The sequence below is a fragment of the Marmota monax genome, unplaced genomic scaffold, assembly GCF_021218885.2.
Source record: "Marmota monax isolate L192 unplaced genomic scaffold, Marmota_monax_Labrador192_F-V1.1 WCK01_AAM20220418_F8-fsc00346, whole genome shotgun sequence".
NCBI classification, from domain to species: domain Eukaryota; kingdom Metazoa; phylum Chordata; class Mammalia; order Rodentia; family Sciuridae; genus Marmota; species Marmota monax.
The window spans coordinates 535517-659774 of record NW_026692698.1 but is presented as its reverse complement, the minus strand read 5'-3'; the positions used below and the strand labels follow the sequence as shown (position 1 = coordinate 659774).

Sequence of the window (124258 nt, the reverse complement as noted above, 5' to 3'; positions counted from 1 at the left end):
GAGTTGCAGACTTCATGGATTTTTGGATTTTGTAATATTTGCATCCCTAATCTGAAAATCTGAAATGCTCCAAAATTTTTTATGCATGATGTTGGCACTCAAGTTTTGTGTTTGGGGATTAGGGAGGCTCAATCTGTATACATGTAGTTGAATTATCACTTGTCTTTAGAGAAAAATCTCTTAAAAAAACTATTTTAAAAAAAGACACATGATCAGTTTAAAGATCTACCCAACACACATTACACACATATATGTACAAAACCTTATTACAGACTACAGCTTTGCTAGCAATGTCCAATGCAGAATAGAATTAGTTTAAACAATTCAGAAAAAAAATCCCTAATTGTGTATTACTAGCCAGTCTGGACTTCAGGCTTTATTTCTTAGTAGTTTTGGGGAGTGTGTGTGTGTGTGAGCATGCACGTGTGTTTGAGTGTGTGTGTGCATGCACAGGCATGCCCACATGTGTGTGTATGTTTACATTTGTTTTGGTTTTGGTCTGAATCATCTAGGCATTCATTTCTGGTTTCCATTTTAATTTTCCAAGAAAACAGCTTGGCTTAGGAGGAATGGATGATGGTTACATCTCTCCCTCAATACTGGCTCCACCTCTTCTTCTTACAAACATATTCATATCTGCTATTAAATAAAAAGAAGCTTCCCTACCATGCTCATAAGCTGAGTCTCCATCTCTCTCCTTCCTATCATTGCTGAATTTCTTACACACCCACTGTTTCCACTTTGTCACTCACTCCCTAATTTCCTGCAATTTGGCTTCTACTTTCCCCAACTTGCTGAAATTATTATATGTCCAGATTGTTAAATATCATGGTTTTCTTTGCAACCTTCATTCCTGTTGATATTCCTAAAATGTCTGAACCTGCTGACATCATCTTTCTGGAAACTCTCCTCTTGGCTTCCAAAAGTCCTTGGTTCTGCTCCTGTATCCCCCCGCCAACCACTCCATTCCCTTTACAACTCTTCCACCTATTCTAATTCCCTCAACACAAAATGTTTCCCAAGGAAATGTCCTTGACCTGCTTTTCTTTTCTCCTACACATTCATCCTCTCCCACAGTTTCAACAATATCATTATGAAGGTAACTTGCGAACCTTTATTTCTAGTTCTGACCTACTTCTGTGTGTGTGTGTGTGTGTTTTAAATGATTGGTAAGAGGGGATGGGCTTGTGGCTCAGTGGTAGAATGCTTACCTCGCATGTGTGAGGCACTGGGTTCAATTCTCAGCACTGCGTATAAATAAGTAAATAAAATAAGGGTCCAACAACAACTAAAAAAATATATTTTAAACAAATGATGGGGGGGCTGGGGTTATAGTTCAGAGGCAGAGCTGCTTGCCTCGCATGTGTGAGGCCCTGGGTTTGATCCTCAGCACCACATAAAAATAAAGATATTGTGTCCATCTACAACTAAAAATTTTTAAAAAAATTTTTTTAAATGATTGGGAGCTGGGATTATGGCTCAGCAGTAGAGCACTCACGTAGCACGGGCAAGGCCCTGCATCAGAGCCTCAGCACCACATAAAAATAAATAAATTAAATATATTATATCCAACTACAACTAAAAAATTTTAAAAATTTAACAAAATGATTGGAAAGCACCCTACCACTGAGCTCTCTCCCCAGCCCCTGATCTGCTTTTTAAAACAGCCTGTTAGAAAATTTCCTCTAGATGTTCTTCAAGTACCTTAAACTCAATAGATCAGAAACCAAAGCAATTATTTTTCTCAAAGTCACAGATCTTCCTCTTTTGGTTTTTGGTGTATGTGTTAATGGCACCATTATACTCCCAGTCTCTCAGACTCAACCCTTTGGCAGAGTCATTTTTCCTTCTTCACTTCTTTAAGTCACCTAGGGAAGAACCCTAGATTTTGCCTAAATGTTTTTAATCCATCCTCCTTTGTCATTTTCTCCATCCTGTCACCTAGGCTCCTCTGGTCTGCCTACTTCCCATCTTTCTCTAGTCAAATCCATCCTTTACATAACATCCAAAATGAGTTTTGCCAAGGCAAAAGTTACAGTCATACCACTGCCTTATTTCAAAACCTCCAACATCTTCCTATTAAATCAAATATAAAATCCTCCCCCTTGACATTCAAACTTCTACATGGAACTTCTCCAAACTACCTTTCTGTCTTCAATCCAACAACTCTTCCATGAACTCTGGCTGGTGGGCTACCCTGACCCCCACACATCCTAAGCTTCCTTCACTTTATTCCTGCTATCCCATTTTGGTAGAAAGGCTGTCCCCCTCCTCCACCTTCACCAACCAACCTTCCTTTAAGGTCTACTTCAAATGTCACAATGCCTAGACCACTCCTTAATTCTCCCTATTACCCCATCCCTCCTTTCAATCCCCCTAAAAGTTTATCTCTTATGTCACTTATCTAACCAAGCTTGTACCTAGTCATTTACCTATTTGTCCTAATACCCCCCCCCCAAAGATTGCACATAGTTTGAGAACAAGGGCCACCTGTTTCTTCTTTCTATGGCAGGCAATGTCTAAGTACTCTATTTATGTTGGAGAAGTGAAGGTGTTGGAGAAGTTCATCACTATGGCCCTAGCACCCGGCAATAAAGCAGGTACAAAGTAACAAAACAATTTTTTTTGAATAAATAAAATTAAAAGAATCTTAAGGTTGGTGCCTCAAAGGCTCCCATCAACCCCACTCCCAGGCCCTGCATCCACACCCACGATCCGGGTCTCCCTGAAGCTGCCCATGCGTCCCCCAGCCGCCTGCACTGCTTGCTCATTCTGCTGGGCCAAGTGAAGCAGGGCGTCTTCAATAGTTTCTGTGGCAACAGCCCCAAACTGAAAGTCACCGAGGGAGGTCAATCTTGGCCTCATAGGTCCGTCCATATTCAGAAGCCTTTGGGGGCCCTGGGACAGTTCACTGGATCCATAAATTCTCCCCCTTAGCTTCTCTCAGAAGCCTTCAGCCACACCCTGAGTTCCTCGTCCCCTTCCAATGTGTCTGTCCCCGCCTCAAGTCTGAGGAAAACCCAATTCCCACCACAGCCTCGAGCTCTCCACAGTTTTTCCCCGCTCCAACGGCCGGCCGCGGGACCCTCAGCCAATCAGAAAGCACAGCCCCTTCCCGCCATTCCGGGCCTTCGCCCTAAGGCCCAAAGCCTCGGCTCTCCCCGGGAAAGTGAATAAGGACTACAACTCCCAGCGTTCCTGGCGGTGGGCAAGGACTACTTTCCCAGCGAGCCCCGCATCCCGGCACTGCGAAGGGCGGAGCGGCAACATGGCGGCGCCGGGTGCTGGTGACCCTGTCGATGCCAAGAACGGAAAGGCTCCTTTTGCTCAGCGCATTGACCCGACCCGGGAAAAACTGACTCCCGCGCAACTGCAGTTCATGCAGCAGGTGCAGCTTGCCCAGTGGCAGAAAACGCTGCCACAGCGGCGGACCCGGAACATCGTGACCGGCCTGGGCATCGGGGCCGTGGTGTTAGCTATTTGTATCCGTCCTGATAAGGGCAGGGGAACAGAAGCGTGTGGGAGGACTGAACCAAGCATTTAATGTTTGGGTGAAATAGGGTTAATACCAGCTGTTCTATTTTTAAGGTTCTCTTTTAATGTGATTTGGGAATGATGAGGGAGTTGTTGAGGTCAGGGTTCAAAAAGAGCAGTGTGAGATTCTGGAATCACTGATTTGGGAGAATAAAGGGTGATAGGAGAAGGGAAAATCTATATTCCAAGTAATTTCCTGAACCCACCTCTCTAGATGGATACACCTTCTACTCAGTGTCCCAGGAGCGTTTCCTTGATGAGCTGGAAGACGAGGCTAAAGCTGCCAGAGCCCGAGCTCTTGCGAGGGCATCAGGACCCTGAATGGACGGACGGGCGTTATCTATCTTCAATCTGGTGGAGCCCCTTCACAAGATGGATGATACCCCATGATCCTGTAGAAATTGCCTGCTCACAGCCTCACTGGCCTACTTACTGACTTTGGATCATGATTGAACCCAAGAGACTATGCATTTGGCCACTCTCAATGGAATCTTGTCTGTTTCCTATGCACTGTGTACAGTAACTCCTTTTTGTTTTTTTCCTTGCTTGAGCATATGCAACATTGGCTTTTCTCAAACTTTCTTTGTGGTTTAGCCTCCTTCACTTTCCAGAGGCCCAATCGTTTGGGGTGGGGGTGGCACTTCTGTGCAGTGTTAGAACCTAAAGTGGAAAAGGTAAGGTCAAGTTAAGAATAATAAACTGAGTCATTTCTCCTGGAGCTATGCTGGGGTGGGGGGCTGAGAGATGCATGGTACTTAATGCTGGAAAGCTCCATGGGCAGCAGTTACCACAGTGGCATTGCCTCAGGGAGCTGTAAATGTTTAACTAGAATCACTTTTTCTGTGAGATCTTTCCGCCTGATTTAAGGGAGAGATCATTGGGCTGTTTGAGACTGAACCAGGTCTTAGAGGAAGGAAGGTCACTCTTCTGCCCTATACCCTCAAGAACAAACTTACTCAAACTCAAACTTTACTGCCTTTTCTTATCCTTAGGTAAATGGATGAAGGATGTGAGACAAAAACAAAAAACAAGCCTTGTCTTTTAACTTTCACTGGTACTGGCCTTTACAGGCTTAGGGTGGGATCTGAAGGGGATGTTAGCTTAGTCTAGTGGATCACTGACCTTGCAATTTCCTCATGACCTCTGTGGCAGGAAGCCTGCTCGGCAGCTTCCACCCTGCCTCCTATTGTGAAAGAGAGTCCCTTTAAATCCTCCCCTGACTCAGTGCACAAGATTTTGCCCCCAGTTCTAAAACATAACAGAGATTCGGTCCTTATTTCCAGCATTTTTTATTGGCTGCCACTAATTCTGATATGAGCACACCGCCTACACTCTTCCATCTGGGAGTGAGCCCTCTAGAAGCATCCGAGCTTGTGTGGGATTGCTTAGTGGTTGGCCTTTGGCTGGGGAGGGGTTGGAAATGAAGATGGTAGCTGTAGAACTGACACCTCCACAAAGCAAACAGTTGCCATGTTTGACTCATAAAAAACAACTGCATTCTCCGTGCCACCCTGGCTGTTTGCCCCTCAGTACTGGAGTCTTTCTTGCCGAGTTGAGTTGGTCAGAAAAGCATCAGGTTCAGAGAGCACAAGCACCATGTTGGGCCATGGTGTGGGGGGAGACAAATGGCTTCTGTTCTGAATTCACTGGAAGGAAAAAAAAAAGCACTGAAGAAAACTTGAAGGTGAGAAGAAGGCAAAAGTGCTGCCAATTACCATTCCCTGGGCTCTCCCTCCCTTGGGCCCACCCTCACCATCCTGCTAACTTCCCCGGCGAATGTCACCCCTTTGCTTGCCCGCTGCTCCTGAGAGCCGGTGCTGCTGCCACTTAGGGAGTTCCTTCGCATGATGCCTGGGAGCAGGATGGGGGAGAGAGAGCACTAAGTGAGGGAAGGGCCAGTGAGAAGAGGGAAGCTAGTCCCCTCAAGAGGCAGACCCCAGGGCCTACAAGAAAACTGAATTGATAAGGAAGGGGTCTTGGGAAAGATGGAAACTGTGCAGCTGCAGTCTCACCAGGGCCTGGGGGCTCTGAGCGCTGCAGACTGTTGCGGCGCGAGGTAGGGAAACTGCCCTTGGAAAGGCGACGCTGGCGACTGGACAGCATAGCTGCGGGGGCCACAATACCAGGTGGGGGCTGCTTCCCAAGTCGGCTGTACAAGTCCTCAATTTCCTTTTTCTGTAGTGTCTGTAATGTTTCCACCTCTGACAAGTGCCTGAGGATGTACCAAGGGCATGAGAGAGCTCTCCCATGTTGTTCCTCCAAGTTCACCTGTTGCTCCACCATCCTCCCCAGACTCACTTCTGCCGAAGATTCTGCAGCTCAGCCCAGAATTCCTCATCTTCCCCACTGCTTTCTGACTCCTCACTGCTTAGACACAGGCTGCTGTAGGAGTAGTTCATCCACACTGGGCTGGGATGGATCAGGGGTGGGGGGCTGCCCCCAACTCGGGGTTCCTTCCCATCATCCCCTTCCTCCTCAACTCCATCCCCCAGACCCTCAGTTGCCCTGTCACTCTCAGCCAGAGCCTCCCTGGTCTCTGGCCCACTTCCAGCACCATCCTCTGTGTCTGAACTCTCTGAGGTCAGCTGAGGAGTTGGAAGCTTTACAGAACTGGAGAGAGTTGGGGATGTTGGTTGCAAGGAAAGAGGTTCCGTTGGTTCCTTAGATGAAGTCACATGGAAACGCCCAACAAGCTGTGGCTTTCCCTCTGCAGGAAGACAAGGAGAGAATGAAGAGAGAGAAATCTGGTAGGATATAAAGCAGATTGGGAATAATGGGCAGGCAGAGGCCTCACCTTCAGAGATGGGTGCCAGTCTGGCTTCACCCAGGAGTGGCCAAGCAGGATTTGGGGAGGCCTACAAAGTGTGGGTTCATGAGGAGGGAAATGATCCAGAATGGAGACCCCCTAATCATCCCTCTTGATTTCCTACTTACCTCACTCTCCATCTCGGCTGCTTGAGGTGAAAGGCTCTCCTGGTCACAAGGAACAAGGGCAGTGGACAGGCTAGGCAGTGGATCAGGAGGGGCTGGAGGAGACTGGGAAAGGAGCCCCGGGGAGGGGGACAGCAGGGACTGGGCCACAGTCATCACAGCCAGAGAGAAGGCACTAGCCAGAGAGAGGAGAGGGGCTGCTGTAGTGGAGGGGAGGGGAGAAGGGGAGGGGCAGAGAGGAAAAGAAGGAGGATTAAGAGTGAGCTGGGAACAACTAGGAGAGAATGGGGGTGGAGAACTGGTAGGGAGAGAACTCAGAGGAAATGGAGAGGATGGAATTGGAAACTGGGATGCACTGGAGGAGAATGGAAGTGGAGAGCTGGGGGGGTGTAGAGTGGGATTTGAGGAGACCTGGGAGAGTGGGAAAGGGCTAGGATGACACAGGGGGGAAATGATGGGAAAAATGGGACTTGGAAGGATGGGGGTTCCAGGGGAAAATGGGTTTCCAGGAGACAAGGGTGTTCCAGGAGAAAAGGGTGTTCCAGGAGAAGTGGAGAAGGTTGCCCAGCTTCTCTGTTCTGGGAAGGTGCTGCACTGGGGCTCTGCTGGGTGGGGAGAAGTAAGTGTTGAGATTCTAGTCCCCCATGCCCTATGTCCTTCCCAGAAGCAACCCTAAGAGTGGGATACACAGTACATACCAATGGATGGGTCTGGGAAGGGGCCTGAGAGGGCAGGCAGTGGTGGTGGCTCCTCCTAAGGGGAAAAAAAGGTGTGGTGGCACAGTCACAGTGGGGAAAGCTGAGTCTTAGATGGAAGGTTTCAGACTGGGATTTTTAAGCAAGGATCCATGAGCCTCTAGAGTCCAGACATGAGTTTCAAGGGATTCAAAAGTATGTGCTGAAATATTTAGGGGTAAAGGGGCATGAGGTCTGTAACTTACTTTCAAGTGGCTCAGAAGAAAATTATGTATATTTATATGTACGTACACATACATACAAACAGGGAGGGGAGAGAGGAAGAAAGAATGATAATGCTGATGTCATGAAACAAAAAATTGGCAAATTGCAAATTCTCTGAGTAATTCTTGCAACTTTGAAAGTCTGAAATTATTTCAAAATAATGAGCTAAAAGAAAAGTATGCATTCAACACTTTTTTTTTTTTTAACGAGTCCATGGCTTTCATCATATTCTCAAATGGGGTAAGAGCCACTGTTTCAAGGTCCCAGAGGTAAAGAGAAGTTAATCCAAGGGGACTGTGGAGGAAAGAGTAGTGAGCTCTGGCAGAAAATCCATTCTTCCTGGAGATGTCCAGAAGGGCCTGACCTGGGGGCTTAGTGCATCTTCAGCAGACTCAGAGGGGCCATTATCTCTCTTCAACAGGGTCTCTACTCGCTGGATAATCTCCCGAATCCGGCTCAGGAATCCATCTCTCTCCGAAGGCAAAATGAACTCATTATACACCTAACAAGGGTTAATAGGATAGGAAGGATACTCAGTTATCTCACTCATCCCTGGCCCTTGCTCTTGCTCTTTAAAAACCAACCATTCGCAGTGCCATTTCTGCCAACCACCAACCTAAAACAAGTATTTACCAATATCTATTATGTGACAGACTAACACTCAAAGGATGCATGTACTGTATATACAAGATGCCTTACATATATTATCACATTTAACACCAATAACTTTCTGAGGTCTGTATTAACTTCCTCAGTTAAGAGTAAAGATAACCAGTGCTCAAACAGGTTGAATTCAGGCTGTCATAGGATTTGAACCCAGGTCTACTAACTAGAATCTGAGTTCTTTCTTCTGTTGCCTGGCATGCTTTTGGACATAACTCCTGCCCGCTTAGGATTTATAAACTATACCACACAGGCTTACATACACACACATGACAAAGTGAAATAGGAAATAAGGCAATAGACAGTAAATATCACATTCAACTCCACACATATTTAGTACCTACTACATGACATGCATTGTACTAGGTACCATGTAATACATGGAAACATGAAGCAAGGTCCTAATCGTGAGCCCAAAATCTAGTGGAGGGGACAAACAAACACAAAGGCTACTGCAAGTTAGCCTCATTGGTAAGGTGCTCATAGGTAAGCTGCTTATGAGCCTTTCTTAGATAAGGACAGATAGAAATACTACCCTGCGGCTAAGGAGAGCTGTTTCATGGATGTTCCACAACAAAGTGAACATACCAAACATTACTGAACTGTACACTTAAAAATGGTTAAAATTGTAAATTTTATGTTGTATTTTTTTACCACAATAAAAAGATGCTAGGGCTGGGGCTGGGGCTCAGTGGTAGAGCCCTTGTCTAACATGTGTGAGGCATTGGGTTCAATTCTCAGCACCACATATAAATAAATAAAGTCCACTGACAACTAAAAAAAATATTTTTTTTTTAAAAATGCCAAAAGTCTGTTATTTATCACCCTCCTCCAAATGTTATTCCCATGAGGGGACAGGTCACACAACCCTGGGAATGGGAGAACCTGGGACAACTTTACGGAGTAAGTCTTTGGAGCTGAACCTTACTTTGTTGGAGTAAGAAAAGCAACCATTTTTTGAGCACCTACCATAAGTGGCCACTTCTCGTGCATTATACCATATCATATCAGAACATCTTTGCAAAATGAATATTACAACCTGATAAGCAAATGAGATTCAGAGAGGTAAAGAAACTTGCCCAAGGGACTGGTGATGTTAACTCAGTGGTAGAGCACTTGCCTAGCATGCACGAGGTCCTAGGTTAGAGAGAGAGAGAGGGAGAGGGAGAGAAAGAGAAAAAAAAAAAAAACTTGCCCAAGTTCACCAAATTTCAACAGAGCTGAAATTTACACTGAAGTATTTACACAAAAGCCCACCCTTTGCCAGGCATGGAGGCACACACCTGTAATACCAGCAACTCAGGAGGCTGAGGCAGAAAAATTGCAAATTTGAGGCTAGTCTAGGCAACTTGGTGAGTCCTTGTCTCAAAATAAAAAATAAAAAGACTAGGGTGTAGCTCAGTGGTAGAATACCCTGGGTTCAATCCCCAGTGCCCAGGGTGGGAACTTGGAGGGAACAGGGGGAAAAGCCCACCCTTTCATCTGTTCCGCAGTTTAGGCAGAGAACAGTAAAACAGCTTTGAGGCATAAGCATGGCACATTCTTCAAATAGTGAGGACTCAAGCATAGCTGAGCAAGCTGTAGATGTTAAAGGCCATGCTTTGTCATTTGGACCTTACTCTACAACCAAAGCAGCCACTAAAGATTTTGGGGTGAAAAGCAACAAGATCAGATCCAAGTCTCAGGAGAATTGGTAAGAAGAAAATAGAGGGGGATTGACCTTGAGTTCAGGGGCAAGGTCACTTTAGTTGCATGTGGTCTGAGTGGGCATGAGAGCCTAGTAGAGAAGGCTGTAACAGTGACAGATACCTGAGCAGATGGAGCAGAGGCAAGAAGGCACCCAGCTTCTTTAGAGGACCACTCAAAAACCAGTGTGGTTTGCTGTGCATAGTGGTACATGCCTGTAATCCCAGTTACTCAAAAGACTGAGGCAAAAAGAATGCAAGTTTGAGGCCAGCCTGGGCAACTTAGCAAGACCCTGTCTCAAAATTTCAAAAAAGGGCTGGGGGTATAGCTCAGTGGTACAGAGTCCCTGGATTTACCCTGGTAGTACAGAAAAAGAAAAAGAAATCAGTAGTGGCTGGAGGGAAGACTCTAGAAGGGTTAAGTGGCCTGATGGAAGAAGACAGACTTGTGTACAGGGTGACATTTTTCTTTGTCCTAGACACAGGTGAATGACATGATGAAGATGATTTATAGTTTCTGAAGCCTGACATTTCTCTTAATGCCTTCACTGCAACATCCCAGAAGCTTGTGTCTACCTACTCTATTCTATTGAAAATAGTCTCCCACAAAGACCTTCTCCTAAAAAAAGCTAGTGTGGTCTTGCCTCAGCCTTCACCCTACATCACTAGAAACTCTCCTCACTCAGTTTTTACTAACATCTTCCTACCTCTTTGGCTCCATCTCTATGCCCTTTAATAACTTAGTTTCACCCTTCTAGAACAGGTGGTATCCACTGAGATGCACTCAAGTCCTATATGTCTCTGACTTTGCAGGCCCATCTCTCTTCAATCTCAACTTTGTACTGATGACTTCTAAACCCACCTCTCATTCCAAAGCATACCTGTCCCCAGGAGAAAGTCCAACCCATATTCTGTTGCTATGGAGGATCTTGTCTTGGCTGTCACTCAAGCTCAATATAGCCCCTTAAAAGCCTGCTTTTAACTCTCTCTCTCTCTCTCTCTCTCTCTTTCTCTCTGGGTGGCCTGCTCCTCTTAGTTCTGCCAAGCTACAAGTCGTCCTTGACATCACCCCTCCCTAACTCTCTATCATATCAACTCAGCAAATATTTATTGGGCATCTATTACCTTCACTGTACTATATCAACAGGTTACTAATTTCCTGAAACAACCCTCAGATTTACCCCTTCTTTTCCTATCTCTATAATCCACCTTCTTCTTCATCCACATCTAGCTTTTCTTTTCTTTTCTTTTGCACTGGGGGTTGAACCCAGGAGCTTTCTATTGCTGAGCCATGACCCCGACCCTTTTTATTTTTTGAGACAAGGACTCACTAAATTGCTGAGGCTGACCTGAAATTTGCAATCCTCTTGCCTCAGCCTCCTGAGTCACTGGGATTTAGGCATGTGCCACCACACCCAGCCACATCTGGCTTCTTGTGTTTACCTTCTAGCTGGATTCTCTACCTGTAGTCCCCTCCCATATTCTATGGCAGAATGGTCTTCATTCTTCAAAACCTTCTCTTACTGTATTACACCCTGCCTAACTCTTATGACCATCTATAATCTGTGCCCACTCCAAACCCACCTCTACATCCCACAATTTTCTTATAGCATTTACTTCCAGTGACAGTAGTTGCCTCATGATGTCCTCACAGTCCCATACTCCAAGTGACTCCCTACTTGGAATGCCTTTGCTTATGCTGCACCTCCAGCTAGGCATACCCTCCTTTCCTTTCTTATTTATCTTTCAAGACCTTGGGTAAGCCCCACTTGTTCCACTGCTGCCCACCCATGCTTTTCTTACAGCCACAGTATCACGTCTAGCATGCAGTTCACATGCAGCACTTGTGTACACCCAGTCCCAAATAGCTCCAGCTGAGGAGCCAATCCTGACCAGATAAACAGAAATCTTCCCCCAAACAAATGCTGAGATGTCTTCAGAGTCACTGTGCTCAATGCTAAGCAGGGTTTTATATTCATTCCCCTTGCTGTGGGATCAGGCGTTTCAGCACCAATACACATCAGGAGGGAGACTCTTTTTTTCCCAGATGCATACACTCTGTCCTTATCTCTCTCACCCCCCTCACCATGGCAGCTGCAATTTCTTCTGGGCTGTCCCCATCCAGATCAAATCGGAAAGTCACCATCTTGCTGTTGTGAGTCTGTAGCTGGCACTCGACCACTCTGTCATTCTGGTCTGAGACCTTCAGAGTCAAAGTCAGGAGAGGGACGTGGTCAGTGCCTCTGTCTTCATCATGTGTTCCTACTCTACTCCAGCCAAATGACAGTGCCAGACTGGACTTGGAGAGAAGTAGACTCTACCCCCAAAGTCTAGTATTAGAAACTAGACTAGTTGCTTCATGGCTAGTCCTTTACATTATTCTGCTTTCTTGGCTGACCTTCCCCATCCACTGAAAGTGCCCTCCTAGCCCTGTAGGTCATTCTCCATGTTCTTTCTTACACTAGTGACCCTTAGCCGGGATCGGGGTCTACGCCGGAGATTCTTCCCTGGAGGTCTCCTCATCTGTCCCATCCCTTCTCCTATGTCGCTGAGGCCTGATGCTGCATCTGAGGCATAGCTAGAAAAGGGAAGGGAGATGGAAGAGTCTGTGTAGACAACGGGACCCCAGAGTTCCAAATATCTCATCCTGGCACCCCAACTCATTCCAAAACATACCTGTCCCCAGGAGAAAACTCACTGCCAGGGCCAGAACGTGGAATGGACAAGGCAAAAGCCTGAAATAGGATAAGGGTTCATGAAGTCAGGGGAAGATAACTATTGAGATCCAGAGAGACCACAGCAAGGATGTTGGGAGGATAGTAGGGATAGGGAATTGGGGAAGGTAAGGACAAAAGTAGTGAATTTCCAGGACATGGGGACAGGTTAGGGGGTTGGGCTTTCAAGGAGAGAGATAGATCATAGACTTGGAATGGCTGGGAGCCCCCATGTAATCCCTTCTCACCGAGGGTAGGCAGAGATGGGACTCATCGGGGCTGGATGGCACCCCCCCAGGGGGCTGAAGGGCAGGGTCTGAGGCATCCAGGAAGCCAGAGGAGCTGAGGTAGCCATCAGTCTCACAATCCGCTAGTGAGGGAGGGAGGGAGGGAGGGAATCAAAAAAATAAAGGGAAGTAGTGGCAGAGAAGAGGCCCTGTCTGAGCACAGGGGTCTAGTGCAAAAAGGGAGCTGTGGAGAGTTCTTTCCCAGAGGGAGCTTCATGGCTGGGGTGGAAGGCAGGATGAGTGACAGTGCTTCTGGGTTGGACTTGTAGGTGGGGTGCAGAGAGCCAGAGTTGACCTAGGTCCACCATCAGACATGACTTACAAGTGGTAGATGAGTAGCTGGCATGGCGGAAGAGGAAAGACTGGTGCTGGTCTGCCTCTGGCTCCTCAGGTTCTAGGGGGAAGGTAACTGAGGGACCAGGAGCCATGGGAACAGTTGCTGGCAGAGGTCCTGGCTCTGGTGGGAGGGCTTCCAACTCCCTAGCTTTTCGAAGCTTCTCACGCTTTCGCTGGATGGCAGCAACCCGTTCACGTACCGCACGGGCCACTGGCTGGTAATCAGCTTCACAAACCAACCCCAGGGCTACCTGGAATTGGAAGAATGAGGAAGACAGTGTGGGATCCCCCTCAAAGATCCAGTGGGACATCTTGAGGATAAGGGAGGAAGAGAACCATTTATTGATTAGTCACTATGTCCATTAATTGGCAACTCCTTAACATTGTCATCATTAAGTCCTTCCAATAACATTGTGAGATAGGTCTTATCAGCCCATTTTAGAGAAAAAAAAAATTCAGTCAGTGACCAGTTCATGTAAGTCAGTGGCTCTTAATAGGGAGAGAGCTTGACAAAATCTAGAGTCTTTTTTTTTTTTTTTTGTACTGAGGATTGAACCCAGGAGCACTTTGCCACTGAGCCACACCCCCAGCCCTTTTTACTTTTCATTTTGAGATCGGGTCTTGCTAAATTGCTGAGGCTGGCCTCAAACTTATGATCTCCTAGCCTTAACCTATCCAATCATTGGGATTATAGGCATGTGCCACAATGCCCAGCTGCAAAACATTTTTAATCATCACAACTACAGTGTAGATGCTACTGCACTTAGTAAGTAGAAGCCAGGGATTCTTTCAACATCCTACAATGCACAGAACAACAGAAAAATGTCAGTAATGCCAAAGTCAAGAATCCCTTGTACATACTCAAGTAGGGTTTGATGTCAGATCATATTGGGCTGTGCTGTGAAGAGCTGCTGTTATGCCACATTCAAACTGTCTCAGGTTCTTCACCCACCTTCAATGATCCTCACCTTAGCAACTGCCATTTCTCTATTGAATATCCCATCCTCTCTCCCTTTCCCCTACTCAGGCCTTCCTAAATCTCTCCCATGTTTCTGCCCTGGCATCTTCAACCTCCATTTATTCACACACACCCTCTTCCACCAGCATCTATTCATCCCTCTTCTTTCCTCCTCATTAATATCAACTGTGAAATTTGTTGGGTGAGTAGAGGTGGTAAATACAGGTGATCTGACTGCAAATTTAAACTACTTGAGTTTAAATCCAGATTTGCCACTTACTTGGCCTCTTGGACAAGATATTCAACCTCTTTAAACTTCCGTTTCCTCATCAATAAGTTAGGATAAAATTACTCTTCCTGCAGGATTGGTAGCAATGATCAAATGCATTTTAAAGTTCTTTAAACCATGTAGGAATGTAGGCTACCACATGCCAAACACTGTCATGGATGGGGGCGGGGGGAAACAGTCTCTGTCCTCAAGGAGTTGATAATCTAATGGAGGAGAAAGACCAGAATGTATCCATACAACTAGACCCACGGCTTGAGGGCTACTCAAGGATGCCCTGCCATGGAAAGAAGCTTTTAATTTTGATTCTAGAGGGGAAGCCTTAGTGAAACCGAGGGTTCTGCGTATAGAGAAAGAAGGAGGGTGGAAAAGAAGAAGAAGAAGAAGAAAAGCATGGGGGAGGGGAAGGGTGGAAAGGAAAAACAGGTAAAGGGCATTCCAAGATAAACACATCTGCAGGAGCTAAAGCAGGGGAATTAGAGGATCCAGGCTTTTTCTGGAAAGAAACACTGAATGTGTTTGCAAGTTCATTAGGACAGGAGAGGCAGGGAGACACCTGTAGGAGATGCCACAAAAGTGGGGAGAGACCACCTCCTTCCGCTTCAGGGTCCCTCTGGTCAATGCCAACCCGCCCTTTACACGCTCAGCCACAGCACAGTCTGATCTCCGCTCACCATCTCCTGTGCCACCTCCTCTGCCGCGTCCCGGCCCAACTGGAAAAGGAACTCAATGGCCTGGTTGTCCCGCGGGCGCCCCCCGCGTCGCGCGCCCTCCATACGCAACCAGAGCTTGAGCCCGGGTTTCTCGCCGTCGTCCTCCTCCGCCAGCTCCACGTGCACACCGCGCTCCTCACGGAAGAAGGCGTGGGCCAGGAGATCCTGGATGGTGAACCTGTGAGTGGTTCGGCGGTGAGCGGAGCCGGACAGTGTTTGCACCTCTTTCCCACCCAGCTGTGCCCGGTACCCCACCTCTCATTCTTATCAGTACGAATGCAGCCTTCAATGATCTCCTTCACCTCGGGCATCTTCACTTTGTAGAAGCTGTTTGGTTTTGTACCCTAGGAGAAGGGGTTGTTTGACGTCTCTGGTCCTTCACACCTCAGCTTTCTGCTAGACACCCCCCAACACACACCCCGCTCCAGTGCAGGCAGCAGTGCAGGCATTCACCAAAGCTTGGCAACTACTACTTAAAGATTTTAATTCCAATCCTAGTCCTTAGGGCTGGGGGTGTAGCTCAGCAAATCAAGCACTAGACCCTGGGTTCAATCCCCAGCTCCAGGAAAAAAAATAAAAGTTCCTCCATTATTAACAGTGTGACCTTGAACAAGACTGACTGTTTTATTTGTAACATGCAGGATAGAACATTTGCCTCCCTCAACTTGCGGAGTAGCTAGAAAGACTGGATGAGAGAATGGATATGAAATCCTTTGTAAATTTCTAGATATATTATTAATATTATTAGCTTGCGGGGATTGGGGGAGGCATTGTACATTCAATATCCTTAAGTGTTTACTAAGGTATCTTTTTCTTTGGGAAGGGAAAGGGCATTGACCACGGGCTAGCTGGGGCAGGAAAATGAGAGGGGAATCTGGAATCCCTTCTCCCCTAGCCGCACCCCTCTCACCGAAGTGACCTTGCGGTAGATTTGCGCAGCATTTTGGCACTCTGAATAGGGATACTCTGAGGTAGCCATCTCCAGCATGCACATGCCAAACGCGTACACATCCACTGCCTCATCGTACTTTTCCTCGTACATCTCGGGGGCCATGAATTCCGGGGTCCCTGCAGGATCCACAACAAGGATCAGGCTGCCAAATCTTCCTTCTGACCTCATCCCTCCACATGGGCATATCATGGGCTAGGAAGTGCAGGGGCAAACCCAGGAGTTCTGAAATGCAAGTGACCAACCCTTGCCTATAATGTGTGTGGGAGGGATGCCATAGGTCTCCCCAATTCCCCGGTGGGTTCCTAATTCGTGTATCTCTAAAGCTCTGCTAGGGAAGGGAAGATCCCATTTCTTTTCTGACGTGGGGGAGATATTAATGGCAAGGACCCGCCTGGAAGGACGCACCAATGACGCTTTTGGCGAAGGAGGCGCGCTTGAGCGTGGCCAGGCCCAGGTCCCCGATTTTGACAGAGCCTGTAGGGCCTGTGATGAAGACGTTGTCACACTTGAGATCGCGGTGCAGTATAGGGGGGACCCGGGAGTGTAGAAAATGAAGCCCCCGGAGAATTTGGCGGCTCCAGCGCTGAAGGACTCTTGGTTTCATTTCGCGGAACCTTCTCAGGTACCTGGGAAAGGGTGCATAACCAGGGCCGTGGTGCAGGAAAAGTAAGCAGGGGAAGGGCTCCCACTGAGAAGTTCGCCTTCATCCCACCCTTGCCTCTGCACCTTCTACCAGCCTTTTTCTAGCTTAGCTCCACACTAGGTCCCTGGGAGAAACTAAGTTGGGTGTGGTAGATAGCCATGAGATTACAAAATGGGTCTGATGATAAATAGATAGGGCCACAGCCAAAGTGTTTGTGGGAAGGGATGACTAACTGTCCCAAGCATGGGGGAAAGCTTCACAGAGGAAAAACTTTTGTATCTTGCAGGAGAGGAAGTTCAAGTGTGAAAAGGGTAAGGGATGGAGACTTTCCAGGCAGAGAGGACACTGCCCTCAAAGGAAGGGACAAAGCAAGTGACAGGGGAGGGTGGGAGGAGTTCCTGAGAATTCTGGAAGTCTGGATCTTTGGCTGAAAGCAGAGGAGGCTGAATCCTAAGGATTTTGGAAATGGGTTAGCCAGTATGGACATTACCCCCAGGGACATGGGAAACCTAGGAAAGATCCTCCAGGTTGCAGGAAGTTAGGAAAGCTCAGAGGGAGGGCAGAGCCAAGTGAGGCCCTTTAGGATACTGCTGCAGGGAAGGATGGGGTGGGAAAAGCCCAGTGTGGAGATACTGAGGAGGAACTTGGAGACTGTACTGATGAAGGTGAGGATGTAGCAGAGAGTGAGATGTCTGGGAAGACACCTAAGATTTTGACTGGAGTCCTGGGTGGACATTGCTATTCATCCAGGCAGGAACATAGGTAGGTTGGATGGGAGACGGTGAGCCTGGTTTTGGACCTGGATGTAAAAAATTTGTGCAACCTGGGAAAGTTCAGGAAGCAGTGGGGAGACAGTGAGGAGATGTTCCACCCTTCCCCTCCCACCCCTGCCAGAGCTCACGTCTTGAGTGTGCCCGAGGTCATGAGTTCTGTGACCAGCACGATGCAAACCTGGCCCCTCAGCACCGATTTCCAGGAGTCATAAAAACGGACGATGTTGGGGTGCTGCAGCCCCTTGAGCATCTCCACCTCTTCGGAGAAGCGCTGCCGCTCAGCCCGAGACAGTTTCCGAGTCTGTGGAATAGCGAATGGGATCCCATTAGGCCCAGAGAAGGATGGGGCACCTAGAGTGGAGCAGGGGGAAAGGGTGATGGAGTCCATGGATGGGATCGGGATGATGGGATAGTTAGCCCAACGGACTGTAGACCCAAACTCCTTGTCAGTCCCTTAGGTTTGCTCCAAGAACACACCCATCCTAGGCCTGGGGCCGCCCCTTGGACCCCCTGCTGGACACAAGCGCCTTTATGCAGCCCGGTCCAGGAGCCCTGAGCTCAATAGCGCCTTTGTGGCCTCCCGGGCCTGCCGTGGGGTGGGAGGGGTGCCTCGGGGGCTGGCAGCAGGCGGACCTCAGGCAGGGAATTGGGGCCGTCAAGGGTTTGGCCCCAGATACTGGGAACTGCTAGATTCAGACAGAAGGCGGAGGTTGCAGAGGGACGTATAGAGAATGAAAAACTCCAAGACCAGGCACCAGGAGCCCTTCCCCACCACCACCATGGCTGCCCCGCCCCCCTCTCCTCTCCCTCCCGTACCCGGGTTTGGCCTCCTCTGTTGGCCTGGCCTAGAGCCTGGGGCGCGGCACTGGCAGGCGCAAGAGGTGAGCCCAGTGCCAGGGCCAAAGTGAAGGGAACCTTCCCCCAGGCTCTGTCCCCCAATCTGAATCTGAAGCTTCTGACCAGAGTCAACTGGGTTCTCCCCATGCATATGCAGAAGAGTAGCAATAGGAAGATAGTTCTGCCAACCAACATCTTCCTGAAGTCCAAGAGCTTAGAGCCTTTGGGTCTGGTAAGAAAGAACCCAGGTAGGCGGAGGGATGAGAAGCAGGACTAAAACTCAGGCCAAGGCTGGAGCTTCCTGTTCTCAGGCCTTCCCCACTACTCCAGAAGCAGCCTGGGAAAGAAACATTCTGTGGAAACTGCCCTAAATCCTTCTGGAGATGAAGAGGAGAGGACCCTGACCCAGCTCCTGATCTCTAGCATCCCAGTCTTTTGTTCAGCAGAGGAGAAGGGGGAGCAAAAGGCTCAGGGTCACAACGGAAAGTCTCAGGACTTACAGAGAAACGATGGGGAAAGATTGTGGGTATTCAGGGAAGGAAATTGGTAGGGTGTCCCCTCCCAGATCTGAACTGGCGCCCCCATCCTATTTCCCATCCTAATTTCCAACTGTCAGGGATTTGCAGAGAGATTTTAAAATGAGAATGTCCATGCCCCTTGGGGAGCTACTATATACTATCTGCCTATTTCTCCTGAGTCCAGCCAGTCAGCCAGATATCTCAGCAAGGGCAGGGATTTCTGGGCATTCAGCAGGAAAAATACATCCTTCCCTTAATGCCGTCTGCCCAGTCTCCCATCCTAATACCTCCAAAAGGTCCCATCCCTAGGTGCCACAGAGGGGGCACCCAGCCGCACCTGCAGCTCACACCAGGCCACCTCCACCGTGGTGTCAGTGTCTAGCCCTCGATACACTGTCTTGAAGGAGCCACGTCCAATCTCAATGTCAAACTTGAGGTATCGGCCGTCTGGGGATGTTGCCACAGCCTGGGTCTCTGTGTCCTCCTTTTCTTCTTGCTCCCGCTGTCGCTCCCTGGCTGCAGCATCTGAGACTCTCGGCGGCTCCCCAGACCGTGAGCCTCCTGCAGATCCCGTAAACTCGGGATGCACTGAATCCACAGTCTTCACAGGGGCTGCCCCGGTCCGCGTGCCCTCGGGGAGCTCTTTGAAGCAAGGTGGTGGGCTACTCGAGGGGCCCGGAGGAGCAAAGTCAGGAGGATCAGGAGGTTCCGGAACGGGTGTCGCTGGCTGGCACCAAGAGCTCAGCAGACCCAAGTCGACTGAGCTGCGGCGGGTGACACGGGAAGAGCGAGGCCGGGGCTCAGCCTTCCCGGAGAAGCGGCGTGCTCTGCGAGGAGGGGGCCCGATGCGGGGTGGCCCCGTAGTGGAGAGAGACGGCGGGGGCAGCAGAGCTAGGTCAGCCTCGGTCTGGGACATGGGGACCGCGTTCTCCGTGGTCCGAGGTGCCAGCATGGGGAAGGACCGGGCGCCGCTGACCAAGCCCGACGACCAAGGGGAGGCTGCCTGACAGGCTGACTAGCTGGGTGCGCAGCTATCCGGCTGAACTGTAGGGGCCCCAAGCCCGGGTTGCCTACTCGCGGCCCCGCCCCCGGCCCCGCCTAGCGCCCGGCCCCGCCTAGCGCCCGCCCCCGACCTTACCCCCCAAGGCAGTCCACTCCCAGCAGTGAACCGCACCGCGGCTCTGAACCCGCGGAGTATCCCTCCTAGCCTCAGCAGCTGCCAGTGCACCCCCTCTGCGTGCGGTCTCCGAGCACTAGCCTTCTACCTCAATATCTGGCAAGGGTGGAGTGTAAGGCGGCAGTGTGTTCTCCCGCACTGCGTGCGCAAACCTGTTTTGCGGGGGGGGGGGGGGGGGGGGGGGCTTGGAAGACACTGGAGCAAACAGAGAAAGGCTCCGGGCCCGACCCTAGTGTGTGGGGGGTGGTTGGGGGAGGCCACTACCCGCCTGCACACCCCAGATAAGGAAACACTGCTCGGTTCTAATCATCTGGAGTAGCCCCAGGCCGAACATAGAGGTCAGTGGAAAAGTATGGTTCTCCAACTCTGTTGTCCTTCTGGTATGCACAAGGATGGGTGTGAGCACCCAGGACAAGGCCCTCCTCTAAACCAAGGGCTTGATCACTCATCCACTCTACCCCACCTTGGCCGCAGCCTGGTCCTGGCCAGAGTGGCTGTTTTTGCTATGGGCTCCTTCCTCCTCCTTCTGTTTGCCAAAGTCTCCAATAAACCGAAGTCCACATCCGGTTTACCCCCCTTGGCTCCTCTTGGCCATAACCACCCCACCCAGACCAGATGAGTGGAGGGAGGGGCTTCAGAGTAGTTCAGGATTTTCATGCGGGAGATGGTGAGGGAAGAGGGAGCCATTATGCCACTCCATTTCAGAGATCAGGCAGTTTTTCCTCAAGCTGTGTTCCATCAGCAATCCACACAGCCCACACAACAGATGCGAAACCATAAGCTCATTGGAGCCTGCTGGGCCCAGTCCACAGGCCTTCTTTTTTCCCCTGGGCTGAGGCGGAACACCTTACAGCCCTCTCCAACCTCATTTCAGCAGTGACTTAACATGGAGGCAGTAAGATTTAAGATTTTAATATCATAAATCAGGGTCAGACCTGCCTCTCATGGCCAGGTCCCTTCTGGAGCCTCCTATCTTCATATTGCCTGGAAGGCTGCCTGCAGCCAGGGCTTCTCATTCCCTAGGAAGGACCAAGCATCAGCCTGAGAAAGGAGGCAACAGCAGCAAGGTGGAGACAGAAACTTGTGCAGGTGCATATGTATATGTACTTACTTGTGTGGACACATGTAAAGTGTCGGTTTACAGACCCTGGCTCAGGGACAGTCTAGGATGGGAGAGGAGGTAGGGCACAAAGAAGCTTATCTTTTCTCCTTGGCACCTTGGACTCACCCATCCCAGGGACAGACATATGGGGTAGCAGGATACTCATCCCTGGGGCTCAGCCTTCAGGACTAGAGCCCTTTTAAATCTAGTGAAGTCACAGATCCAGTCTGTGGGGATACTAAGTCTGTCTTTTTTTGAAAGCCCTAGAAGGGTGGGAGGTAAGAAGTAAAGAGAGACAAGTCTCTTCTAGAAGAACTTGACACCACGGCCATCGCTGACGGTGATGATCTCAGCCTTGTGCTCCTGCTGTAGAGCCTGCAGAGCCCGAAGTAGGGTTGCCTCATCCAGACCATGGAACTCTGGACAGGAAGAGATGGACAATTAGGGAGGTTCAGTTCCTAGGTGCACTGAAGAGAACAGCCAAACTGGAAACTGAGACGTTCCAGAGCCAGGGTATTCACATGCCATCTACACTGCTGCATACGCCACCCACATTTACTGGGCACTCCTTAAGAGTAAGGGTGGCAGGCCATTTCTTAAGGACAATACCTGATAAATCACCTCCCATTCCCCTAATCTTACCCCTGTTGCAAAATTCAGAGATTATATCTATCTACCAGTCTTCCCTATTATGTAGTTCTGAATGTTGTGGGCATTACTAACATTTTTATTTATAACAACTTCATTAAGATATCATTGACATAAAAATTGTATAAGTTGTACAACTTGATATTTTTATATACATGTGCATTGTGAAATGATTGTTGCAATCAAGCCAATTAATATACCTATTATCACTATATTAAAAAAAAAAAAAGTAAGGGCAGAAGAAAGCCTAAGTCAGCAAAAAGTGAGTTCAGGCTTATTTCCTCCTCTCTGGTTCTCCTGTAACCTCAGCCCCCACAGCCCTCCTGTCCCTTGCTCCCATTAGTGTGTGATGCACGTGAATGACACCATCTGCTTTTGGGGCACAAAGAAGGGGCCCTGCCAATCAGCCCTCTGGAAGCCAGGGCCCTTGTCACCAGATACTGACTCTAACTGCATATTTGAACAAATTAGGGTCTGTCTTAACACAAAAAAGTACAACCACTAGCCCTCACTAGAGACTGTTAAAGTCCAGCACTGATATCCTTCTTAGTTGAAAGGGACAGAGCTAGGAGCCAAAGGCCAGCTGAGTATAGAGATATGGAAAGATATTGCAGGGAAATGTGAGAGGCACCAGGCAAGCCCTGACAGGCTTGCTCACCTCACCTCCTGCATGGGCCCAGCTCAAGTCAGGGAGACTGCATTCAGAAGAAGGCTCCAGCTTTGCCCAGCCTGAATGATGGACTGGGCCAGGCTACAGCACTGAAGTCATGGGGTGGGAGTAGCAAGCAGAGGCCTGCAGGGCAGTGGAACAGCCAAGAGTAGTAAACTCTGCCGATGCATCCAGGAACTAAGAGAAAGGGAGGTACCCCCTGTTGCCCCAGTAAAGACTGGAATGTTTGGTGATCCTGGGGATCAGGATAAGGAGTCAGAGAGAAAAAAACTAAGAAAGTGTTTACACTATGTAAGAATCAAAGAGAATACAAATCCTTGCCTGGCCAAAAAACAAAGTATTTAAATGGGTTGGGGGTGGGGCTGGGGGTGTTGGCCCAATTCCTTTAGCTGACACCCACAAATCTTGAGCCCTCTAAAAGAATAAAGGGTGAAAGAGAGCCTGAGTCAGCAAGGAACAAGAGTTCAGGCTTAATCCCCCATGCTGGCTCCTCAACTGGCATCTACAGCAGTAATTCTTAACTTTTCATGGGTAATACATGCCCTGGAAATCTTGTAATGTTAAGTCTATCCCTAGAAAAATGAACATATAGCCAGGCATGGTGGCAGCTAGGGAGAGGCACCTGGTTTTGAACTCACGATCCTCCTGCCTCCCAGCAGCCAGAGAGACCGAGGCAGGAGGATCATGAGTTCAAAATCAGCCTCAGCAACTTAACAAAATCCTAAGCAACTCAGTGAGACCCTGTCTCTAAATAAAATATAAAAAAGGGGTTAGGGAGTTAGGGATATAGCTCAGTTGGTAAAGTACTTGCCTCACATGCACAAGGCCCTGGGTTCAATCCCCAGCACCACAAAAAAAAAAAAAAAAAAAAAGAGGGTTAGGTATATGGTTCAGTGGTTAAGTGCCCTTGGGTTCAATCCCTGGAACCAAAAATAAAAAGCACATATACCCCCATAAACAATACTAGGGTTTTCGGGGGGGGGGGGGGGTTGGATGCGAGTTTTTTTGTATGAAATCTTTGGATATGGGTTAAGAACTTTTGTATTGTGGAATTCAGAGGCATAGAAATCAAAGTAGGATTGGAGAGAGGAGGTTTCTGATGATAAAATTGAAAAAGGAAAAGGCATTTACCCTCATCCTCTGTGTCCTCCCCATTGGTCAGTTCATACAGGGTAAATACAGAATTATTTTGGCCACTCCTGGAAACCTGTAGACACAGAAAATGAGGTTAAATAAGAATTAAGAGACTCCTGAGAGAAGGTAAATTCACAGCTCTACTGCTTTCATCCATGAATGGTACTTATTCCCAATCCAGAACTTATGGTCACTTCTGCAGAGTGGCCCAAAACCCACAATCCAACAGGTGCTATATTTATATATGTACACACACATTTAAAACCACTAAACCACAGGCCTTCACGTGCCTGGAGAGTGACCTCTCACTGGTTGTTTTCCTGTTTCAGGAATGGGTGGTGTGTGCTTGTTATATTTGGGTTGTTGATGCTTCCTCCCCTCCTTTCTCCCTTGGGAATGTTTGGGGTTGGTGGTGGCTAGGAATTTGGGGAGAGAGTGTATTCTGTCCCTAAACCCACACTCCTTCAGAAAGCCTCATTCATGTGGATAGCTCCATAAGAGTGCAGTGGGGGAAGGGCCCCAGGTTCTCCCCCCACCACCACCCTTCCTTTCCCCATTTATCTCCTGTGGCCAGAGGCTCCAGCCCACAATAGCACTTATAGTTCCCAGTACTGCATTCTCTAAACATGGCCTCATGTACCCTCTGGCCTCCTACAGCCAAAGAAAGGGAGGTTCTATGTAGCCAGAGAAATTGAGTCACTGAGGGTGTTTGCATGGAAGGCCTACACTTCCTCTCTGTCCCTTTCCCACTTTGCCAAGTCTGAATCTGGGAATACAAGATATCTGTTTGGGCACAGGTAAAATTTTCTTTTGCCATGGGTCACTTCTTAGTACTTGGCAGCAAGATGGTCTCACCCACTGATAAATGAGTTTCCCCCATTCTTCTGGCCTCCGCCACATGATCAGGAAGCTAGATTTGTTCTTATCCAACCACTCGAGATTCCCTGTAAAAACAGACACTTATGAATGCATCATGCTCTATAAGAGGGACAAGGAAGGCCGAGGTTGTGGCTCAGCGGTAGAGCACATGCCTGGCACATGTTAGGCCCTGGATTTGATCCTCAGCACCATATAAAGATGAATAAATAAAATAATGGTATTGTGCCTAACTATAACTATAAAATAAATATATAAAAAAAAAACGAACAAGGAGGACTACTAGGGTGGGATAGAGTGGAAGAGACTGCTTTCAGAATAATATTTTACTATCTACAAGGCACCCATTCTCCTTAGCCCATCTCAGACATTTCAATTTTGTACACAAATGAGGGGAAAGACTCAGGAACGAGGTTGTCAACTGTACAGAGTGCTCTGGGCTTGCAGGCAAGGGACAGAAAAATTATTAAAGGGAAAAGATATGTCCTAATCTGCCCTCAGGAAAACCCAACTAAGAAGAAAAATAAGAAATCTGGGGACTTGAACCCACCTTTCTTCCTTAGTTCCTCTAACACAATCTGAATTGATTCCACAGGAAGTTTCCCTGGTTTAAGGTTAAGGGAAAGGCATACATTTGAATTGGGTTGGATAATAATTCTCAGAGCTAATCCCATGCTAAGAACCACCTTCCTTTCCTCTCCCCACAAACATGCTTGCAATTTCTGGACAAGATATAATTGGATTTGAATACACAACTATAATCTCAGCAATTTAGGAGACTGAGACAGGAGGATTGTAAGTTTGTGGTCAGCCTCTATAACATAGGAAGAGCCTGTCTCAAAATAAAAAGGACAGGGATATGGCTCAGTGGTTAAGCATGCCAAGGTTCAATCTCTAGAACAACAACAATAACAACAACAAAAAAAGGCATTTCCTGGATATTCTGACACTTTTTTTTCCCCCTCACAGTACTGGGGATTGACCCTCACAAATTAGATATTCTAGGAAGAAAGGTTAAAAAAAAAAATTCCAGTTAGAAAGAAGAGCTTTCGAAAATGAAAGGTACTACTGTTCCTCATCCTGTGTTCTCATCTTTCTTCATCCTCTCTCCATAGATATTTAAGGGGTGAATCAGGCAGCAAAAACAAATGATCCTCACTTCAGAGAAGTGGGGTGAGTGGAGAAAATTATTAAAGATAGTATCGAGTTTGAGTCTCACACAGAGAAAACAGAGAAGATTTAAATTGTCAAAATGGGATCTGGTTGAAACGCTTGGCATCTGGCTTCAAGGCAGAGATTCTAAGATTGGAGCACTAATCGCTGTCAAGGACAGGAGGGTTTGGTACTACACCCGGGAGGTAAAACGAAGGCTCTCGCTGTTTTCCAAGTTCAGTTTGGGTAGAAACCTACCTAATGTGGGGAAAGTGGGAGGGAGGTGAAGTCCGGACTTGTGGAAAAGTGTGGAAGTGCATGTGTGTGGGCTGTAGAAGAGCCTGAGGGAGGATACGCTGTAGCTTGACGTTGTTGAAGAGTGGGCTCTCCTGCGCTTCCATCACCGTCATGCTGGATTGTTTGTGCAGGCGGCAGAAAGACAGGACCAGCGAGCACCAGGCAGCCAGTTGCTTCTGCCGAGTGTCCACGTTCGGCTGTAACCTGCCGGGTGGAGGGAGTAGAGTGCAGAATTACAGGACGCTAGAGGCAGCACTTGCCCCTGGGCGCGTCTGGAGGAGAAACGTGGGGAACTAAGAATGATAGCGGCTGGATCCTTTCTACACCCCCCACCCAAGTGATGCATCAGGACTGAGCCCAGGGCCCCGGGGAGGAGAGGGGAAGGTACAGCGGGGCTTCTCGGGGTCCCAGCCTCACGTAAAGAAGGGCGGGAAGCGGTACTGCCACGGCCACTCGAAACTCATCGCCATCGTAGTAGCCCAGAAAACACGGAACCTCCGCACACGGGACTTCCGGCATCCGCATCAGCACGTCCGGGCAGGAGGCACAGCAGAAAGGTTCCGGACACCTTCTAGGAGACTGACAGCCCGACGGAAGGGCTTTCTGTCATCAGCCAGTCCTCTGCCATTATCCTTAAAAGCTTTATCTTTTAGACCAGAAAGAGCCTTATGAAGTCTTCTGGTTCGATGTCAGAAAAGGGAAGTGAGTTCCCCAACGCAGCATAGTTTGTTAGTAGAACACCAGTAGAACCCAGGTCTCTAGACTTAGTTCCACTGTACTACGCACCTTTTAATATTAACATGCATGTCAGTTACCATTTAATTAAAACTCCCCACGGGGGCTGGGGATGTGGCTCAAGCGGTAGCGCGCTCGCCTGGCATGCGTGCGGCCCGGGTTCGATCCTCAGCACCACATACAAACAAAGATGTTGTGTCCGCCGAGAAATAAAAAAAAAATAATAAAATATTAAAATTTAAAAAAAAAAAAACTCCCCACGATTTTACAATCTCTTTGATTCCTGTGTCTTTGACTCCACCGTTCCTCAGTCTCCGTCTTTGTAAGTTGTATCACTAGAGACAGCTCTGCTTCCAAAGACAGGGCTGCTATCTTTCTCACCTCACCCAAGTCCTCTACCTCCTAGTCTCAAGTTCCAGGAACCCTTTTGATGTTATCTGCCTCCTTACACAGTTGGTCAGTTCCCAAACCAGAATTGTTGCTCTATGCCCCCCACCCCCATCCTCTTTTTTCCCTACTTTATGAGTTTGAGGTCAGGCATGTGAACCCTTTAATCGTTCTCTCTTTGTCACTATATTTGATTCATACAAAGATTCCTCACCACTTTTACTCCTTCTTTTACAAGAGTCACCCTTAGACCTGTCTTCTCACCTCACCTTTCCAACTTCCTTCAGGACTTCTCTTTAGTATTCTGTCTCTCTCTGTCTCTCTTTTCCCTGGTTCCTTTCCTTTAGGACACAAACATGTTTAGGCCATCCCTATTTAAATATATGCATACCCTTAATCCTATCACCTCAATTTCCTGTCTGATCTTTAACCTTTATTTCACACCAGTCCATCATTGGGCATAGTTTATGGTCCACAGAGCAATCAACAAATATTTTTTTAATTATTATTTTTTAATATTTATTTTTTAGTTGGACACAATATCTTTATTTATTTATTTTTATGTGGTGCTGCGGATCAAACCCAGGGCCTCACACATGCTAGGTAAGCGTTCTACCACTCAGCCACAACCCCAAACCTAATCAATCAACAAATATTTGCTGAACGAATGAATTTATCAGCTTCCTCAGAAACCACCATTTTCTTGGCCTCTTTGATGCTTTTTTCTATGACTACCTCTTTGATCTTATCTCTGTCTCCATTTTTCCCCTCATTCTTCAAAGGTGGACATTTCCTTGGAGGTTCTTTTTTTAATTTTTTTTTTTTAGTTGTAGTTGGACATAATACCTTTATTTTATTTATTTATTTTTATGTGGAGCTGAGGATAGAACCCAGGGCCTCACGCGTGCTAGGCCAGCACTCCACCTGAGCTACAGCCCCAGGCCCTCAACCTTCTTTTCAATACACCTTATCTCTTAGAGCTCTTATCCCTCCTGTGGGTTCATATTTCTGTGCTGAAGACTCTCAAACCTCTATTTCCAGATCTAACCTTTTCCCACTGAACCCCATTTCTAATTCTTTATGGGACATAACAGCTTGTTCCACTGTTTCCTCATATTGCACATCCTTTTCTTCAGGCCAATTCCTCCTCCTAATGGTCCTCTTCTATTATTACTGCTATCATTATTCTAATAACTCAAGTTCAATGTTTAAGTTGCCCTTAACTTCTCTCTCCTTTATCCCCGCCATATCCAAGTCCTACTGGTTTACTCCTTTTTTTTTTAACTTTATTTTATTTATTTATTTTAATGTGATGCTGAGGATTGAACACAGTGCCTCGCACGTGCTAGGTAAGCACTCAACCACCAAGCCACAACCCCATCCCTGCTCCCCTGAGGTTTTTTTGTTGGGGGAGGGTACTAGGGATTGAACTCATGGGCACTCGACCACTGAGTCACATCCCAAGCCCTATTTTGAATTTTATTTAGAGACAGGGTCTCATTGAGTTGTTTAGCGTCTCACTTTTGCTGAGGCTGGCTTTGAATTCAGGATCCTTCTGCCTCAGCCTTCTGAGCCACTGGGACTACAGGTGTGTGCCATTGCACCCGGCCATGTCTTCATTTTTCAAGCTTGGATTACTGTGATGATTTCCTAATTTATCTCTCTTTCTACTCTTTCCCCTTCAAGAATGCACTCCATCTAAGGCCTTGTCATATCCCAACTCAGCAAACACCCTTCTGTGACCACACCTGTGATGGTCTCAGCTAAGTGTGATTCCCTCCTTCCTTTGCACTTGAATAAAATTTGGGTTGTATTGCTTACATGTCTCTCATTACATATTCCATCATTTTTATGTGTACATATGTCAAATTTCCCACTAGATAAAAGCCACTGAGGGCAGAACAGATTCTAACCTACCTTTCCAACAGCCACACCATACACAGTGTCTTATACCAATAGCCCCCAGATGTAAATCAATAAAACTTGGTAAAAGCAAATATGTGCCAAGAAGAAGTAGATATATTCTTGGGGAAGATGGTTGTATTCATAGAGATACAGCAAATATTTATTTCAGCTGAAACCTCACAATAGCTTAGGAGGGCTGGGGTTGTAGCACAATGGTACAGTGCTTGCCTAGCACATGTGAGGCACTGAGTTCCATCCGCAGCACCACATGAAAATAAATAACATAAAGGTATAAAAAAAGAAACATCTTTAAAAATATATATCCTTAGGGAACAGATATGTCTCTATAGGGACAAGTGTTTTCTGAAAGAAGTATGTCTCTGGGAATAGGTACATGCCAGGAAACACCGACATATATCTATGGCATAGAGAGGCATGACCCAGGAAATGGACATGCATGTATTCGGAGAGGCAGATATTTCAACAAGAAGGAAAGTTTCTAAGGTAGCCAAGTGTGCCACAGGAATAAACAGTGTCTCCATGGAGAACAAAGTTGTAATTGTTTTTAGTGACCTGGCAGGTGAGTCCAAGCAAGGGCTGGAGATGAGGATTCCCTAGTGAGAACCCTTATTAACCAGGAAACATTGTTCATATAAGAAATGGTGAGTTTGGGCTGGGGCTGTAGCTCAGTGGTAGAGTGCTTTCCTCACATGCATGAGGTACTGGGTACAATCCTCAGCATCACATAAAAATAAATAAATAAAATACAGATATTGTGTCCATCTACAACTAAAAAATTCAAAATAATAATATTAAAAAAATGGTGAGGGCTGGGGATGTGGTTCAAGCGGTAGCGCGCTCGCCTGGCATGCGTGCAGCCGGGGTTCGATCCTCAGCACCACATACAAATAAAGATGTTGTGTCTGCCGAAAATTAAAAAATAAATATTAAAAAAAAAGAAATGGTGAGTTAGACAGTTCAGTGTAATCCCAGTAACTTGGGAAGCTGAGGCAAGAGGATGGCAAAATTGAGGTCAGGCTCAGCAACTTAATGAGACCCTGTCTCAAAAATAAATGAAAAGGATGTAGCTCAGTGGTAAAGCACTTCTGGATTCAATCCCCCAGAACCAAAACAAAAACAGAAATGGTGAGTTGCATATAAGGGCTAGGTAAGTCCCTAGAAAGTATAACAGTATATCAAGGTGAAATATATTGATATGTCTCAGGAATCGGATAAAAGATCAAGCTAAAAGTCAGTGGCTACTACAGAGAGGACAGTTCTCTGACCCCAGGATCCAAATGCTCCTCCGCCTTGAGCTTCTTCCACATCATATACATCTTCTGGTCGTTGGTTTAGTGGACACCAGAGGGCAGTGTGTGGCCAGTCTATAGGCCACACCCTGTCCAGGACACTGTAGGATCTAAGCCAATGACCTGGAGCGGGAATGGTGAGCCTAGCTGAGGAAGCCCCCACTGCCTTTGGCATCAATCTGGAGGTCCTTAGGGATTGATTCCCTTCGCTTGTCAGGTTTCTGCTTCCCAGGTTCTGGGAGTAAACTGAGGCATGAAGAAGGGGAGAAGTAGGGGCTTCCAGGTAGCCTCCCTTTCTTCTTGCTAAAGATTCTACCCTTGCCCCTCCCCCCACCACATTCTCAATCAGAGGCTCCCAGCTGCTGTCCAGACCGGAAGGGAGTCTCTTCCTGCTCCTTTCCTGGAGCTGGATTTGGACAGGGGCAGGAAAGGCTCCTCCCTGGGAGGAAGAACTATAGGGGTATGGCTTTCATGTGAGGGTGGGGGCAGGTGAAGTGAACAGAATAGTGAAGCCATCTAGAGTCTTCCAGCTCCTCTACCCAGAGCTGAGTGCCTGTGGGACTGGCAGTGACTGTGGACACAGGCACCACTTGAATGGGGTAGGGGACATTGTACAAAAAAACAGAAATTTTATTTTGAAGATTACAGAACTTGTGCCAAGGATTTGCAGTGGGGGTGAGAGTGAGAAAAGTGGGTAGGGAGGGGAGGAGAGAGAAGTAACATGAAGGTTTTGAAGTTCAGGCTACCCTAGGCCTGGGTCTCACTGTCTTTACTCCTCCATACCACAAGAGTGACAAGGAAGGGGATGAGGCAGATGGGGGCTATGATCATGGCCAAGAGCACATCCTCCGGGGGATCAGAGAAGCTGGGCTGCACCAGGGAGCAGTTGGCAAAGTGAATCAGGTGGGTATCAAAGATGATCTTCTCTGCCCAGGGATTGGGGAAGCCCAGGCCAAACTCCTCCGCCTCATGCTCCAAGCAATCCCGAAGTTCACTATAAGGCCTGCAGGGCAGTAGAGGAATGGAGTAAGGGAGGGGTTGGGTCCAGGAAGAGGAGGTTTACTCCAAACCCACTTAGGGTTCAACCCCTAGCCTGAGTCCCCTTCAGCACTGCCCCTACCTGCTAATCACGGTCCAGTCACACCAATCCTTTTCAATGGAGTCCATATACATCTTATAACCTTGCCAGCAAAGTAGGGCATTTGTCTTATAATCTTCCACGGTCTTTCCTGGAGGTACAAAAGCTGCATTATGACCACACCCCCTGGCTCTCCCTTCAAACCCTCTGGCCCAGGTATTTCCAACTGGAGCTCCTGACCTTGTCTTCAAGCATGGGAACCTCTCCAAAAGTTTCCCTAGAAGACACTTTGGCTGAGGGGAGAACCCAGCACTGGAATCTTTTAATGACTTCCACATGCACAGCACTTCTTATCCCAGCCTGAGGAGCTTCTCCACATACACCTTTTCCTGAATCTTCTCATTCACATGTGAGGTGGGCTAGCTCAAGGCTGGACAGGAGGGGTTTTTGTTTGTTTGTTTTGTTTTTTGTGGGATGAGAGGGAATAACATCACAAGTAATCCTGAGAGAGGAGTTTAGTGAGGCACCAACTGGGATTGGGCCCGCCTTGTAGCAAAGAGACCCTCCCCACTAACCTGGCTCTCCTCTTGCCCTTGGCCACTCTCTCACACCTTTGGGTACCCACCTTCTGACTTCAAGCTGTCCTGGATGGGAGAAGGTTGAGCCAGGGATTCCTGGGGCTTCAGCAGAGCTGTGGGAAGAAATGGGAGAGAAGGGTGGAATGGTGGGTTCTGGGCAGTGGAGCCTGCTTGGGGATTGGGAGCTAAAATCCTGAGAAGTCAGGGCTACCTTGGAAGAGAAAGAGGAATAATCCACCCTCTCACGGGATGTCTTCGTGCGGGGAAGGGACAGGCTGGTACCAGCTGCTTCCCACTCGCATCCAGGCCCAGAGCCCCATCCCTCCTGGGCAGCCCAGGACCTCCCAAGACCTCTCTGCGGGGTCCCCGCTGGCACCCCAGCTTTCCCTGAGAGGGGAGCAGCTCGCCTGCGTCCGCCCCGAGGTGGGGCTGGGGGCCGCCAGAAGGACAGCGCTGCCCAGCACTTCAGTCTGCACCCGTACTGGGGCGGGTGCTGGCCTCGGCCATCCAGCTCCCCTCCTCTCCGGGGCTTCCCGCGCCTCCCGCCCGGGCCCAGGGACGCAGCGCTCACCGCCCAGCAGGAGGAGGAGGAGGCGGAGCGCTGTCCGCCACCCCGCGCGGGTCTCGGGGAGCCGCGAGCTGCCGCCGGTGCGCTCCGCACGGAGCAAAGTCATCGCGCGGCGAGGAGGCAACGGGGAGCGGCGGAGCTGAGCCGAGCCGGAGCGGGGGAGCCTATATCCCCGGCCCCAGCCGCAGGAAGCCGCGCCGCTTCCTCGCAGGGGCTGGGACGGCTGCGGCCACGTGGGGGGCGGGGGCGACGCCCGGGGCCGGCGAGCTGGAGGGGGAGTCGCTGCCGCACCCGCGCCTGGCGCCCGTGGCTCCCTCCGCCTAGCCGGCTTTGGCCCACGCTCTTTTCCATCTCACCCTGCGGGGCTGGACAGCTCCCTTCGTAACCTCAGTACGGGAATCTGTTTCCTGGGCCCGGCTGAGTGGCGCCCAGAGTCTCCCGTCAGATTCTTGTTGCCCCCTCCCTTTCGGAACGGGAGGGGTGGAGGCGAGCTGCCCTCCCCGACCTGGAGAGGAGGGAGGGGGCTGGGAGCTCCGAGGGCCTCTCAACGCAGCAGTATCTACGGCAGGGGGCTGGGGCACGCTTGGGCCGTGGGGGAAGGGGCGCCTGGAGCTGGGCCGGCTGCTCAGAGTTCTTTTTCCCTGGGAACACCCACTGATGTCAGCCTGTCTGCCAAAATCCGGGAAAAGAGGGAGCCGGCTCTACTGAATCCGGAGAAGGGGAGAAAGCCTGCGAAGCGGGATAGCAAAGAAAACAGCCAATTACTCTCCCTTCAAGTCACCTCCCGGGTCCTAGACCCTCAAACCTGCATTGGCCGGTGGGAGGACAAAAGTAAGATGACTACGTTCCCAGGAGAAAGGTGGCCACACTTTTGAGGACCAAAGTTTCTAGAAAGGGGATTGAGCCACTTAATGTGTAAGGTGGAATTATTATTATTATTGCCTGAGTTCAAACTCAGGGCGTTGCATATATGCTTTACCACTCAGCTATCCCTCCAGCCCCAAAGCAGGTATATTATTTTCACCATTTTACAGAGAAAGAAGGTACAGCTCAAGAAAAGAACCCCACACTTGAATTCAAAACCTCTGGGTCCTAATTTTATCTTTCTGCTTCCCAGCAACACAGCACAGATTTGCCTTCAGGGCTGCTGATGTAAAAAAATGTGGACATTGCCTTCCTCCCTAAACTGTAGTGAGGGTGCCATATGTGGAAGGGCATTAAAATCACTGCAAATACTAGTTTCCTCCTTTCCTAAGTGACTAGCCTAAGATCACACTGCTGGGAATCCTGAAGGCTGAGCTTGGGCCCTCAGAGGCCCTGCCTCTGCCAGAGAACAGCTGCCTCTGTGTTCTCTCTGCTTTATTATCTTGAAGCAGCCAAGGAGCCCAGGAGCTGGTTTGGCCATGACGTTCAACTCCCAGACACACAGCTGTCAGCACCAACTTTGCTAATTACTCCCAGATTCTGACCCTTGGACTCAACTGCTGCTGTTGTCCCAGTTTACTGATTGCTGCCCATCACAAATTATGATCTTTCTTGAAGTCTTCATCTCAGAATCTCAAGCTCTTACATCCTGGCCACATGGCATGTTATCCTGCTCCATGACTAGAATCAAGAGATTGCTTTAGCAAGGCATCTGTGGGAGAGGGGAGATGGCCTTCTTGTTACATGCCCCAAAGCCCTCCTACTAATGATCATTCCTGCAATGGTGCAGATAAAAGCCAGGCGGCCCCACTTCAGGTTGGGGACCAAATCTGTCCCTTCTCTTCTTCCCAAGATTGCCCTTTCCAAGAAGGAAGCATGAGTAAAAGGGAGGTTTCACGGTGCTAAAATAGGAGGAGGGAGCAAGGAGGAACACAAGGAAAACAAGCCATTTCCACTGGATGGGCCAGAAGCACATGAGACTATTATGGGGTTAGGAAAGAGGTCGCAGTCAAGATTAAATGTAAGAGTTCAAAGCCAGCCTCAACAGCTTAGCAAGGCCCTGGGCAGCTTAGCAAGACCCTATGTCTAAATTAAATATTAAAAAAGGGCTGGGGCCAGGCACAGTGATGCATACCTGTAATCCCAGCAGCTCCAGAGGCTGAGATAAGAAGATCAAGGGTTCAAAGCCAGCTTCAGCAAAGGCAAGGCGCTAAGCAACTCATTGAGATCCATCTCTAAATAAAATACAAAATAGGGCTGGGGATGTGGCTCAGTGGTTGAGTGCCCCTGAGTTCAATCTCCAGTACTAAATAAAAGAAAGAAAAAGGTTAAATGTGATAAAAGCAACTGTTGGGTTGAATAGAGCAGTCTGGTACACTGGATAAAAAGACAAACATTGATTAGGATTCTGAAGGCAGACTCTGCCTCTGTCTTGCTGTGGAAACTTGGGCAGATCATTTTCCATTTCTGAAGCTCAACATTTTCATAGGTAAAATGGCCTTAGAATGAAAAAAGGAAAATACAAGCAACTTGATAGGAAGTGTTATTTTTGGCCTAGGGTTGGGGTTAAGTTTGCTTCACGGTGGAGGACAGCTTATTAGAGTCATTCCTAAACTTGGGATTCAAACTCTCAAATAGGAGAATCTATACATTTTCTCTCTTGATTTTTCTCTTCCCAGCAGCTGGATGTGTGGATTTGTTTTTTGTTTGTTTGTTTGTTTTAAAGGGAGAGAGAGAATATATTTTTTTTAATATTTATTTTAGTTTTCAGCTGACACAACATCTTTGTTTGTATATGGTGCTGAGGATCGAACCTGGGCCGCACGCATGCCAGGCAAGCACGCCACTGCTTGAGCCACATCCCCAGCCCTGTGGATTTGTTTTTGGTTTGGGTACCAGGGATGGAACCCACAGGTGTTTTACCACTGAGCTACATGGTTATGTTGCTGAGGCTGGCTTCAAATTTGCTAGTCTCCTGCCTCAGTCTCCTAAATTGCTGGGATTACACCATCACATCCAGTTTGTGGGGATGTTTTATTGACCCCTTAGGGCATCCTAGTAACTGAGGATCTACTTTCAGGGTACTTTGGGGCTGACTGAGGACTGGTGACACATTTTCACCAGTCCTTCCACACATCTTCCTCTTCTCAGTAGTCATAGAAGATAAAATCATGATTGGCAACAATGGAAAAGGAAGGGCTTCATTCGGGACTGAGACTGATATCTTTCTAAGTCCACTTTTGCTTTAACTATTTAAAATATACTTTTTGCCAGGTACAGTGGCATATGCCTGTATTCCCAGCAACTCAGGGGGTTGACGCAGGAGAATTGCAAGTTCAAGGCCAGCTAAGGATGTAGTAAAGCACCCCTGGGTTTAATCCCCAGTACCCCAAAAATGAATAAATAAAAAAACCAATGTATGGCTGGGATTGTGGCTCAGTGGCAGAGCACTTGCCTCTCAAGTATGAGGCACTGAGTTCGATCCTCAGCACCACATAAAAATAAATAAATAAAATAAAGATATTGTATCCATCTGCAACTAATTTTTTAAAAAAAAAACACAATGTACTTTTTAATGCAAATATTACATGAATGTATACAAGTTGCAAAATATTTAATACAGGAGACTCTATTCCCCCACTCCTTTCTCACCTGCCCACAAATTTTGTATTTAAAAAAATGAGATTTAATATCCCTGTTATTCAGTGACATTTTACACTCAACAACATGTCTTAGATATCTTTCCATGACATTGTAGATTTGCCTCCTTCCTTTTCTTTCTTTTTTTTTTTTAACATTTTTTAGTTGTATTTAAGGTTCTTAAACACTCCCGTATTCCTCTGTCCATGACTCCACCTCTCACCCCCTTTCAAAGAGGGGAATTTGATTCTGGTCTAGCTGGTCATTGTTGTGAGATATCTTGCCCCAATGTAGATTGATTCCTTCTGAGCAGAGACCCTGCTGCCTCATAAGTTTTTCTTCTTGTTACAGGCCAAGAGCCATCCTGCCTGGAACAGGAGCAGAGGTGACTCAACCCTTTGAAGGAATGCCATTTCTACTCTTCAGCCTCCCCACATACACCCACAGATCCAGAACAACACAGGAGGGAATCAAATGTACTGGGAACCTCCTACACCTCGAAATTCTACGGGGAACATCTTGCAATTAGTTTACACATGCTGGCCTTTTCCCTAGCTGTCTGCAAAATAAAGAGCAGAGAACAAGAGAAGATGTGTGGGAGAGTAGGGGTCAGGGAAGCCAGAAGTCCTGACTGAGTCTTCCAAACCAGAGAGAGGAGATAGACTTCTTCAGAGGGAAGGAAGGCAGCAGGAAGAACCAGAGAAGCTGAGCTAAGGAGCAAGCTAGCTAAGAGACGGAAGATAAATGAAAGAGATACAACCACCCCATCTGTCCCCAGCTTCCTCATTTCCATAATGATGGCACACCTAGTATGAGGAGCCTGACCACCTCTGAGGGAAGAATGGTAATTGGAGAAAACTTTGTTTCCCAAGTTGGTAAAAAGGGGAAAAAATCAGCCATATTATTCATCAGCTGCTAATAGGACCTACCATTTATTGAAGATTCACCATGTGTTGGATTATGTGTTCTTTGACGTATGTGGCAAGTGTTTTGCACACTTGTGCGTGTGATGCTGGGGATAAAAGCCAGGGCCCTACACGTGGCTAGGTGAGCGTTCTAACACTGAGTTCTACTCCTAGGCCCTTGGCACACATTCTTAAAGCCTCACCACCATAACATCAGAATTATCTTTTTTTAGATTAGCAGAGAGTTTAAGGTCCCAGAGCTAGTAATTGTTATAACCAGGACTTGAACTTAGGATAGCTTGATGCTAGGGTCCATGATTTAACCTTTATGATTTATTTCCCAAATCCCTCTCGCTCCAAATTGGAATATTGATTCCTTATTGTGTCTTTTGAGAGTAGGATTAACCCAGTCTTGTGTATGCTAAGCATGAACTCTACCACTGAGCTATACCCTCTTTTTTTTTTGACTTTTTTTTTAACTTTTTTTCTTTTTTAGTTGTAGTTGGACACAATACCTTTATTTTATTTATTTATTTTTATGTAGTGCTGAGGATCAAACCCAGTGCCCGGCACGCGCTAGGTGAGCACTCTACCCCTGAGTCACAACCCCAGCCCCTGTTATTGGGTCTTCAGAGGAAGAAAGAATAATTTCCTCCAGAACCAGATGGACTACTCCAGAATTAAGAAGATTCCCAGACATCAGCATAAACCTCCTTCCCCCTCCCTCTCTGACCCAGGCTCGACTATGACATCACATAGTAAAGGCTGTTTTTCTGAAAAGAACCCAACCAAATTTACAAGAATGACACTCAGACAGCGTGACTGAGGAGGACCATTGCCAAGTGACCATAGCACACGCCCTTCAGTTTTGAGAACAGAGCTGGTCCCTCAGCACCTGGGGCTGACTCATCGTTGCTGTCAGGACCCAATGACAGATGCCAAGATTGCTCTCTCCCTCCCCCTGTTCCTCAGGGATGTCCTATAAAACCATCCCCAGGAACACTTCTGTCCTATCCCAGCACCCCAGGAGCTGGATGTTGTATAACATGGTGTACTCATGTTCATTTACCAAATCATGCCAAGTGCTTAATGCTTCATACAAATTGTTTCATTTAAAACTAATATCCCTATTAAATTAGATATTAGGAAGGGATAAGGAAGACTGGTCAGAAAGACAACCAGATAGGGATCCTGGCACAGAAAGCCTTCCCCACTGTGTACTTCCCCTCTCTTCACTGTGCTTGCTTCACTGAAGTCTTGTCATGTCCTTTCCCTTAATTAAGACCTTAGGGGCTGGGGTTGGTTGTAGCTCAGTGGTAAAGTGCTTGCCTCACATATGTGAGGCACTGGTTTTGATCCGCAGCACCACATAAACATAAAGATACTGTATGTTCATCTACAACTAAAAAAATTTTTTAAAAAAGACCTTAGTGCATTAGATGGACAACGAAGAAAAAAAAAACTATGACATGAAATAAATTGTTTTCTAGATCATAACAAGAATCCAATGTATGTTAAACAAATACAATGCTCATAGACCATGTGTATTAAATGTGTGGTGTCTATAATATAAAGCTTAAGTAATATAAAGGCAATATTTTCCTCATTCCTAAAATGGGAATAATAATAATAATATCTCTTTTTTAATATTTATTTTTTTAGTTGTAGTTGGACACAATACCTTTATTTCACTTACTTATTTTTATGTGGTGCTGAGGATTGAACCCAGGGTCTCGCACTTGCAAGGCGAGCACTCTACTGATGAGCCACAACCCCAGCCCTGATAATAATATCTCTAGATTATAAGATACAAAGCACTTAAAGCAGAACTTGGCTTATAGTCAATGTACATTATCATCATTGTTATTGCCATTGTGTTTAAGAACACACACTCTGGAATCAAGTAGACTTGGGTTTGAAGCTCAGATTCATTGCTTATTTGGCTTGTATGTGACTTTGTGCCAGTTACCTAACTCTTTTGAGCTTGTGTCTCACTAAGTAGCATAGATAATGCATGGGAAGCCTTTGGTCCCAATGCCTGGCACTTAGTAAGCATGCAATAAATAGAAGTTACTATCATAAAGTGTAACACCTTTACTTATGAAAACTATAAATCAAATATATTTTGAGATCTTTCCAGTCTCGTAATTTTGTTCTTTTCAGCAGTCATTTTATTGAAAAGAATGCAGATTTTGGAATCAGACTGACCAAACCTAGGTTTGGATTCCAGCTGCCTTCTTACCACCATGTGGCCATGGGCAATATGGACAAAAGGGCCCAGTCTCCTTGTCTGTAAAATGAGAATAATAATACTTACCTTTCAGCATCTTGCAAGGCTTACATGGATTCACAAACACCGCCACGTCTAATGATTAAGTGAATGCTAAAAGCAATTGGTTAAATGTATAAATAAATGTGATTTATTTTTGTTCCTTTATATTCAGTATCATGGATGTAATCTGTGCATGTATGTATTTTGAGTAGTGGCCATTTAGGCTATTTATCTTGTTCTGAAAGGGTCTCTTTATCCTGGTGTCCTATCGTAACACACTGGGTTCAAAGGACTATAGAATCAGTACCATGAAGCCTTGCTGATAAGCCAGAGAACAGAGAAGGGGAAATCACAGAACCATGAGGAACTCCCCTTTCCTGCCTGGCTAGGATTTGTTTGTCTTCCTATACACATTGTTCCCTGCTGATACGGGATCTTTGGAGTATACAGCTTTGATTGGCATCTCTAGTACAGAGGAAGTAAGGGGCCTCTTAACTTACACAGGCTGTTTTCTTCTGGACTTTCAGATGAAAGTCCCAAGAACATTCTCTTTCTGGCACCACTGGTGAGAGAAAAAGCCATGGAGAGAATCCAGAATCATGATGTCAGAGACCTCAGGGAATGGAGGACGTAGAGAAGAGTGGTTCAGAGCATGGGTTGAAGGGTAAGAATGACTGGGTACAAATCCTGGTCATAGCACTTACTAGCTGCATAACCTGGGGAAAGTTCTGGAATCTGGAAAGTTTGGTGTCACACATCTATAATTCCAGCTACTGAGGTGACTGAGGCAGGAGGATGGTAAGTTCAAGGCCAACCTGGGCAACTTAATGAGATGCTATCTCAAAACAAAATTTTAAAAAGAAGCAGGAATCAGAAGACTGATGCAGGAGGATCCAAATTCAAAGCCAGCCTCAGCAAAAGCAAAGTACCAAGCAACGCAATGAGACCCTGTCTCTAAATAAAATACAAAATAGGGCTGGGGATGTGTCTCAGTGGTTAAGTGCCCTTGAGTTTAATTCCTGGCACCCTCCCCCCCAAAAAAAAATCAGGGCTGTAACCTAGTGGTAGGATAGAGCACTTGCCTAGAAGGCCCTGGGTTCTATCCCCAACACTACAAAAAACCAAACAAAAAAACCAAGAAGAAAAAAAGAAAAGCAATGAATCCCATCATTATGTATAATTATAATGTACCACTAAAAATATATTAAGGGGCTGGGGATATAACTCAGTTGGTAGAATGCTTGCCTTACATGCACAAGGCCTTGGGTTTGATCCTCAGCACCACAAAATTAAAAAAAAAATTAAAAAATAGAAAATAGAATCTCTTAAAGCCTGGTTTCCTCAGTTGTAAAATGGGAACAAGGATATTTCTGACTTCATATGAAATGAGACAATCCTGTAAAGCACTTAGCACAGTGCCAGGCATATCATAAGTACTCAGTATTTGAAGGCTGCTACCATTTTTTCGAGTTCTGCCATTTCTCCTTTGCTTATTGAGGACCCTGAGAGCCAAAAAGGAAGCACAGCTCATTAGCTGTCCACCCGACCAGAGCTACTTCTCAGGCAGTGCTGTGCCAAAGGCGTGTCCCCAGAGATCAAGGCCCTGCATTAACTGTGCCTGAGAGAGCAAGAATGGGCAGCACCACCCTTGCTGAGGGCTTGGAGCTTTTACAATATGTACAAAAAAAGGCATGAATCCCACCCAAGTAATCCCCAAAAGAGAAAGTTCCTTCCTGCTGGAATTATTTATTTTGTATTTAACAAATGCTAAGAGAGCCCCATATAGTATTTTGGCTTGGAGGCTCAGAGTTTAAACTTATAACAAGCCACGGACAAGGGTTTATTGTGGGCCTGTTCTTACTTCCTGAATTGAATTCATTATTATGATCCCTAAGCAACTAGGGGTCAGGAGCTAAGTACCTAAGGCAGAAAACGTGTTTTCTGAGATCAGAGGACAAAGTGTCCGGAATGGAAAGGTTTCAAAAATCGAGCTATGTTTCCAGGCTCCGTAATGTCCAGACCTCAACTTGCTTTGGAGTTGCCTTTGCCTCTAAGTATTCAGGGAGGGGTCTGGCACTTCAGCTAGCCCCACCAAGTCCTGGGCAGCGGCCCCAGTTTCTGGCGACCTTCGTGCAGACATTTAGGTTTGTGCTTTGCTTTGTTTTCTTGTTTGGTTCTTCACTGCAGGGTGGCCTTTCCCTGCTTCTGGGTGGGAACTGGGGGGAGGGAGGATGGTTTGCTCCCATCTCCACAGCTGTGTTTACACTTCTCTGTCAGGGACCAGTGTGGGGCCCAATCTTCCCTCAGTCCTCTGTGTCCCCTCTAAGAATTACTATTTAATATCTCTGTGGGCTTTACAAAGGAGGGGCAGAATGGGCCAAGGGGGCACCATTCAAAGGAGCTCAGGTTGTCAGGTTGGAAGGAAGGAATAGTGTACAAAGCCCCGAGTCTGGGAAACATCTTCTCCTTCCCTTTAAAAAAAAAAAAAAATATATATATATATATATATATATATATATACATATATATATATATATATATATATATATATATATTAGTTGTAATTAGAAACAATACTTTTATTTCACTTATTTTTGTTTATGTGGTGCTGAGGATTGAACCCAGGGTCTCACAAGTGAGAGGCGAGCACTCTACCACTGAGCCACAACCCCAGCCCTTCTCCTTCCCTTTCTACCAGTGGCCTGAGGACCAGCAGAGGATGAAAGTACACTTAGAACTCGGACATCCCAGAAAGATTAGAACATGTGATGTGTCATTTCTAATCACTGGGTTGAACAAAATCTTGCTTTGTGATGAGGATATGAGCACACAGAGATGGGAGTCTTTCCTCCAGCTTCATTATGGCCCGTGGTCAGAGATAACAACATGTTAAAGCCAGTCAGAGTATGCTAAAACACAGCAAATTAAAAAGGATTTAAGAAAACAATCCAGTAAATAATGCTCTTCTCCAGGGAACAAGTTGAGCTGGTATTAATCAGTATACTAATGTTGCCGGACTCTCAGCCAAGCCCAAGAAAAGGGCTGCCAAGGCAAATCAGGCATTAGGTTTCAGAAATTAAACACATAATTTTATTTTTCCGCAATAGAGGACTTTCAAAAAAGGAACCAGTCCTATTAGACTACTCAGCACACTTTGTCCAGTTTCTTGCAGCCCCAGAGGCCTCCAATTTAAGAGCAAGATGAGCAAGGAGAAGCCAAGAGTGACACAGTTATTCCTTTCTTCCATTAACTGCCTGGGGGTGGAGCTGGGAGGAGTGGGGCAGAGGTGATGGTACTGTTTTTTAGAGGTCCTGTTGCTGACCACTTGCCAACAGCTTTTCTACGAATTTATAGGACAAAGACCTGAAGGATTGGAAAGAAAAAGAGATGCAGAGCAAAAGCTCGCCAAACAAACGTTGGCTGATAGTGCCTCGTGGAACAGAGTCAGCTAAGAAAGAGCCTGGTCTCAGGAAAAACTGTCTCCCTGCAAAATGAGAGGAAATTAACTGGCAAACAAAACTTCCCTCAAAAACCCCATACCTAGCCAGGCTTAGTGGAATGTGCCTGTAGTCCTAGCATTTGAGAGGCTGAGGCAGGGCGATGCCTTGAATCCAAGAGTTCGAGGCCAACCCAGATAACATAGTGAGACCTGTTTTTCAGAAACAAAAACAAAACCCACACTCACTGTGATGTAAAAGTTGTTTTTATAATTCTTCAGTGAATGAGGATTACTGAATTCTGTTTAATCTTATGCCACATATTATGGTGGATATGAAATAGGTAGAATGCGTGGCAGTAAGTGTAAAGTAGAACTGGAGTTGAAGCCTTAGGAAGGACCATGAGGGCAGGACTGCTGGTATTGTGTCCACTTAAAAAAAAATTCTGTAACCATACTTTCTTTGTTATCTTAAAAGTTCTCTGTACCTCTGCTCTCTTTTCTTGTCACAGTCTCCCAAAGTAATGGAGTACCCCTGTGGTTTCAGTTACTATTAATATATTGATGGTACTCAAATCTCTCACCAATCTCTCTCCTGACTTTCAGATTTTCTAGACTCTCCTTAGAAAACCCACATTCTTCTAATAATTATTAATGCAGTGCAACAGTTATCAAACTTGGCTACATGCTATAATCACTTGGAATGTTTATGTAATTCTTGAAACCTAGGCAATACCTGGGATCAAATAATAATTAATCAGACTTTCTGGATATGGGAAGCAGGCCTCAGTAGTTATTAGAGCTCTGTAGGTGATTTCAATGTGATCCTAGTTTGAGAAACACTTATCTAGGCAGTGGAAATGGAAAGGAACATCATTGCAAATTACAAGTACAATATAAAGGAGTAATTGTTTTGACTGGTAGTTAAACAAATAGATGCAAGGAGGATAGTAGCAAAATCAAAGATTTTGATATACTGACAAGAATAGTATATCTGGAATCCAGAGATTTGAGTCTAAGACCTGACAGGGCAATTTTTCAACTGTGTAAGTCACATCATTTAACTCCCTTTTTGCCCGCATAGCCTGCTATGTAAAACTGAAATCTGCCCTACCTACTTCTTAAAATTGTCATGAAAATTATTTGAAAAAAAAAGAAAATCATAAATTTTTATAATTATACACTTTGGGACAAAAATCAAGGTAGTTTTGTTTTGTATTTATTTATTTATTTATTTTCAGTATTTAGGATTGAACCCAGGGATGCTCTGTCACTGAACTATACCCTCAGTTCTTTTTCTTGTCTTTTTTTTTTGGTACCAGGAATTGAACTCATGGGCACTTGACCACTGAGCCACATCCCAGCCCTATTTTGTATTTTATTTAGAAACAGGGTCTCATTGAGTTGCTTAGTGCCTCGCTTTTGCTGAGGCTGGCTTTGAACTTGGATCCTCCTGCTTCAGTTTTTTGAGCCCCTCAGTTCCTTTTACTTTTTTTTTTAAATATTTACTTTTTAGTTTTAGGTAGACACAATATCTTTATTTTATTTTTATGTGGTGCTGAGAACCGAACCCAGTGCCTCACGCATGCTAGGCAAGCGCGCTACCACTTGAGCCACATCCCCAACCCTCCTTTTACTTTTTTGAGACAGGGTCCCTCTGAGTTGCTGAGGCTAACCTCAAACTTGGGATCCTCCTGTCTCAGCCTTCTGAGTAGCTGGGAACACAGGCATGTACCACTGTGCCCAGATTAATTTCAAAATTTAACTTCATATATACACATGTATGCATATATATGTGTATGTGTGTGTGTGTGTATATATATATATATATATATATATATATATATAAAATGTATAAATACATATTTTTGTGTGTGTGTTTGTGTGGTGTTCTACCACTGAGCTACATCCCCAGCTCTTTTTATTTTTTATCTTGAGAAATAAAAATAAGTTTCACTAAGTCGCCCAGGCTGGCCTCAAACTTGTTATCCTCCTGTCTCAGTCTCCCTAGGAGCTGGGATTACAAGAATGTGCTAAGCAACCCAGCTTAATATTATTTTTTAAAATAATTTTCACATTTACAAAATAATTAGAAAAAAGGGACAGTAATCCTGTATATTTTTTCACCTAATTTCCTTACACAAATGATCCAAATGAGGAATTAAAACTGATTTTAAAAACCCTATTAATCTAGAGGCCTAATTCTAACTCCATCAAATTATCCCTCTCATGTCCTTTTTTTTTTTTTTCCTTTTCCTGTAGTTGTATATGGACAGCATACCTTTATTTGCTTATTTTTGTATGCAATGCTAAGGATGGAACCCAGTGCCTCACACATGCTAGGCAAGTGCTCTACCACTGATCCACAACCCCAGCCCAATCTTGGTACTTTTGAAGATACTGGTCAATTATTTTGTAGATTGTTTCTCATTTTTGAATTTGTCTGATGTTTCTGCATTAAACTCAGCTCTCACTTTTTATTTGCTTATTTTTTGTTTGTGGTCCTAAGGATAGAACCCAGTACCTCACGCATGCTAGGCCAGTGCTCTGCCCCAGCCCCTCCGCTTTTACATTTTTGTGAAGAATACCGCGGGAGTGATTTTGTACTTTCCTCATTGCACTATATTGAGAATCTGCTAAGAAATTTCCCTTCACTAGTGATATTAACTTTGATCACTTGGTCAAAGTAATGTCTGACAGATTTCTGTAAAGTTATAAAATTTCCCTTAGTAACTAGTAAATATCTTGTGAGGAAATACTTTGATACAAGGCTATACGTTTGATTTTAAGTGACTGGGAGAACTATTGACAGAAACAGGGAAATAAGGCGTAAATAGAGCAAGAACTTAGAGCACATAAGTTTGCAGAATTGGTAGGTGTGTGGCATCTGTTTGAGGGGGTTCTAGCTTGCCTTCAAAGGTGAAGTTAGATGTGGCTAGTCCCCAGCAGGGCTGGAAAAGATCTTCGAGAGATGTTATTAGTGGCTGTGGAAAGTTTACACAAAACCCTTCCTCTCCACTGACAGCGCCACCTTAGAAATCGTCAGGTTTGGGCTGCACCACCATGCCCTCCCGAGCCCTAGCAACCTGAGGCCAAATAGACGTTTTCCTTCTCCGGATCTCTCCGCTTAATATCAAAGGAGGAGGACCAGGTGGGCAACCGGAGCGGCACTGGTGGCTCGACGCGCACGCGCCTAAGAGGGCGCGGGGCGGGGCCGCGGCGCGGAGGCGGGGCCGCGGCGCGCAGGCGTCCTAGCGGCGGGTCCCTGTGGCTCGGGATGGAGGGTGAGTGAGTAAACAAGCCCGGGCCGGGTGGTGGGGCCGGCCTCCGCACACCGCCGCCGCCGGGTCTGGAGGGAGGGAAAGGCGAAGTGATCTGGGAATCGGGAGGAACCCGAGGGATACACTACCTGCCTGGCCGCGGGTAGCAGGGCTCCTCTTCCCGTTCCGGGGTCTAGGGGACCGGGGGCGACAGAGTGAGAGAGCCCCCAGCGAGGACTGCGTCTGAGACTGGATGGGCTGTGTGTCCTGAAGGGGGAGCGGCGGGGGCGGGCCCCGAGACGGGGAATCCCGTTGGAAGGAGGGGTGGGCCGGTGGGCGGGAGCCCCAGCGCAGAGTGGGCCCGGGTGGGCGGTGGCACCTGCGGGGGCCTTTTAGCGAGGTGGACTCCCGGGGATCTGGGGCTGTGCACGGGAAAGCCCAGAGACCTGGGCTGAGCTTGCGATGTCTTTGGGGGATGTTGAGGAAGGGATGGCAGTAAAAACAGGGCCGGAACTACAGCGAGGGGAGTGAGGCTAAAGAGCAAAGTGTAAGCGGGCAGTGACTCTCAGCATACTGCAAGTGCAGAGAGAACCCTTCCTTACATTTTGCCTTCCAGGAGCTTCTCTGGCCTCATCTGCCTTATTCCAAACCCAGCCCTGAATAAGAAGCTTCCTAACCTCCAGACTTAGGCTGGCACCAATTGCGCCCACCCAGAGGCTTCTCCCGAGGATCAAATGATATAAGTGAAAGTGCCTTGGAGCAGAGTAAAGCTGTCATATTTGGGACAAGCCCGTTAGAAAATGTAGGCCAAACTTTTATTTCGGTAAAAAAGTGACTACTGAGAAATTGTTTGGGGGACAGGGAGGAGAAGTGGTGTGAAAGGATGCCGCCATTGGAATATGGAGGGTGGACCTTTGATGGGTAAAATACAAGATTATAAGCAGAGCAGCCTAGATCTGAAGCCTAGGGCTTGGCGGGGAAAGATGAGAGAAAAGGGTCACGGACAGGAACAACTGGGTGGGCCCAAGGATGGAGTTGAAAGTGTGAGTCTTTCTCTAGTTTTCTACTCTGAATAGAAAAATGCTCCACTCGGTGATCTTAAGATAAGGAAACCAGTATTGAATTAAGTTTCCAGCCTGAGAAAACTCTAATTCTAAGGTTTCTGTAAGAGCTTGTCTGTTTTTAAAAAGCCCTGGGATTCTGTGTGGCATTGAGGAAAGAGATGACAGACTTACATAGAAGAGAGTGTGAGTAAGGAGATAAGTACTTAAAAACAAATAAAGACAGAATAAGGGGCTGTGGGAAGCCATTCTTGCACGTGATTGGGCACCTCCCTGATTGGGTGTGAGGCGTTCTGGCTAAACTGTGTGGGAACTAATCCCCACCCTTTCTAGGTGCTAGAGCCCATCCGTGTGGGGGTGTGACTGACCATTGACCCTGAGACCAATTGCTGACCCTGACCTTGGAATGCTGTCCCCCTCGACCTTCATTGGATGGAATTTTCCCCTGAATTTCTTGTTCCCCAATAAAAGGCCACTCCCTGGCTGCTCTCTCTCTCTCTCTCCTGCTAGTCTGTGTAAACCTCGCTGCCCCACCAGGTGGCTTGAGGCAGGAGCCAGAGGGGAGAGCCATTTCAGACCTGGTCAAACAAAAAGGTAAATTGAGTTTGTGTGTTTATTTTGATCTCACTAGTTAACTTCTATGCTTCGAACCTCTAGTATGAAGCCAGCGTGCTGGTTGCGAGGTGGAAGGGGCCATCCATAATACTATTATGGGCAAGATTCATGTGTGGCCAGGCGTAGGTGGCCCAGGCCTCTAATCCCAGCGACTGGGGAGGCTGAGGCAGGAGGATCGCATTCAAAGCCAGCCTCAGCAAAGGTGAGGCGCTAAACAACTCAGTGAGACCCTGTCTCTAAATAAAATACTGGGACTGGGGTTGTAGCTCAGTGGTTGAGCTCTTGCCTGGCATGGGTGGAGCACTCGGTTTGATCCTCAGCACCACATTAAAAAAATAAAATAAAATAAAGATATTGTGTCTATCTACAATTTAAAAAATATTTAAATAATATAAAATTCAAAAATAGGGCTGGGAATGTGGTCAGTGCCTCTGAGTTTAATCTGTGCCCCCCCCCCCAAAAAAAAAGAAGATCCATGTATGGTGTATCACAGTGTGAATCAGTTCTGCAAAAAGCAAGAATGTTTGTTTTATTCACTGATGTATACCCAACCACCTAAATAGTGCCTGGTGTGTAGTTAGTAAGTGCTTAATATGTATTTGTGGAATAAATAATAGTAATAACATTTTTGGGACTGGAACTCAAGAGATAATGGATCCTAGTTCTGCCACGGAACAAGTATATGTGAGCCATTCCTGGAAGTTGATGCTAAAGCACAGCTTAAAAATTCTGAAGTGTAAACCTGGTGCAGTGGCACTTGTCTACTTGGGAGGTTGAGGCAGGAGGATTGTAAATTGAAGGACAGCCTCTGCAACTTAGTAAGACCCTATCTCAAAATAAAAAATGAAATGCGCTGGGGATGTAGCTCAGTGGTTAAGCTCAGTGGTAGAATGTTCCTAAGTTCAATCTTCAATACAAAACAACAACAAACTGTGAGGCAGGGGATGGACATATGGAGAAATGTGAAGATAATTATACCTGATAGGTGAAAAAGGAAGAACTGTGCTCTTAGGGAATACCTCCATACAGGAACGTTCCAGCTTATTTTGTTTGTTTTCTTTCATCCACACTGTGTTCTGGGTTCTTTCCTACCTTTGTAGCCCATCAGTGACCATCATTTGGGACTTCAGTGCTCCAAATCCTAAAGTCAAAAGTTGCTTAGTAAGTAGTTGGCGTTTAGTGCTTCTGATAAGTTATATTCCCTGACTCATTTATCCTAATAATTTGATTCAAAATTGACTGAAGAGTCTTGATTTTATTTATTTATTTTTAGAGAGAAAGAACTTTTTAATATTTATTTTTTAGTTTTCAGTGGACACAACCTCTTTATTTTTTATTTGTATATGGTGCTGAGGATCAAACCCAGTGCCCCGCGCCTGCCAGGGGAGTGCGCTACCCCTTGAGCCACATCCCCAGCCCTTGCTTTAATTTTTTTTTTTTTATATTTATTTTTTAGTTTTCGGCGGACACAACATCTTTGTTTGTATGTGGTGCTGAGGATCGAACCCGGGCCGCACGCATGCCAGGCGAGTGTGCTACCGCTTGAGCCATATCCCCAGCCCTTGCTTTAATTTTTTAATGTTTTTTTTTTTTTTTACTTACTTCTTTGATAATACTAGGGATTAAACAAAAGGCCTTGCAGTTGCTAGGCAAGCACTATGCCACTGAGTACATCCCCAGCCCCACTCTGTTTTTATTGAATGAAAATGAGCAGTCACTAAATATTAAGCTTTGTGCTGGTGTAGTACAGCCAAGGTAGGGCTCTCACATGAGATTGCTTTAACTTCTCTAAATCAGCACTGTACACCCCAAGAGCTAGCATTTTCCTCTGGGTCTCCAAAAACTAATCTTACTTTGAGTTTTCTCATCACTATCTCCAGTGCAAATGACCTGATTCTCCTAATGAAACAACTCTAGAGAATATTAGTGTTATTATTTGATTTTAAGTTAGAATTCAGGGTCACAGTTTCCTATTAGTAAGGTTCTTTATGTGTGTATAGTGCCCAGAAGCTCAAACTAATGACAAATGTAAATATCTTGCAGAATTGGGAGGGTATATATTTAAAAATGCTTAATAGCTCCTAATTGAGGGATCTATCCAGCTGTGTACCTCGTTGCAATTATTTAATAGGAATGTTGATGAAATTGATGATCATCATAATGACACAGTTAAGTCACTAGAGCTCTTTGCCGAGGTACCACTGAGCTATATCCCTAACCCAGTATATAGTTTATGGATGATTTTTTTTGTTCCCCTGAGAATAGTACTTTTGAGATGTGTTGTGCATGTAATAGGAATTGTTTATCCTTTTTAATTGCTGAGTAGTATTTCACTGTGTGTGTGCGTGTGTGTGTGTGTGTATGTGTGTGTATATATATATATATATATATATATATATATATATATATATTCCATCTTGTATCCATTAGCCAATGTATTCATCTTTGTGTTTACCTACTTTTGGCTATTTTAAATAAAGAGGCTTGAACATTTGTGTATAGATCTTTGCAAGGATGTATGCTTTCATTTCTCTCAGATAATTGGAAATGTTATATATAATCTTATATTTAGCTTTACTTATTTATTTTTTTGTGGTACTAGGGATTGAACCCAGGGGCACTCTACCACTGAGCCCTACATCCCAGCCATTTTTATTTTTTATTTTGAGATGATCTTGCTAACTTGCTGAAGCAGGTCTCAAACTTGAAATCCTGCTGCCTCAACCTCCTACTGTGTCCAGCTTTAATTTTATTTTAGAAATAAAAACTGGGAGACTGTTTTGCATAATGGCTATGCCATTTTGCCTTTCCACCAGCAATATATGAGGATTCCACTTGCTCCAGCATTTTTGCTGTTGTGACTAAAGGACCCAGCCAGCACAATTATAGAGGAGAAAAGGTTTATTTGAGGGCTCACAGTTTCAGAGGTCTTAGTCCATAGATGGCTGGCTTTATTTCTCGGGGCTCCAGGTGAGGCTGAACGTCATGGCGGGAGAGTGTGGCAGAGGAAAGCAGCTCACATCATCAGGAAGCAGAGCAAGAATTCCACTTGCCAGATACAAATATATACCCCAAAGCCTAATTCCCACCTTCTCCAGCCCCACCCTACCACTTCAGTTACCACTCAGTAAATCCCTATCAGGGGATTAATTCACTGAGTGGGTTAAGACTCTCACAATCCAATAATTTCTCCCCTGAACCTTCTTTCATTGAGCTTTTGGGTGACACCTTACATACAAACCATAACAATGTTCCCACCCACAACTGGTATTATCAGTCTTTTCTATTTTTGCAAATTTAATTTGCATTTCTCTAATGGCTAATGATGTTGAACATCTTTTTTTGTTCTTATTTGCCATTTCTGTCTTTTTTTTTTTTTTTTAAATTTTTGGTACTTGTACAGGGTTTTGGACTCAGAGGCACTTTACCATGAGCCACATCCCCAGCCCTTTTTATTTATTTTATTTTATTTTTAGTTGTAGATGGACATAATATCTTTTTATTTAATTTTATGTGGTGTGGTGCTGAGGGTCAAACCCAGTGCCTCACACGTGCTAGGCAAGCACTCTACCACTGAGCTACAACCCAGGCCCTATGTTTTATTTTATTTTTTTAAGATTTTTTTTAAGATGGACACAATATCTTTATTTATTTAATGAATTTATTTTTTTATGTGGTGTTAAGGATGGAATGCAGTGCCTCACATGTGCGAAGGCAAGTGCTCTACCGTGAGCCACAACCCCAGCCCCTCTGAGCTCTTTTTATTTTTTATTTTGAGACAGGGTCTTGCTAAGTTGCTGAGACTGGCCTTGAATTTATGATCCTCCTGGCTCAGCCTCCCAAGTCACTGCAATTGCCTCTGCACTTGGCATTCCTAACTTTTTTGGAAAAGTATCTGTTCAGTGTTTCCCTGTTGGGGGTTGGGGATGTGGCTCAAGTGGTAGAGCACTGGCCTGGCATGTGTGAGGCACTGGGTTTGATCCTCGGCACCACATAAAAATAAAATAAGGATATTGTGTCCACCTAAAACTAAAAAATAAATATTAAAAAAAAAGATCAATAATGTTTCCCTGTTGGGCTATTTATCTTACTCTTAGAATTGGTAATATAAAGATTCATGCCCCAGGGCTGGGGTTGTGGCTCAGCGGTAGAGCACTCACCTAGCATATGCAGGGCTCTGGGTTCGATCCTCAGCACCACATAAAATTTAATAAATAAATAAATAAAATAGAGGTATTGTGTACAAAGCAAAAAAAAAAAAAAAAAAAGACTCATGCCCCAAACAGCATATGTTTTGGTGTTTTGTCTTCAATGTACAAATGAATATAACGAAAGGCTCATCAGTACTTAACTGGAATATAAGTGCTGTTTTGCATATTTAAATAACTAAAAACTAGTTCTAATAGAAATATGAAGTGTTTTTATGTGTGTGCTATTCCCTTTGCCCAAGATGGATGACCCCATTTGTCTCCAGAGTGTTCTAGTGAATGTTGATTTTTTTTATTTGCCTTTTTTTTTTTTTTACTTTGATATGATAGTTGTTGGTTAGGATCCAGATGCTGTGACATCTTATGGCTGTGTTTATTTTAATCATATCCATCTGTTCCCTACAGTATATTTCATCTTCCTCAAACACCCTTTGGGGACTGACCAACTGCCAAATAAACTTTTAGAGACATTGAAGACCCATTAAAAAGCCAAGTGAAATAAATATTGACTCATGGACACAAAACATTCAAATATTGCTTTAATTGTAAAAGGAGGAAGTATGGCTTATTTTACAATGTGACTGGTTAAAACTTAATGGCATTTTAGTGTATATATATATATTCCTCTGGCCAAATAAAACACTTGAGAGAAATTAGAAATGGTGACATTTAATTGTTGGATTATTATGATGTGTTTGCTGTCATCTATATTGTAGGAGATCACATTTCAGTTATAACTCCTTTATTTAATAAAAGTATTGATATTTTCCTGTGGCCATTTCCTCTAAGAAATCTACACAGACACCCAGCAGCTATGGATAGAATAAGTTCATTTCTTACTTGATCTCCAGTTTTTTTTTTTTTTTAATATTTATTTTATTTTTTTCATTGTTTTCGGCGGACACAACATCTTTGTTTGTATGTGGTGCTGAGGATCGAACCCGGGCCGCATGCATACCAGGCGAGCGTGCTACCGCTTGAGCCACATCCCCAGCCCCGATCTCCAGTTTTAAATGGATGGAGCACTCTGCTCTAAGTTTGCTGTTTTAAAAAGAGAAATCAATCCAAAAGGACTGACTGAGAGAGGGATTGTAGTTCAAAATAATTTTTGTGTTTTTTTGGGTGGGGGGACCCAGGATTGAACTCAAGGACACTCGACCACTGAGTCACATTCTCAGCCCTATTTTTTGTATTTTATTTAGAGACAGGATATCAGTGAGTTGTTTAGCTCCTCACTTTTGCTGAGGCTGACTTTGAACTTATGATCCTCCTGATTACAGACGTGCACCATCCAGTCTGGCTCTCAAAACCATTTCTTAAAGGAGGTTGTGTTGTTTCTGTGAGTTATAATTTATAACAATTGGGTCATTGGGTCTTAGGTAAAGTAATATAAGACTTTTTTCTTTTCTTTTTTTTTTTTTTTTCCCTCACAGTAATGGGGACTGCCACTGAGCTACATCCCAATTCTTTTTATTTTTTAATTTTGAGACAGAGTCTGGATAAACTGCTAAGGCTAGCCTCAAATTTATGAATCTCCTGCCTCAGCCTCCAAATTGCTGAGATTATAGGCCTGCAGCTATAATCTGTTATCTAGTTAGCCTAAGATTTCTGAGAGAGCTAGTTTTATCCTTAATTTGAAACATATTTCATTTCCTGTATCAGACTACTAGTAAGTTTTTGAAGGCAGAAGTTATGTGAACAATCACTTAATACTACCTGTGATTATGAGGTATGGCCTTTTCCTGTGTGTATTGGCACCAAGGATTGAACTTGAGCCTTGTACATGCTAGCCAAGGGCTCCAGCACTGAGTACCATCTCTGGACCCTATTTATTTATTTATTTGTTTATTTGGTACTGGGTATTAAACCCAGAGGCGCTTAACCAGTGAGTGACATCCCCAGCCCTTTTTTCATATTTTTATTTAGAGACAGGGTCTTGCTAAGTTACTTTAGGGCCTTGCTAAATTGCTGAGGCTGGCTTTGAACTTTAATCCTCCTGCCTTAACCTCCCAAGCTGCTGGGATGACAGGGTGTTGCTATGTTATCGCCCAGGGTGGTCAGGAACTTCTGAGCTCAAGTGATCCCTCTGCCTCAGCCTCCTCAGTAGCTGGGAATACAGGCATGCACCAATGACTACACTGGCTGGGATTCAAATTCTTAGATTTTGTTGTTATTTCATTCCCTTCCCCAGAAAGATAACATTTAACTCAGGGGAATTCTGTTTTGTTTTGTTTTCTTTTCTTTTTTGTGGTATTGGGGAATGAGCCCAGGGGTGCTCTACCACTGAGCTATATCACCCACCCTTTTTATTTTGAGATAGGGTTCTGCTGTGTTGCCCAGGCTGGCCGCAGACTTGGCAATCCTCCTGACTCAGCCTGCTGAGTTGCTGGTATTATAGATGTGTGCCTCCATACCTGACTGGACTGTTTTAAAGGGCTTAAATCACTTGGTTTGAGTTAGTAGGAAACAGAAAATCTCTCTGCTTCTTTATTATTCTTTCTTCTTTTTCCTTTACATTAATTAATTAATTAATTAATTTCAGTATTGGGGGTTGAACCCAGGGTCACTTTACCACTGAGCTACATCCCAACCCCTTTTATTTTTATTTTTTTTTTAATATTTATTTTTTAGTTATAGGTTGACACACAATATCTTTATTTTATTTTTTTAATGTGGTGCTGAGGATCAAATCCAGTGCCTCACGCGTGGTAGGTGAGTGCTCTACCTCTGAGCCACAACCCCAGCCCCACAACCCCTTTTGTTTGTTTGTTTATTTATTTATTTATTTATACATGTGAATGGAAGGATAAAATAACATCAAGTATTATTGAGACCTGACTTGCATCTAAAAGCAATGGTAGCAGACACCTTCAAGACTTCCTAGTTTGGGGGAAACATCCTACTTAAGGGCATCAGGGTCTAAATCCACTACAGTGACTTAATAAAATCACTATCTGTTTTCTTTTGCAAAGCTGAACATTTGTTTTGCCTTTTTGTCTGGCCATTCCTTTGAAGAACAGAGACACATCATAAAATCGAGAAGTTCTCCTGGTATTCTACAAAGTAGGTAAAGTATGTTACAGTATGTCCTTTAAAATTTTGAACCTTAATTTCAGTATTTAAAAATGTGACTTTCAGTGTTATCAATTTCTATATGTCTTGCTGCTGATGGGAGATAAGATTATGTTGTTGTCATATTCTACTTTTATTACTAGACAGACATGGAGTAGATTTAGGTAATTTAATAGGTAATAGTTTTTTAGTGGGTGGGTCTTTCTGTAAAGCTCTTGGATATGAACTTTGCTCTGTTAGTCAAAGCAGTGAATAGTTTTCCCTATGTCCAAGAAATCTAACTTCCTAATATCTCCAGGAGAACTGTGTGTGTGTGTGTGTATGTGTGTGTGTGTGGTCTTAGGGATCCAACCCAGGGACTCACATGTGCTAAGCGCAGAGCTCTTGCCACTGAGCTATTCTACAGCTTGAAAGCTTAATTTAAAATGAGTCACACACAGGACAGAAACTAAGCATTTTGACAATTGGACAAGGAATTGCTGATTTGAAATCTTTTAAAAATTGATACTTCTATTAGACTAGTGTATTTAAGTTCTTTAAATGTTATGTTTTAATGAATAAGTTTAGGGGGAATGAAAGCATAATTTGCAGGCTGGGGATGTGGCTCAAGCGGTAGCGCACTCGCCTGGCATGTGCGGGACGCCAGGTTCGATCCTCAGCACCACATAAAAATAAAATAAAGATGTTGTCCACCAAAAACTAAAAAATAAATATTAAGGGCTGGGGATGTGGCTCAAGCAGTAGTGCGCTCGCCTGGCATGCATACGGCCCGGGTTTGATCCTCAGCACCACATACAAACAAAGATGTTGTGTCCGCCAAGAACTAAAATAAATAAATATTAAAATTCTCAAAAATAAATAAATAAATAAATATTTAAAAAAATTTAAAAAAAGAAAGCATAATTTGCTATATTTATGCAAATTTGAGGAATGCTTCATTTCAGGGTATAAAATGCTATTCTTTTTTTTTTTTAATAAAATGCTATTCTTTCTCTCTCTTTAGAGTATAGCAAAATGGATATACCAAATCCTCCAACTTCCAAATGTATCACTTACTGGAAAAGAAAAGTGAAATCTGAATATATGCGACTTCGACAACTTAAACGACTTCAGGCAAATATGGGTGCAAAGGTAAAAAACCGTTCTCAAGTGGGTGTGGTGGCAACATGCCTATAATCCCGGATACTCAGGAGGCTGAGACAGGAAGTTGGAAAGATTGAGGCCAGCCTGGGCAATTTAGGAAGACCCTGGCTCAAAAGGAAAGGTAGTGAGCTGACAGACTGAGGATTTGCAAGACCCTAGTAGGTTCAATCCCCAGTATTAATAAATAAATAAATAGCTTCCAGGTGAAAGATTGCAGATTTCATTATGTTTCTTCAGTGTTGAGGATTTGAAATTTTTTCACTTGTGCTTTGATATCTTAATCTTTTTCTTGGCTTTGCTAGGCCTTATATGTGGCAAATTTTGCAAAGGTTCAAGAAAAAACCCAAATTCTCAATGAAGAGTGGAAGAAGCTTCGTGTCCAACCTGTTCAGTCAATGAAGCCTGTGAGTGGGCATCCTTTTCTCAAAAAGGTACTACAGGGGTCAAAACCTGGCCTTTCCCTCTTTCTTGGACATAAAGTTTTTTTCTGTTAGAAAATAAATAAATAAAATAGACACAGTATTATAGTCAACCTTGAGCAATTAGGAGAGTAAATCAGTAAAGAGTAATTTTGTCACCTTTTTTCTCTTCAATTGATAATTGTGGGGGTTGGGGTTATAGCTCACTGGTAGAGTGCTTGCCTAGCAAGTGTGAGGCCCTGGGTTCAATCCTCAGTACCACATAAAAAATAAATAAATGTATTGTGTCCATTTACAACTAAAACTATTTTTAAAATAATAATAATTGTGATTTTTTTTTAGTTAAAAAACAAAGATATTTAAGGGCTGGGGTTGTGGCTCAGTGTAGAGCATTTGCCTAGCACATAAGGTACTGGGTTTGATCCTTAGCACCACATAAAAATAAATAAGTAAAATAGAGATATTGTGGCCATCTATAACTAAAAATTAAAATATTTAAAAAAAAGACATTTATTGTCTGCTTCCCTGGACTCTATATCCAAGCTCCAAATCAACTCTATGACTTGATCCAACTCCTAAAGTACTTTTATATTGGGAAATGAATGCTCTGGGTAATGGACAGGAGTATATTGATACCTTATTGTAAATTTATTTATTAGGTTGAATTATCATCATAAAAATAATTCTAGTTTCTCTAGATTTATGTGTATGTGGGGGGGGGATGCGGGGAATAGAACTCAGGGCCTTTTGCATGCGAGGCAAGCACTCTACCAACTGAGCTACATCCCCAGCCCAATGTTTTTTATAAATAAATGAATTTTATTTGTTTGTTTATTTTAATTTGTTGTTGTTGTTGTAGATAGACACAATACCTTCACTTTATTTATTATTTTTATGTGGTGCTGAGAATTGAACCTAGTGCCTCACACGTGCTAGGCCAGCGCTCTATCACTGAGCCACAACCCCAGTCCTATAACTATAATTTCAATATTACTTTGTTTTCCTGGGTACTGTCCCTATCAGCTAAGTCTTAAAATTTACGTCCTTAGGAAAACTTCCTCATCTTCATCTCATCCTTTAGAACTTTCAGAGGCCCTTTTCTATTGTGTACACTCCAAGGAGACCAACAGTTTTAATTGAAATAAACATCAGTGGAGTATGACAATCACTGGGATGAACTCTGTAGAGTATGCAAATATGAATAAGAGACAGTTCCTGCTCTCCACAGGAGCGATGCTAAAAAAAACACTCAGTATATTAATTTGTAAGAATTATAAGAACATGGCCAGGTGTGATGGCACATACCTGTAATTCCAGTTACCCAGGAGGTTGAGGCAGGAGGATCACAAGTTCAAGGCTATCCTGGGTAACTTTGAAACTCTGTTTCAAAGCAATATAAAAAGTGCTGGGGATGTAGCTTAGTAGGAGAGTGCTTGCCTATACTCTGAGTTCAACCCAGCAACCCACACGCACACACAAATAAATAAAAAAGAAAAAAGAATGAGAATATTATAAGAACACTGGGGACTTTTGGAAGGAAACTACATAATTCTCTCTTGGGTTTTATTCCTGCCTTTCTCTATCTATGTCATTTCTCATTCTTTAGTGTACCATAGAGAGCATTTTTCCAGGATTTGCAAGCCAACATATGTTAATGAGGTCTCTGAACACTGTTGCATTGGTTCCCATCATGTATTCCTGGTCCCCTCTTCAGCAGAACTTTATGGTATGTATTAAAAGCAGTTGTTTAATCTGTATGATTTACTTATATTGATATGTGGAAGCTCCTCTTAGGAGAATACTTACCAAAGCTTGAATATACAGCATGGTACATTATTGTAATTTACTTACTGTAAAAAATAGTAAGTTTTTCTAATGTATTAGATTTTAGTGCTTTCTAAAATATACTTCTGAATTGATTTTTTATCCTTTAAATGAATGAGGTTGGGCAAAACTCCAATTTTCTCTTTCTACTTGGATCCAATTTTGTAACATTATATGCAGTCTAAATCAGATACTTGAGGCTTAAAAGTAGGTTGTCAACCCCCTGCTGATGGAGTAATTCTGTCTGAATCCTCTAAAGGCAGGATAATATGAAAGCAACTGAGATAACAGAGGTGCACATGGTTACACAGTCCTTTCATCCAGGGCTTTATGCTGACTCCTGCTAGGATTATTTATTGTTCTGATGATCAGTCCTCTTTAAATACTGCTATTGCTTATCATCTGTCTGGTGACAGGTGGCCATACTGTTGATCAGAACAGGATATAGGTCTATAGAAAAGAGTAATCTCTTTAAATAAAACCTCAGAGTAATTACTCTTGGAACTTGGGGATTTAAGAATAACTATGTTGGGGCAGGAATTGCAGTTCAGTGGTCAGAGTGTGCTTGCTGTGTAAAGCCTAGTGTTCACTCTCCTGCACCTCCCAACCAAAAAAAAAAAAAAGAATAGCTATGTGTTCTGTATTCTCAGATGAGTGTCTTGCCCCACTCCACTCCTCGAGTATTATTTCCTTGATTTTTTTTTTTTATGGTGCTAGGGATTGAACTCAAGGCCTTGTGCGTGTGAGGCAAGCACTCTACCAACTGAGCTATATCCCCAGGCCTCCTTGAGTATTATTTATCTCCAGAAAATATCCATAGCCTATTCTGCGATTGCCTTTAGGTTCAGATTGAGTATGATAGGCATGAGTTATCATAATTTTTTATTATTGCAGAGTAATTATGCTTCATAGCATATCCCAAAATTTTATGATTGCTCTGGTGCTTGTGTAGTTCTATTGTAAATCATACCTGTGGAGGCCTTCCTTTTTATTTATCTCTCTATTTACTCATGAAAGCCACTAGAATAAAAATATAATAAAGAAAAAAAGAAAATTAAAGAAAACCAGTGGAATTGGAGACTTTTGACTGTTTTTTAGGTGATGTTCATAACTATATCACAAAGAAGTGTAGTGGATACAAGGAGAAAATAGATGGAAGTACTGTGAAAAATAAATGGGCTGTCAAATTCTAGGTGTTGGCGGAAATACCATAGTTGATATTAAGGGATATGTTACGTAGTCAATATCAACCAGACTGACTTTTATCTCTCTAAGAGTAGCATCACCCTTTCTTTGTGAGATTTTAATTGACCAGTCTTTAAAGTGCAGAAAAATCTATGATTAAAGGAATTTTCAGGAGACTCAGAAACAAACAAACAAACAAAAAAACTAAGCAAAGATTCCACTAAATAGAAAAGAGGAGATGCATAGTGCCTCGTGGAATGAATTACATCTGGTTTAATTTCAGGTAGAAGATGAGACAGTTTTGTGCAATATCCCCTACATGGGAGATGAAGTGAAAGAAGAAGATGAAACTTTCATTGAAGAGCTGATCAATAACTATGATGGGAAAGTCCATGGTGAAGAAGGTAGTGGTGCTGAGTTCTTTAGGAGAAAACTATTTTTAGAATAGTGCCTTTTCTACTAGGTACAGTGGTACATGCCTGTAATTCCAGTGACTCAGGAGGCTGAGGCACAATGATTACAGGTTCGAGGCCAGCCTCAGCAACTCAGCCAGGCCCTAAGCAATTTAGTGAGACCCTGTCCTAACATAAAAAGGACCTGGGGTGTGGCTCAATGGTAAGTAAGATGCCCCTATGTTTAAGCACCAGGACCAAAAAAAAAAAAAAAAAAATCACAGATAATTTTAAAAGGAGATGAGACACGAAATAATTATTAGTAATCAGTGGCTAGAAAGAAAATTCATTATACAGATTTCTTAGAAGTCCATCCAAGGCCATTTTGTGCTTCATTTCCCATTCTTTCAGAATGGCAATGAGCAGCCGGATGTGGGGGCGCATGCCTATAATCCCAGCGGTGCAGAAGTTTGAGGCAGGAGGATTATGAGTTCAAAGCCAGCCTCAGCAAAAGTGAGGCACTAAGCAACTCAGTGTGACCCTGTTTCTAAATAAAATACAAAATAGGGCTGGGGATGTGGCTCAGTGGTCAAGTGCCCCTGAGAATTTAATCCCTGATAACCCTCCCCACACATATACACACACAAAAAAAGAATGGCAATAAGCATAACTTCTGTTTCATACTACTTTGATCCATGTATCCTCTGACTTTCTACGAAATTGGCTTAAATGTCTTTGATTTCTAAAAATAATCATTTGGACTTGTTAGTAATTCTAGAAAAGGTTGTCAGTATATAAGGTAAGAAGAGGCAGAGAGACTTCCTAGGTGTTTGCCAACCAGTAGCCCCACATACTCTTGACAGTTGTGGGTACTGTTATAATGCTTTTCAAATACATTGTTTATCCACAGCACCCCCTAGTGTTCAAGGACTTTCTTCCAAGTTGTAGTATAACCCCATAAAGTATGATTTTAGGAAAAAATGCTGTCTTTTGATTTAGAGAAGTTCCTATCCATCTATCCGCAGCAAAACCAAGTGAGTTTTCATTTGATTATCTTTTCTCTGTGCTGTGTGTGACTATTGGTATACTCTTTTGAACCATAAATATTGAATTGACCTTTGACTAAGGAAGTAAAATATCCCAATAAGAATAAAACCTGGAGGGCTGGGATTGTGACTCAGTGGCAGAGCGCTTTCCTAGCATGTATGAGGCACTAGGTTCAATTCTCAGCACTACATATAAGTAAATAAAATAAAGGCCCATTGACAACTAAAAAATTTTTTTTAAAAAGAAAAAAGAATGAATCCTGGGGGGCTGGGGTTGTGGCTCAGCTTCAGAGCGCTTACCTAGCACGTGTGACATCCTGGGTTCGATCTTCAGCATCACATAAAAATCAATAAATAAAAACAAAGGTATTATGTCCAATTATAACTAAAAAATAATTAAAAAAAAAAAAAAGAATGAAACCTGGGTAGAGGACGTAGCTTAGTGGTCGAGTACTTGCCCACCACGTATAAAGCCCTAGGTTTGATCCCTAGCACTGAAAAAAAAAAAGAAAGAAAGAAAAATAAAAGAAAGAAGCTTATAGATGTTTTCCTGCTCACGCAGCTAAATTGTTGCAATTAAGAGTAGGTCAGCGGGCTGGGGATGTGGCTCAAGTGGTAGCGCGCTCACCTGGCATGCGTGCGGCCCGGGTTCGATCCTCAGCACCACATACAAACAAAGATGTTGTGTCCACCGAAAACTAAAAAATAAATATAGGGGGAAAAAAAAAAGTCAGTCAGATGAGGTGGGCACACTGGCGCCCACCTGTAATCCCAGCGGCTCGGGAGGCTGAGGCAGGAGGATCATGAGTTGAAAGCTAACCTCAGCAACAGCAAGGCTCTAAGCAACTCAGTGAGACCCTGTCTCTAAATAAATTACAAAATGGGGCTGAGGGTGTGACTCAGTGGTCCAGTGCCCCTGAGTTCAATCCCTGGTACAAAAAAAAAAAATGATTGCAGTACCCTGATTGTTCATATGAAACATATGTGCCTTAGGAGTGAGTATAAAAAACCTGCCCAGGAGGACGAATGGAATGTGAAGCAACCACTGCTTATCCTTCTAATCTTGTGTTTTAGAGATGATTCCTGGATCTGTCTTGATTAGTGATGCCGTTTTCCTGGAGTTGGTAGATGCCCTGAATCAATATTCAGATGAGGAGGAGGAAGGACACAATGACACCTCAGATGGAAAGCAAGAAGACAGCAAAGAAGATCTGCCAGTAACAAGAAAGAGAAAACGACACGCCATTGAAGGTACATAGCATTGCTTCCACATTCCATTTTGAAAATGACAGAGATACAGAAGAAGGGAAACCTGAAATGGTATATTGCTTATTAAAGATTGTTGGTGCTTCTCTTGGTCCATTTAAAAGTTAAATATGGCAGGCTGTTGTGGCATATGCCTGTAATCCTAACAATTCAGGAGGCTGAAGCAGGAGGATTGCAAGTTCGAGGCCAACCTCAGCAATTTAGCAAGGCCCTAAGCAACTTAGCAAGACCTTTTCCCCCCCCAAAAAAAAAGGGACCGAAGAGGTCTGGGGTTGTAGCTCAGTGGTAGAGTGCTTGCCTTGCATGTGTGAGGCCCTGGGTTCAATCCTCAGCACTACATAAAAATAAATAAATAAATAAAAAGATATTGTATCCATCTACAACTTAAAATTTTTTTAAAAAGGTGGGGGGACTGAAGATATGGCTCAGTGATTAAGCATCCCTGGGTTCAATTCCTAGTACTCCCCCCAAAAAAGCTAAACATGATCATTAACCAATAGCTTAAGTTGGCTATAGCCTAGCTGAAGAAGAAAGTAGAATTTACAAATAATCATCATTCATTTCTAAATATGTGAGTAATGTGATTGGAAAACTGAGACAATATAAAGAAGGAAACAAAATGACACTATAATCCTGCTTTGTAGAAATAACCAGATTAATATTTCCTTCTAAACTTAAAAAATGTATTCATGTAGGGCTGGGATTAATGCTCAGAGCTAGAGTGCTCGCCTCGTATGCATAAGGTGCTGGGTTCCATCCTCAGCACAACATGTATTGTGTCCACCTACAACTAAAAAATGAATATTTTCTTAAAAAAATGTATTCATATAAATCAACATGTTTATATTATGCCAAATTTGAATGAACTCTGTATAAATTTTTAACTTTTTTGTTTAATTGATTATATCAGCATTTTTCCATGTCACTAATATTTATTTAATCAATCCAATATTTAATCACTTAATTATACTGTATGTTACTTAATTATACTATATATCTAGGGACATAGTATCTCTCTGCTATAAAATAGTTATAGTATCCATCTTGTTTTTAAGCATTAACATTATTATCATAATTCAGATTCTTCTATTTTCAGGTCTCTCCATGGAGACTCCTTTTTACCTCCAGATTCTAACAGGGACTGTGGATTTTGTTATCCATATGTAGTCTGTGGTTAAGGTTAACAAACCAGCACTTATCAAAATGCTAAGACAAAGAGGGAAAAGGTCAGACAGCTTTGTTAGCATGCTTTGATAAAAGCACTCAGGAGTTTTTTGTCATTTCAAATTCAGGCAACAAAAAGAGTTCCAAGAAACAGTTCCCAAATGACATGATCTTCAGTGCCATTGCCTCGATGTTCCCTGAGAATGGCGTCCCAGATGACATGAAGGAGAGGTAGGGAAAAGCTGTTCGGCTTAGGCCATACACAGAGTATGGCCATACACAGACAAAATATTTATTCAAGTCTATTTTTTGGTTAATAAAAAGCTTGTTTATGGTAAGTGTATTACAGTTTGCCTGCACTTCTGATGATTTATTGCTTACTTCTTTTTTTAAAAATACTTTTTTAGTTGTTGGTAAGCCTTTTATTTTATTTATTTACTTATATGTGGTGCTGAGAATCAAACCCAGTGCCTCACACTTTCTAAGCAAGTGCTCTCCCATTGAGCCACAACCCCAACCCTCTTGCTTACTTAAATGCCCTCTTGATATATTAAAAATCACTGTGCTGGCTTTTGAGTGAATCTGGGCAAGGAACTTTTACTCTGCTATTTTGGGGAGAGTTACTCCAGCACTATGCTGATCAAATCTTTCCCTCCTCTTACTTTTAGACATATGTCTGGCCCTGTGTAATTACAGTGGTGTACCCACTTAGTTATTCACCATCCCCTCATCCACGAGACCCATAAAACACACAGCCTCCCTTGGCAGACCAGAACTGAGTGACTGTTGATACCCAATCCACATTTTCTCTGTGGAGACATTCCCTTGGAGGAACTCTTCTCTCTTTTTTCTTAAATAGGTATCGCGAACTAACAGAGATGTCAGACCCCAATGCACTTCCTCCTCAGTGCACACCCAACATCGATGGCCCCAATGCCAAGTCTGTGCAGCGGGAGCAATCTCTGCACTCCTTCCACACACTTTTTTGCCGACGCTGCTTTAAATACGACTGCTTCCTTCACCGTGAGTGCGGCTACTGTTTAACATGCTCTCCTCTTTCCCATCCCTGCCACCATTCCCTTCTTTCCGTTTGTTCTGGGTTTGTCATATGTATAAGTTCCCAGCCTCTGATCTGATGAAGGTTTCACAAAAGGACAGTTGTTTTCACTTGTTCAGTTTCGTCTGTCTGATAGAGACAGACGAATCAGCAACCTAATTTTCCCTCAACACCTCTTAACTTGGGAAGAATTGTGTTGACATAGAAAATGGCTAAATTTTGTGTACCTTGATGGGCACTGTTTATATCAAATTCCAACTCCCACAATAGCTCCCTAACTCAGTTTTGTTAGACCACTGGAAACATTATGATTTTTCTTTTCCAGCTTTTCATGCTACTCCTAATGTATATAAACGCAAGAACAAGGAAATCAAGATTGAACCAGAACCATGTGGCGCAGACTGCTTCCTTTTGCTGGTAGGTTCTTAAGCTGTTCTGGCATTGTTGAGTCTGTTTAAAATCAGGCAGGAAATGGTCCTTGGGCTTTCTGTCTCTGGGAACACAAGCCAAGTGAGGCAGTACACAGCATTCCCAGGATCATAAAACAGTTGTTCTGATAGAGTGAAATTCGAAAAACATTAAAGGCTTACTTGCTCTAAATATCTACTTAGATTTCAGAGTCTAAAATTTATTGTTAGAATTGAAACAAAGAAGTCTGGGTGTGAGGTCAGTATTAGAGCACTTGCCTAGAATGATCAAGGTACTGGGTTTGATCCCCAGCACCACAAATAAAACAGAACAAAAGAGTTGGAGCAAAGAGTAGGGAATGGTTGTATGCACTTTATTTTCTTTTCTGTCTTCCTTTATTTATTTTTAAAATATTTTTAGACACAATACCTTTATTTTATTTATTTATTTTTATGTGGTGCTGAGGATTGAACCGAGTACCTCACATGTGCAAAGCTAGTGCTCTACCTCTGAGTCACAACCCCAGCCCTTGGCCACATTTCTTGATGGGAGATGCAAGGTCTCCTTGGAGAAGGGCATGTGAGGTGGGAGGTATTGTTACAGCCATCTGTGGAAAGCACAGTTTACCTAGCATGATTGTTTATAGTCTTTCTGTCCTCTCTCTGGATCCCACTAGAATACAGGAGGAATTCATAAGGGTAGACATCTCTGTCCTGCCCATTGATCTATCCCAAACTTCTAACATTAGTGTCTGGCATGTAAGAGCTGCTCAACAAATATTTACTGAGTGAATTAATAAATGAAGAGAAACAGAAATGAATGGAACCTGACTATACTTTTGATCCTCCTGACTCAGCCTCCCAAGTAGCTGGGCTTACAGGTGTGTCCCACTGTGCACAGCTTGGAATATTTTTATTTATTTTATTTTATTTTGTATTTTTGGAATTTTTAAAAATGTAACACAAAGGAAAGAAAGTCTAGCTCTGTGGTTTGTGGGGTATGTGGAATCTGCACTGGTGGGGTTGACCTAGGACTGCCCTCTCCATCTGTAATCCCAGCAGTTCAGAAGGGGTCTGGATGTCGGACAGAGGGGACTGTTACACTATCTTTCTACTTTTTTTTTTTTTTTTCAGTTGAAGATGGATACAATACCTTTGTTTTATTTATTTATTTTTATGTGGTATTGAGGATCGAACCCAGTGCATCACACATGTTAGGCAAGTGCTCCTCTACTGCACTACAACACCACTGTGCTACAACCCCAGCCCCTTCTGTCTTCCTTTAAATGCATGTAACCATAGAGGGAAGAACACATGAAGGCACTGATATCTTCCTGTATCAACCAGATGGACCCTCTCTGATAGACAGACCTTATGTGACTGTGTAAATTGTCCTGCTTATCTGGGGGAAGGCAGTATACTGAAAGCCAGAAGAAAATAGATCAGTTGAATTGTCTTAAGTTTTTGACTTTCTACACAATAGGTTGAACAAGGTACTATTTGTTATTTATCAGAAAAATACACCATATGTGTAATATCAAAAGAATAAATCAACTTTATCTTATTTATTTTTTCCCTAACATGTATTGATTCCTTTCTATGTGCAAAGTACCATGCTAGGCCCCTAACATACATTGTTTTACTTTTAACCTTACAACAGTTCTCTGAGGTTGAAGGGACTATGGGTTATAGAAGTTACATATTATGCCCAGAGTTTGTTAGTAAGTCAGTCATATGGCAGCAATGAGACTCAAGCCCTGGTCTGACTCACACTCCATGCTTTTTAAATTACTCCATGCTTTTTTTTCTTATTTATTTTTTTATAGTTGTATTTTATTTATTTTTATGTGGTGGTAAGGATCAAACCCAGTGCCTCACACGTGCTAGGCAAGTGCTCGACCACTGAGCTACAGCTTCAGCCCCACTCCATGCTTTTTTTATTATACTATGTTACATGAACTTGCCAACATTTATGTAACCTGAAAGGGCATTGTCCTTCTCTCAGTTGTCACTCTGGAAACCTGTACATGTATTATAAAGATGTTACCAGTAGCCAGAGTGTATGTACGTGCACGTGTGTGTTATGTGTATAACTTACAGATATACATAATATGCACAGCTTTTCTTTTATTACTTTTTAGATATGAGTACATATTTAAATATAGTGCAGGACTAGTTTTCCTCAGCTGTGTTTTTTCTGAAGGATAGATAATGTCTTTAATTACAACAAGATGACTAGCCATGCCAGAGCAATGCCTCCAAAAATTAGCTAGAAACTGAGTTGTTCCTCTCCACAGAAATCTTTAGTAAAAAGCAAAGATTTATTCAGTGAAGAGAAGCCAGAACATTTCCCAACTTTTATAGCACTTTTTTTTAATTAAATAACTTAATTATTCTAATTTGTTATATAAGATGGCAGAATGCAATTCATTTCATATTACACATACAGAGCCCAATTTTCAAGGCACTGATTGTACACAAAGTATTTTCACACCATTCGTGTCTTATACATGTACTTAGGATAATGATGTCTAACTCATTCCATCATCATTCCTACCCCCTTGTCCCCCCCTTCCCCTCCCTCCCCTTTGCCCTATGTAAAGTTCCTCCATTTCTCCCATGCTCCCCGCCCCATCACCATTAGGAGTCAGCATCCTCATATCAAAGAAAACATTTGGCCTTTGGTTTTTTTGGGATTGGCTTACTTCACTTAGCATTATATTTTCCAACTCCATCCATTTACCTGCAAATGCCATGATTTTATTTTCTTTTAATGCTGAGTAGTGTTCCATTGTGTATATATACCAGTTTCCCTATCCATTCATCTACTGAAGGGCATCTGGGTTGGTTCCACAATTTAGCTATTGTGAATTGTGCTGCTATAAACATTGATGTGGCTGTGTCCCTCTAATATGCTGTTTTTAAATCCTTTGGGTATAAACCATGGAGTGGGATAGCTGGGTCAAATGGTGGTTCCATTCCAAGTTTTCCTAGGCATCTCCATACTACCTTCCAGATTGGCTGCACCAATTTGTAGTCTCACCAGCAATAGCATTTTCAATAGTACAAAGAAGTCAAAAGATGTCTTCTTCCTGGATTTGAGATATGTTTTCCATATTTACCTTATTTATATATTTGGGGTTTTATTTTGTTTTTGTTTTTGTTTGGAGGTGGTGATACTGGGGGGAACCCAGGGCCTTGTACATGGTTGGCATGTGCTCTGCCACTGAGCTACACCCCCAGCCCCATCCATTTATTTGTGTTTGTGTACTTTTGCTGAATCATTTGAAAACAATATTGTGATGTTTCTTTGTTAAATATTTCCAAATGCATCTCCTAAAAATAAAGACATTCTCTTACATAATCATGCTATTACAGTTAAGATTAGTAAGAATTTTATAATATCAACTATTATCCAGTCTATTTTCATTTTTTTCAACTATTGCTGTTTGGGTTTTTATTTTCAAACTAGAACATCACATATAGTTATTATGTATTTCTAGTGTTGTTTTTTGTTATTGTTTTCTTTTTTTTTTTTTTGATACCAGGGATTGAACCCAGGGAGACGCTTAACCACTGAGTCACATCCCCAGGCCTTTTTATTTTTTTATTTTGAGACAGGGTCTCGCTAAGTTGCTGAGGCTGGCCTCAAACTTGTGATCCTCCTGCCTCAGCCTCCTGAGTTGCTGGGATTACAGGTATGTGCCACCCTGCCCGGCTGTATTTTTGTTCTTGATCTCAAATAATTCCACCACTTTTTTTTTCTTTTTTGGAAGTTTCAGGTTGATTGTCTTGTAGGATGACTCACATTCTAGATTTGTCTGTTATTTTCTCAGAGTGTGACTTAACTGTTCCTCTGAAGGCTTGATTTTATTTGTTTAACCATTTTGATAAAAAATACTTTATAAATGGGGGCTGGGGATGTAACTCATATGTGAGGCCCTGGAGGCCCTGGGTTCAATCCCCAGTGCCATAAAAAGAAATAATAATAATAATAATTCTGAGGATTTCAAATTGTAGCATAGATATGTGCTATCCGATTCAACCAATCTCAAAATAACTTTCTTTGAATTTCCTTTAGGACCTACATATATTATTCCAAATATCCTTCGTGATGATTAACCTTTATCCTTTACAACTGTATTTAGTTTTTAGAAACAACTAGAAGTCTTTGGAAAACAAACCTTCTAATTAGAAATGATCAAGCTGAATTATTTGATCAAAAAAAAGCATAGTGAAGAGTAGTGGAACAGTATTATGAATTTCATATGCAGCTTAGGGGGTTTCAAAATTAAGTAGTAATAGTGTACAACTTGAAGGATTACACATTTATTATTGAAACAGAAGCAGAGTGTAGATTGTAAATAGCAGTGGCATGGTACCTACTCTGACTCTTGTACCTACTTTGGAGCAATAAGCTGTATATTTTCAAGCAGGTATCTTTTCCTCTCTGAACCTAATTTCCTCATCAGGAGAATAAGATCTCAAATTCCAAACATGTGAATCAATTTCAGATATAACTTTCTGGAAAGTTGAAGATGCATAGATACATAGGTTATATCTTTTTTTTAAGATTATAGGACAACCCTTTTGTGAAAAGGCATAAGTTTGTAAATCTTAAAATGTTTGTTAAGCCGCTAGCTGTCCCATTATAATATGGTCACACTTATATGGTACAGATGAAGAAAAAGACAGTAACATTGCATAGATGTTGATGGAGATAAAGGTTTATATAATGGATGGCATCAATATAGTGAATCTGGGCCTATTCCTATTTCATACCTGTAATATGTCCGCTACAGGAAGGAGCAAAAGAGTATGCGATGCTCCATAATCCTCGCTCCAAGTGCTCTGGGCGTCGGCGGCGAAGGCACCATGTGGTCAGTGCTTCCTGCTCCAACACTTCAGCCTCAGCTGTGGCTGAGACTAAAGAAGGGGACAGTGACAGGGACACAGGCAATGACTGGGCCTCCAGTTCATCAGGTACAGTGAAAAGAAATGAAGATTATTTTCTTTACATTGCAACGACTCTGGTAAACCCAGGATTACTGCCTGAATTTTTTTTTTTTTTTTTTTTTTTGGAGGGGGATTGGCACTAGTGATTGAACCCAAGGATTGAACCACATCCCCAATCTGTTTTTTGTTTTTGTTTTAGTTTTAGTTTTTTTTTTCTTTTTCTTTTTTTCTTTTCTTTTTAATAATTATTTTTTATTTGTAGTTGGACACAATACCTTTATTTTATTTATTTTTATGTGGTCCTGAGGATCGAACCCAGGGCCTCACACATGCTAAGCGATCACTCTATCATTGAGCCACAAGCCCAGCCCATCCCTAACCTGTTTTATATTTTTATTTTTGAGACAGGGTCTCACTAAGTTGCCAAGGCTGGCACCTTAGACTCAAAAAAGAGACTCTTCAGCCCCAGTCCACTCCATAGGCTCTGAGGCTGGCTTTGAATTTGTGGTACTCATGCCTCGGCCTCTGGAATGGCTAGAATTACACATATATGTCACCATACATGGCCACTGCCTTCCTCTTAAAACTTCTTTGAGGTTTTGTGTTTCGGTTTGTATTTGGTGCTGGGAATCAAAGCCGGGGTCTGGCATGTGCCAGGCAAGCACTTTACCACTGAGCTATGTCCCAACCCTGACTCTTAATATCTCTACTTTTTAAAAATTGTTAATTATCTCCATAGTATACCAGAAAGCAGTGGAGATGGGGAATATTTTCATCCTTAACATTTCTGCCTTTTAAAGTAGAACAAAGTACTTCTGAGTTTGTGACAAGTTTCTAATGACAACTGCATTCCACTTCTGTTTCTCTTTCTTCCTTGCTTAGAGGCTAACTCTCGCTGTCAGACCCCCACAAAACAGAAGGCCAGTCCAGCCCCACCTCAGCTCTGTGTAGTGGAAGCCCCCTCGGAGCCTGTGGAGTGGACTGGGGCTGAAGAGTCTCTTTTTCGAGTCTTCCATGGCACCTACTTCAACAACTTCTGTTCAATAGCCAGGCTTCTGGGGACGAAGACATGCAAGCAGGTACCGCCTGAGAGTAGCAGAACAAACGTGGGTCCTCCTTTCATCCATTGCTTTGTTGTTTTTTTGCCACCTGATGTCACGTGTCTGGAGAGAAATTGTCTTAGGTTCAGTCTCTTGTGAGCCAATGCTTCTGGGTCATGAAGTAGGTTCCCAAATTTGGGCCCTTCTGTAAATACCAGGCCTAACAATGCTTAGGGATCTATTCTCCTCTTTGCCAAATTCTTCTTTCTATGTCTAGCCACTATATAAATCTTCTGGTGGTCCTACTTCCTTTAAGCTGCTTTTAGTGATTCCCAACCATCTTTCTAAACATGTACCCCATACCTAGAGGGAACTTCTGGTCTTCTGTGTGTGTTCTTAGCAGCACACTCCGGCTGCTGCCACTGCCACTGCCACTCCCTCCCTCCCCTCATCCTTTATTCTCCAGATTTTTAAATTACCAGCTCCAATAACTGGGCCTAGACCTCAGCCTTTTCACTCATGCCATCATTGGAAAGGCAGTTGATACAGCCACTAATGCACTGAAAGCAGGAAAAGACTGTGGTGAGAAGACAGTGAAGAATAGAGACGGGAGTCAGGTGTTCAGACCAGTCTTTCAAGCAGTGCTGGATCTCTGTTCACATGGCTCCCTAACTTCTGGAGGTATCTTGTGATCTCTTCACACCTCTTTTAGTTAGAACAGTTAATATAATCATGGGTTTAAATACCCTGTTGTTTTCATTTTGGAGCTCATCCCTATTTCCTTCAGGCAAAAGAATTTTGTGTATTTTCTGGACAATATTTACAGTTTCGCAGAATCCCATGTAGCCAAGAAAAAGAAGAAGAAAAAAGCTAAAAATGAGTGATATCAGGGAGAAAGGTTAAAGGAGAACCATCTTGGGCTGGGGATGTGGCTCAAGCGGTAGCGCGCTCGCCTGGCATGCGTGCGGCCCGGGTTCGATACTCAGCACCACATACCAACAAAGATGTTGTGTCCGCCGAGAACTAAAAAAAATAAATAAATTTAAAAAAAAAAAAAAAAAAAGGAGAACCATCTTTCCTCAGACACTGCCCTGCTGAAATATTCAAGGCTCTGGCATCTTTCTGTCAACAGAGGGAGCTAGTGTTAAGCCCAGTCCAAGGGCTCCCATCAGGCCTTACACTCAGTTACACAATGCACACAGGCAGCTGCCCTTCCTTTCCTAAAAGAGGTAGACACGCATGGTAAGGAGCATGGTGGCTTGGTGGAAAGAGTGGGGATGAAAGCTGTTGATCATGGAAGGCATTACTGTGCTCAGTATATCTCCCTTCCTGAGTTAGGGTGAGTGATATAGAGTTAACTTCAGAGCCAGGACCCCACATCCAATGGGACTCTTGTCTATCCCTGACTGAAAAGATGCCTAATCATCTGTCTGTAAATTCTCGAGAACTCTCACAAGCCCAACATGTTACTGAACACTTACCTGACCACCTAGCTCCAAAAGGTGTAATGAGCCCTGCCGGATTTCTCTTCCAGGTCTTTCAGTTTGCAGTGAAAGAATCACTTATCCTGAAGCTTCCAACAGATGAGCTCATGAACCCCTCACAGAAGAAGAAAAGAAAGCACAGGCAAGGGTTGGACGAAGAACCTTTTATGGGAAGGCTGTTCTCTGTGCTCTGACCTCCCATTGGGCTTCCCACCTGCCTCCCTCTAGGCCACTGAACAGGGCTGAGTGAGCCCATCTGCTCACCATCACATGGCTGAGGGCCAGAATTCTCAGTGCCACCTGAGTGCCTGTGCCTGGGACCGGTCCTGCCCCCTGCCCCTACATGCTGCAGACTGGACCTGAGATAGCTCTCTGGTTTTCCATTTAAACTTCTGGCCAATAGGCCCATGGCTTTACCCTGAGGCCATTTCTCCTTGTTGGGCCATTAGTTACCACCTTCCTTATTTCTCAATTATGATCAGAGTTTATTCCTTTTCTTTGTTTTTAGCACAGGTTGTTTATCTAATAATACTGTCATGCAGACAATCTTTATTTAGGGGTAGAAATTTGTTTTTGTTTTATTCAGCATTCTACCTAGCTCAGTAACCTAACGACTATCACTGAAGGAAGGAGCTGATGCCAGTTCTAGATACTGAAGCCCCTGTGACTCCTCCCTTTCCATTCCTTCACTCAAGAGAAGATTCCTGAAAGGCTTTTTCACCTCTTGTCTTAGAACTCCCCTACATCTCCTCTTCCACAAAGCAAGGGAAAGAGAAAGTGGAGAGAGAGGAACAGTAACATTATAATAGATATATACACTTGAGTTTTTGTTTTTTTCTTTTATAAGTTTGTTTGGGAGAGATTTAAATCTTGCAGCATAGTCCAGCTGGATTTAAGATGGGTCCTAGCTTCTGTGTACCAAAATAGAGGGCCTCCTGTTAAGGGATTTTGGAAGAAAATTCCACAATTATCAGAGCCCTTTAGAGCAGGTCACTCGGTCATTTGCCTGCAACAGCAGAGCTCCCAAGATCTGTGACCCAGAACCATCCCTTCTCTTTCAGGTTGTGGGCCGCACACTGCAGGAAAATTCAGCTGAAGAAAGGTAAGTTCCAGGCTGGAGGCATAGCTCAATGGTAGATAGAACACATGCTTAGCATAGAGAAGCCCTGGGTTCCATCCCCAGCATTGGGGGAGGGGGTGAGAAATGTTAGTTCCCCCAAGGCGGTCTTCAGCAGTTCAGTCTGAGGCCTCAGCCTGTGGCCATCACTCTGCCCCACCTGCAGCTGCACTTGTTGTTGACCCTGGCTGCTTCCGCAGATTGCAGATTTCTGTGCAGAGCTAAGAACAGCTGAGCTTCTTACTGCAGCTAAGCAGACCTTTTATGAAGTACAGTTAAAGGCCTTGTGGTCTCTGAGTTTCCTAGAGTGACATTTGCCAGGTTCCAGTCCTTTTTTAATGTTCAGAGTAGCTGCCCTACTATCTTAGACCATCTCCACACCCTTCCCACAAAACAGGTCACCCCACTATAGCTCGTGCACTATGGTCATCTGTGTTATCTTTTCACTCCAGGTGCTGTGTGTGTGTGTGCAAGGTGATGGTTGAAATAAGCCTGCTTTGACTCAGGGCAGTGGGAGGGGAGGGCAGCAAGGGAACCGAGTCACAGGAGAGTCCTGTTTGATTCTTCTCTTTTCTAGATAACTCTTCCACACAAGTATACAACTATCAGCCCTGCGACCACCCAGATCGTCCCTGTGACAGCACTTGCCCCTGCATCATGACTCAGAATTTCTGTGAGAAGTTCTGCCAGTGCAACCCAGACTGTAAGAGCACTGTGCTTTCCGTTAGAGTCCACCAGAGTGGCCGGCCTCAGAGTGCCCAGGATCCCTTCCTCTTCCACCCTCTTTGCTGCCTCCTGGAATTCCCTTTGCTGTGCTTTAGACATTCTAGAGGGAAAGTAAGATGCTAAAGATCTGGAAAAGGAATTTTTTTTTTTTTTTAAGAGATAGGGGCTTGGGGCTAGGAATATAGCTTAGTGGTATAGTACTTGCCTGGCACTTGCAAAGCCCTGGGTTCCATCCCTAGCACCCACCTCTTTAAAAAAGGAAAAAAAAGAAAGAGAGAGAGAGACAGGTTTCGTTATATTGTTCAGGCTGGTGAAGAACTCCAAGAGTCAAGCAACCCTCCTGCCTCAGCTTCCCAAGTAGTTGGGACTACAGGCCATACCATTGTTCCTACCTGAGAAGGCTATTTTGAAAAGCCCTTAGGATCTTGATTCCAAAAGCAGCAAATAGGAAGAGGAATGCCTTCCCAACTTGCCCTTCCAAGAGAGAACTAAAAAAGGAATCTTTTTCCTCAAGGTTCAGCAACAGTCTCCTTTTTAAAAATATTGTCTTTAAAATGTTTTAGCCAGGGGCTGTGGTACATGCCTATAATCCCAGCATTTGGGAAGCTGAGATGGAAGGATCTCTTGAGCCCAGGAGTTTGATTCATAGTGCACGAGGTCTGCCTGGACTATATAGCAAGACCTTGTCTGAAAAAAATTTTTTTTATTAAAAAATGTATAGGTCACAATTCTGTCTATGTCTATTTTCATTTACTAGCTGGAGTTTTAATATCATGTAGGAGATACAGGCCTGGACATCAGCAAAGGCTAAAAGTGGTTCTTTCACATCTTATCCTGCCATGCCCTTGCTCAGGTGGGGCTGAGCAGTTGGTTGCAGTCCCCAACTTGCAGAAGGGCTTGCCCCCAGGCAGTTGTGCTATAACTATTTCCTAACAAAGAGAAGATACTGATCTAGCCACAGCAGAAAGATGTTGATGCTGGGGAGGGCTGTGGGTGGAGGAGGATGGTGTAGAACGGATGCATTCTGTTCTCAAAATGATGCTTGTTTTGATGATGAGAATTTACCAGTGAAAAGAACTGATTTCATTTTCTCTGGGGCTCTCTTCACCTTCCTTCCAAATTCTGCCTTCAGGGATGGGGGTAGGGATAGGGTGAGGACCACTGTTGGGAGATACTTCTCAATGGTCACACCTGCTTTTTTTGACTCTCAGGCTTGAGTGTTGGGAGGCACTTTGTTTTCTAAGGAAAATACTCCAATGTATGATCACAGGGAAGGAACCTTCCGTCCTATTTCACCAAACACTCTTGAACACATGTGCTTCTCTGCTGTCCCTGAGTTCAACCAATGCTCCAACACTGACCTGCTCTTCTCTCTAGGTCAGAATCGTTTCCCAGGCTGTCGCTGTAAGACCCAGTGCAATACCAAGCAGTGTCCTTGCTATCTGGCAGTGCGAGAGTGTGATCCTGACCTGTGCCTCACCTGTGGGGCCTCAGAGCACTGGGACTGCAAGGTGGTCTCCTGCAAGAACTGCAGCATTCAGCGTGGCCTCAAGAAGGTGAGGCCTTTTTGCAGATCGAGATAATTGAGTAGGAGAGACACAACAGTCTTAGACATTCTCTTTCCCTAACTCCTTAGAGAGTGCTTGATAAGTCCTAATGGACACACATTGCCAAATTAATAAAGTTTCTGTTCTAATAAAGAGTTAGAAAAGTGACCCCTCAAACAAAGGCAAATGTGTCATTAATGTTGTCCTTTTCTTTTTTTTTCTTTTTCTTTTTTCCTTTTGTGGTACTGGGGATCAAACCCAGGACCCTGCACATGCTAGGCAAATGGTCTAATGCTAAGCTATATCCCTAGCCCTCATGTTATCCATTTTGACTTCCCACGAAGCAGTGAATACCCATGGACTCAAGCCCAGGAGATCCCCAGGGGAGAGGAAGATGAGTCCTGTTTCCTTTTACTACCTCTCCTCCTTACTTCTCCCCCCCCAGAACAGAATAGCTTGGACCTTTTTTCTGTTCTCAGATCCTCTTCACAGTTGCTAGTTCTCTCCACTGGTGCCCATAACACACGTGCACATTCAGCATGCTCATCTACTTGCTCACACATGCCCTGTCATCTGAGTTTTGACTCCCTCTCCTCAGCATCTGCTGCTGGCCCCCTCTGATGTGGCCGGATGGGGCACCTTCATTAAGGAGTCTGTGCAGAAGAACGAATTCATTTCTGAATATTGCGGCGAGGTGAGTGCTATGGGTTTGGCCCACGTCCCTGCTGGGGAGATGCTGATGAGAAACTCTGATTTTCTGTGGGCCAGCCTTCTGTGAATTCATCTCTAAATAACTCAGCCGAGTTCTCATGTGGCCTCTCGGGGGATCCCACAGAACTGTTTGCAGTCCTGAAACAAACCACTGTTCTTCAGTTTTTTGTCATCTCAGGCCACATGAGGGAGTGGGGGCAGAGAGGGTCTCTCTTTGGCCTGAATGCTGTTCAGCCTGAGTGACAGTGGGAACAACATGGCCTGGGTACCCTGTCCTACAATTCTCATGATCCTCAGCACCTATAGGTGACACTGCCTTTTCTCAGCCCTTTCTGGGGGCAGGGTACCATGCCTGAGCAGACAGCCTGACACCCTATTTGTTCCTTTTCTGTTTGTCCAGCTTATCTCTCAGGATGAGGCTGATCGACGAGGGAAAGTCTATGACAAATACATGTCCAGCTTCCTCTTCAACCTCAACAATGGTATACTACTTGGTGTCTTTTTGGTCCTCCCAAGGTGGTTTTATGCAGGTCTTTCTTTTGGAGGAGGGCATTAGGTATTGAACCCAGAGGTGTTTTACCACTGAGCTGCATCCCCAGACCTTTTTATTTTTTATTTTAAGACAGGGTCTCACTAATTTGCTAGGTTGCTGAGGCTGGCCTCAACCTTGCAATCCTTCTGTCTCAGCCTTCTGAGCTACTGGGATTACAGGTGTGTTCTATTATGCCTGGCTTCTGCAAGTCTTCCTACCAAGTTGTCTGTGCTGTAGTCCAAGTTCAGATCACCTCCAACAGATGCAATAGAGCCTGGTCAAACTCAAGAGACCCTGCAGGCTATGGTTCACTTGATTTGGGAGGATCTCCATTTTGGGGTTTTTTGGAATAGGAGCATTGAGCACTCACACCTCCGAAACCTCCCTACCCACCATGGCACTATGGCATATACCTGTAATCCCAGCTTCATAGGAGGTTGAGGCAGGAGGATCACAAGTTGAGGCTAGCCTGGGCAACTTAGTAAAGTCTGTCTCAAAATTTAAAAAGAGCTGGGGATATAGTTCAATGATTGCCTAGCATGTACAAGGTCCTGGGTTTAATCCCAGTACCAAAAGACCAAAAACAAAAAACAACAACAACAAAAAAAAAAACTTCCCTACCAAATAGACTGGATGGGAAGACATTAGTAATTCAAACCAAGATGGGGAACCTAAAGAGAGAGTGCCCACATGAAGCAGAATTCTCAGACTTTGGTGCTTTACACATATCCTATTACCACTCCAGGCTTCAAATTTCTGTTGCACTAAATTGTTTCTGTTACCAGTTAGTTAACTGATTTTAAATTCAGGCTAAAGAAGTGTGGAGTTTCCTGGTGCCCTCAAGGTCTTCTTTGATTTATATCATACAGATTTTGTAGTGGATGCAACCCGGAAAGGAAACAAAATTCGATTTGCAAACCATTCGGTGAACCCCAACTGCTATGCTAAAGGTGAGTCCTCAGTGACCTTGGAGGTGGGGTCAGGGTGGACACTTTGTTGACTATGATTTATATTTATGTTCAGTAGTCAAAGCTACTTTTTGGTCTAAAGATAATCATGATTAATATCTGGTATCATTTTAGGCCCCCTTCTCTCTCCTCTTCCTTCCTCCCTTCCTCTGCCTCATCTTCTCCCTCCCTCTGCCCCATCTTCTCCCTTTCTGTATTATAATCTTTTTACACTGACTATAAAAAACACTTCCCACAAACGTGATTTATAGGTAATTCTTATGAAGGCCTGGTTCATCCCCAGGGCTAAAAAAAAAAAAGGCTGAGTACAGTGGTGCATGTCTGTAATCCTAGCCACTTGGGAGGCCAAGGCAGGAGGATCACAAGTTCAAAGCCAGCCTCCGCAAGTTAGTGAGACCCTGTCACTAAATAAAAAATAAAAAGGATTGGGATGTGGCTCAGTAGTTGAGAACTGGGTTCAATCTCTGGAACTAAAAACAAAGGTAATTCTTTCCATGTATCACTAGCCAGAATAATAGCTCCAAAAGCATAGAGAATGAACTACTTTCATTGACTACTTGTTAATTCCATTTGATTCCACTGAGAATGTAGAGAAAATTAGCCCAGAATCCTCCTGAATATTTACTTGCATTGATTAGAAACCTAGCCTTGGGTTTCTCCTATTTGCAGTGGTCATGGTCAATGGAGATCATCGGATTGGGATCTTTGCCAAGAGGGCAATTCAGGCTGGTGAAGAGCTCTTCTTTGATTATAGGTAAGAAGGTCAGCAGTGATCCTTGGGAGATGGCCCTGGAGGCAGAAGAGGTGGCTGTGGGAATTGATTTGGGGGGCTTACTGTGGGTACAACAGATGAAGGAGAGGGTCTGAACACCTCAGAAAAATATTGTTGAAAACTGCTATTAGGAAGCAGGAGGGGAAGTGAAACGGGAGGGGACCCCATCTTGTAAATCATTTTTTCTTTTCTCCTTCCTACTCTGGGACAGGTACAGTCAAGCGGATGCCCTCAAGTACGTGGGGATAGAGAGGGAGACCGACGTCCTTTAGCCTTCCTGGCGCTGTGGTAGCAGCACTGTCTTTGCTTTCATGCACACACCACTGCTGCTTGAGTTCCTGCACTGTGTGTCTTCCACGCCGAGAAACCCCAACCATTCCCTCTGTAGTGAGGCCTCAGCTGTGTCCCACAGGCACAAAACCATCTCAGTGAGAGGGGAGCCAGGCAGCTAGGGCTTGGTCTCCTAGGAGAGAGTTGCAGAAGTGGGAGGCTGCTTCTCAGGCCTCAAAGGAGGGCACGGGCCAGGGCAAATGACTGCTTGATTTCTCCTCAGCTTCCCAAGCTGCAGGCCTCAGGAATCAACTTAGGCAGTTCTGAACAGGCTCTGTCTTTTAGCTTTCCCAGCCAATGGTCCTTATGCAATTGGGTGCCAGACATAGCTGAGTGAAATCTGGTCTCTGGAGCCTACAAGTGCTCTGGGTTAGAGGTGAGCCTGGCAGGCAGCACACACTGAATTCAGAGGGAGATGGGTCACTTTCCTACCTCTTTCCTCTGGCAGGGTCCAAACCAAAAGGGTGTGGGTTCTAAGCACAGGGATTCAAGGCTAGAAGAGGGAAAGCTAAGTGCCACCCTCCCATGGACAAGGGGAGAGCCAGCTTGATGACAGCAGTTAAATTGCCAAGCGTGGTCCAACAGACTTTGAGAAAGACTTCCTTGTATATTCTGGAGGTGAATGGGTAACTGTTTTCAGATTCCTGGGAGCAGGTGCCAGTATTGCTTCCAGAATTCTAGCTCAGCAACTGCAGGCAGGCTTTGTGCTGCTACTGACCAAATGTGGGAGGCATGTCTGGCAAGAGAGAGCACTCTGGTCTGCTGGATCTGTAGTTCTTTTTAGGCCTCTGTGTTCAGAGAGGCCAGAGTTGCTTATCTCCTCAGGGTAGAGGGGCCCAGGTAGATAGACTAGAGGGAAAGGTTGTTGGTGTGATTTACTTCCTGTCTGTGGCACCTGCTGTTTAGAAAAGTGGGCTGGCAGTATGTGTTTGCGGGTGGGTGAGGGGCACAATTGCACATGTAGGATGGCAGCACAGAGCAGGGCAGACTGGCAGAGGGTATTGCAGTGTTGAGAAGAAGCAGGCAGACCACCTGTCCCAGTCTATGGTGTCATTCTCTCTGGGATTCATGCAGAGCAAAGCACTTTATTTCTTTAGAAGTTCTGTAGATTGGGGTGGAGTTTAAGCCAAGGCCTCTGGGGTCCATGCCCAAATCCCACTTCTCAAGAGAGGGGAAGAAAGGGGTAGAAGAATCTCCAGTCTGTCTTATTTTCTAGGGGAGGCAGGAGGAGCTGATGTGGCACAGAAAATTTATTAAACTGGAGCTAGCAAGAACTGCCCCATGTCTGTGGCTGGCGTGCTGAGCTGGCTGAGCTTTGTGCTGGGTAGAAAGGACTCAGGTGGGCAGGTACAGATTGGCCTAGGGAGTGTTGGGATGGGGAGCGGGCATCCCCTCTTCTTCCTGGGGAATCCAAGCCACTCTTCCCCGTCTGTGCTGCCCACTCCCTTACTCCCACCCCAGTAGTTGTCCCGTGGAAGAAGTGGGGCTGTCTCTGGCCAAGTTGCCTCTTAGGGATTTGTGTAAAATGTGCATACACACACACACACTCACTCACACTCACACTCACATAATCTCACCACAGTGGTGGGCACTGCACTCAGCACACACCCAGCCAGCTCCCGACGGCAGCCTCTCCCGCCTGGTTGGGGCAGCCCTCACCATGATTCCGAAGTGTACACCTGCTGTGGTTTGTTGTAGTCATTGTATCGGGGATACCCTCAAGCTGAATTACTCATTATTGGGGAAAACCAGAGACATATAAAGAAGGAGTCAGGTCTGTTTGAAATGTCAGGGGCTGATGGTAAGGAATAGGTGACAAAAATTTATTTCCAGACTTTGAGTTAGACTGACCCCCACCTTTCCCTCAGCAAGCAGAAGCACTGGTCAATCCCCTTCTTCCCCAGCTGCAGACCACTAATACTTATATTCCTCCAGCATTCCCATCCTTTGTCCCTGCTGTCCCCTACCTTTAATGACGGGTCTCAGCTTCTCCCCCCCACACCTAAGAATTGACTGTGCAAGGTGATGGGACTTGGGGGAAGGCTGGTGTACATGTGGCTTTACTGCCAGTGAATTTCACGCACTTTAAAGTCCTGTGGCTTGTGACCTCTTATCTAATAAAGTGTTAGAATCCATGTTGGCAAGTTGTATAGTGTGTGCTTTGGGACTTGGAAGGACCCAGGGATGGTGGGCTTCAGCATTCTGATCCCCAGTATCCACAGAGATCAAAGGGGAAAAGTGGGTGGTCATCATGCAAGAGCCAGTCAGGCCCCTGGCAGGTGGTGCAAATATTCTGAGAACTCTGCCTAAAAATTCCTGAGCCCTCAGATTAGTTCCTTACAATCACCCCATTTATCCCCTAAGCACGACGACAGCCACCACACACACACACACACTGGGGCTCTGCCACTCTGCTTTATTGGGCTGGCACGTAGTCAAGGGCACAGCTGGCTCCGCCCTGCTTCAGAGTGGAGGCCAGAGAGCGGCCTGTGAGTGACCAGCCACACTCGTGAGACATCTGACACAGGAGACGCTCACTACGAACTGTGGGCACAGCACAGCACAGAACAGGACAGCCGACTGAATTTTTCTTTTATATATAAACAGATAATTTAAAAAATTAGAATAATATAGAGTTCCTCTAGAGAGAGACTTTGCAACAAAAAATATATATAAAGAATATGACCTCCTGGGCAAACAAAGAAGCATCTCTGAGCGAAGGAAAGAGGGCTCCTCATGCATTGGAGAGGGGGCCGAGCCGTGGACAGGCACCAAGGCTATTGCATATCTTGGAAAAGGATAGAAAAGCAGAGAACTGGGTAGGCAGGGTGTCTGCATTATTTTCTCTACATTGATTGCAAGGGTTTTTATGGCTTTGGCTAAAGCATGTGAAGCAGCGGAGGTACTAAGGTGCTAAACTGAGGCCTCTTGGTCTCTGTGTAAAAACAAAAAAAGGGGTGGAGGACAGCAGTGAAGCCCTCCTCACCCCCAGCTGAGAGGAAGCAGATGGAAGACTTTCTGTAGGGCAGGAGGGAGGCTGGGGGATGTTGTAGCAGCCTTCCCCCCCCCCCCCCGTGCCCTGTGCAGCCCTGTGATTCTACACATCTGTCCCTGCTGATAATGTACATGGATGGGAGGCCGTTAATCTCCCCTACACTCTGTTGTTAATCCCTGGCAAGGGCTGGGACAGGAATGGCAGGAAGGGCCTATCTCAACCCCATGAGGCTTCTCTTTTGGAGCAAGCAAACACCAGGGACCTGGGGAAACAGATGAGCAGGGCATTGGTTTAGGCAGTGAGGCTTGGCCACTCCCTTTGGTCCCATCTGTAGCTCTGCCCACCAAACTTGGCAGGAGGGGTATCCTCTGGATGAGCAGAGCCAGCTAAGAGGAGCCAAATGTCCCTGATAGGGTGGGGGAGAGACAGGAATTGGGGAATCCAGAGGAGTTGGACTTGGCCCCTGAAGCCCTTCTCCTGATTCATTCAGATCTGGATTCTTCCAAGATCTGGGGTAGGTTCTGGTCCCGGGGGCCTGGACCAGAGGCAGGGGCAGGGGCAGGGGCTGGAACTTGGGTGGGAGCTGGTGTGGGGGTGGGGGCCTGGGCAGGGCCCGAAGTAGGGAGGGGAGGTTTGCTGCCAGAATGGTAATCATGGGTGGCCTTGGGCTCATTGGTGTGATAGGAGCCCTTGTAGCGATGATTTTGCAGATAGAAGAGCACCAACATTCCCACCAGCCCCAGCAGCAGGAAAGCCACCAAAACTGAATGAAAGAAAAGAAACAGGGGGAAAGACCTTTGGGGTTCAGCTATACATCACATATAGACACATACTTTTGGCCAAAAGCATTCATGTAAGACTATACAACCACAGCTATACAACCACAATAAGCTGTTAGATAGGTTGAGTTCTTGGTTTATCCTCTGCCAACTTCTATTTCTGGTATTCTCTTTTCATATCCCTGGTATTACCCCAATTTCTAATCTCTCTAGACGTATACCCCTATTTTTTTCCTCAACCTTTAGCTATGGCTGCATTTTAATATTTCAATTAAAATTCTATGGTGGGCTGGTTGCGGTGGTACATTCCTGTAATCCTAGCAGCTCAGGAGGCTGAGGCAGGAGAATTGTGAGTTCAAAGCCAGCCTCATCAACTTAGCAAGGGCCTAAGCAACTTAGCTAGATCCTGTCTCTAACTAAAATATAAAAAAGGGCTGGGGATATGCTCAGTGGTTAAGCACCTCAGTACCAAAAAAATACCAAAAACCACCATGGCCTGGGGTTGTAGCTCAGTGGTTGAGCGCTTGCCTTGCATGCGGGAGGCACTGGATTTGATCCGGAGCACCACATTAAAAAAATAAATAAATAAAACAAAGCTAGGAGGCTCGATTGATATTCTTAAAAAAAAAAAAAAAACATACAAAGAAAACTCTGTGCTGAGGCTGGGGGTTGTGGCTCAGTGGTAGAGCACTTGCCTAGCATGTGTGAGGCACTGGATTCGATTCTCAGCACCACATAAAAATAAATCAATAAAATAAAGGTATTTTGTCCATCTACAACTTAAAAAAGAAACTGTATGACATGCTCAAACATAAAAAAATCTCTAGCAAATCATATACTACCTTCAGCATGGCCTGTCTCATCCTTCTTTGTACCATCACACCTCTAACTCCTTTGCCACCCCTCAGCATTGGGGACAGGGGCAAGGAGGGAATGCTGACAGTCAGGGTAGTTTGGGGAGGTGCAATTAAGTGGTCACTATACTTACAGCCTAAAAGTATGGCGACCCATCCATCATCATGGTAGTACGGGAAGTCTACAGAGAAGAAAGCACCAGTTATGAGATACTTCCTATGTTTCTCTTCCCTGTCATCCCTCCCTTCTGTGTCCAAGAGATGACGTACCTGGGGGCAGATACCAGGGATCAAGCTCAGGTGGCACCTCTGAGACAAGGCGTGGCATAGCTCCACAGTTAGATTCGGACAGTTCTCCCTGAACTCGAAGGGCCTCTGCTAGCTCAGCAGTCATGGGCCGAGGGGCTCGGAAATGGGTCTTGAGTGGAGCCACATTGTTGAATCGAACACCAGACAGGCAGCCTGAGAAACCTGGGGTGTTGTAACGCTGGATCTCTGGATCAATTACACCCGTCTCTAAGGGAGAAGGCCCAGAAGAAGAAGGGTTTGAATCACTCGGAAGCCTCTTGTCATCAATCCTTCTGTTCTCATCACCCACGTATTCTTCTCGCCACCCTCACTGCCATTCCCAGGTCCTCCCACTCCTTGAGGCTCCAGGGACTTCCCCCATAGCTCATCCTCACCCACAGCTTACCCATCACACGTCCTAGATACAAGGCTTTAGGCGAGTCCAGCTGGCTGTCTACCAGCAGAGAGAACTTCTGTTCTGTCAGCGGGAAGTAGTCCACCTGAGGCAGGGATGGGGACAGTGAGGGAGGGAGGACCTTGCAGGCACAGCCAAGACCACAAGGGAACTCTTATTCTATCCAAACCTGACCTGCTAGCAGGTGAGTCCCTACTCAATCTGAAGTGGGCAACCCCTGGGCCCAGATGTAGGATTTGGTACCTGATATGGTTTGATTAGAGGTGTTCTCCAAAAGTTCCTCTGATGGCACAGTTATTCAGATGAAATTATTAAATTATGAAGGCTTATAACCTAATTTGTCATTCTAGTTTGAATGGACTGACTGGGTGTAGGCAGGTAGGGTACCACTAGAAAAGGTGGGTCACTGGGGGCATGCCCTTGAAGGGTTCATCTGCCCCATGGCCCCTTCCCCTCTCTGCTTCCTGGCCAGCTGTAAGTGGAGCAGCACTCCTTACAACACCCTTCTGCCATGATGTCCTACCTTGCCTTGGGCCCAGAGCAATGGAATTGGTCCACCAAGGACTGAATCTCTGGAATTTTCCCTCCTCTAAGTACTTCTTGTTGTTCTTTGTTGCAACACAAACCTGACTAAAACAGAAATTGATACGGAGAAGTAGGGTCATTGCTGTGGCCATGCAACTAGTTCAGAAGCCTTTGGAACTGGTTTGTGGGAAGCATTTGGAAAAGTTTAGAGATGCAGGCTAGAGAAGTCTTAGAATGTTGTAAGCAGAGATAAATGAGTGATTCTGGTGGGAGTTCAAAAGAGCAAATGCCAATAGGAATGTAAACTGTGCTCATGAGGTTTCAGAGGGAATGAGGACTATTGGGAATTGGAGTAGAGGCCATTTGCGTTATCATCTGGCAAAGAACTTTTCATCATTTTGTCCATGTCCTGAGACTTTGAGACTGAAGTTAAAAGTAATGGACAAATTAGTCTGTTGAAGGAAATTTCATTTCACAGCATTCATTCAGTGGCAAAGATATTGCTGGAAGCTTTTGGCCAGGCTTACTGTGAGAATTAGGAGCAAAAAGAAGAGCTCACAGATTTTAAAAACTTGCAGCTTGACCAGAAAGTACATTTAAAACTGGGGCCCAAAAAAGTTACACTTGTTGAATAGATTATAGCCCCTGAAGAGATGCTAGGTACTTTGTACAAAGACAATAGGAAAGATGGTTTGAGGACATCTCCAGGATTTGCAAGACTATACTCATTGCAGGCTCAAGGATGTGTAAAGGAAAATTCCCTTGAGAAGAGATCATGGGGATCTCTTCTCACCTGAGCAAGAGCTCACCCTTGTACAAGGGGAGCTAGGAATTTGTTTCACTGGGTTTAGTTGCCCAAGCACTCAGAAGCCACTGCAACCATTATTCCAGAGGACCCAGACCCTGCACAAGCTGGTAGCCAACTCTGGCATCATTCATGAAGTGCTAGTTCTGCAGGAATGCAGGATCCTGGAATTAAGGAGTCATGAGGGTTTCCACTGAGATTTCAAAGGAAGGCCTAAAAGGCCAGGCAAAATGTAGCAGGGTCAGAGTCCCTGCAGGCTGCCTCTAAAAGGGTGATGCATGAAGCTGTGAAGGTGAAACCAAAGCTGGAGTGGAGACCCTAAAAATTCACAGATGTCAGTAATGTGGCCTGTCTACCAAGAAAAGGTGCTGGCTGCAGAGAGTCAGGCTAAAAGAGAGCCCACATGTGCTGCAACTGGCAAGGCCAAAGGGATGGGACTGCCCAAGTTCTTTGGAGAGAACATCTCCAAACCATCAAGTGTCCTAGATGTTATATGAGGAGTTATAAGCAGAATTATGGGACCTGTTGGCCTGCCTGGGTTTCAGTCTGTTTTGGTCTCATGCCTTCTTTTGATGCCCCTATTCCTCCCTTTGAAATGGGAATGTTTATTCTGTTCCACTGAATACTGGACATATGTAACTTGCTTTTTGATTTTTACCAGGCTCACAGCCAAAATTTGCCTTGTGTCTCAGTAGAGACTTTGGACTTGGTCTTTTGGGCAATGGTGGAACTGTCAAGACTATAGGACTCTTGGAGATAGACTAAATGCATTTCACATTGTGAAATGGACATGAATTTTGTGGGGCCAGAAGCAAAATGTTGATTTGGATAAGAGATGTCCCCCATAAGCTCCTATGTTAATGCAGCAATATTCAGAGGTGATATGATTGGGTCATGAGAGTTGTAACCCAATCAATCCATTCTGGCTTGAAGGACAAACTGGGTAGTAACTGTAGGCAGGTGGGCATGGCTGGAGGAGGTGGGCCACTGGTGTACTGGAATGGTTCAGCTTTCCTATGGTCCTTTTCCCCTTCTCTGCTTCTTGACTGCCATGAATGGAGCAGTACTTTTCTACCTCACCCTTCTGCCATGATGTTCTGCCTCATCTTGGGCCCAGAGCAAGGAGTCAGCCATCTATGGACTGAGACCTCTGAAACCGTGAGCTTCTGATAAACTCTCCCTTCTCTAAGTTGTTCTTGTTGGGTATTTTGGTCATAGCAACAAAAAGCTAACACATTGTGTTTTTTTTTTAATTGATTTTGAGCTCTATTTTTGCAACTTACTAGTGGTTCGACTTTGAGAAAATCACTTTATACTCCATGAGCCCGTTTACAGATTTATAAAACAAAGATAAGGACGCCAGGCAACTTAATCTACTTCGAGAATCTGCTGTGAGGGTCACTTGAGGTGACACACATAAAATTCTCTGTACAATGAAATATGCTTGACACATGTTAAGATTTGTCATTTTCAGGCTGGGGTTGTAGCTCAGTGGTAGAGTGCCTGCCTGGCATGTGTGAGGCGCTGGGTTCAATCATCAGCACCACATAAAAATAAATAAATGAAATAAAAGTGTTGTGTCCATCTACAACTAAAAAAATTTTTTTTTTAAAGATTTGATATTTTCTTGGGTGCCACATTGAGATCATGAGGTTGTGACTGGATCCATCTACCTCCTCACACACATACCTGGATGAAGAGGTTGCGGTAGACCCGGGTAATGTTGACACTGTGGGGCTGGCCATCAGTAACTGGCCGGGTGGTTAGCTGGTAAACATAGGGACTGGTGCCCAGTTGATATCTCAGCTGCAGGGTCCCTGTGGAGTGAGAAGAAAAAACATGGGGTCTTCTCTCAGATCTCACAACTTGTCTTCGCAGAGCACTTGGGTCCTATATTAGTGAATCAGTTGTTATGTGAATTAACAGCACCTTAGGGAAGTGAGGGCAGAGATCTAGGCAGAGATCCTGTGGGGCTTACCATCTTCCTTGATGAGCACAGCCATGTAGTCACGCACAAAGGAGCTGACGTAAAGCAGGACTGCAGGGGCAGAGTCAGTGCTGAAGCTGAAGGAGACCTCCTCCCCCGTGACGTTGTAGACAGGCCCCCGGTAACCTGGCACAGGACGGCCAGGCCTGGGGTAGTCAGGCAGGCGGTACCCAGGGCCGTGGTAGCCAGGCACATAACCAGGAGTGTCATAGCCAGGAATATAGCCAGGCTCGTAGCCTGGCACCGGCCGGCTCAGCATGTGGGAAAATTCCCGGGCTGCAGAGCGCAGAGCTGACTGTAGGTTATAGCGCATCCAGGTGCCTGGCTCAAAGAAACCGCCGATGTCTGAAGACAGAGGTAGTGAAGTCAAATCAGGGTCCTCAGTTCTCATTCAGAGGGTTTAAAGTTCATCCTCCATACACCCTGAGATTCACTTCAATTTCTACCCCTATCATAACTCTCTGTTAAAGGTCCTCTCAAGGCCCTCTGGCATAGAATGGAATCTTAAAGCCATGAGAAACTTTTGAAAGATATCTAATCTGACCCCTGAATATTACAAACAGAGAAACTGAGACTCAGATATGGGTAGTGACTTGCCCAAGGATACAGAGTAAGTGGAGAGATATCCTGAATCCATCTAGTAAATATATCACTGCTCACACTTCCAAACTAAGACCAGAAGTTTTCAGTTGGTCCTACATCCCTGCCTCTCCCCGCCTTTTTTTTTAGTTGTAGATGAACACAATATCTTTACTTGTTTATTTTTATATTTATGTGGTGCTGAGATTTGAACCTAGTGCCTTGCACATCCTAGGCAAGTGCTCTGCCACTGAGCTACAACCCTGCATCTCCCTTGTTTAACAGACTCCTCCCACCAGTAACCCACCTACTCACACATCCCCCTAGGCCAACCTTAGGAAGGATGCAGTCTGGGTATCTGAACAGAATCTTGCTATGCTGAATGTCAAGGTTCACCTTAAACAAGAACCAGGTAATAAACTGGGAATTCAGCAATTGTCAAACAGGAAATGGCAAAGGACATTATGCAGCCAAACTAAATATGCATGCAAAGGGGAATCTGTGTTACCTTGGTGACAGTGGGATGATGGGGAAGTTACATGCTGATGTTTTTGAGCTTTTATGACCTGCTAGCTTTACCATCCCTTCCTTGTTCCCCTTTATGACTTTGAAATCACTCAGAATCTTCAACTGCCTGACTCCCCCCAAATCAGAGCTCAGGAACCCAGTGACAACTCTAGTTTCCCCAAAGGCTGACTTTGCACCCTCTTTCCTGCCTTCCCTACGTCCCATTGTGCTATGTGGTTCCCTGTCCCCCCATAATCAGCAGCACTGACCGTGGTTGCAATATGGCCCATCAAAAGCTGTGAGGTCACAGTCACATGTGTAATAGCTGTAGCGCTCCACACAGCGGCCTCCATGGAAACAGGGGAACCGGGGGTGGGCACAGTGGCCTGTGCAGTTGGGAGAAGTACCCTCAGAGGCATTAGCACGGCCCTCCAGGTTCAGAGTCACTCCATTCAGACGCATGGCCCTCAAGCAGCCCACAAAGGGGCGCCTCTTAAGTTCCGCAGATCCTGGTCAAGAAATGAATGGAGAGCCTGGGAGTATGGCTCAGAGGCAGAGCATGTACTCAGCACCTATAAGGCCCTGGGTTCCACCCCTGCCCCCCCAAAAAAAAAAAAAAAACCAAAAAAATAAAAACTGTACAGCTTGAGACAGAAGTAAGTTTGTGGTTGGGAAGTGAAGGGAGACAAGGGGGCAAAAAGATGGAGTAGGATACCAGGGACTGGTGGGAAAGGTGGGACCTTGGCTTAATCTGAAGCTGAGGAGACTGGAACCAAAACATGGGGCTCCTGGAAATTCAGAGTGCCTTGAGAGGTGGAAAGGTCAAGAAGGCTCTCACCCTGCCTTGGGGTTGCTGCTCACCAACATAGAGGGGCTGGTCATACTCCAGCCAGATGTAGGTCTGCAGTGGCATGGGCCGCAGCACCCAGGGCCGGTGATCCACTCGAAGCCGGGCCTGCTTCACGTTGATTTCAGCCCGGACCAGGTGCCACTCATCATCATTAAACTCAAAGTCATCAGAGTGTACCGTCAAGTTCTCATCCCCGTTCCCCACATCAAAGGCGAAGACCACATCCCGGGATGCTGGACAATGTGACAGGAAGTAGTGAGGAGAAAAGGGATCGAACCTCCAAGATCCCTCACAAGTTCCTTGCTTGGTACAACCTCTCTTCCTCAACCCTTCAGAGCTCCTGACTATCACCCAAATTTGTCCATAGGTTTTTTGGAAGTGGTTTTTTGTATTGGGAATTGAACCAAGGGGTGCTGCATCACCAAGCTATACCCCAGCCTTTTTAATTTTGAGACAGGGTCTTCCTAATTTGCCCAGGCTAACCTTGAACTTTTAATCCTCCTGCCTTAGCCTCCTGAGTGGCTGGGATTACAGGAGTATGCCACCATGCCTTGGCAGCCATAGGTTCTAACCTATAAACTGCTTGAAACTTCATACCCTTGGCCTCTCACAAAATTGAAGATCACTTCAGCCTTTCTGGCCCCACCTCCCAGACTTGAAGCATAACTAGTCAGAAGTGGGAAAGACCCTCAGGAGTCTAGCTCCTTCTTCACAAGCAAAGGGCATAAGGCCCAGAGAGGCAAAGCCAGTTCCCAAGGTCACATAGTCAGGGATCAAGACAGAGATAAACCTGGAACCAGAGTCATCTAAGCCCCTTTCCTTACTGCCTGTCAGAAGGACATCTGACCTGGTTTCCTACCCCAGCTTCCCCAGAGAGCTCCTTCATCCACCCCACATCCCCCCCAGACTCTGCCTGCTCACTGTTGAGTTCCACCCGCACGTAAGGTCGACGCCACTGGCAATAACGGCCCCCCATATTCTCTAGGAAAACTCCTGAGGGAGCCGAGGTCCTGAAGTAGAAGGAGACGTCGAGACTGTGGTTGGCACGGATTGGGGGGAAGCGTAGTGCAGCCCCCGTGTGGAAGGAAATGGTGTTCCAGGAGTTTCCTAAAAAACCAGAGGGAAGAGGCTTTGTCATGGAGGTCGGGGAGTGGAGGGGCAATGGAGCCTCAAGAAGGCGGGGGGGGGGGGGGGGGGGGGGGGGGGGAGGGAGATAAAAGGGGAGGGTGAGAGGTAGTCATGGGGAGACTGAGAACAGAACAAAAAGAGGAGTAAGGCGCAGAGGAGCAATAAAGATGAGGATCAGATCACAGCAGGAGTGTCTGTCAGTATGGCCTAGAGACCCCCAGTGGGTTAGGTGGCCTAGATTTGGGAAACTGGAAGACTGACTCTATAAAGGCACACAAAAGGGGTCTGCCACTCACGGTCGCCATAGCAACGCAGAGGCCTCAGGAAGAACTGGGCCTCTGAACTGGAGCGGTTCGTATCCCCCACCACCACCTGAGTGACAGGCAGATGGTCCACAAAAGTCAGCAGCCCCTTGTCAGTTCTCCTGTGGGAACAAAATGTGGTGATCAGCCTTACTGCTAGGCTTCCCCTAAAGTCCTGTAAACTCTGTCCCTCTGCCTCCTCACCACTGGGGCTGGTCAGCATCACAATTGCAGTGCAGGGCAGGGTCCACACAGCTCCGGTCCAATCCACAGGCACAGCGCTGGATCCCAGGCTGCGAGCCTCCCCAATAGAAGTGCTGCTCCTCATTTCGGCCAATCCAAAAGCTGTAGGGGTAGCCTCCTGGGGAAGAGGTGCAGGCAGCTGCCAGGCCCTGCCCCTCCATTAGCCTCTGGGCTCCCTGGGTTGCCCTTCCAACTGGCCCAGACCTTGCTTAACTCCTTCAGTCAAACTTTCAGGCTTTATTCTCCCAGCCCCTCTACCCTGTCTCTCTCCAGCTCCTCCACCTGCCTTCCCTGACCCCAGCCCAAACCTGCAGTGTTGAGCAGCCGGGAATTATAGCAGGAGAACTCGATCCACTGCTCACAGTGCTGGGAAGCGTTGGCTAGAGCGCTGACTTCCTCCCATGATGCATTCCAATACTGGACAGCCCCTAGGAAGGGCCGCTCCATGCTGGAACCTGTTACCCGAGTTGTCCACAGCCTGTCATGTCGCACAACTGTCCATGCTCGGTTCTCTGGGAAGACGGAGGGGACAGAGCTTTTGCTGGACATGGGCATTCTCTACCCATCTCCCTGCCTACCTCTACAAAGACAACTTCTGAGCCAATTAATGGCCAGCAGCTCTGTTCCAGCTAGACCCTGGGTCCTCCACATTGGAGATCAGAGACAGCTAGAATGGATCAGGAATTTATCTGCAAGGCTAAATGACAAACTCCAAAGTGTCCCCCTTCCTTTCCCCTCTATCCTCCTTTACTCTCACCACAGTTTAATCTTAATGGCTCCCATCCCACTTTGTGCCTTCCTGTTCCCCCCATATTTCCCTTATTACCTGGTCAGCTGCCCCCTCACCACCCATCAGAGCCATTTACCTCGGATATCACAGTACACTACAAAAGGCTTCAGGGGGCCACTGCCATCGGGATCAATGGTGAAGTTTCCAGAAGTTTTTCCACTGAGCCGATAAGCCTCACAGGATTCCTTATACAATGCTAGGTAGTATGGTGGAAAAAACACAGCTTAGGGTCAGAGGGCTAGAAAGTTAACCTCAGCTTAAACTGTAGATCAGTGGTAGAGCACTTGTCTAGCATGTACAAGGCCTTGGGTTCAATCCCCTACACCATAAAAAAAAACACCAACGTTGGGGGGAGCCCAATCCTATCCCTGACAGCCTTGTGATCCTCCCCCCCATTTGGCTTACGTTGGTGACAGGTCTCCCCTTTGTAGCCAGTCAGTTCACAGTAGCATATGAAGTCATCCCAAGACTGGTAGCAGCGTCCATCATGTTCACACATGTTAGGGCTACACCTGGGGAATGGGTAGGCACCAAGGGAAGGGGCCTTACTGGGAGCTTGAGAGGGAATCTGATCCCTATAAGCTGCACTCCTAGTTCCCAAAGAACCAGGACCCAGTGACATACCACACACCTAACTAGTCAGGTATGTGCCCAGATACAGGGCCATTAGTCAGTCTTTAGGGTTCAAATACTACTGTTCCCCCTTCCACAAAAGAGCAGAAATGTCTTATTCCACCCCACCCCCTGCCAAGAAAAAAAAAAAAAAAAACTAAGACCAAAAACAGATGCATAGTTTACATTTTGAGCATGTGTCACTTTAAGAGAAAAACAGGAGGTGAAATGTCAAGGAGGAATCCTTCCCCAGGTTGGGGGACTAAGGAGCTGAGACAAGGAGAAGGGAGATAGTTGAGAAAGGCCACTCCCACTGGGAGACCATGGAAAAGGGCTTTGAAAGGGGTCACCTCTTGTTAGGGACAGGGGTTTCTGGATACCTATCGGTGATGCCACATGTGTCAAAGAGGACCTCAGCAAAATATCCAAGCCGCCGAAACTCCACCAGAGTCAGGTTGACCAGTTGACCATCCACCTTCAGCAGCTCCATGCAGCCATGGAATGCCGTCTGGTTGGAGTGGCAGCCCCATCGACTGGCTGGTTTGGGACAACCTGGAGCAACCACCCCTGTGAGGCCCTCCCCAGGGAAGACCCCAGAGACCCTCCCCCAGGGAAATGTTAAGAGGGAGCCAGACATAAAGAAAGAAGAGATTAGAACCAAAGTGTAGACTATGTCAATGACTTTCCACGCCCCAAGTTCCCAGAGGTGAAATGGCTTAATTCCTACAAAACTCTCCATGCGGCCTCATCAGTGAATTTAGACGAGGCTTTCCCACCCAGAGACAGGAGTCTGGCCAAGTGTGCCTCTACTTACCTCCAAAGAAGTATGAAGTCCCTGTACGGATCAGCAGTGGGGATGAGACTCTGACCTCTGCCCCCTCTACATCATCAATACTGATGACTGCGTGGTTTTCCTGTGCCACAAAATTCACCTCGTGCCAGAAGCCATCATTTAGACGATATCCTGGACAAGAAAGAAGAATGGTGTGGGTAGGGGAAGTAGTAATAGAATAAGAGAAAAAGATGTAGAGTGGGGAAGCAGCAGCCCCACTCCTCATCCCAACAGCAGTCTATGTACACACCATTATTACACTTCTCATACTGAGCAGTGACATCTCTCTTCACTATCCATAACCCCAGTTTTGGATGCAAAGTCTGCAAAGTTAGAAATGAGTAATAAACATCACAGAGACAGACCCCCTAATCCTATAGAACATCAGGACCCTCAGCCTTCTGCTTCTCCCAGAACCTTTAGCCCCTCTATCTGCCTTCAGTCACTTTTCCCAGTACCCTGTTGCCTTCATTCCCTCTCCTCTCTCCATTATGCAAAGGTCTCAGTCCACCCTACCACCCTTCTGGACCTCCTCTACCTTTCTTTAGTTCAATTGTGCTTCTCCCAGACTTCCTCACCAGCAGCAAACTGAAGCTTCTTGCGGCCGGTCTGTGCAATGGACACGTTGACCTGCCCTTCGCTAAGCATCAGCTCCACATGGCCCAGTCCATCGCCCAGGCGGGAGAAAAGAAGCAGCCCTGTGAGGTCCCAGGTGCGGAAGCGGAAGGAGACTGCAAGGCGGCCACGGCGCGGGAAACCTGGCACTTGGACAAAGTTGTGAGGACCTCCAAAGTTAATGGGGTGTGGAACTGGATCCAGGCAACGGAATGCCACCTTACCCTAGGAGAAGTAAGGACACATCAGCACCCGTGAGCCCGTACTCCCACATGTACCTCTGTTAGTAACTGAATTTTCACATTGATCTAAGACTCTGCCTCTATACTTTCTCTAATGTTAGTGAGGTTAAGACATCCAACCATGACCCTTTGCCCAAATATATCCATCTGTGGAGGGGGTCCCAAACAAGTCTGCCCGCGGGACTCTCCACTTGCTGCTTGCTCTCCATCGCTGATCTACTCTTTCTAGAAGGCGACAGCTTCCTTCTCTTCCCTCCAGTGTGAGAAGCAATTTCTCGCCCCAAGTCGGGCTCCAGATCCTTGGCTTACCAGCAGCCAAGCATGCGTATGCGCAGATTTGAACACCGGTGCGGAGAAGATTTAAAAAGGACTTTCGATTCCAGTCCTTACTCAGTAGTTGTGCAAATTAGGACCCCTGGGAAAGTCATTCCCTGTCTCTGCGCCTCATTTTCCTCAGCTGTTAAATACAGAGGTGACTGGACTCAACTACAACTTCTTGTCTAGTAGGGGATGCGGGGTGTTGGCACTGTGAGTCCGCAATATACCCCCAACTTGAGAATCTGGCCGAGGAGAGAGGAGTCCTCGGCTTCTATCCGATTCCCAAGATCTCTTCCCGCGCCACCACTTTGTTTTCCTGAGCATCTTTGGTGTCCCATCCTCCCATATCCCCTTGCCCACTGGCCTCGAAAGTGATCCGGGAATGACGCCGCACGGCCAAGTCTGCGATGTTGACCCGGTTGAAGATGACGTTTTCCATGCAGCCACGGAAGTTATGCCGATATGCTAGATTCTTCTGCGCAGCACCCACCAGACCCCCAATGAACATCTGCAGAAAGGGTGGGAGAAAAGGTTATCTGGACACAGGAGTGTTCGTGCCTGTCTTACGCACCCCTTGTCTTAAGTTTTCCCAGTGCCAGAAATTTTATAATTATAAAGATTTGAAACACGCATATCCACTGGGTCCATACCAAAATTCATTGGCCTTCCAAGCCTTAGGTTTGAGCTCTGAATCCCCCATAAAGTGGCTGCAAGCCTTGAGCAAGTCTATTAACCTGTTTAAACTTCTTTATCTGAATGTTGGAGTCAGGGTCTTATTAACTCCATAGAATTGTGGGAGAATCCAAAGGGACAATTTTCCTACCTTGCCTGATCTGTAAAATCTGAATTCTAGATCCCATCTCAGTAGTTATGGGGTGGGAGTGTGTGCTAATAGCAACAACATCGGAAAAAAAAAAAAAGGCCTTTCTGGTGGGCAGCAAATTTGCAAAGAGCTGCCAGCACTTTCAAGAAACAAAGTCTTACCTCTGAGAGAGTACTGTCCCTTACCCACTCTCCCAGCACCCTACCCAACCAAATGTTGCCTCCTCCATCGCTCACCTCTGTGTCCAGATTCAGCCTCTCAAAGTCACCATTGAGCACGAAGCGCTGAACATAGCCATCTAGGGTGAGATTTGCTTCTCGCCCATATCGATCCACTCGCACATAGTGCCAGTGCTGGTCGTTCAGGACACCGCCAGCGCTCACCGTGGTGTGACCGGGCCTTGGCTGGATGGGGCTGCTGCCTGAGGATGAGGCGGGACAAAGTGAGAACCTGAGCAAAAAGAGAACCTGAGCAAGCCCTAAGTCCCCAGGCAAGCAGCAGCTGAGGCCCAGGGAAAGTCTGGAGCCTGGGACAAAGCGGCCCATTGGCCAGTGTGTAGCTGAAAGTAAGCCAAGTAACCTCTATGGGTCTCTTTTCCTGTCTGGAAAACTCAGGGTACGATAGCTTTTTCTATTTCATTACACGTGTGCTATGCTATGAAAACTACATGAAATACAAAATAATAACCCGTTTGTGTGTGTTTACAATAAGCAAACTGAGGCTTGGGGAAGTGACTTCTCCAAGGTCACACAGCTGGTAAAAGGTAAAGCTGAGTCTAGAATCCAGTTCTCCTGACTTTGATTCCAGAATCTTGCTAGCACCAAATGTTAAGAAAAAGGCCTTTAGGTCAAGATAGTAAAGAAGGGCAGATCTGGCATGGGCGTCGGCAGAGAGCTTCGCGAGTACCGCGCTCACCCAGGCTCATGTGCAGTAGCAGGTGCGCCCCCTGCAGCTCAAGCGTCACGTAGTCGCCCTGGGCGCCCTCAGCGTGCAGTAGTAGCCCATCTTTCTCCTCCGTCTTGAAACTGAAAGCAAATACGTCCCACAGACTTCGGCTGACTCCTCTCGGGAAGCGGTACGAGATGGCATCGTCGCCGTCGAAGTAGAGTATGTCAGACTCTGCATGAAGTACAATAGGTGGGCCCAAGACCAGGGAGACTCTGCTTCCCCGGCACCCTCCGCTACCTCCGCGTTGTTCCCTTACTGTAGGGGCAGCCATAGAGACCGAGTCGCAGGCCGATCTTGCCTCGCGGGTTCCAAGCCAGGGGTACGATGCGGATGTAGCGCGCGGTGAAGTGGTAGTGCAGGTCATGGCGCACCACTGCCGACTCATTCACATTACCAAAGAAGGTCTGCGGGGGTTGGGAAGAGTAGTAACCACATCCCCACCCGCTGCTTTGTTTCTCCATAGCCTCCCAGCCTATGATGGCTTTCACACCTTGCCAATCTTGACTTTTGGAAAGCAAATATTCCTTCCTTGCCTGTGTAGCTATGCAGTTTCCCTAACTCAAAGTGTCCTCCCCCACCATCCTATTGTTCCCTTAAAGCTCAAACAAAATTCCACCTCCTTCAGAAAGCTCTCTTAGATTTATTCTAATGTATGCTAAGCTCCATGAGCCAAGTGTCTTTCATGCATGGTGAGTTGACAGTACCTCTGGACTTAATCCCCAGAGTGGAATCTTGGGTCCTTATCTGAGCCCTCACCACTGCCTCCCTTCCCCCTCAGGCTAGTGCCCCACCCAGGCCCCAGAACAGAGGAGGCTCCCCAAATGTGCACATCTGGCTTACCGCATTGTGTCCTTGCTGGTAGAACGGAGTCCAGCTGTCTACACGGTCGCCATAGAGTAGCATGTAACGTGTGACCCAGTCATAAGAATTAAAGGAGCCTTGTGTGGCCACAGCTCTGATTCGGTGCTTCTTCATTAAGTCTATCTGGAGCCAGGGATTTGGATCCCCAATCCGGGGTGACCATCCACTGATGCCTACAGAAGAAGCAAGGGCTTTTACCACCCACTACCCTTCTCCCCTGAGCCTTCTGGAGTCCCCATCCCTCCGACATGTAAGAAGCTCACCATGCAACCTGGCAAAGCGGGCTGTGGTGAAGAGCCCATAGTAGGAGGAGGCACCCAGGGAGCGTGCATACAAGGGACCCACCAGCTCTTCATCGCAGCCATCTGGAATTGGGAAATTAACTTGTTAATTATTTATGGCCCTTCTCAGGGTGCCCAAAGCTTCCTCTTCTATGCCCCCCAGTGGCAGACCCAGCCCTACCTTAAAGACAGCCATTCAACCTGGGCTGCAGCTAGGGCTGCATGTTCAGGGGAGGCTGCCTTCTCCCAGGGAAACACTTATGGAGGGATAGAACTCCCTAGCCCAGTATTTGTCCTGGCTTAGTACTCCCCCCAAACACAATCTCAAACCTCAGTATCTTCCATAATCTACATCAGTAGGACACTCATCTAACCCAGTCCTCAGCATCAGTTCCATTTATGAGCTCCCCAAAACTGTACCAACCCCAAATCCAGGTCTTGCTCCCAACTCAGCAACCCCAGTCCTAATATCATTACTAGATCCTTGTCCAGTCTTAGTCTCAATCAGGGGCACCAACTCCTGTTTGGATCACAGCCATAAATACCCAGCCCCAGCCACAAAACCCAGCTCCAGCCACAAACTCTAGCCCCTGGGCCAGCTCCAAAGTCCAGCCCCAGTCTTTGGCAAAACCTTAACCCTAGCCTGTGTCACTAGTCCCACATTTATGCCCAACCCTAACCTCAAACCCAGGCACCGGCTCCCGCTTGGATTCCAGCCCCGAATTCCCCAAATGGGCTGACTCCATCTTCGGCTCTGAGCCCAGCCTCGGCCCCGGGAGCGCGCAGCAGCCTCGGAGCTGCATTGCGGAGCGCGGGGGAGAGGCAGGAAAAGATGAGAGCGAGCAGGCGCGCGCTGGCGGGGATAGACCGATGACCACCCAGCCGCAATGCGGTGTGGGACCCGCCCTGCAGGCTCTGGATTCCTGGGCCCAACCCCACCTGCCTCCGACCCCAACACTCACAGTAGCCCCAGCCCCGAGTTCCAGAGACCGCGGTGGCTAGCAAAATGCAGAAGAGCTGGAGACGCATCTTGTAGGGCTGACCGCCCCCGGCGGCCGCCTCCTGGTACCCGACTCCCAGCTAGGGCTCCAGTTCTGGCTCAAGCTCCAAGCTCTCTCCTCCTGGGATTCGCAGCAAACCGCTGACTCTTATTACACCCCTTCCCCTCTCCTCCTTTCTCTCTCTTCTCTCTTCTCTCTCTTCTCTCTCTCTCTCTCTCTCTCTCTCTCTCTCTCTCTCTCTCTCTCTCTCTCTCTCTCTCTCTCTCTCGTTCCTGGGTTTCTGCTCTCCTCTCCTTTCCACCCTCCCTCCTCTCACCTCCCCCTGTCCCCAACCTCTCTCTCCTGGCACGCGCGTTTTCCCGACCCCGCGCAAGCGCGTGCTTCAGCGCTGCTGTGAAAGGGCGGGGTAGAAAATCTTCAGTCGCCGGGAAATACCCCGAGAAATCCGAGGCTCGCAGGGACTGGGGCACGGGAATGGTAAAAAGGAGGCAAGGACAGGGAGGATCCTGAAAAATCCAAGAAAAGGGAGGAGGGAGAGGTGCCTAGAGATGCGCTGAAGGATAAGTAAAAGAATACATCATTTTCTGAAGGCAATTAATTCTTCAGACTTGGGGTTGGGCACCCTCGAACACTGTGAATTCAGCATTTTGACCTTACTTCACTTTTCAGATGAAAAACCTTAAGCTTCAAGAAGTCAAAAAACATTCAAGACTACACAACTACCTAGCAAATGATGATGATCCCAAAAGCCATTCTTTTTCCAATGACAGGGTTAAGAGATCCTTTCAGGGAAGATGGAATGGGAAAAGGGAGACCCTAATCCCCACCTCTCTCTCGAGGTCCCTCTCCCCACCCCTTCCTTCCTGTCTCATTAGTTATTTAACCTCTACCCCCCTGTGGCTACACCTCAGAAACCTTTGTAGCCAGAGATGGGGACGGAGCCCACAGAGCAGGTGGGAGTGGGGGACGGGAGGGGGTGAAGGGTTACACCGAGTGTGGGGAAGGGGAAGGGATGGGGTTCTCCATTTGTCATCAGGCCTCTGCCATCCTGACTTGTGTTGGAGCCCCAAAATCTGAATCCCAACCCTTGAGGCCCCTTTTACATGAGTGGTTCAGTGTGCCTATACTTAAGGTAGTGGCGGGGAGGAGGCTAGAGAAAAGAAAGAAGATGGAAATCCATTCCAAACCAAGCTTTTGGGTTCAGGGTCTAGATCTGAGGCAATGTCTGCATCTGGTCGACCTTCCAGAAGAGGGCGCTGCAAAGGGAACGGCAAGATTCCTACCCTCACACCCACCTGTACTGGGGATTGAACCCAGGGCCTAGACAGGGGCTCAATAAATTGCCCAGACTGGCCTCGAATTTCTCCTGCCTTCACCCTCCGGAGCAGCTGGGATTACAGGTGTGCGCCATCATGAGGCAAGATTTATTAATAATACAAACACTTGATCTATGGAGAGCTAGATGCTTTACATACATTATCTTCCATACTTCAAACGGGTCTCAATTAAAACACTGCCAGGTGGGCTAGACAGGATTTCTAATTTCTGCTTTATATATTAAGTACTGAGGTTCAGAATGAGCAAGAAGCTTGCTCAAGGTCACCCAGGAAGCAAGAAGCAGACGCAAGAGGGATGCAAGGGAAGTAAGAGCCTTTTAGGTTGTGCTTGGAAGAGTTTAGAGGAGCTTCCATATACTGTTATTCCTGGTCTCACCGGGGTTTCCTGCGTGGAAGGCGTGGGGGGGGGGAGAGAGATGCAGGCAAGTATTTCATACCGTCCCTCCTCTCATTTTGACCTCCCCAGGTTTCCTGGGGCCCCTACTCAGGGGATGGTGATGAAGTGTACTCTGCTGAGCCGTTGCCAGAGATCTGCTACAAGGCGGATGTCCAGGCCTTCAGTCGGGCCTTCCAACCCAGCGTCTCTCTGACGGTGGCTGCTCTAGGTTTGGCCGGCAATGGCCTGGTCCTAGCCACTCATCTAGCGGCCCGACGCACTGCCCGCTCACCCACCTCGGCCCACCTGCTCCAGCTGGCCCTGGCGGATCTCCTATTGGCCCTGACCCTGCCCTTTGCCGCAGCAGGAGCTCTCCAGGGCTGGAGTCTAGGAAGTGCCACCTGCCGTGCCATCTCGGGCCTCTACTCGGCCTCCTTCCATGCCGGTTTCCTCTTCCTAGCCTGTATCAGTGCCGACCGCTACGTGGCCATCGCTCGGGCGCTCCCAGCTGGGCAGCGGCCCTCCACGCCCAGCCGCACACACTTGGTCTCAGTCTTAGTGTGGTTGCTGTCATTGCTCCTGGCGCTACCTGCGCTCCTCTTCAGCCGGGACGGGCAACGCGAAGGTCAGCGACGCTGTCGCCTTATCTTCCCCGAGGGCCTCACGCAGACCGTGAAAGGGGCAAGCGCCGTGGCGCAGGTGGTCCTAGGCTTCGCGCTGCCGCTGGGCGTCATGGCAGTCTGCTACGCTCTGCTGGGCCGCACGCTGCTGGCCGCCAGGGGGCCGGAGCGCCGGCGCGCTTTGCGCGTTGTGGTGGCCCTGGTGGCAGCCTTCGTGGTGCTGCAACTGCCGTACAGCCTCGCCCTGCTCCTGGATACCGCTGATCTACTGGCAGCCCATGAGCGAAGCTGCCCTGCCAGCAAGCGCAAGGATCTGGCACTGCTAGTGACCGGCGGATTGGCCCTGGCCCGCTGCGGCCTCAATCCCGTGCTCTATGCCTTTCTGGGCCTGCGCTTCCGCCAGGACCTGAGGAGGCTGCTACGGGGTGGGAGCTGCAGCCCAAGGCTTCAGCCCCGCGGCCGCTTCCCCCGCCGGCCCCGCCTTTCTTCTTGCTCAGCTCCCACGGAGACACACAGTCTCTCCTGGGACAATTAGGGCTGCGAATCCAGAGGAGGGGGTGGGCTGCGGAAACAATTCCAGGGAGGGTAAGGGAAAAAGAGTGTAGGTGGGGAAACACTGAGAACGATAGGAACCTAAAGGGATTACTTCTGTGTCTTGCTACATTAAATTGATAACATGGAGATGAGATGCAACTCAACAATTGTTACTATTTTTGAATCACCGACTTGGAAGTGATTTGTAGCAGGGCAGACAGTTGGGTAACACCCCCTCCCTCCTCACCCCCGTGCTTGGGTCTGAGTGGGAGGTGCTAAGAGCCTGGGGCGGGAGGGGGGTGCTGCTGAGTCTGCTAAAGCTCTAGGCACTGACACCCCCTCCACTTTTACCAAGTCTCTGCCAACAGAGGTGAAGTGGGAAAAGTGCCAGAAGAGGAGGGGCTGGGGTTCCTCTTGACATAGCGTAAAGAAGAGCTTTCTAACAACCAGAGTGCTATCCAGTAATGGCTGCCTTAGCAAGTACTGAGTTCCCGGCCTCTGGAATGTGTAAACTGAGGCTGTCCTGCACTGTGTGAGCCTGTGTATGGTACCGAGGTAGGGGCTGGGGACAGGAGATTCTCGTTTTGAACAGGCGTTTGGATTAGATTAACATAGTATAATCCCGTCTAAAGTTTCTGCGATGGAAAGAAAAAAAAAGTAATTTAAAAAGTTGAATTGGAGTTTTTCACCTTGCAGAAAAAACTAGAAGGGAATTGCAATGCAAATTACCAAAGAGGAGTTATCAGGGGTGTGGTGTGTGTATGTGTGTTTGTGTGTGTGTGTATGGGGGGGGTACTTGCCGTTCTCCAACTTCCCTGGGGATAGGCTCAGAGGGAATGCACTGAGTTTGCTGAGAAGGAGGAAGGTTAGACAACGAAAGAACTCCCCTGCAGGCAAGGGCCTAGGATCCAGACAGGGAAGAGAGCTATGGTTGTGTTGTGGTTGTGTTATGTGTTATGGTTGTCTCCTAGCCTAGGTAATTTCAGTACAGAGCTCTGTGGCGAAGGCACAGCCTGGATGGCCTCTTGAGTGGATGGCATTGATTCTTGGTCTTTGTTTTGCACGATCGAAACAGACAGGAGGGTGTTCACGTGCGACAATTCTCTCAGTTTAATATCCTGTCAGCAAAGCTGTACCCAGCACTCCAGCCGAAGCTAGGGGCGAGAAGGGCGTGGCGTGGGGAGGAGGTCTCAGGGGAGGCGCTGGCTTGAAGTCCCCGCCTTGTCCCGCCCGCCAAGCCAGGACTAGCCGAGCTTCCAAGAGCCTTAGCTAGAAAGCCTTGGCCTCTAAGGACCAGGATCCAAGGAAGTCCTCGAGACTGTGCGGATCCTCAAGGGGTCTCACAGCTAGCCTTTGGGGGCCGACACAGAATCCTCCTCGGGAGACTTAGGGAATCGCCGCTGAGTCAGCAACGCGCGCACACTCGCGCGCGCCCGCTTTCTCCTGCTGTTGCCAGGGCCCGCCCCCGGCCGCCCAAAGCCTTGGTTAACCCCTCCTTGCTCGGAACTGCAGAATATTCGCCCTGGGGGGGCCTCCGCTCTATTTGGAGATCATAGAATTCCCTAGAATGCGAAGCCACTCTCTCTACTCGAGTTCGGTGAACAGCACTCTAAATTCGATTTTATTGCCAGCTAGGTCTGCGCCTTCCCTCCTTAGCTGCTTCACCTCAAAAATGAGATGACTCAGATCTAGGAACTGGACTTCTTAACTCCAGGGGTGCAGGGTCGTCTTTAGAGCTGGGTCTGGTTCAGGTCTGGAAACCCTCACGATAGTTAAAGTTCTTCCGTTTCCCAGGGACCCTGAGAGGAAATAGAGCGCAGCAGTCGAGCTTCCCTTCAACTCCATGCCCTTCGTTCTCCAGAGCTCCTCAAGAGGGTTTTTAATTTGGCTGGCTGGTGAACTAAGAGTTAAAACAAGAACTTGAAGGCGGGCTCTTGTGATGTCACTGGCACCCCGCTGCCGACCTCAGAAGCTGGGGCGTGGTTAACAGCGTACCGCCCCCTCCCTCCCTGTTTTCCCCGCCCCTCCCAGCTGGCTCCCAGCCAAAGGCACATGATGCAACCCAAAGCAGTTGCAAGCTTGTGATTGGTGGCCAAGCCCGGCTCCAGGCACAGGGATTGGGCGGAGGAGACTGTGACGAAACGTGGACCCTGCCCTGTAAAGAAGGGAGGAGAGAAAGAGGAGGGAAGGGAGGGCTCAAGGGGGAGGGGGCTGGGGAGGCGGGGCCCGGGAGCTGTGCTCGCGCCCCCAGCGCGCCAGTCCCGGGGCTGCAGGGAGCGCAGCGCGCGCCTCTGGGGCCCCGGCCACCGGACGCCCTACCGGACACGACCCTCCCTGGAGCTTGGACAACTGCCCACCTCGACACTGCACCGGACACTGCCCCCCACAGGGCTGGACACTACAACGGACACTACTTCCCAGCTCCGGACATTGCTCCCTGTTCCCCCCAGGCCCTGGACTCCTTCCCCCCCTCCCCCTACAGGGGCCCAGACGTTGAGCCCATCGCAGGCTCTAGCCAGCGTCCCCTAGCACCCTAGCCCTAGACATTGCCTCCTCCCTGTCCCCCTCTCCCACCTCCTCCTCCCGCCTCATCTTTCTCCCGCTTGGGTCGGAGCCCCGCCAGTTTCTCCGATCCCCTGCTGCTTGGCCTCTGCTGCCTGGGCCCCCATCCCCCGTCTGCTCGCCCGGATGCCTCTCCCGGGGGGGTTGTGGTGGCTCCTCTGCTGCCGTCGAGGCTTCACTCTTCTGCACCGGGACTATGGTGACGGCGAGCTTAGCGGGGACGGGGACGAGGACGAAGACGAGGAGACCTTTGAGCTACGGACCCCGAGTCCAGCGGGCGGGAGGGTAAGTCCCGGGGGGATTTAGAGTCTTGTCTCAATCACTTTCACTACAACCGGCAGTCACGCCTGATCCACTCCAGACTCCAGCCAAATGCTGCCGCACTCTTAGCAAACTGGGGATGTGGGAGAGATTCTTGCTTGGAGCCCAGAGCCCCCAGGAGCTCAAGGAGCAGCCAGACTTGGGATGTGCCTGTGGGCCTAGCGCCGCACACTGGGCGCTGTCCACCTGCTGGGCGCCCTGAGGCAGGGGAGGCGTCACGCGTGGCGCGACCTGGCCTTGCCTCTGCCTCTCCCTTCCCTGCCGGCTCGCGTCCCATCCCGTCTCCTTCCGCCTCCGCCAGGGCCAAAGAATGTGGCGAGGCCGGCTGGGCGGCTCGAACGCCTAGGTCCCCTCTGCTCCAAGTTGGTGAGCACTGGGGCCAGATTCGGGAGCTCCCTCCACCGGGATCTGGGCGAGGGGGAGAAGGCATCCTAGGATTGGGGTCTGCGGTGAGGACCGCACGGACAGGGAGCTGGGGGCTGTGGCCCTTTGAGGACCTCTCGTCATTACCCTGCCGCTCAGGACAGAACTTTCGGCCTTCCCTGGTGAGGCTCCTGGGAAGTCCCTGAGGGGACAGTGGGGAACACTTGGTTGCTGGGTTTTGTCAGATCTCCCCTTCCGGTCACCTGAGGCACGATTGATGTGGCAGACCTCCATCTCTGATGTCGTGCCCTTTCCCATGCTTCTATACTCTGGCAATCAATCTCTTATGTGCTGTGGCCTGGGTCAGGCTCCCATCCCCCTCAGGGGTCCCCAGCAGGCTCTGTGGCTCAGTGCCCGGGCGGGGCGGGGTGCTAGTGGAGCCTGCGCCAGCACCTGGCGAGGCAGAGGGCAGATAAATATAGAGGGGGGGAGGGAAGCAGGGGACTGCGATTACCAGGGTTGGTCTAAAAGGGTGATTAGTACCTGCCCCTCTGGTGCTGTGGCTGAAAGCTCTGCTCAGACCCTCCAGAAAATAGGTGAATGTGTTTCCAGGGAAGGCAGAGTACTCGGGCGACCCGCAAGCTTCCAGTCTGGGCAGGGTCTGCTCTGTCAACCAAGCCATTGCTTCCTTCATGCTCCACCTCCACCCCTCCTCCTCGAAGCTTGGGGACAGGTGTCCCTGGTCTCCCTTCCCCTCCTCCCCACTCCTGGCTGTCTAGCAGTCTGGGCACAGTGGGACCATGGCACAGTTCCTGCCTGGCTTGGCTTTGGGTTGGGTTTGAGGCTTTCTCAGACCCCAGTCTACACTTGAAGTTCCAGGAGAGCCGGTAGGGATGTGGTGAGAGAAGGACAAAATCTCAAACCACACCTGGCCTGGAAAGTGTGCGCTATTTTTCAGCCTGGCCTGCCCTTTCTGAACCCCAGCAAAGAGGTGGGGTCTCTGCTGTCCCCTGAATCTCAGGAGTGTTTTTGCGGGTGAATGTACCAAGCTCTTAAATTCCCTACATTTGTCTCCGTGCCCACCACATGCCTTCCCCTGGCCAACAAGGTAGAATGGGTGAAGGAAAAATGAGGAGGAAGGAGTGCCTTCCAGGCTGCCAAAGGGAGAAGGGACTTGGTCCACTTCTGGTGTTTCAAAGATGAGGAAATGTGTACACAGAGAGGGAAGCGGACTTGACACAGTGAGTTAGTAGTCTAGCCAGTATTAGATCCCAGGTCTCTGACTCCCTGCCCAGGACTCTTTCCACCCTATCAGACCCCTTTGCATCTTCAAAGGGAAAGGGGGAAAGGCCGGAGCTTTGGCTTCTTAGCTCCTGGCTGGTCTTAGAGTTTGTTTGCATAGACACCCCGGATAGAGCAGCTCCTGGTCATTCAGCCCAGTCACTACCTAACTCCTTGACTTCTTCCTCCACCCCCTGAGCAGCACTGTCTTAGACACAGAATTGGGCAGGGAGGGCTCTGATGCTGAGTTTCCTTGCCTATCTCCCCAGAGTCCCCTGGATGTAACACTGACTCAGCCTGTGAGGAGCGCCGCAGTCTCTGACAGGTGAGTTTCACCTCTTCATTCTTGGTTGTTGTTGTTTCTTCTTAACTTTATTTTATTTATTATGTGGTGCTGAGGATTGAACCCAGTACCTCACACGTGCTAGGCAAGCACTCTACCACTAAGCCACAATCCCGGCCCCATTCTTAGTTTTGAGACCCCAGCTGGTTCCTGGGACCCGCATCCTTGTGGTCTTCCCTCACGGGGTTGTGCAATAAGGGAGAGGCCCAATGCTGCCGGACGCTGTGGTTTGGCCGGGGTCCCGGGGGGCGGTCCAGTCTGGGGGCGTGGGGAGGAAGGTGGGGGGGTCCTGGCTATTTCTGGTGCAAGGTCAGAACGGCCCTGCGGTTCCCACAGCCTGGAGGAGGGGTGCCCAGCTTAGGAGCAAGCACCCAGCGCAGCCTGGGGAGCCCCTACAGAGGAGCCCCCTGGAGGCGGAGTGGAGGTCTCGCAGCCTCACTCAACTTTTCCTTTCTGACCCAGGCTGCAGAGCTGGGAGGAGACTTGGAGCCTCATTCCAGAAAAGGGTCTGCCGGAGGATGACCCCGACATCGTTGTGAAAGGTGGGGACTCCCTCAGGGCACTCTGGAGGCCCCCAGTTGTAGAGGAAAATGTCTCCTTAGGCTGGCCCCTCATCTTCCTTTGTCCTCCCAGGTTGGCTGTATCGCGAGCCCCGCGGAGGAGGGGCACGGCCATGGCTGCCTCCTCGCCGAGCCTGGTTCGTGCTCACTCGTGATTCTCTGGACCACTTCAGCAGCAATGGGAAGGGTGCTCGGCGCCTCGGGAGCCTTGTACTCACCAGCCTGTGCTCAGTCACTGGCCCAGAGCGCAGGCCCAAGGAGACTGGTGAGACCTCTTGGGAACCCTCCTACCTTCCTGGCAGGGGTGACAACTGGCCCTGATTGCCCGCCATGGTCTCACTTTCCAACAGGTCTGTGGTCAGTGACTGTGTCTGGCCGGAAACACAGCGTCCGCCTCTGCTCCCCCCGCCAGGCAGAGGCTGAGCGCTGGGGGGTGGCCTTGCGCGAAGTGATCTCCTCAAAGGCTCCGCTAGAGACCCCCACCCAGCTATTGCTCAGGGACATACAGGTGAGAGAGGGAACTCAACTAAGAGCCTGGAGGGTGGTTAACTTAAAGCTTTCTTGGCACAGGGAACTCCCTTCCCCATCAGGTGACCCTCTTCCTGGTATCTAGGAGAGTTGCGGGGATCCAGAGGCGGTGGCCCTCATCTACCGTCGGAACCCGATTCTGAGGCATACCAGTGGAGCCTTGTATGCCCCACTTCTGCCCCTGCCCTATGGAGTCAGTGCCCCAGGTGAGTGGTCCTACGGCCCAGCTTTCCTGGATGGGATGAGGTAGATCATAAGTAAGAATCTGAATGCCTTAATTGGCAGGGACTTAAGTCTTCAAGGGCTCTACCGAGATCTACACTTTTCAAAGGATGAAGGTGAAACTAAGCTGATAAGAGTGGAAGGGAGGGAAAGCAGAACAGGAAAAAAAAATGGTTGTGAGTGACTATTTCTCTAAAAGATCTCATTCTGACCATTAATGATCCTTCTGGGATTTTTATCCTTTCTCTTCTATTTTTAAAATCATGGTCTTGATCTGGAGTTGTGGCTCAGTAGTAGAGCGCTTGCCTAGCATGTGTGAGGCACTGGGCTCGATTCTCAGCACCACATATAAGCAAATAAATAAAGGTCCATTAATAACTAATTAAAATTAAAAAAAACCATGGTCTTAATAACATGTCATATTACCTTTATGTGTGGTAGAAAAAAACACCTCTTGGGGAGAATGTGCTTGCCTCATCCAGCTATATCTCTCCCCAAAAGGGTATAGTGACTAGTCTGGGTACTAAAGCTAGAGGATTAGGGAGCTGGGATTCTGAAGAACTCTGGTTTTCTAACTCCCAGATCAGCCTGTTCTATCCCAGTTACAGAATCTGGGGTTTGAACCTACTTCCCTTAGTCTTTCTCTCTACCATACTGGTGAGACCTCTTGGGAACCCTCCTACCTTCCTGGCAGGGGTGACAACTCGCCCTGATTGCCCGCCATGGTCTCACTTTCCAACAGGTCCAGGTTTAGGAGGATAGGGAGAGAGGATTTCTGGGAGGCAAGGGTTGAAAGTTTGGCTTTGTGGGACCATTGCTTTCCCTTCACTATTCCTGTCATTCGTACCCTTCCCTTCTTGCCACCCCTGTTCCCATTATACTCCTGACCTTTCCCTGGTTTGCACCTTCCTCCCAGGGTGCACCTCTGTGTCCCCTCTCCAAACCGTCCCTCCACCCCCACCCTCCCACAGGTCCTGGCTATGCACCCTTGAGAGAGGAGGCGGTAAGGCTGTTCCTTGCGCTCCAGGCACTGGAGGGGGCAAGGCGCCCTGGGCCCCTGATGCAGGGTGTGCTCCAAACCTGTCGGGACCTGCCTGCACTCCGGGATGAACTCTTCCTGCAGCTGGCTAAGCAGACCTCAGGCCCTGCAGGTCCTCCTGGGCTCCCTGCTACCCAAGACCCTGCAACCCTGCGGTACTGGCAGCTCCTCACCTGCATGAGCTGCACCTTCCGGCCTGGGGTAGCTGTTCGGGGGCACCTCCTAGGGCATTTGGAGAGGTGAGAAGAAAGAAAAAAGTGTAAGGCCAAGGCAAAGGAGTTTCAGGGCTGGGAGAGAACTAAAGGCCTTTGCAAGGGGGTTGACAGATGGAGAACCTAGATGCAGAGAAGGGATAAATCCCCTGCTTTTGTAGGAATTGCAAGATCATATCCCACTGGTGAGCAAATGAATTACAATAAGGCACCCTCTTTGGGCAGAGGAATTATAAAAAGTCTGCTTTTCCTTATTATGCAGACCAGTACCAGGGCTTAGGAAAGCACAGTAATGTGGTTCAATTTTGGATTTCAGCGGGGAAGATCAGGAGATTTTCGAAAGTGGGTGGGGACAGTTGGGAGAAAGCTGCCAGAAGACATCGAAAGTAATTTAATTTAGCTCCATGCAAAGCCCCGGAGAAAGGCTGCCTTCAAGAAACTTGAATTGGAGGGAAGGAGTTTGACTAGATGAAATAAAATATTAATACAAGAAGGGGAGAGGGTGGGAGGAGGAATAAGAGGAGTAGGAAAGCCCTTGGAGCACTGTTCCTGTGATTCCTCCTAATACAGGACTGAGCAGGCACTGCCGGACTCGGAACTAGCGGAATATGCGCGCTTCATCAGGAAAGCTCTGGGCCGGACGCGCGGCAGAGAGCTGGTGCCATCGCTGGCAGAGATTTCCGCACTGAGCCAACGACAGGAGCTGTTGTGCACGGTGCACTGTCCAGGGGCTGGTGCCTGCTCTGTGGCCATTGACTCTCACACGACAGCAGGGGAGGTGAGGCCAAAGGTCCTGGGTATCCCCAACCCTTCCTTCTAAGTTCTCATACCTGCTTCTCCTGAACCCTGGGTTGGCCCTAGTCTCTGATTCCTTATTTCTATAAGTGGGATAATGGTAGTGTCAGTTGGATCCGTATGCCTGAGGATCCAAACAAGACCCTCTTCCTCTCTTCCTTCTAGGTGGCTCGAGAGCTGGTGGGGCGGCTGGGTTTGGCCCGGAGCCGCAATGTCTTTGCGTTGTATGAACAGTGTGGTGCCCAGGAACGAGCGCTGGCTGGGGGGACCCTCGTGGCCGACGTGCTCACCAGGTTTGAGAAGTAAATGTCCAGCCCAGAACTGTTCTATTAACCCATCTCCTCAGCTTAAATCACTAAGCAAACATTTATTGAGCACTTGGCATTTGTTCTAAGTTACAGACAGACTCCCTATCTGCAGTCTGTGTGTAATCTGACTTCTATGCTCACCTTTGTAGGCCACTCTTGGGGGCCCCGGCTCAAAACATATGGCCACACCCCCAAACTTGTCCTGCCCCTTTCCCAAGTCTCCAGCACTCTGCTGGGCCCTGCTTCCCCATTGCCTCGTGTTCTTTTTTCTTCTGCAGTTTAGCCTCAGAGGAAGCCAGACTGGAAGACTCGCTGGACTCCGGGTGGAGACTGTGTCTGCGTCTTCACGGACCTCTGCATCCTGAGGGACTATCCCCAGACGGTCACGAACTGCCTTTCCTCTTTGAGCAGGTGAGGATCTCCGACATTCACGCCTCGGAATATACCATCTATGCCTGATCTCTTTCTAGGCCATTTCAATTAACCGTTCTGGTAACCCCACGGTAGACTGTCCCCAAACCCTTAACTTCTCAGGCTCCACCCTCCGAGGTGATTTGCCACAGTATAGTTGCCACTGCTGGCTGACGCCTGGTGCCTTCCTTGCAGGCTCATGCTCTGCTGTTGCGCGGCCGGCCGCCACCGCCCGACGACACACTGCGTGCCCTGGCGGCGCTGCGCCTGCAGAGCCTGCACCGAGACTTCTCCCCGCGGGTGCCCCTGCCTCGCCTAGACCGCCTGCTGCCGCCCCCCATCCCGCCCCCCATCCCTCCGTGCGAAGTTCAGCCCCGACCAACTCCCAGGCCACCGCCCTCAGCCGCCCTGCTGGCCGGGGCATTCTGGAGCCCCAGCCTGGCCAAGAGGCGGGCGGAGCGGGCTCGACGCAGTGGGGCCTGCCGCACAGCAGCCCCCGAGGGAGGAGGCGGAGGCGCCCGCACCGCTGCTGCTGTGCTGGGCGGCTGGAAGCGGTTACGGGGCATGGGCCGAGCTGAGGCCATGGCTGCCTACCTGGCTCTGGCGGCGCAGTGTCCGGGGTTCGGCGCTGCTCGGTATGACGTTCTGGAGCTGAGCACGGTGAGGGGGAGAAGGGAGAAGGGGACTCTGGAGGCCCAAGCCCCACACCTTTGCCCCAGAGCCATAGGCCCCCACTGTGGGTCACTTCACTTCCTACTTCCAAATGCCAGGAGACACCAGCCCTAGGGGGCTTGCACCTCCTGGACCCTAGCCCCCTTCATATTTCACTGTGTATCATAGAGGGGTCAGGGAACTCCCTGCTCACAACCATTTTCCCCTACCAAAAAGAATGCTGTCCTCTCCTTCCCCCCTGACTCTGCCTATCTGTCTGCAGGAACCTGGTGGAGGTGCTCCACAGAAGCTATGCCTGGGTCTGGGAGCCAAGACCATGTCCCTCTCCCGGCCTGGTGAGACAGAACCCATCCACAGTGTCAGCTATGGTCATGTGGCCGCCTGCCAGCTAATGGGTCCCCAAACCCTAGCATTGAGGGTAGGCGAGAGTCAGCTCCTCCTGCAGAGTCCCCAGGTGAGTAGGAAGAGGCAAGCACAGAACAATCTATGGACCATCAATCATGGGTACAGCTCTAGGTACTGGGAAGCCAGCTATGATCAAAGACAAGCTCCTAGGAGCTTAGAGTGTGGGAATCAGACAATCAACAAGTAATCAAAGATCATTAAGCTAGAAGGAAAGAGTAGTATGATGGGAAGTAACTGTAGGGGCCAAGCATTAGGTAGTCAGAGCCAGATTCTCAAGAGGATGACATAAGTTAGCCACAGGAAAATCTAGGGGAATAGCATTCCAGATAAAGGGAATTGTAAGTACAAAGGCCAAGAGAGGAAAGTATACTTGGCATGGTAGAGGAGCAGAAAGAAACAAGAATGATTTGGGCACAGGGGTGCACACTTGTAATCCCAGAGACTCCGGAGGCTGAGACAGGAGGATCATTAGTTTGAGGCCAGCCTCAGCAATTTAGTGATGCCCTATCTCAAAAACTTAAGGGGTGGGGGTATAGCTTAGTGGTAAAACTCCCCTGGGCTCAATTCCTAGTAGGATGGTGAGGATGGGTAAGGTTGTCAGGAGCGAGAACTTGAAGGACCCTGGTAGAGAAGCTGGAGCCCTAGAGCCTGAATGAAAGAAGAGAATCTAGTTGCTCCTGTTGTGCATTGACCTCTGCTTTCTCTTAGGTGGAAGAGATCATGCAGCTGGTGAATGCCTACTTGGCCAACCCCTTCCCTGAGAGGCCCTGCGGCAGCTCTGCTCCTCCATGCCAAGACCTGCCAGACACCTCCTCTCCCAGCCAGCACCAAGGCCTGGATGAGCCCCAGGGACAGTCTGGCTTCTTGGGCAGCTGCAGGACTGAGCCTGCCAAGAGGTCATGACTCCCCTCTTCCCTCCAGCCTGGGCCAGGACTACTCTGAGATTTGAGGAGACCATGGACCCTTTTGGCCCTGCAGGGACAGGGCACAGACCCCACACCCAAGGTCTGAAATGGGTGTGGACAATTTTATAGTTTGTTTCTTAATTTATTTGTAGAAGAGAAGCCAAAAAAAAAAAAATCCTTATTTACACAAACCCTTCTTGTGGGAGTGTTTTCAATGGGACAAGTTGGAGCTCCATAGCTCACAGCTCCACCCCTGGGGACACCCACACTCTGGGGGTTTTATCAGACACTGAAGGGAGTCTGGACACCACAGAGCTCCACCCTCCTTGACCTTCTGGATTTAACCTCCTCTTAGCCAGTTTGTTGCTATAGAGTAATGGGAGGGGCAGCCAAGAAGACATAATTGGAAGCTGGCAATTACTCACCCTCTCTTCTCCATCCAGTGGCAAAGGGGTGGCCCCATGGTATCCCTGAAGCTGGAGGGCTATGAGTCATTAAGACTGTCTCTGCCCATATTCTACCCTGGTGTCCAGCTTCTGATCCTGTTTGGGTTCATCTTTGTTCTGCTTACTGCTTTGGGCTTGAAATGGAGAGAAGCTTGAGGCAGGATATAGACCCAAACATTCCTCTGGCACAGAAAAAGAACTCAGGATGAGTACAGCCTACTCCTAAGTTCTGTCCTGCTTATCACTTTGAGTTGAACTGGGTTGAGTTCCTGAGATTCTTATGGCCCTGGGCATCCAGAGTTCCAGCTTTTCTGACCTGCTTAGAATGAAATAGGCCCTACTTTCATAAACCCCACATCCTCTTTGCTGAATGGAGGAAACTGGAGCAGCATTGATTCAACCTGAAGCAGGAACTTAAACACTAAGGAGACAGTAGACCTCATTAACCCTCTCTACTTGAAAGCTGGCTGGGCTCCAGGGGATGAAGTTGGCCAACTTCAGTATAACAGCCTGGTTCAAGGCAAGGGACCTCAATGGAAACAGACATACTAAGACCTGGACTAGGTGGGAAGAAGTTAGAGGAAATGAAGGCAACCTTACCATCACTCACCTGAAAACTGAAGATCCCATCCCCCATAGTGACAGATCAAGCCCTGACTATATTCATCTCCAAGCTTTATAACTTTATTTGAACTGAACAAGCATATCAAGGGTCAGGAATGGAAGGGAGGAAGTTGGGCCAGTTTCTGGGGAGGAGAGGAATCCAGTAAGGTAAAGTTGGATTAGAGGGACCAGTCATGGTGGTGGCTGTGCTTCCTGTACAGTGGGGAAGAGCAAAGAGGAAAATCACTGCTCCTGGGTGCCCCAGGAGATATAGTCTGGCCGTGTGGCTGCATGGTACTCATCAATGAGCTCCTGAACAACCTCCCTGGACCTGTCCATCTCATCAAAATTGTCCTTGAAGATATCCTCTTTGCGGAACTGCTCCAGGAAGGCCCCCCGTTTCCATAGCTTGTCATACTGCTGGCAGGAACTTTCAAAGAGCTGAAAAAGAAGGAAATCTTCAGAATGGGTGCTAGTATAACACGGGGACTAGGAACAGACTGGGGGAGCTAGGTGCAGTGTCACATGCATATAATCCCAGCTACTTGGGAGGCTGTAGATTTGAGGACCACAGATTCAAGGCCAGCCAGGGCAACTTAGTGAGACCCTGTCTCAAAAATAAAAAGCAGTTCAAATCTAGGTACTGCCAAAAGGGAAAACAAAAAGGAAAGGACTGGAAGAATTTGATGAAGGTAGATAGACACTGGTAAGAAGTGACTGGACTCACTGAGGAGATACTGGTGTGGTTGGCCATCATGAGCCCACTGACCCGGTGGGCTGAGGGCAGGTAGGGAGACTTCCTCGACAGGGCCACCTGGATGCTGGCTGGGCCCCAGGGGATGAAGTTGGCCAACTTCCGTTCACGGATCCTCTGCAAGCTCTTGTGGACCTGAGGTGGGTATGGGAGCGGTGATGGTGGCCACTCCTCTACCCTGTGGATTCAGGGGACAGGGCAAAGAGGCCTCACTTACCTGGGTGGGGTCCACCTCTCCCTGGATGATGTTGAGGATGGCGATGTAGCAGTGGTTGGTCTGGCGGTCCCGGCCTGTGGACACCATCACGTTCTTGGGCTGCAGCAGCCGCCTCATGACATCCAGGACTGTGGTCTTCCTCACACTGGCCACCTGAGGGGAAAGTGGGTCACAGGGACCAGGCTGGCACTTAAGACATAGTCCAGGGCTGGGGATGTGGCTCAAGCGGTAGCGTGCTCGCCTGGCATGCGTGCGGCCAGGGTTCGATCCTCAGCACCACATACAAACAAAGATGTTGTGCCCGCCGATAATTAAAAAATAAATAAATAAATATTAAAAAAAAAAAAAAAAAAAAAAAAAAAAAGACATAGTCCAAAAGAAGAGCCAACACATGTCCCCATCCAACTCAGGATACTGTGATATATCTGTGGACAATGTCTCTAGGTTCAGGTCTACCCCAAGACTCTGAGGCAGGAGTAGGCTCTTAGCAAACTCATGCCCCTGTGCATGAGCAGAAGCCAACCCCATTCAACCCCGTGCCTGCAGGAGCCAAGGCTGAGGGAAGGTGGACACAAGTCAGCAGGCAAATGGCCTGCTTCCTGTCAGGCCCTGAGCAAGAGCCTTGGGGGGCTGCAAAGGGTAATTTTTGGGCAGAGGGGAGAAAAGAAAGTCAAAGTTCAGTATCTCTAGGCCCAGGCCAACCCTGCCTGGGACACTGAAGGCTGCTCTTACTGACTGGTCTGTAGTGAGGGGGGTGTAACCAGTCATGAGGAAGTGGAGCCGTGGTGTGGGAATGAGCGAGGCGATGAGGCCGATGAGGTCGTTGTTCATGTAGCCGGGGTAGCGCAGGGTGGTGGTGCTGGCTGACATGATGGTGGACACCTGGGGATGGGGGTGTACATCATGGGTATTGGCCCATGTGGGACCTCCCTTCCCAGATGGCCTTCTAGCAATGAGGGTTTCTGGTCCAAAGGAGTCTAGGATGGGGCTCACCAGCTGGTTGATCTGGGAGAAGGATGGGTTCTGGATGTGGAGGCGGTCTGTGGCTATCCGATTAAGGGCTGTATTGTCCAGCACCACCTGAAGGGTAGAAGGGAATTACAGCATCTTTTTGAGGAGAAAAGCAGTATAGAAATAAGGTATAGCTCAGCCATTACTAAACTCCAAAACCAGGAAGTAACTTTTTCTAATTTAAAAGGAAAGTATTTTCTTTGTGGCATCATCATGTACTTTTGGACCATGCAGGACAGTTAACAAATATGTGAGTTCACCTAGGTATTACTCACAGTGCTTGGCTCTAGAGATACCACAGAGAATAAAACAGGCATGGTCTTTGTGTCATTGGGCTTACAGTCCAATGGGACAGGTATTAATTTTTTTTTTTTTGTACTGGGAATTTAACTCAGAGGTGCTTAACCATTGAACCACATCTCCAGTCCTTTTTATTTCTTAATCCTGGGCCCAGAGACACGGATCTTGCCTTTCTCTTCTCCCCCCTGCCCCAAAAAATTAAGTCTTGCTAAATTGCTCAGGACCTTGCTAAATTGCTGAGGCTGGCTTTGAAATTGCAGTCCTCCTGCCTCAACCTCCTTGTTGCTGGGATTACAGGTGTACACCACCATGCCTGGCCTAGACAGACATTAGGTATAAAACAACGAGCTTGGGGTGTAGGCACAGTGAGCATGTGCTTATCATGCATAAGGCCCTGGGTTCAATCTTAAGCATCAAAAAACAACATTTGTCTGTTTCATTTATTTAACAACCCGAAATATGCACAAAGAAACCTGACCTTTACTGGGCAGTTGCTGAAGCCTTTGCTAATGAAGTGATCCTTGAGTTAAGAGTTCAAACATGAGTAGGAATTGAGTGGGCAAAATAAGGGTAGGTACTCTCACTTTGTTGAGAGCCTTGCTGCCTAAAAGGACTGAAAGCAACCTGGAATTTGGGACCTTACTGCACAATTTGGCCCACATATTGTGACTTTGTTGATCTCTGTTCTCTGTAAGAGCAGGGACTTGGAAAAAGCAAGGTGCAGGTGACTGACTGGCCTACAGAGGTAGGCCAACCCTCCCAACTTGTTCTCCTTTGCTCACCACGCAGTCTGCATTCTGGGTCAGCCTCTTAAGTGTGAGGAGTGAGTTGTAGGGCTGGACCACCACGTCACTCATCTCATCCTGACTGGGGAACACTGAGTACGTCTGTACCAGCTTCTTGGGATACCTGGGGGCAAGGAAGAGGGAAAAGGGGAGGGTAGACAGTGAAGTGGATGAACCCCATGACTGCCACTCTCAATCTCCTCTAGGGACAATAATGACCATTCATTTGCCATTGAGTTCTTATACAAAAGGAGTAAGAGTAGAACTAGCCTCCCCCAAAATCCCAAAATAAGCCACAAGTATCAAACCCTGTAGGCTCCTTCCCCTTCCTTTTAACCTCCTCTTCCCCCAGTTATTGCTTCCAAAGTATTCCCTGGGTGGGTTTGTCCCTATTACTCAAAGCAGAGAGGGTCCTGGCAGACCTAGCAACTCATGAGAAAAAAAGTGAAAACATGAAAATATAGTACCTAGGGAACAAGGGATAATGTCTTCTCAAATACAGGTTTACCTGTCATTCAGTCGCTCCAGAAGGTAGGAGCCTAGGCCAGAACCCGTACCTCCAGCAATGGAATGGCACAGCACAAAGCCCTGCAAGGGGAAAGGTGGAGAGGCTTCATGCTTGGCTCATTCCCTACTTCCAAAACAGTGTGTCTCAAGGTTTCTTCTGTGTTCATCCAGGATGAGGCTCCTTGGGAAGGTTTAGAGCCTGAACAGGTTGAATCAATTCCATGCACAAGGAGCTGATGTCACCCAGGTTATGACTTCCTTGAGAACAAGGACTGTATCTTATTTTCTTCAATGTCCCAATATCTGATGCCAACCCCGCTGCCCCAGTTGCTGGGGATCAAACCCAGGGCTTCCCTCAGGCTAGGCAAGTGCTCTATCACTGAATTACATTACCAGTCCCCCAAATGGTCTTGAATTGTCCCCTTTGTATTAACCTGTTCAGGTCACCTCCTCACCTTTCCCCCAGCCCTCTTCAGTGGGGAGGCCCTCACCTCTAGACTGTCACTTCCATCTGCTTCTCGGTCTATGATATCAAAGATGTCTTCATGGATTTTCTCACCCTGTGTAGAGACATGGGAAGGGAGGGTCAGGCTGAAGATTCTCTTGTCAATACAAAGAACTCTACTCTGGGACTTTGTTCCCACCCTGAAGCAAAGCCTCAGTGTAGTACTTAACCCAGAAAAGCTAGTTTTCAAATGATTTGCACAAAATTTGCATAAACCTTTCCCAGGCTTCTGTCACATCAGGGTATCCATTTGTCTCTTATTTATTGTCAGTCTAGTCTGGTCAAATTCCCAAGTGGCTTGATCCTGCCTTGCCCCAGGGTGGGAATATCAAGGGTCTCCGGGATGGACACCTGGGAGAATCCCCTGGCCCAGTTGTTGCCAGCTCCTCCTCCATGTTCTGAGAGGTAGATGTTCTCCGGGTTATAGAGCTTGGCATATGGAGAGTTGAGGATGGAATGGATCACCCGGGGCTCCAGGTCCAGCAGCACTGCCCGTGGGATGTAATGCTCATCGTCAGCCTGTCATGGAGAATCCAGGAAGGGCTCAATGACCTAGCGTGAACCAAGTTCTCCCATCTCTGGCTCCACTGACCCTCCCTCCTCAAGCCAGCTGCCCTGGCTACTCTGCCCACCAGGTTTCCCAGTACCAGGCCATTGCCCTTCCCTTCAGGCCCCTTGGGCCACTGTGGGCTTTGGCCAAGTCGCTGGGGGCACCTGGTAGAAAAAGACGTCCTTGCGGTCAGTGCCTTCGGTGGCGAACTCCTCCACGATGCCCTCGGGGCTGATACCATGCTCGGCGCACAGCTGTTTCCAGAACTCGAACCCAACTGAGAGAGGGGGGAAGACGCCCGGGTCTGCGAGAGCCGTAAGGCCTGAGGAGCCCAGCGTTAGGCTCAGAGGCAGTCACACTCAGAGGGTGGACCCAAGACGCCTGGGCCTGGGAGCCATCACAGCTCAGGGCTGGAGGCGCAGTTCTTGGTCTAGGTTATCATGCGCAGTAGGGCAGGGGGTTCATGGAAGGGAAAGAGGGACTGGTGGGTGCCAGGCATTTGAGTGCAGCCCGATGGGGCAGAACCAGAGACTGGCGGGGCCCGGCGCTCGCTTGCTCACTCTGGTTGCCGCACTGGCCCAGTTGCAGGGTGATGATCTCCCGGGGCATCGCTGTTCAGACGTGGGCGCGCCAGCCCTGGCCCGGCGGGAGTCACCGCTGAGACGAATGCCTGGCAGCCTGGCGGGCAGGACGTGGGGAGCGCACGCTCTCCTCGTCTTTTGACGCGGGTACTCTGTCTGCGCGTGTGCAGTGTGGGCCTCTCCTCAGCCGGCGGGCCAAGGAGCCGAACCTGGGCATCATCTTCTCCCCTAGCAGTCGCAGCTGGATTTCGGCACAGGCGCAGACAGAGGCCACGCCTCCTTCTGTCCACCGTTCCGCGCTTGCGCAGCGAGACTTTGGGGGGCCGGGTGGGTCACCAGTTGGGTGTGGAGGAGGGGAAGGGAGGAGCGGCCGGACAGATGCTGCTGTCCAGGAGTATGCAGTTCCCTACCCCCATGTATGCAGATGAACTTCTGCCGGCTCTGCTAGGTCGAGGGACTGAATTCAAAACAACTCTCCTAATTTAAATTTCTTTTTAAAAATGGTATTACAATATTATACACAACATAAAAGTCACCATTTTAACCATTTGTAAGTATCCAGTTCTGTGGCCTTAAGTATATTCACATTGTTCCGTGAACATGACCATCGACTAGTTTTCATCCAGAACTTCTTCACCTTCCCAAACTAAAGCTCTGTACTTTCCATTCCCTTCTCCCTGCAGCCCCCGGCAATTACCATTCTACTTTCTATGAACTTGATTCCTCTACGTACCTAAAATGAGTCATACAGTATTTGTCCTTTTGTATCTGGCTTTTTTCACTTAGCATAATGCTCCAAGATTCCTCCATTTTATAGTTTGCATCAGAATTTCTTTCCCTTTTAAGGCTGAATAATATTCCATTGTAACATTGTATGCATTAATCATATTTTATTTATCCATACTCCAATAAACCCTTGGATTGCTTTCTACTTTTTTCCACATTATGAATGATGCTGCTTTAAATGTGGATGAACAAATATCTGCTCAACTCTCTACTTTCAGTTCTTTTGGCTGTATACCCAGAAGTAGAATGCTGGATCATATGATAATTCTAATTTTTTGAGGAATTGTCATACTATTTTCCACAGCAGCTGCACAATTTTTGCATCCCCACTAGCGATGCAGAAAGGTTCCAGTTTTATCACCCACCAACACTTGTAGCTTTCTGTATTTTTGTTAATAGTCATCCTTATGATTGTGAAGTCGTATCTCATTGGGATTTCTGCTTTATTTTAAGTGACAGAAAAGTTGAAACATACAAGTATGATTTTGTATTTTATTATTTTTTTGTTTTGAAATTTTATACAAGCATATCAGATATAATATCAGAGAAAGTAGACTGCTTTTTTTTTTAATTCTCCATTGGGGTTTTTGTGATTTAGCTATGTTTAAACAAGTAGATTTATTTCATTCTTTTCTTTTGTGGTACTGGGGATTGAACCCAAGGCACTCTACCGCTGAACTATACCCCCAGGCCTTTTTATTTTTGAAACAGGATCTTGGTAAGATGCCCAGGCTGTCCTTGAACTTGCAATTGTCCTGCCTTAGTCTCCTAAGTCACCAGGATTATAGGTGTGTGCCACCACAGTCAGCCATTCTTTTCTTTTGAATGGGTTTGTGTGTGGCTCTAGGGGTTGAACTTAGGGCCTCATACATGCTAAACATGTGCTTTACCACTGAATTATATCCAGTCCTGCTTCATTCCTTTTAACTGTTTTATAGTATATTATTGGATGAGTGAAACCAATTTATTCTTCCATAAGCAAAGGAATTGTCTGTTAGTGAATGCCTCTACAGGGGATTGTGAGCTTCAGCTGTACTAGGCTTTGCACATTTTCTCCTAGGGGTTCTGATTAGCAATAGGCTTCTGATTCCCTTTACTCGTATCTACATTTGGGTTACTAGATGACAATTTTTTTTTTCAATTTCATGGATCTGGGTGGGATTTCATGGTTGAAATTTCCAGTTATGATAACAAGTAAAACTGATTCACTTTTCTTTTGTTACTGACTGGGGATTCTTCTGTGAATTACCTGTTGATATCCTTGGCTCAGGGCTGGGTGTCGCTCAATGGTAATGCCTGTGTTTAGTAAACCCAAGGCCCTGTATCCAATTCTTTGCATCAAAAAACAACAACCACCAAAAAAAAAACCCCACAAAAGTTCACATAATCTTTGCCCATTTTGGGGGGATGGGGGGATGGGAGTAAGGGTTATTTATTTTAGACATTTTAAGATATTCTGCACTTATTTTCATTGTAGTCTATGGCTTGCCTTTACATGTTGCACATTGTGTTTTTCATCATAGACAAGATTTCAATTTTTTTTTTTCCCCCCAGTGCTGGGGATCAAACCTAGGGCCTTGGACATGAAAAGCAAGTGCTCTGCCACCGAGGTATAGCCCCAGCACATGATTTTAATTTTAATATACGTAAAGTTATCCATCTTTGCCTTTATGTTTTGCACATAAAGCTTCTCTAAAGAGCTCTTCCCCTCTCTCAATATTATACAGCTATCCTTCTATGTTTTCTTCCCAAATCTCCATAATAGCTTTGCTTTGTTCCCTGTAGGTCTTTAGTTCATCTGGAATTTATTTGGAGGCCTGCTGTGAGATAGGGATCTACTTTATTTTTTCCATATGGATGGCCAATTGTCTCCCAACCAATTATTGAGGAGTCAGTGCAGCCTCCGCCACCCCCAGGAACATTCCATGTCTCTGCTCCAACGTGGGCCGGCTTCTGGCCTCTCTTCTGCGCCCTCCGTCTGTCTGGCTGTCCTTGTCTGGCAAGCTTTCTCTGGGAGTCGCGCAGAACTGGCGAAAGCACTACGGCCAAGAGTCATGCTCAGACAAGGCTTTTTGTTTTCGTTTCTTTCTCTTTTTAAAAGAGAACTCGGGCCGCCTTCCAGGCCCTGGTGCTCAGAATTGTCTAGGCTTCTTTAAAAGGCTCTCTGGCTCTCCCCACGGCTGTCCCCTCCCAGGCCTCAGCTTTTTGTCTCCTCTTACCCCACCTGGCCTCCAGGCTCCTCTTCCTGCTCTGACCAGGAAGATCTGAAGCATCCCCCAAGAGGTCCCTGTGGCGTGGCCTTTTCAGGGAGAGACTGGATGCTCCCTTTGAAGTTGAAGGGTGGGGTCAGAGCTCCTTCCTTAGCCTTGAGGCTCCCTTCCCCCATGGAGCTGCTCCCTAAGGGCAGCCTACCTTCAGAGGCTTTGCCAGGATCTCTCCTCTGCCCAGGTGACTTCCGAGATGAGAGTACACTGGTCTCCTCACCATGGGAGTCTCCTAGGGCTCATTTTACTGCCTGTAAAATAATAAGCTATAAGCAGTTTATAAAGGCTTGGGAAACACTAGAGTTAAATTTCACCCTTTCTCGTGATTAACAACAGTTCCTTACTCCAACTTCTGGTCTGCCAGAAGTAGGAACATTTTCTGCAAATCCTCATTTATAGGGAAGCAGGTTAGAATGTGTGGATTTATCAGAGTTGGAGAAGTTTTAGTTTAAGTTTTCTCCAAGAAGCTACCTCTGGCAAGCTGGAGGCGCCTCTCCTCACAGCCTCATAGAAATGGGCTGAAAACTGAGAGGGTTATGTGCATTAGCAGAACTGACTGTAAAACCTCCCAATTATTAGCAGGATAAGCTTTCTCCATTTATTCTGAGAACTGACCAATCGATATCAGTTAAATGAGATGACGTATGAGCACTTAGCACATGTCCGACTCATAGTAAACCCTCAACAAACATTAGTTGCTGTTATTATTGTCACAAGACGCAATTAGAACTAAAGGATAGCTTGGTTGCTGCTACAGATGAAAGATCTTATTTGGGGTAAAAATAAAATGGTTACTTTAAATAAATTTTATTTAAAATCCAGATATTTATGATCCTACAGACTTGGTTTCAGATCTAACGTCTATTGAGGTTGACCAGAAATCCCAGGTTCTTGGTCCTTTTCATGGGTTTTGGACCCAGAGTCTCAAGCTCATTTACCCATGGCTTGATTGTTGAGTGTTGACTTTAATTTACTTGGCTCCAATTTTTCTGATCCAGGTTATGATAATGTACTGGAATGTGGTGTTCCTTTGTCTGAGGACTTGGTCTACCTTTGATAATAAATGTAGCATTTGCAAACTAACAAGTGTATTACATGTCCGGAGGCTTTATTGGACATCTCAGGTTGACTAAAATATGTTTTTGGATGCACCTTAATTTCTGGCCTTTCCCAGACACCTGGCCTGCAATATGTCGGGAGCTCAGGTATCTTGCAGAGGTGAAGAAGTGAAGTTGTTTCTCAGGGATTGGGCGGAACTTGATAAGTGGTGTGCTTATCAAGCAAAAACAGCTAATTAGGGCTGGGGACGTGGCTCAATCGGTAGCGCACTTGCCTGGCATGCGTGTGGCCCGGGTTCGATCCTCAGCACCACATACAAAACAAAGATGTTGTATCCGCCGATAACTAAAAAATAAATATTAAAAAAATTTAAAAAAAAAAAAAAAAAACAGCTAATTAAAGCTGCTGCTAGTTTTGAGACTGGGATCCTGTGACCCAGGGAGTTTAACTTCCAAAATTAAAGGAAAGGAAAAATTAAAACAATGGAGGCAAAGAGTCCAAGTTCTTTATGTAAATGGAGTTGTGCTAAATTCATATTTTAGTTAGGAAGTGAACAAAATAAGCTGTTTTTTTTTCTGCACTGTTTTTTCAAGGAATGAGGAAAAGGAAATAAGTTTAAAAGTAATCTTGTTTGTGGATCATTTGCTCAGTCTTTTTTTTTTCTTTTTAATTGATGCATATTAATTATACAGAATAGTGAATTTCATTGTGGCAAATTCATACATGCTTATAATGTAGTTTGATCAAAGTCATTCCTGTTACCATCCCTTAACCTTCCATCTCTTTCCCCCTCTTTCATTCATTTATTATGCACCTATATTATGTGGGCCACACTATTTTGAGCTGGGAAAATAGAGATAACAAACTAAAATGCTCATGGTCTCATGGAGGAAATAAATGTGCATTAAGGTTAGCACTAAGTGCAGAATAGGGGACTGAACTGGTGAGCTTGCCTTTCCTCTTGTGTTCCTGTTCCACCCAAGCCTTCATGTTTGGGAGATCTTTCTGCAATGCAAGTCTGATTCTGGCCCAGCCCTGGAAGATCCTTCAGTGCCTTCTTATTCCAAGGAGCACATCTGGGACTGGTCCCTGCCAACTCCTCTAGTTCACTACTTGACGCTTTCCATGTTCATCCTAAACTCAGCATGCCATCTCCCACATTTAGCTTGCACACAGCTCCCCCAAAACATGATGCATACTTACACACCTTCTTTTCCACATGCAATCATGACATTATGCATATGGCTCTGTAACTTGTTTTTGTCCCCTACCATATGCTATGCCAGTGATAGCTCTACTTTTTCTTTCTTTTTCCCTTTCCCCTCCCCCCTCCCTCCCATTTTTTCCTGTTTGTTTCTTTCTCTTTCTTTCTTTCTTTCTTTCCTTCCTTCTTTCTTTCTTTCTTTCTTCTTTCTTTCTTTCTTTCTTGTGCTGGGAATTGAACCCAGGGCCTTAAGCATGCTAGGCAAGTGTTCTAATATTTTTTAACAAATGGCTACTTTGATTTTCTTCATAGGGATGATGTGATATATTTGATTGCACCTTTACTAATGGGCACGTAAACCTATAGGTTGTTTTTCACCATTATAAACACCAACTGCAGCAGATATCCATATATATATATATATATA

General features: G+C 46.7%; 9 protein-coding genes and 1 pseudogene across 28 annotated transcripts; 4 read left to right on the top strand and 6 right to left on the bottom strand.

Moving 5' to 3' along the window:
* The first annotated feature begins 3231 nt into the window (after window positions 1–3231).
* On the top strand, window positions 3232–4115 carry LOC124094013 (cytochrome c oxidase assembly factor 3 homolog, mitochondrial). The gene is made up of 2 exons (XM_046446593.2): window positions 3232–3482; window positions 3749–4115. Exons 1-2 carry the CDS (start codon window positions 3269–3271, stop codon window positions 3853–3855), a joined length of 321 nt encoding a protein of 106 aa, XP_046302549.1. The 5' UTR covers window positions 3232–3268; the 3' UTR covers window positions 3856–4115.
* A 692-nt stretch (window positions 4116–4807) lies between these two features.
* Window positions 4808–19850, bottom strand: Wnk4 (WNK lysine deficient protein kinase 4). Of its 3 annotated transcripts, none has more exons than XM_046446592.2 (19): window positions 19127–19850; window positions 17563–17735; window positions 16424–16644; window positions 15977–16134; window positions 15322–15410; window positions 15028–15244; window positions 13096–13360; window positions 12735–12856; window positions 12449–12507; window positions 12233–12350; window positions 11859–11975; window positions 7789–7926; window positions 7164–7218; window positions 6469–7070; window positions 6329–6389; window positions 5833–6241; window positions 5658–5746; window positions 5288–5385; window positions 4808–5180 (listed from the first exon to the last, which is right to left on the bottom strand). In XM_046446592.2, the coding sequence occupies exons 1-19, from the start codon at window positions 19739–19741 to the stop codon at window positions 5178–5180; spliced, it is 3609 nt and encodes a 1202-aa protein (XP_046302548.1). In that variant the 5' UTR covers window positions 19742–19850; the 3' UTR covers window positions 4808–5177. The 3 variants fall into 3 exon arrangements, with proteins under 3 accessions (XP_046302548.1, XP_046302546.1, XP_046302547.1); XM_046446590.2 differs by having other exon boundaries at window positions 5547–5746; window positions 19127–19849; XM_046446591.2 differs by having other exon boundaries at window positions 5547–5746; window positions 6469–7067; window positions 19127–19849.
* Window positions 19851–20862: 1012 nt separating this feature from the next.
* Window positions 20863–26421, bottom strand: Vps25 (vacuolar protein sorting 25 homolog). The gene is made up of 6 exons (XM_046446633.2): window positions 26263–26421; window positions 25904–26049; window positions 24947–25000; window positions 24376–24464; window positions 23518–23593; window positions 20863–21487 (listed from the first exon to the last, which is right to left on the bottom strand). The coding sequence occupies exons 1-6, from the start codon at window positions 26313–26315 to the stop codon at window positions 21375–21377; spliced, it is 531 nt and encodes a 176-aa protein (XP_046302589.1). The 5' UTR covers window positions 26316–26421; the 3' UTR covers window positions 20863–21374.
* Window positions 26422–30791: 4370 nt separating this feature from the next.
* Window positions 30792–32583, bottom strand: Ramp2 (receptor activity modifying protein 2). The gene is made up of 4 exons (XM_046446589.2): window positions 32410–32583; window positions 31886–31951; window positions 31303–31411; window positions 30792–31185 (listed from the first exon to the last, which is right to left on the bottom strand). The coding sequence occupies exons 1-4, from the start codon at window positions 32510–32512 to the stop codon at window positions 30930–30932; spliced, it is 534 nt and encodes a 177-aa protein (XP_046302545.1). The 5' UTR covers window positions 32513–32583; the 3' UTR covers window positions 30792–30929.
* Window positions 32584–45793: 13210 nt separating this feature from the next.
* Window positions 45794–81020, top strand: Ezh1 (enhancer of zeste 1 polycomb repressive complex 2 subunit). 12 transcript variants are annotated; one of them, XM_058579955.1, is made up of 23 exons: window positions 45794–45867; window positions 46460–46645; window positions 47238–47498; window positions 54700–54790; window positions 55803–55930; window positions 56245–56373; window positions 57968–58087; window positions 59654–59774; window positions 61883–62059; window positions 63367–63469; window positions 64098–64261; window positions 64621–64712; window positions 69505–69685; window positions 70541–70737; window positions 72233–72324; window positions 73244–73284; window positions 73877–74002; window positions 75403–75581; window positions 76171–76266; window positions 76684–76765; window positions 77685–77765; window positions 78453–78537; window positions 78767–81020. In XM_058579955.1, the coding sequence occupies exons 5-23, from the start codon at window positions 55814–55816 to the stop codon at window positions 78825–78827; spliced, it is 2244 nt and encodes a 747-aa protein (XP_058435938.1). In that variant the 5' UTR covers window positions 45794–45867; window positions 46460–46645; window positions 47238–47498; window positions 54700–54790; window positions 55803–55813; the 3' UTR covers window positions 78828–81020. The 12 variants fall into 12 exon arrangements, with proteins under 12 accessions (XP_058435938.1, XP_046302543.1, XP_058435944.1 ...); XM_058579957.1 differs by lacking the exon at window positions 45794–45867 and adding an exon at window positions 54411–54439 and having other exon boundaries at window positions 46269–46645; window positions 54700–54794; XM_046446583.2 differs by lacking the exon at window positions 45794–45867 and adding an exon at window positions 54411–54439 and having other exon boundaries at window positions 46270–46645; window positions 47415–47498.
* On the bottom strand, window positions 66940–67048 carry LOC124094050 (U5 spliceosomal RNA; annotated as a pseudogene).
* A 261-nt stretch (window positions 81021–81281) lies between the features above and the next one.
* Cntnap1 (contactin associated protein 1) lies at window positions 81282–100908 on the bottom strand. Of its 4 annotated transcripts, none has more exons than XM_046446580.2 (24): window positions 100768–100908; window positions 97447–97548; window positions 97163–97356; window positions 96579–96726; window positions 96290–96493; window positions 95611–95795; window positions 94916–95059; window positions 93955–94216; window positions 93359–93508; window positions 92925–93096; window positions 92338–92444; window positions 92009–92128; window positions 91451–91654; window positions 91104–91260; window positions 90894–91021; window positions 90391–90576; window positions 89481–89702; window positions 88889–89128; window positions 87525–87878; window positions 87236–87363; window positions 84208–84301; window positions 83784–84029; window positions 83648–83695; window positions 81282–82643 (listed from the first exon to the last, which is right to left on the bottom strand). In XM_046446580.2, exons 3-24 carry the CDS (start codon window positions 97295–97297, stop codon window positions 82363–82365), a joined length of 3915 nt encoding a protein of 1304 aa, XP_046302536.1. In that variant the 5' UTR covers window positions 97298–97356; window positions 97447–97548; window positions 100768–100908; the 3' UTR covers window positions 81282–82362. The 4 variants fall into 4 exon arrangements, with proteins under 4 accessions (XP_046302536.1, XP_046302535.1, XP_046302534.1 ...); XM_046446579.2 differs by lacking the exon at window positions 100768–100908 and adding an exon at window positions 100475–100609; XM_046446578.2 differs by lacking the exon at window positions 100768–100908 and adding an exon at window positions 98427–98714.
* Ccr10 (C-C motif chemokine receptor 10) lies at window positions 99394–101484 on the top strand. The gene is made up of 2 exons (XM_046446588.1): window positions 99394–99418; window positions 100269–101484. The coding sequence occupies exons 1-2, from the start codon at window positions 99395–99397 to the stop codon at window positions 101331–101333; spliced, it is 1089 nt and encodes a 362-aa protein (XP_046302544.1). The 5' UTR covers window position 99394; the 3' UTR covers window positions 101334–101484.
* Window positions 101485–103560: 2076 nt separating this feature from the next.
* On the top strand, window positions 103561–112471 carry Plekhh3 (pleckstrin homology, MyTH4 and FERM domain containing H3). Of its 3 annotated transcripts, none has more exons than XR_006852096.2 (13): window positions 103561–104179; window positions 106129–106184; window positions 106665–106744; window positions 106836–107027; window positions 107113–107270; window positions 107376–107496; window positions 108484–108790; window positions 109334–109541; window positions 109724–109860; window positions 110145–110277; window positions 110473–110912; window positions 111212–111403; window positions 112063–112199. XR_006852096.2 is itself a non-coding variant. In XM_046446575.2 (13 exons), the coding sequence occupies exons 1-13, from the start codon at window positions 104021–104023 to the stop codon at window positions 112255–112257; spliced, it is 2394 nt and encodes a 797-aa protein (XP_046302531.1). In that variant the 5' UTR covers window positions 103562–104020; the 3' UTR covers window positions 112258–112471. The 3 variants fall into 3 exon arrangements, 2 of the variants coding, with proteins under 2 accessions (XP_046302531.1, XP_046302530.1); XM_046446575.2 differs by having other exon boundaries at window positions 103562–104179; window positions 109724–109851; window positions 110473–110937; window positions 112063–112471; XM_046446574.2 differs by having other exon boundaries at window positions 103562–104179; window positions 110473–110937; window positions 112063–112471.
* Window positions 112472–113367: 896 nt separating this feature from the next.
* On the bottom strand, window positions 113368–118769 carry LOC124094007 (tubulin gamma-2 chain). 2 transcript variants are annotated; one of them, XM_046446576.2, is made up of 11 exons: window positions 118498–118769; window positions 118102–118214; window positions 117739–117906; window positions 117374–117442; window positions 116884–116963; window positions 116373–116499; window positions 115273–115359; window positions 115012–115161; window positions 114280–114432; window positions 114036–114197; window positions 113368–113749 (listed from the first exon to the last, which is right to left on the bottom strand). In XM_046446576.2, exons 1-11 carry the CDS (start codon window positions 118544–118546, stop codon window positions 113552–113554), a joined length of 1356 nt encoding a protein of 451 aa, XP_046302532.1. In that variant the 5' UTR covers window positions 118547–118769; the 3' UTR covers window positions 113368–113551. The 2 variants fall into 2 exon arrangements, with proteins under 2 accessions (XP_046302532.1, XP_046302533.1); XM_046446577.2 differs by lacking the exon at window positions 114036–114197.
* Between the last annotated feature and the right edge of the window lie 5489 nt (window positions 118770–124258).

Coding starts and splice junctions, on each gene's coding strand:
- Plekhh3 (XM_046446574.2), top strand. CDS start 104,021: ATGCCTCTCCCGGGGGGGTTGTGGTGGCTCCTCTGCTGCCGTCGAGGC. Junction 106,745..106,835: donor CCCCGACATCGTTGTGAAAG/GTGGGGACTCCC, acceptor TTGTCCTCCCAG/GTTGGCTGTATCGCGAGCCC. Junction 107,497..108,483: donor CTATGGAGTCAGTGCCCCAG/GTGAGTGGTCCT, acceptor ACCCTCCCACAG/GTCCTGGCTATGCACCCTTG.
- Ramp2 (XM_046446589.2), bottom strand. CDS start 32,512: ATGACTTTGCTCCGTGCGGAGCGCACCGGCGGCAGCTCGCGGCTCCCC. Junction 31,952..32,409: donor CCTCCTCCTCCTGCTGGGCG/GTGAGCGCTGCG, acceptor TTCTTCCCACAG/CTCTGCTGAAGCCCCAGGAA. Junction 31,186..31,302: donor GACTGGACCGTGATTAGCAG/GTAGGGGCAGTG, acceptor ACTGCCCTGCAG/GCCTTATAGTGAACTTCGGG.
- Cntnap1 (XM_046446578.2), bottom strand. CDS start 98,493: ATGCGTCTCCAGCTCTTCTGCATTTTGCTAGCCACCGCGGTCTCTGGA. Junction 97,357..97,446: donor CCGCTTTGCCAGGTTGCATG/GTGAGCTTCTTA, acceptor CTTCTTCTGTAG/GCATCAGTGGATGGTCACCC. Junction 90,577..90,893: donor TCTGCGTTGCTATGGCGACC/GTGAGTGGCAGA, acceptor CTGGTTTTTTAG/GAAACTCCTGGAACACCATT.
- Vps25 (XM_046446633.2), bottom strand. CDS start 26,315: ATGGCGATGAGTTTCGAGTGGCCGTGGCAGTACCGCTTCCCGCCCTTC. Junction 24,465..24,946: donor AGAGGAACTAAGGAAGAAAG/GTGGGTTCAAGT, acceptor CTGTTTTTACAG/GGAATCTCGAGTGGTTGGAT. Junction 21,488..23,517: donor GGAGGACACAGAGGATGAGG/GTAAATGCCTTT, acceptor CTTCCTGTCCAG/AGTTCCATGGTCTGGATGAG.
- LOC124094007 (XM_046446576.2), bottom strand. CDS start 118,546: ATGCCCCGGGAGATCATCACCCTGCAACTGGGCCAGTGCGGCAACCAG. Junction 118,215..118,497: donor GGGCCAGTGCGGCAACCAGA/GTGAGCAAGCGA, acceptor CCCCTCTCTCAG/TTGGGTTCGAGTTCTGGAAA. Junction 113,750..114,035: donor ACCACACCAGTATCTCCTCA/GTGAGTCCAGTC, acceptor CTTCTTTTTCAG/CTCTTTGAAAGTTCCTGCCA.
- Wnk4 (XM_046446590.2), bottom strand. CDS start 19,741: ATGCTGGCACCTCGGACCACGGAGAACGCGGTCCCCATGTCCCAGACC. Junction 16,135..16,423: donor CTTCGCCAAAAGCGTCATTG/GTGCGTCCTTCC, acceptor TGGATCCTGCAG/GGACCCCGGAATTCATGGCC. Junction 12,857..13,095: donor CAGCTACTCATCTACCACTT/GTAAGTCATGTC, acceptor CTCCCTCACTAG/CGGATTGTGAGACTGATGGC.
- LOC124094013 (XM_046446593.2), top strand. CDS start 3,269: ATGGCGGCGCCGGGTGCTGGTGACCCTGTCGATGCCAAGAACGGAAAG. Junction 3,483..3,748: donor GGCCGTGGTGTTAGCTATTT/GTATCCGTCCTG, acceptor CCACCTCTCTAG/ATGGATACACCTTCTACTCA.
- Ccr10 (XM_046446588.1), top strand. CDS start 99,395: ATGGGGACGGAGCCCACAGAGCAG. Junction 99,419..100,268: donor GGACGGAGCCCACAGAGCAG/GTGGGAGTGGGG, acceptor TGACCTCCCCAG/GTTTCCTGGGGCCCCTACTC.
- Ezh1 (XM_058579955.1), top strand. CDS start 55,814: ATGGATATACCAAATCCTCCAACTTCCAAATGTATCACTTACTGGAAA. Junction 64,713..69,504: donor CAGACTGCTTCCTTTTGCTG/GTAGGTTCTTAA, acceptor TGTCCGCTACAG/GAAGGAGCAAAAGAGTATGC. Junction 75,582..76,170: donor TTCAGCGTGGCCTCAAGAAG/GTGAGGCCTTTT, acceptor CCCTCTCCTCAG/CATCTGCTGCTGGCCCCCTC.